The 144,179-nt window shown below is 38.7% G+C and overlaps 2 protein-coding genes across 2 annotated transcripts; one reads left to right on the top strand and one right to left on the bottom strand.

Moving 5' to 3' along the window:
• Window positions 1-35,310: 35,310 nt before the first annotated feature.
• Window positions 35,311-85,735, top strand: PALMD (palmdelphin). The gene is made up of 8 exons (XM_032422868.1): window positions 35,311-35,909; window positions 52,101-52,181; window positions 58,225-58,349; window positions 77,428-77,542; window positions 77,678-77,711; window positions 77,833-77,946; window positions 79,782-80,876; window positions 85,373-85,735. The coding sequence occupies exons 1-8, from the start codon at window positions 35,865-35,867 to the stop codon at window positions 85,414-85,416; spliced, it is 1,653 nt and encodes a 550-aa protein (XP_032278759.1). The 5' UTR covers window positions 35,311-35,864; the 3' UTR covers window positions 85,417-85,735.
• Window positions 85,736-96,790: 11,055 nt separating this feature from the next.
• Window positions 96,791-140,439, bottom strand: FRRS1 (ferric chelate reductase 1). Its single transcript, XM_032422853.1, has 16 exons — window positions 140,415-140,439; window positions 129,376-129,571; window positions 128,368-128,504; window positions 127,207-127,301; window positions 125,950-126,097; window positions 122,026-122,208; window positions 114,606-114,704; window positions 113,132-113,279; window positions 105,336-105,449; window positions 103,852-103,964; window positions 102,169-102,255; window positions 100,136-100,233; window positions 99,525-99,583; window positions 98,557-98,700; window positions 97,400-97,461; window positions 96,791-97,317 (listed from the first exon to the last, which is right to left on the bottom strand). The coding sequence occupies exons 2-16, from the start codon at window positions 129,569-129,571 to the stop codon at window positions 97,225-97,227; spliced, it is 1,776 nt and encodes a 591-aa protein (XP_032278744.1). The 5' UTR covers window positions 140,415-140,439; the 3' UTR covers window positions 96,791-97,224.
• Window positions 140,440-144,179: the final 3,740 nt, after the last annotated feature.

The following is a 144,179-nucleotide window of genomic DNA, read 5'->3' as shown; positions in this document are numbered from 1 at the left end:
TTAACCTGTATGTAGAACACATGTCTAAATTTTTTTCTATATTAATCCATCTGGGTGTATATTAAGCCATATGTGAATTCAGACTGATGTCTTCAACTCTAATCCAGTACCATAGGATTCATTCTAGCCTTCCCCTCTTGTAACCTCCCACTCCAACAGTGAGAAATATGGCACCCACCATCCACTACCCACTTACTTATTTGTTCAATCTCAGTGTAAATGTAAAGCAGTTTCATAATTGTTAACCCATACCTCCTTGAAAAACAAAATCACCTAGAATACAGTATGTATATAGTTCTTTTGTCTTCACTTTTAACAGTTTTGAGCCAAAACTCCATTTTCCAACTTAGATCAGCTTTTTTTTCCCCATACGCTGGTGTTGTTATGTTGTACGTTTGTACTATAGTTAGAATCATTGGCCAAAGTCTGCATTCCATCTTGGGAATCTCTAATATCCTGGTGGACTTTTTTTTACAATTTGCATAAAGTTCACTATATGTGATGTGCAGTTCCATAGATTTTGAAAAACACATAAGGTTATACATCTACCATCCCAATGGCATACAGAACAGTTCTATCACCCTAAATTTTTCTTGTATATCCTCTCTGTAGTCAACAACTGCCCCCATCAACCAACCCCTGGCAACCCTGATCTGTTTTCTGCCACTGCAGTTTTGCCTTTTCCAGAATGTGATATGAATGGAATGATACGATATGTAGCCCATGGGAGCTAGCTTCTTTCACTTGTAGAATGTGTTTTTAAGATTCATCATGTTGCTGGGTAAATCAATTGCTCATTCCTTTTTATTGCTGAGGAGTGTACTATTGAATGGATATACCACAGTTTATCCATTTTCCAGCTGAAAAACATCAGTTTTTAGTGATTATGAATAAAACTTCTATAGACATTCACATGCAGGTTTGTGTTTGATTATAAGTCTCAATTCAGTTAGGAAATACCTAGGAGTGTAATTGCTGGGTCATCTTGTAAATCTATGTTTAGCTTTATGAGAAACTGCCAAACTATCTTCAGGGACCTTTTAAAATACTATAATATAGACTGCAGAATAAAAAACATTCTTAAACCAATTCAGCTATAAATTAGATTGTACCATTAATAGTGTATTATCATAATTTTTAAAACCATGCTAATTAAAAGCCTCTCTAAAAATGTCTACAATTATTCGTGACCGGAAGGCCTTGGGTCAATTATTGTTCAGCTAACATTATCTGTGAATAGTGTTGCATTACTTACATACAAAAATTACCAGGTTAAAGCGCTTTTTGTCTTGAGGGTATTTGTAGCCAATGTAGGTAATTCATAATGACAAACTAATTTCAAATGAAGAATGTGGTAATTCTCTACAAAGCACATTCAAACTTCTGCAAATACTAATGAGCAACTTCTTTGTCCTACTTTAAAGCCTCATGTATCTCAAATATAAGAGCACTAGGCTATTAATTTTAAGAAAAATTAAGTGATGGTTTCTCAGAATTATTAGCAAAGCCCTTCTTTTCTGTCATATATTTTACATGACACTCTTTCCATTGACTTTCTGGTTTAGGTAAATTGTTCCTAAAAAATTAGGAAGTTATTCTTATATCATCCTCAATCTTCTTCAAGTTCAGCTATATACTTTCTTGGGTATTTTTCTAAATCTGTTTCCTGAAATGTAAACTAACTCGTCAGTTCTTCAAAAGGCAAGGCTGTTTCTTTCATTTCTTTACTTTTCCCTACAGCTCCACAAAGTCTGAAGACAATTAAGTAGGCATTTTCAACTACTCAACTGTGTAATTTATGTGCAACCTACCTTTTGTCCTCTCACCCAAAGAGAGAACATGGAAAAAATATTAGAGTGTAATATAAATAAAATGCATTTTTATGTTGCTATTACCCCTTCTGTCCATGAAATCATATATAGTTTCTGAACAGCTGAGCTCATTATGGATTCATTATCTGTTTATTAAAATACATTTTTCCCACTCTTGTCTTTGCCCCCCACCAGAAAAGGACAAAATGATGGAAGACCATTCTAGAGCTTGTTTGTGTCTATAAATATCATGCAGACTAAAATTTTAAAAAATTTAATGTCATCTTTACTCTTCATTCCACAACCTTATTAATAGAGATGACCTATAACCTGTATATCAAGCTATCTTCAATGTAGATCAATAAAAAGAACCAGGAGAGGTAATTCCTTCTTAGAGTTCAAGATCCAGAACCAAATTCACAGGTATGCAACCTGTGCAGACGCCCAGGGGTCCACACTGACAAAGGCCCCACATTTGGTTTCATGCTCTGCTGTCTCTGTCTTGAAGTTCCTAATAACTTTTGAACAAGGGGCTCCTCATTTTCATTTTGTACTGAACCCTGAAAGTTATATAGCCAGTCCTGTTAAGATCATATCTTAACCACTAATCAAGGCATGGCAAGGGCGCTCTGTGGAACTGTGCATAGTTTTCCTTCCAACAGGATCTGTTTTTAGGGTGAGAGCCTCCTAAATCAGCCAGCTTGGTTTTGCAAAGACTACAATTCTATAAATTCCTCTCCCCTTATTTGTCAGGGATGAGGATACAGTAGGGGAAAAGCAGGGAGGAGCATGGTAGTCAAAAGCTTCTTTGCAGTTTTTATATAAAATGGACTTTTCTAATGGTCCAGATTAATGAAGAGGCTTCTGATTTAAGGGGCTACATCTAGTAATCTACCCTGTTCCTGGACCTAGAATCAGTGGAAATAAGGTGTGATAGATGAGATTTCCTATTAGTAGATCTGAGTGTGAATCCCTTTTTCACCACTCACTAGGTTTTTGATCTTGGATAAATTATTTAAACAATGAGGCTCAGTCATTTTTTTTTAATTTAAAAAATAGAGATAATGATACTTGTCTACAAACTTTTGTAAAGTGAGAGAAGAAAACTAAAACATATTATATGCTCAATATTATTGTGGAACCATTCCATTTCTAAAAATCGAAAATACAAACAAAAAAAATCACACACACTTGGATGATTACAATTTTTTTAAGATTATTTATTTATTTATTGGGGGAGGGGCAGACAGATAGGGGGAGAGAGAGAAATAAGCAGACTCCACGCTGAGTGGGAATCTTCATGTGGGGCTCCATGCAAGGGTTCCATCTCACAACCCTGAGATAATGACCTGAGCCAAAACCAAGAGCCAGGTGCTCAACCAACTGAGCTACCCAGGCGCCCCTGGATGATTATGATTTTTTTAAGATTTTATTTACTTATTTGTCAGAGACAAAGAGAGCACAAGCAGGTGGAGTGGCAGGCAGAGGGACAAGCAGGCTCCCTGCTGAGCAAGGAGTCCAATGCAGGACTCAATCCCAGGACCCTGGGATCATGACCTGAGCTTAAGGCAGATGCTTAACCGACTGAGCCACCCAGGCATCCCTGATTGATTACAATTTTAAAGACTCCTTAAATCTCCTCCTCTTGGACCATGCTCACTTCAGGGCTCTTTTCTACTTTGTCATGTTGCCATTAAAAATTCATCACATGTATTTATATCCCAGCTGAAAAACACAAAGGGATTGAAATAGGCTCCAGCACATAGGTTCCTTACACTTGGCAGACCCTTATTAAACTGTTTGGAAATGAATAAAGGAGATAGGAGGAGTGAGTCAAAAACAACCTCTATTCGTAGTTTTTCAAGAATTGGCCTACCTGTCTCATCAAAGCCCTATAAATCCACATCCCTCTCTCAGAAGGATTGTTCTGGGTTTCTCCTTCTCACTAGTTAAGATAGTAAAAGTAAGAAGAGAGTTCTTTCATCTACATTTTGCTTATAAATCTTTATTTCTCCTTGGGGAAAAAAATTAGCTATTTTTGAATTCATCTTCCATTCCCAGAAACACTAAATAAAAATTTACATTTTCAATGTCTTTAAATTGAAAAAATTAGGTTAAAAATTGTTTCAGGCTGTTATCATCACCAAGTGATGTAACTAAATTCCAACAGGATGCCTTCAGAGGACATTCAATGTCAAATTTGTTCAGAGCTATTTATAATTAAGTTTCAATATGATGAAGGTCATAAGTAAACAATCAAGATGCTTTATCAAATTCCACCACCAAAACTTACCCTGCCACAGTCACTTATGCATTGAAACCTTAACTCAATGGCTTTCTTTGTATGTGCCTGGTTGTTGACATTGACCCATGAGAGGAAATCACATAAAACAAGAGACGGTCATGCCTAGGAGTACAACCAGCCCTCTCAACCTTCCTCAAAAAGTTCAACTCACCTAAAACCAGTTAGCAGGTTAGTTTGTCCTGTAAGAATCTGATTAAAGTTCTGAAGCTACAACAGACCATTTCAATCTATTTTTCAAAATTTGTTCATTTGTTCATTTCTAATATGTCTCTGTATTACTTCTCAAAATAAAGACATCAATCCTGTTGCTTAATGAACCTGTTTTCCCATTAAAACTGTCATTGAATTTTAGATTTGGTACCTTTGGAATAATCTCATCCATCCCCTTTATTTTACAGCCTAGAAAACTGAGACCAGATAATTTAAGTGACTTGCTCAAATCTTGCAGCATGTTAATAGCAGACCTGGAGCTAGAACTTGTCTCCTGACTCCTAGGTCTACTGTCCTTTTTATTAGCAAGTGAAGCCACTTTAAAGTTTATCATACCTGTCTGTGTCTTTTGCTAAAACTGCCTCTTGCTCACTTACATCAGAACTACTCAATGTCAGAGAAGGCAGAGGCTCAAGTATGGATGTGAATCTCAGGTACAGTCAGAACAAATATTCTTGCCCACATATGAGTAAAAATTGGGAAAATCATTTTTTTTAAAGTATGAAAATTTTCCCTGTGGATTTGCAGCATTTATAGGCCTGACATCAGCTGCCACAAACGTGAAACAGCTCCACAAGAAAGTAATCTCCAGATGGCTACATCAAGTTGGTAAGATCTGAACTTCTTTTCCTCATGTCTTCACCATCTCATCAAGGGTCTGGATATGCATTTATTCCAGTATGTCTTGTTGTTTTGTTTTGTTTTGTGGGGGGGTTTGGGGGTTTTTTGGGTTTTTGTGTGGTTTTTTTGCTAAAACCAAAATACACATGGAATAGGTTTAAGATCTTCCTAGAAACCCGTAAAGCTAACCCTAGATGTAGCAGGCAAGTTGTATGACACCAGGGCCAAGGGAGCCATCGAAATGTTTAAAACACGGGGTCTCTCCCCAAAACCCTGTTATTACCATAGTACTATGCTCAGCCTACCTTGGTTCAATCTCCATCCCCATCCTTAGCTCACCACTAAAACCTTTGCAGTCTGGCCTCACATTGAAACTTGCCAGAAGGACATTCTTCTCATCTCCCTAGGCCTGTGGAATTAAAAATCTTGGGGGTGGGACCCAGCAATCTCTGTTTTCATAAGGCCTCTAGGTGAGTCTCAATCACCCTAAAGTTTGAGAACCACAGATCTAGCCTACATCCCCTTACTTTAATTAACATTGGTAACAGGAGAAAGGATGCCTGGGTGTCTCAGTCAGTTAAGCATCTGCCTTTGGCTCAAGACGTGATCTTGGGGTCTTGGGATCAAGCCCCACATCTAGCCCCCTGCTCATGCTCTCTCTCTCTCAAATGAATAAATAAAATCTTTAAAAAAAAAAAAAAACACTTCAGTAACAGGAGAGAGAAGCATGAGGAAAAAGTAAGGGTTTGATGAGACTGGAAAAAGACTGTAAGAAATTCAATGAGGACTAAATACAAGTTGAACAAACAGTTCAAAAAAACTTCAAAACTTCAAAAAATTTTTTAAAACTGTCATATAATAACAAAGATTCCATCGAGTTTAGTTAACACAATATGCAAAAATTTTGCATCTTATCTTGCAGTTAAAAAGAAATAAAGAATGGGGCGCCTGGATGGCTCAGTTGGTTAAGCGACTGCCTTCGGCTCAGGTCATGATCCTGGAGTCCCTGGATCGAGTCCCGCATGGGGCTCCCTGCTCGGCGGGGAGCCTGCTTCTCCCTCTGACCCTCCCCCCTCTCATGTGCTCTCTCTCTCTCTCATTCTCTCTGTCTCAAATAAATAAATAAAATCTTAAAAAAAAAAAGAAAGAAAGAATGTATGGGATGGGGAAAGACAAGAACATAGGCAAGTGTGGTAGATTTGTATTATGTCAGCTTGGCTAAATCTCCCAGAGTTCCCTTCTCTACATAGGACTAGGTGACTTTGAAGCACAAGAGACAGCATTTGAAAGGCAAAAGAGGAGGAGCAGTCATCTTCCTTTTGTGCTGGGAAGGTCAATGTCAGGCTCAAGGTATAGCTGCAGCTCCTGGACATCATGCTTCCATGCTGCTCTCTTGGGTGGCACAGGGTAGCAGCCAAGTGCACAACTTCTCCATCTCCAGATAGATCTCCCACTTCAGCTTCTACGGATCCTGGGCCAGGTGCACGTTTAGCTCTGTGACAAAGAGTGCCAGCTTCTCTTGCAAGATATGCCCATCACCTGAGTTAAAGGGAGTCAGGAAGGGACTGACTCAGGGCCATTTCAGTGTTTTTTCACCTTCAACTGCCTCTTCTGAGAACTTCAGTCTCCATTACCAGACAAAGAAACAAAAGCTTCATGTAAATTGTGCAATCAGCTCTCACAATTGTGTGATGTCAAATCCCTAAAATAAATTCCTTTTGTGTGTTGATGTTTATATACTAAGGGATACTGAGATAGATACAGATGATATAGATGATAGGTGGATATGGACATGGATATAGATGTAGATATAGATATGGTATGGATCTGGGTATGGATGAAAATGAGGATGTGGACGTGGATGAGGATGTGGCATAGTGTGGATATGGATATGAACATAGGACACAAACATGACACAGACATAGAGATAGATAATGGTTCTCTGATCAGATCCTAACTGATATAGATTTAGGTACCTGGAAATGGATGCTACTCTAACAAAAATTTAAAATGTGAGTGGCTTGAGATGGGGTGATAGACAGAAACTGGAAGGACCTTGAGAAAAATGTTTGTAAGAACCTAAAAGCCTTGGAAGAGACTGCTATGAAAACCTGATGTGCTTCAGTAAGAGTTTAAAAGATAGTGAGTGAAAATAAAATAAAATAAATAAAAATTAAAAAGTGAGTGAATGTGTAAATAAACTGTGGTACATCCAGACAATTGAATATTATTCTATACCAAAAAGAAATGAGCTATCAAGCCATGAAAAGACATGGAGGAAATTTAAATGCATATCACTAAGTGAAAGAACCCAGTTTGAAAAGGCTACATACTGTATGATTGCAACTGTATGACATTCTAGAAAAAGCAAAACTATGGAGACAGTAAAAAATCAGTGATTAGGGGGAAGGGAGGCATAAACAGAGCACAGAGGATTTTCAGGGCAGTGAAATTACACTGCATGATACTATAATGGTGGATACATGTCATCATACATTTGACAAAACCTATAGAATATACAACACCAAGAGTGAACCCTAAGGTAAACTATGAACTTTGGATGGTAATGTGTCAATGTAGGATTGTCGATTGTAAAAAATATACCACTGTGGTGGGGGATGCTGATGGTGGGCAAGCTGTGTCTGTGTGGGTGATGAAGGAGCAGAAGGCTAACTGAGGACAAAGCACAAGCTGACACCCCGCAACCTCACCCCCGCCCTCCTGGGTGGGACATGTGTGACATTTCCTCCAGGAAGCTCCCAACTGTCTTAATGTTAAATGCCTTGCTAGAGGGAAAAACAACCTTAACTTGACAATGGCAAGGCCTCCAGGATCTTGTAAGTTCTCTTTAGCATAAGAAAGTTTTTTTGAAAACCTCCCTTTTTCCTTACCTCCCCCAACCCCACAGTATATAACCGATTGCTCCTCACAACCCCAGTGCAGGCCTTTCCACCCAGGGGTCCTGTCCCCATGCTTTAATAAAACCACCTTTTTGCACCAAAGAGGTCTCAAGAATTCTTTCTCAGCCCTTGGCTCCAGACCCCACCCCACCAAACCTCACCTATATTCCAAAACTACATCATGCAGATGAAGGCCCCTGGGAACTCTACTTTCTGCACAATTTTGTTGTGAACCTAAAACTGTTCTAAAAATAAAGTCTATTTTTAAGAGAAAAAGAAAAAAAGGAAGTGTGAGAAATGTTATTGAAAGCTGGAGGAAAGAGTGTCCTTGCTATGTAGTGGCAGAAATGTTAGGAGTACTGTGGCCTGCAGTAATGGGCAAAGTAGAAAACGTATCTAATGAGCTAGAGGATCTAGCTAAGGAGATTTCCAGCAGGTTGCTACAAGTCCCACCTGGCTTCTTTTTGCTCCTTACAGTAAAATATGAGAGGAGAGATGAGCTGAAGAAAAACGTTTAAATATAAAGAAGCCAAGACTTGCTGAGTTCAAAAATGAAACTCTCCCATTCTCAGCCTTCCCAAGATTCTCAAATTAAGAAATCACTTCAGGACAAAGACCAAATCCAGTGGAGAACCATACGATCCTTTCTTAAGGCCTTAGAAAGATCTCAGGCAGTACCTGGAAAAACTACTCAGTCAGACAAAAGGTCCTCTAAGGTCTAAGACTAAGAAACACAGATTTGCTCCTTTAAGCAAAAATCCCTCCAAGACTCTTAAAGGTTATGTCTTGGTGAAAAATTGACATGACTGGTGCCATTTTAAAATAAAGTCAGAGAAACTACTGTAGAGAAACTGCCTTATCCACCTTTGTTTGAACTGGGCCTAAACCTTTGGACCAGGCAAAATGGCACTTGTTTTAAGCAATTGTTTGAGAAGTCAGCAGAACAGACATCCTGATCACAAGACTGATGGTTGTGGACTTTCTGAAAATAGAATCAGTGGTCAGTCGATGTATAACCCAGAGTAGCTAAGCTTGTAAACACACGTAGAAAACATTTTTTTCTCTTCTTAACTTATGCAGTCCCCCTGACTCTGCTTCCTTTTCTTCATAAAAACCCCTTGCTTTCTCCTGTAAGCAGGAGCACTATTTAGGTATCTAAATGAATTGTGCCCCCTGGATTGCAATCCTTTAATCCTAAGTAAACACTCATTTGCCTGTCATTGTGGCTCTTTACTTCCTGGATGACATCTCTCAGTAACCTTGTAGGAAGATCAAGGTGAAGGGGAGTCTATCTTGAAAAAATGTGTTTGTGTAGCTTCAGTCTAATAGACTGGATTATAAATCTAGTCATTAAAAACTCACAAAACTTTGGGGCGCCTGGGTGGCTCAGTCGTTAAGCCTCTGCCTTCAGCTCAGGTCATGATCCCAGGGTCCTGGGATCGAGCCCCGCATCGGGCTCCCTGCTCCGCAGGAAGCCTGCTTCTCCCTCTCCCACTCCCCCTGCTTGTGTTCCTTCTCTTGCTTTGTCTCTCTCTGTCAAATAAATAAATAAAATATTTTTTTAAAAAAACTCACGAAGCCTTAAAAAGAATTATGTCTTCTTGGATTTAAAAGGACGGAAACAGTACAAAATGAGAGAGCTTTGAATCCCCAAACACCTTGGGCGAGAAGTAGGTTGAAAAAAACCACTCAGCTGCAAATACTAGTCATTTCATAGGAAAAAGGAAGACTCAGAAGTTAGAATCAGGAGCCCAGAGAGCAGAGGCAAGAGCCTTGGAGAATCCTTCCCAGGCAATAGAGTCGAGCCCTAATCAAGGAACTGGCAGTGTGGGCCTAGCTGGATTGTAGAATTGCCACAGACCACTGGCCACTGTGTGACGCCTGTTTTCTCTCCTTTTTGAAGAGTTGGATTGCTATTATCCTATGCCTTTCCCTTAATTGTTGGATACTGGGCATTAAGGGGACAGAAAACTTGTCCCCTTAGTTCACAGGTCTTCAGATCTTGAGGAACATTATTAAGGAGCGTTACCCAGATCTGACCTGAATGATGCCGTTTTGGACTTTGAGCTGATACTGTAATAGCATGAGATTCAGGGATCTTGTGGAAGGGGATTAATATATTTTTTAAATAGGAGAAACAGAAACCATTGGTTTCTGTCTCAAAGATGGCCTCTAATGATAGCCATCACTACCCCACCACCACCAAACTGAATTATTTCTGCCCCGGGTGACTAGTACAATATGGCAAAAGTGACAGTGTGTGACTTCTAAGACTAGGTCATAAAAAGCATTTCAGTTTCTCTCAGTTCATTCACTCTGGGGGGAAGCCAAGTATCATAGAGTAGGAGACCAGAATGCACCACCTCAAAACATGTCTCCTTGGCTTCAAGATTATTTTGAGAAACTGTAAACACAGGAGAAGCTCTGAAAACAGAGTAGAAGTTATCCTTTGGTAAGGTAAATTTATATTTATAAAGAAAATCTCCATCAGTAAAGATGTCTCCCTATTTGTACCAGGAAGAAGATCACTCTAAATCACAAAAGACTCTTATCAATGGAGAAGACACTTAAATCTATGTAATAAACCTTACACTTATTTACTGCGCTTTCCTATTCATCTTCCCATAACTGGCCTCCCCCAAACCCTTCTTCTGTTTTAGCTAAAGATGGTATTTAAACTCCAATTCTAGCCACCTCTTTGAATTACTCAACCCCAAATATTTCCCATGTATATACAAGATATACATGTTAATAAACTTCTGTTTATCTCTTGTTAATCTTCTTTTGTTACAGGGGTCCAAGCCTAGAACCTAGAAGGGTAGAAGGAAAAAAGATTTTTTCCTCCTGTACAATTCCAGGAGGAAACTCAAGCGGGACGAGGACCATGGGTAAAGGAACCGAAATGCCTAGCCAAGAGCTATATGGGTAAACCACCTTGGAAGTGGATCTTCCAGCCCCTGTTAAGTCTTCGGGTGACAGAGCCACACCTGACCTCTGACTGCAATATCATGAGATACTCCTAAAGTTTTGACCCACAAAGCAATGAGAAATAATAAATGATTATTACTATTTTAACTGCCACGACATTTTGGAGTGGTTTGCCATAGATGACAAATACAGCAAGATGGGAAATGTAGATCAGCAGGGGGAAGGACCCGAACATGACAGATAGCACGTCTTTGATGTGACTAACGACAGGGCCCCGACTGCACAGGAAAGCGAATGACGCTTCGAAGGAAGGTCATGATTTAAATGGGGATGTTTAAAATGAAGTCAACGTGTTCTGAGATATTCTGGCATCCCTAAGAAAGGAACCGAAATGACATAACTTCCTGTGGTTAGAAAAGTGTGGTTATAATAGTAGTCATTCATTCGAAAAAAATTTTATGAGCAAATATTCTTAGTAATTTACATGTGTCTGGTCTTTGCACACTTAATTTCCCATATCTTCCGGTGTTTAATATTCACAGTAACCGTGTGAGATAGCTATTGTCAATTTAATTCCATTTTATGGATGAAGAAGCTAAGTCTTAAAAAAGTCACCTAAGGTCGCAATTAGGAAATGGCAGAGCCAGGATTGAAATTCAAGTCTTCTGATTCAGTGCATAGTTTTTGTTCCTTTGATCAAAGTTGCCCTGTGGAGAATACAGAGGAAATGGTAAGTCTTGGAAGCCCTATCCTCTCGGAATTTAAAGCTTTGTTAAGGTGAAAAGATATAAATATACAGAGTAGGTAATTAATGATAATTAGCACTTTATTCTCAGGGAAACAAAGGAACAAAATAGATAGCAAATGCAACAGGAATTTAAAGAAAGAAAAGATGCACATGCACTAAAGAAAAGCTTCATGAAGGGCCCTGGGGTTTTAGTGGAGGAAGGGTACAATTTGGATAGTGGGAGGGGAAGAGATATTCCTTTCAAAGACCACAGAATAAGTCAGGAGCAAAGCTTCAAATCAGAAAGCACAGCATATTCAGGAAACAGAAAGGAGACTTCTTAGATCCAACAAAAGATCTATATTAGATCCCAAAAGAACAACTAGAAAAACATTGGAAGCTGGTATGAAGAATTGAAGGTTAATACCATATACAGTGGGAACTCACTGGAGATTGCTGGACAAGGTAATGACCCATAGAAATGTCTATTCATAGATGTAAGACCTTCTTCCAGCTTCTGGCATAAATACAGTCAGACCAACTTTACCTTTCCAACTTGTTGCTAGAAACTGCATTGGCCCCAGCAGGAAGTCTAGCATCCATTTCCTAAAAATGGCATCCCATCCTAATCCTGAATTGTCTGAGAACAACAAGGGCTTTCACAGTTCAATTCAAGGGTCATTTTTTCCCTCAAATGTTAGGGGAAGGAGAGAATGAAAAGTCACATCAGTCCACTAGCACCGTAACTGGGCTCACCGTCAAGTCCCCGCACTAGCTAAACAGCTATCCACTGCTGAGGTGACGTCCATACTGGACCAGATGACAGTCATATCCACAGTGTTTCCTTACGCTTGCATTTCAAGGCTTTTCTTCTTTGATTCTCACATGCTTCGCCATTGTCCCCAGAACACAACCTCATGCCAGGGCAGCTGGATCCAATGGGGCATCTGCTACATGTTGTTCAGAATCAATCTCCCTTCCTTTATTTTTTTTAAAGGTTTTATTTATTTATTTGAGAGAGCGAGTGGGGGGGAGGGGCAAAAGGAGAGGGAGAGAGGATCTCAAGCAGACTCCGTGCTGAGCGCAGAGCCCGACATGGGGCTCGATCTCACAACACTGAGATCATGACCTGAGCAGAAACCAAGAGTCAGACACATAATCCACTGAGCCACCAGGTGCCCCTCCCCTCTTTTAATTCTTAGTTCATGTATTGAACCCAGACCACTAACCATTTAGCCCTTCCCTTGAGGTGATGCTAATAGGACTAGCCCTAAAGTAAAAAACGAGTGGGTCAATATATGTAAAGAATGTACACTACGTGGTGCCTAGCAAGTTCTCACCGAATGTTATTCTCACTATTATCTTACATGTGAGCCTGCATGTCAAGTGGCAGAAATCTCAGAGATACAGGCTAAGCATATTATTGTTTCCAAAATAATTTCTAGCTCGTAATAGTGCCTTAGAAATAAAATTTGGTCACTCTGTCTTTCCCAGAGCAAAAATTGAGTACCGGCAAGAGTACTTTGTCAAGAGTCACATCTTCAGCCTAGGTAGTTATTAAAAGTGAGAATGGATGAGTCAAGATTTCCAATCCTAACAAAGCTATACGTGTTATAAATAGGTCTTTTCTAATAGAGGGAGCAAGTCAGGGCAAGGCAACTTCAGTGAAGAAAAACTAAAAGAGAAATGGTTGTAAAGAAAAAAACAGTTCTAGCGGTGGTGCATGAGGGAAAGGATCACTTCATGGAGAATAAAGTATGATTACTATGCTATATGTGTTTTCTGTGCTGATACTTTCACATCCAGTCCTTCCTGGGCCTGTCTTCCAAACTTCACTCAAGTTCGGTTCCGCACACCGGTGTACATCAAGGACACTCCTGAAGACAGTGTCACCCAGTACGCCGAGTACCTCTGCCGTTCCGAAGCATGAAAGGGCCTAGGAGAGGGCCAGTCTCCTCAAAGAAATCGGGGCGGGGGAGCATTCAGGACTACAGTGCTATACTCTCCATGCTGCCTTTGAAGCAAGCCTGTTTTTTTTAAAATTCACCATCTCAGGTAGCAGGAATGACTTCAACAAAGGGCACTTCCTGAGGATTAACTATTTGGAAGCAGGGAGAATTTTAAAAACTCTCAGCTCCTCTACCTCAGGAAATGCCAGGCCCTTTGAGAGCTATTACTTAAGTGGATCCTGCCACATCATTTCATTCCTAATTAACCCCAAATCCCCACTTTTATCCATGTGCTGAAACCATTGTTTAATTCAAACTGGTATTCTTTTTTTTTTTTAAGATTTTTTTTTATTTATTTATTTGAGACACAGAGAGAGAGCCAGGGGGAGGGGAAGAAGGAGAGGGAGAAGCAGGCTCCCTGCTGCTGGGGCTCCTGGGACCCTGAGATCAGGACCTGAACCGAAGGCAAACACTTAACCCTTAACCGACTGAGCCATCCAGGCGCCCTAAAACTAGTATTCTAAATTCCTCCCCACCCAAATCTGTTCTGCATCACGAAGACAGCAGTATTAGTACTGAGAAAACGTGATCTAAATCATGACTTCTCTTTTGAAGAAGCTCTTTTTCTTCACTGGGCCTCTTTATGTGGCACATCATGACAGTTTTCTTTATAATATTTCACCAGGTTTCGATAATAAAACTGCCTTGGTAACGAAGAAAGTAATACTCTAATCAAGTGTGACTGTGGGTGTCTGCCAGTCAGAAACAAAGAAGAAAGCTCTGGAAAATCACATGAAACTTAATGAGTTGGCTCTGCAGGTAGTTTGCCTGTGTTCCAGGCCCCCCCTCCCCCCCGCCGAGTCCCCTGCTGGGAGAACATCATCTTGCCTGTGCCCTGGGTGCCCACACCTGTTGTCCTGTCCTCTCCCCCTGGGGTTCCTGCCTTGCGCCCCCCCTGCAGACTCATGTGTCTGCCATGCCCTGTCCTTCCACTCTGGCTCCGGCCCAACTGCCCAGCGACAAAGCAGGGATGACTGACAATGGAAGGACCCACGTTTCAGAAGGCGTTTTAAATTCCAGGGAAATATCTGTGAGCTCTAAAGGCAATGCTAGGGGGCCGGCACCTGATGAGCAGCTAATCACACTCTCGATGCCCTCATGAGAGGGTGTCATCGTAGTGACAGGGTTGAAATAACTAGACTCCCTGGAACCAGAGGGTCAGATCCAGGTAAAATTAGCTCAGCTTTTCATCAGGGTAATGACTATAATCTTTTGCATTCCCTAGAGAGCTTTATAGTCAGGGATCTTAGGGAGAGTTTGCCAACAATTAATCTCAGCAGAGGCCTGTAGGCTCCAGGATGGACAATAACACTCACTTACTTCTTTCCAGCCCATGGTGGGCTCTCACAAAGAGCCGCCTGCAAGGACCATGGCTATCAAACCATAATATTACCAGTAATATCACACCTTTCAATAAATGGTCCTATGGAGGACTCAGTGATCCGTGCTGAGTCCAAGAGTGGAGAAGCACGTAGCAAAGCTGGCCATAATGCAATGCATTCACCGAGAGTGGGACATGCCCCTTGCCACCAAACTGCCCATCAGTCCCAGTGGGGCTTGAATCCAAACAGAAACTGGGTCTGAGACAGACCTGTCTTCTATGAAATGTACTATAAGCAGAATACTATTTTAGGTCCAGATAATATTTCCGAGAATACAAAAGAGAGAGAGGGAGAGATCAACAAAACAAAAAGAATAATTCCACAAACATGAGGAAGACGACAATGTTCCCAAGAAAGTTTATAATCAGTAGTTTTCATTTTGCCCAGAAAAGAGGCAGAATCATAGAATCACAAGACTTTAGAGCAAGAAGGGATCTTGGATATCATCTAGACCAATTTCCTTATTTCACAAGAAAAGATATAGACTAATTTTTTTTTTTCCCACCAGCACTCAGCCAATTAAGAATAGGTTTCCACTGAAGGGGAAGGAGCCAGGTTGAGCCAGGGCATAGGGCACTTCCTGAGGAGCGGCGAGCTCTGTGGGATTCCCCATGACCAAACTGGACACAGGTGGCAAGATGCTGAAAGGGAAATAAGAATGCTGGAAGGACAGATAGAAGGAAACCAAAACCAACACCGCTGTACATTCCAGAATCTCCTAGACTTTCCTTGAACCCAACCCTGAAAGCTTGCAAACAAAAATGAGGATCTTGAGTCTAAAACAAATTCAACAAATTATAATCCAATGTCAGATAAAATTGCCACATGCATTTCTGGAAGCCTTGATGGTACTCCTGTGAAACGTGGCAATAAACACGTGTCTTTTGCCAAATATAGACTATGCTCTATGTTCCCTCATAATAATGTTAAATAAGACATGAATGAAGAGAGGTAATTAATGACACCAGGAAGCAGGGTCCTACAAGCTTTTCCATTTGAAGTTAGGACAGTAAAATACATAATTAAAAATATGTACTTTTGACAATTAAAGAGTACCATTTCTCAAACTCTCTGACAATGCTATAGTCTCACACTGCTTCTAAAAATTCCTCTCACAGTTGCTACTATAGAAGTTTACGTTCTGCACTATTCTTAGCTCTCAGCTAGGTCTCTAGCAGTTGGAGAATTCGGGGAGTCCTCAACGCCAAATTCCAAGGCATGAAGCTCATACCACCCCTTCAAACTTCTCTTTTTAGAGTAAATGCATGATTTTAGGTTTTAGTTATCAAAAGAACGCTGCTTTTAAATATAATATAGCTTAAAACAAAGATTTTTCTATAGCAAACTCTTAAAATAACCATTTCAAGGAAAGCTTATAATAGGGTAGCAATAGGGGTGATAAATAAAAGTATATATATATATGTATATATATATACATATATGTATATATATATCTTTTTAATAAAGGATATTTTTAAAATAAGCATCAGATTTAATATATGGTTCTAGTACCAAACTTTCAAGGAAAATTGATATTTCACACAATAAAGCCATTTGATCAATAAATTTAATAGATGATATTGAATGCATTTCTCAATTTCTCAGATCACTTCATTGATCAAATATTTATTGAGCACCTACTGTGAGCCAGCACTGAATGGTTGTGGATAAAACAAAAATTCCAGATTCCATGGAACGTACATTCTTGTGGAAAGAAACAGACAACAAAAAATAATCATTAAAAAAAGAAAGAAATTATATAGTGTATTAGAAGGTGCAAACACCATGCAAAAACAGAACCGGTAAGAAGATCAGGGCAGAGATGCTATACAATTTTAAAAAGGGTGGCCTAGTGTACTTCATTGAGAAAGGGATGTACAAAAAGATTTATAGCAAGTGAGGGAGCTAGTCTTGTATGTATCCAGGGGAAGAGAATTCCAGGAAGTGCCCTGTGCAAAGGCCCTGAGGTAGTGCACATCGGCTTGTGTGAGTAGAAGGGAAAGTATTACAGAAGATGAGATCAGAAATGAATAGGGGCCCAATTCATACAGGAATTTGTAGGCCATTGTTAGTATTTTGGCTTTTATACTGAGAGTTTCATGCAGAGGACTGACATGATCTGACTTATGCTTTACGAGGATCAATCCCTATTGAAACAAATGGTAAGGAGCAAGGATGGAAGCAGGGAGACTAATTAGGAGTGAGAGACAATCATGGGCTTTCACCAGGGTGTTAATAGTAGAGATGATGAGAATTGATCAGATAAAGCATGCAATTTAAAGGCAGAGCAAATGAGATCTTCTGACTAATTGGATGTGGGGCAAGAGAGAAAGAGAAGATGAGAGATTGCTCTAGGAATTTGGCCCTGAGAAGTTAAAAGGGTGGTTTTGCCATCAATGAGATGGAGACAAATGCAGGGGTGAAGATCAGACACTCCATTCTGGATATATTGTGGGAGATATGGATTAGCTCTTCTAGTGGAGATTTCAACAAGGCAGTGGATAAAGGCAACTGCTTCAAAGAATTTTGCTGTAAAAGAAAACCAAAAAATGGGGTGGTGACTGGCAGGGATGGTAGAGTCAGTAGAAAGCTCTGGTTTTCATTATTCGTTTTAAGATAGGAAATAGAATAATTGTATATTGATAATAAAGTTCTAAGAAGGGGAAAAATTGATGAAGCAGGAGAGAGGGGAGAATTGTTCCATCAATGACCTTTAGTAGGTAGGAAAGCATGATTGCAGATGGAGAATTATCTTTCAGTTGTGATTAAGAATGATGGAGGAGGTATTTGAAGTTTGAGGAGAGATGGGAAGAAAATTAACTAGAAATGTGGGAAAGTCAAGACAATAGAGAAACATCATTTTCAGGCAGCATTAAGGATAAAGCATAGAGCTTTGGAGGCTCACTTGAAGGTAGTCACTAATTTACAATGGGATAAATTTGGACAAATTATACAGTTAGGCACGATTGTCTGTTTTCCTCTAGTCCTAGGCAGATTCATTGGTGTAGGTGTGTAGTAGACAGAGAGAGAGAGAGAAATAGTGGCTTGAGCAAGGAATAACACCAATGCCAAAAACAGGCAAGGAAATTGGGGGTATATGCAAGGGAGTAACTATACTGACTGCACATGGAATTTAAGCTTGGTCAAGATGGAAAAGAGGACATCAGAAAGGTGACAGTGACAAGGTAGTAGGATCAATGGGTTGGAAATCTGGGTGGGATCAAATTGTTAGAATCATGATTCTAGAAGGAGTGAGCTACAAAATAGAAAGTGGTTGTCAGAGAGTAGGAAGAGATTGTGAAGACATTGCAATTATGAGTAATGACAAAATTCAGAGTGACAATCTTTTTATTTACCCAAGGAAAATCACTATAGAGGAAGAAAATGTAATGTGACCCAAAGAAAATGGAAAGGGGGCTACACACACAACTGTTGAAAGAATCAACAGCTTCTCAAAAGTGACTGCTACATTGCTTCTTTGGGAATTTTGTGGGTGTAGAGAAAACAGTGACAGGGCAGCAACCAGTGTTAGAAAGGGCACTGGGAAGACTTCATTCCTCACAAGGAACTATCTGCAATTATTTCACCAATTTAAAGTTCATTTGAGTTCTAACATTCCTCTCCTAAAATGCATGTAGTACATCAGTCATCTACACCTCGGTATGAATTCTGATAATTAGATCGTTCTAATATTCTCCGGTCTCTGAATTTAGATTTGAGCAAGTGCAAATTCCGAGTAGAGAAATGAAACTATAGAATAAGTAACTTAGAGTGATGTTCACATCAGCATTATTCATAAGAGCCTAGAAGTGGAAACAACCAAGTGTCCATCAACTGATGAATAGATAAATACAATATGGTATATCCAAACAGTGGAATATGACTTGGCCATAAAAAGAGCTGAAGTTCTGATATATGCTACAACTTGGATGAACCTTAAAAACATTACACTGAAGGGGCACCTGGGTGGCTCGGTTGGTTAAGTGTCTGACTTTGGCTCAGGTTATGATCTCAGGGTCCTGGGATCAAGCCCCCTTGAGCCCCATAGGGTTCTGCACTCAGCAAGGAATCTGCTTCTCCCTCTCCCTCAAGCTCCTCTCCCCATTCATGTGCTCTCTCTCTCTCAAATTAGTAAATAAAATCTTTAAAAATAAACAACATTACACGGAATAAAAGAAGTCAGAAACAAAAAGCTATATATTGTATGATTCCATTTATATGAAATGTTCAGAAAAGACAAATCTAGAGACAGAAAATAGATTAGTGGTTGCCTAGTGTTATGGGTACAGGGAGATTGGGAGTGATGGCTAAGGGGTGTGGGGTTTTTTTTGGAATAATAAATATGTTCTAAAATTGATTGTCATGATGAATGCACAACTCTAAATCTACTAAAAAGCCACTTTCATGAGTGCATTGTATGGTATGCAAATTATGTCTCAATATAGCCATTTAAAAAAAAAAGAAAAGAAGCTTTGCGTGAGTTTGGGTGAGCTTTGGACAGCTGCAGGACAGCATTAAAATAGACTACAGGAAAGAAGAATTTGGAAAACATTGAAAGAAGCTTTATCTTTCCTGAAATTTGACCTGAGCCCTGCTGTTAAGTCATCCACCATGGTGCCTCTTAAATCCGTTCCATCAATGTCTTGGGGCTGATTGCCCAAGGTTGCCCAGGCCTTCCCAGCAGAAATATGCACAAAACAAACTAACCTAGGAGAGTTTTCAGAGCACAGTGTTTAGAGTTCAGTTTCTAAATTCAAGCAGAAAAGGATTCAATCCTCACTCTGCGGCAGGCTGTGTGTGTGTGACTTGGCGCAAAGTCTCCTTACCACTCTTGGTCTCCATTCCCAATGGAAATAACAATAGTATCTATCTTATCGTGCTGTTTTAAGACTTAAGTCAGGTGAGAAAGCAATAGCACTTATTAAAGTAGCTGGCACATAATAACTGCTTAATAATCATAAAACTTCAGAAATGTAAAGAGAGGTGGTGAAAGATTCCAACAAATAGTAAGGGGTACGCTCCAGCACCCCACATTTATGCCCCTCCGGGCCAGGCAAATCAGAAAAAAAAGACGTGTTCAAGAGAAGTATGTGTTCCCTCTTTCCTCTCTCCTACCCTGCACTTCCTCATTGACAAATATTCCTGTCTTTGGGTAAAATCTGTTCTTCAATAAAAAAGAAATAATGACAGGGGTAGCTACATTTCCACCCAAATACTCAGGCCCAATGCAAAAGAACTGCTCTATCATCACCTTTTGTGTAAGAATCAGGCCCAACGTCATCAAATGGCTTTCCTAAACCTCTAAGTAAAATTCTCCAAAAATATATTTTATACCTTTGACATTAAGAATTAAATGAGAATTGGGGCAGCTGGGTGGCTCAGTTGATTAAGCATCTGACTCTTGATTTTGGCTCAGGTCATGATCTCGGGGTCAGGGGATCAAGCCCCATGTTGGCCTCTGCTCTGGCCTTGAGCCTACTTAAGATTCTCTCTCTCCCTCTGCCCCCTCCCCTACCCCCTACTCTCTCTTGCTCTCTCTCTCTCAAAAAAAAGAATTAAATAAGAATTTACTACCAGATGATTAAAACACTTTCTGAACTTGTAGGTCTCATATTCTAGTGGGCATATAGATCTCCAAATACATTTGAAATTACAACTTATTAAGTGGTATAATAAAAGTATTATGGGCTATAGTGCCACATGAGAGGAAAATTAGCTCTATCAATCTAGGAAGGCTCTCTTCAGAGAGGAGGTGTCCTTGGCTCCTCTCCCTAATGTCTCCTGAAGCATCACAGGAGAGGCCATGAGGACAACACTTGACTGATATGCACCAACAAGACAAGGCATCACTAACTGGTACATCAATACCTCACTATCTATCAAGTAGAACCTATCACTCTTGAAACATTTGCCCCAGAATCCAATTACCCATGTAGCTAGTCCAAATACATAAAGAAGGAAGGTCAAGCAAGTTGGCTTAACAATGAGGACATTGGGTGGGACACATTTTCTGAGGGGGCTGGTGGCTCTACCATAGTTAGAAATTAGCCAAATTACTTCTCTTTTCACATAGCTAAATTCTGAAAAGACCAAGATAACTTGTTTGGTAACTTCTTTGGAAAGCCATCAAAAAGGTATAACTCCCATGCCAAAAATGTTGGGATAGGTTTAAATATACAGAATTCCTAAAAGCAAAGTCACTTTTCATTGGTGAAAAAAAAAATCTATTATGTCTCTATGCTTGCTTATAGCTGAAGTCTGGCTATTAAAGTCATGAGGCTTTTTTTTTTTTTTTTAACAAGTATTACCCATTACCTGGAGGCAGTTTTCCCTAATTGTGAGATATTTACTGTAATTCTTAAAAAGAAACAAAATCTTCCCAGGTTCAATTTGCAAGTCTATTAAATGCTTATATAGCAACCACAAAAAGGTTTGGCTATTTTGGAAAGAGCAAAGAAAAGCCAAAAAGGTATTTAGCTAAATTTCATAGGTCCAGAACTGTGAAAAGAGAAATCCACTTCAGAAAGATCCATGAGCTTGGAATAATGCAAATATCGTCTCCTCGGAGAGGTCTTCCTTGACTGCTCAGTCTATATTAGCTCACCACCTACCACCACCACCACCCCAACCAGTAACTCTACTGAAAACCCTGCTTTCTTTTCTCTATAGCACTTAACACTAGCTAAAACTGTGCTTATGTGTTTGCTTTTCTCATGTCTGTTTTCCACTACTGAAATCTAAGGCCCAAGAGAGCAGAACAGCATGCATGCTGCTCAGAACCCTATCACCAACCCTGTGTACAGAGTCTGGTTCATGGTAAGTACACACCAAATACTGGTTGAATGCATGAATTCAACCATGCCACAACAATCATTTCTTTAAGGTGGATGGCAATGAAAAAGGTTCACACTGTGAGCAGAGTTTTAGATCTCAAGAGGCTTTCGGTTATCATTTGATTCCCAGCAACATGTGTGAAACCAAGATTTTCTTTGTCACTCCAAGTGATTCATCCTTTCCAACTAACCACATAGGCACTACCACAACACCAACTGGCACACAGGGGATAAAGTGGAATGTGATTCCCACAATGGGCCTACTGATTTCAGGCTAGTTCTTTAGGGAAAGGATCACTTGTCACATGAGTTGGCCACTCAGCAAAGCATGAATGCTTAAGCTCACATTCCATTTAGACTATGGGAAGTGTTTTCACTGCTAACTATACCATTCAGATTGACCTAAACACTTTGAGAGCTGGTAGATTAGTAAACATACTTAAACTCATTTAATTATATTTTACCAAGAATTATAATTCCAAGGTTAAAAGGAAGAGAGGGACAAGGTGGACTTCATTCAGGGAGTGAGGAAACAGGTAATAACCAAGAGCTCTGTGCACAATTAGATACGAGAAAAAAATAAAACTGGCCATGATATGGAATTAATTACGCATGCTGCTAGAATTTTGGCTACAAGCTCCAAATGTGTTATCACTCCTTGGTTTGGCAGAAAGAACCGAGAGCTATGGGCAGAGAAAAGTCAAAAAACAGCGTGATATTGTTGTGGGAAACAAAGACTCTCAGCTCTTATTTTAATACCTTATCAAAATGACTTTAGAAAAATCCAGGTTTTTTTCAAAAAAAAAAAAATTCTGTAGTGTGTTGAATTTACATTTTGATATTGGAAAAGCCATTGTGTGCTGAGAGCTCTTCCCCAGGCCACATCAGTCCTAGAGAGCAGGGATATAGTAGCAGTTGCAATAATCTTTGACTCTTGAGCTTTGAGTCTGTGAGGGCACTCCATTCCTAAAAGTCCAATCTTTGCCCATTCTCATTGACCTGAGGGGGCTCCACACACTCTGTGTCCTTTGTTGGAATTTTCTGCTCTTCTTTTGGTGGCCTCTTCTATAGAGCAGCTCCTCTCCTCCCTGTTCTTTACTCTCCTCCCTGTTCTTTAGAGTTTCTTAATTAGACCCCTAATGGCACTATAGGCTGTTGGTTTTTACAGCGCTTACTCAGGATCTGAGATCAGGTTTCTTCTCATTCAGGTCCAAGACAGTTGGGTCCTACACCCAAAAGTTCTCCTCCCCGACAATAATTAATCAGCCTCCTAAACTGATGTACAAGTTTTTTCAACAATCTCCTATGCCAAGGTGAGTTTCCTGATTACTCAGGGTGTTTCTAGTATTTTCTGGAGCCCCAGACCAAAGAACTGATTCCTCAGTTATCTCCCTATTTCCCCTAGGAGCCCACATGTAAATGCCCTGATAGCACAGCATTCTCAAAGATTAGTATATCCCAGACTTCCTCTTACCTTGCCCTCTACCATTATTCTCTTGTCAAGGTAAAACTCTACTGTGGTGTGATTTTGGTGCCTTTGAAGTGAATGGAAGTGAGAAATTTAAAAGCTCAGCTTAGCAGTCAAAGCTCTTCTTTGTTTACTGCAGAATCTTACCTGAAGTAGAGAAACACCATACTGAAGAAAGAGAGAAGAAAGAAAAGAAAGAAAGAGAGAAAGAGAGAAAGAGAGAAAGAGAGAAAGAAAGAAAGAAAGAAAGAAAGAAAGAAAGAAAGAAAGAAAGAAAGAAAGAAAGAAAAAGAAAGAAAGAAAAACTGAAATCAGTGGTTTGGACTACAGTAAATAAAGGGGAAAAAAACTGACTGTGAATCAGCTAACATTTAGGACTTCTCTGTAGGAGTTGAATATTTCTCCTAGAGAGGTCAGCGGGCTGCCATGTAATATCTATTCAATCAGCTAGAACATTTTGCTCTTTAGTATAATGAAGCTTGTAAATAAAGCTAAGCTCTGAGTTGGTTCCCAAGGGGAAGATCATACAGTTTGCTTTGGTGGAATGTCAAGACGTAAGGGGAAAAAGTGATCATCAATAAACAAATGCACAGAACTAAATCATTACTTTCTTCTTTTTTGTAGACAAATGCTTCTTTATTTTGAGCCCTATGTTAAGAAGTCACTGCTTCTCCTCTTTATAAATAACTTGGCATTTGGGGGCTATCATTTCTAATGGCCTATAAGAACCTCTCTGTAGATTTCCCCCGCAGTGTACCCATTGCATACCATTTGTTTGCATTCCATTTGTCAGCATGTGTATCTGTACTTGGTAGAATTTGGGGGAAGGGAGAGAAGATCCAGCAGTCACAGAAAACTCAACAAAAAAATTAAAGTGTTTACACTGCTGTGTTGGAAGTGAGTACACTGCCTTCAATAACTCCAGGAAACCTAATACTTACTCCATTCAGCCTTCATAAAATCCATTTTCTTGCTTCCTCACATGCACAGATTTGGCAAATTCGAAGAAAGGAAAATAGATCTGCCCCACACCCTAAAAGGATGTGATTTTTATTTCATTTATATCAATTTCTAAAAGATACGTAAATAAAGGAGGGGGATAAGAATAGAGCTTGATTAAAATCAAATGTCAAATGGGCCAACCATAGTAAGTTAATAAAGCCTTGAACAAAATTAACCAGAGATAGTCATCTGGCTTGACCTTTCTTTTCCAACTGAATTAGGGTTTTTCTTCTATTCAGGACTGCCTTTAGAGGGCTGATTACTATTGTGGTACCATAATGGCTTAGATTTCATTTTTAAGAATGCCAAGGTCCTTGAGGAACTCCAGAGACTGCCCTTTGGAATTTCATTTAACAAACAAAACAAAACAAAACAAACAAACAAAAACCAGAAACAAACTCATAAATACAGAGAACAAACTGGTGGTTGCCAGAGGTGTGGGTGAAATATGTGAAGGGGATTAAGAGGTACAAACTTCCACTTATAAAATAAATAAGTCCCAAAGATGGAAAGTACAGCATAGGGAATATAGTCAGTAACATTTTAATAACGTATCGTGGCAGATGGTGACTACGCTTATCGCGGTGAGCACTGAGTAATGTATAAAACTGTTGAATCACTCACTGTGTTGTACATCTGAAATAATGCAACATTCAATGTCAGCTTTACTTCAATAATAAAAATTTAAAAATTTAAAATTTAAAAAGAAGGAAACATTCACTTAAATTGTTTTTAAATTTCTGTCCTGAAAATATTTTTGTATTACGAGATTTTAAATTAGATATACACAAAGGAATAATTTTGTTGTTGAGATTTTTTTTTTAAAGAGGGGTAATGGGGAACTGATGTGGGAATGTGGGTGTAAAGTGGCAGCCATCTCTCACTATTTGCACAATACTCGACCTTCAGATTTCACAGGAAGTAAGGACTCAAGAACCTCCGGCTCTAAGGGAGTTCCTACAGATCTGTTTGTGGCAACCGTAATTCTTGGAACTTAGTGTTCTCCTAAATTCCCACCCCACCCACACCACTGCATGACTACATAATGCAATTCTTTCAGTCTTTGCCCTGGGCACACATGAAGCAATCTAACTCCTACAGTTAGAATCTCACCCAAAGGAGAGGAGAGGGGAGAGCGGGGAGAGGAGACAGGAAGATCCAATGATGAAATAACAAAGATTTTTTTCATACTATGCTAAAACTGAGTCTAACTTCCAAATGAAAATGTTTGGGCTTTTTGGTTTGGTTTTGTTTAGGTTCCTTCTTAGAGATCTCTCTAAGGCACGCAATAATCACCGGCCCTTACAAAGTAGCCATCTCTCCAAAGAGAGATCCATGAAATATTTTAGAAGTAAACTTTGAGTTGGCATCTTTCAAAACACTTATTTCCAAAAATCTTCAGGCTAGAATTACAATTGTCTGGAATCCAATCTGTCGCTGAACAAAACCTCAGGCCCTTCATTCGTAATAGTGAAGTAGACTGAGGGCAGACGCACTGACAGCTGGCTCATTTCTTGCTTTGCCATGTAAATCCACTTTCACATAACTGGCTTGCACCCTAATTTTCAGAGTGATGGCTCTGCCTAGAAGCCAACCTAATTGGATAAGCTTATAGCATATTTCCATAATGACAAACAATCAGATCAAGCCTTCTAAAATTTCTAGAGTCAGTCTAATGGAAAGACTGCTGGACAGAGAATGTTACCATTTAATGAATTGGATTCCTGTCCATCTCTGCCTCAGTTTCCCATGTTGGAAAAGAACACATCTGATAGCTTCTTGGTTCACAGAGAAGAATGAGATCCTGGTCTTTCTCCTAAACAAGTCAATTACAGTATTAGGTTATATGTGTAGAAAGATGCATTCAGCAAATGTGAAAGCACTGAAAGAATAATGTGCCTACAAGATTTAATAGACTTTCTAAGAACTTGGTATGCACAATAAGATAATTAAGTAATAACAATAAAAATAATAATTAGTTGCTATTTATTACATAATTATTATGCTCCATGACCAACTTTACCTAAAGATTCACTTAACCTTAATCAAAAAATCTTATGGAAACTATCATTATCAGTTTTACACCCAAAAAACAGACTCTCTGAGATAGTAAGTGATTTTTCCAAGTTCCCTCACCTAGTAAGTGGAAAGACTAGAAAATAAGACCATGTCTCTCTGATTCCAAATCCACCTACATTTATTCACTTTCTAATGGCAGAGAATTAAGATTTTGATGTATGTGAATTAGTTAAGGATCATTAATAAATATACATAGACAAATTTATTTATAATACGTGTATACATACGAATACGTATGTATAGTCTTTGAACACCACATACCTTATCTAACAAACTGGGATTTACAAGCCTGTGTATAGACAATTTGTCAAGTATGTCATTCCATCATCCATTGGGGAATCTGCCCCTGAGGAGACTCTTCAGTTTGTCTTTGACCGTCTAGAAAATCAGGAGCTGTGACTGTACAATTTGTCTTTTGCTTCCCCACCCCCTACCCTGACTCGACCTTTGGGTTAATTAACTCCTAATTGTCCAAATATAAAACACTCAGCTCAGCTGTCCCCTCTGCTAGAATGACTTGGCTGAACTCTGGCCTCCCCTCTGCCCTGAATGCCTTTGGTGACCTAGCACTTTTCACACAGTGTTTACTTGTCTTCTGTTTACGTCCTGTCTTTTCCACTAAAAAGAGTTCATTGTCTTATTCGTCTGTCTCTAGCACATAGCACGATGTTGGTTACATAGTCTGTAGATGTTTAACCAGTGTGTGATATATGGATAGATGAACAAATTCTCAGAACCCAGAATACCTAAGCCTCCAATTAGTAGTGATATGGCTCTAAAATTCCATATCCAATTTCCAAATCCTGTGATGACCAAACAGTTCTTTGAAACCTCTTAGGGAATACAGGTATTTGAGATCTAAATATTACAACCCGAAATACCCATGTCTAAATGTGGGAGTCTAGTTGACCTATGAGTCAATGACTTCTTTCTCGGGAGGATAGCCTCTTGATGATCAGGTTCAACTTCTCTCTTTGCATTTATGATCCCAATACAGATAAAAGGGCATTTATTTTGCTATACCAACAAAAACTGACATTGAAACTTATGGAAGAAGTAAAAAGAAAATGCAAAATTTCAGTGAACTGAAGGAACCCCATTCAATATTTCTTTGTGCAAATCTAAGACAAAAATTTTCAAGTATTCAAATGCTAAAACTTAAAATCGGTTACTCTTTAAACTAAAATCCCAAACTCGAAGAGAAAAAAAGAAAAAACAGTTTTTCAAAACAAAAAGCAAAGAAAGTTCAAACTTTTCAAGTTCAAAAAGCAGCTGAGTACACAAAGAAGCACCCTGGACCATTTAGACATCCAGTTTTGTATGGGCTAGCACATTTTGTGGACTCCTTTCAAGGTAGTTTTGACTTCAGGAACATTTCTAGGTCCAAATATTTTAAACATTCCATTTAATCCACTGGCTAAAAGTGAAAGCATCAAGCCAAGGCATCACAGGGGAACAACATTTTTTAGAACACCGCCACCTGAAAACAATACTGAGGGAAGGGCTGCTTCCTTATGCTGCGAACAAAGGAAGGAAAGTGAATAAGGCCAGCGGTCCTCACCAAAGGCTCTGATTCAAAACAACACTTAAAGTTCAACCCAAATGATCCTTTTCATCCCCTCTAAGGTACACACTGCACAAAGACATGAGTACCACAAGGTTTATACATGGGAGTGGTAAATTGGCAGAGAACTCATTGTGCTGGGGCATCTACAGGCCTTGATCTTGGTGGGATGATAATTACAGACTGTTTAGTCGCTTGCTTTTCCCTGGCTTACAGTAATGCTAATACTTTACATGATACCAATTATTTTCATGTCCATTTGTAAACTGAGGCAGAGAAAATGAAAAGATCCCAAATATAGTAAATATTAACTTTTCATGTGCGTGAGAGGGGAAATAAATTACAAAACATTTCCTTGTGTTTGATGGAGGCTTGGGGGGGATCATTTTGCTACAGGTGTTTGGTTTGTTAATAGGTTATTTTTTATCTGTGGCTATTTTTGATAGGCTACTGGGTAACTTGAGGCCATGTTCAGAAAACAGCTGTCTCCTTCATCCCCAAAAGTCCAACAATTGACAAGTTAAATATTCTTTCCCCTAAATCAGTTGTTTGCATTCTAGGAGTCTCAACCTGAAAGAGCTGTGTGATGTTCAAAGAGAAAGCAACATGCTTAACACTCTTCAACCATCTGTTAGTAGAATTTTGTTTGTACTGATGTACCCCTGCAATACTTCACTTACAGAAGAGTCATAGTGCATTTTTAGACAAATTCCCAAGGAAAAATGGTTATACACTATGTCCAGTCTTAAAAAATCAATTCCACAAATCATCAAAATTATCAAATTTGCTTGTCACGCAGAATGCATTATTCTAGGCATGCAAAGATATACGTGGTTAAACTTCATGCCATGAGGTCTATGACAACTAAGGAAAAATAGAGGTAGGATGATATAATGGACTGAGATGTAGCTTTGGGACTAGACACTCTTAGAATTAAATCCTGGTTTCACTGCTTACTGGATGCAGAACCCCTTGATAGGTTATTTAATATTTTTGAGTGCTGATTTCCCAATCCATTAAGTAGGCCTATAAAGCACCTGACACAAACGGACAATCAAATAGAAGACCATAATAATCATCATTCCACAATTATCTGTTGAGTGTTCACTAGGTACCAGGAATATTGTAAGCACTTAGAACACAGACAGAACTTTCAGTATCTGGAAGTTACACTCTAGTGAAAGAAGACATGCAATAAACAAACAAACAAACAAAAAGAGTGCAATATACAGTATTGCAGAAGATAAGAGCTATGACAACAAATAAAAAAAGGTGAGAGGAATTGATAGAATCAGAGAGAAGTTTCTGCGGTTCTCTCTACGGTGGTCAAGGAGGCCTCACTGAGAAGGTTGTATCTTGGCAAAGACCTGAAAAAGGGGAGGCAGTGAGCCATACAGATAGCTGGGGAAGTGAGTTCCAGGCAGAGGTAACAGCCTAAGACCCTAGGACAGAAAAGAAGTCTACACTGGAGATTAAATAAATTTAGAGTTCAGGCATCTAATTGAGCATTAGGATGAGACTAAATGAGATCCCTGGGGGGTGAGTAGAGATGAATGGAGGAGAAAAGGACACCAACTGAGCCCTGGTGCACTCCAGTGTCAAGTGGAAAAGAGAAGGAAGGAGCGAAGAAGGCTAAGAAAGAGATGCTAGTGAGGTCAGAGTAAAATCAAGAGAGTGAAGCGCCCCAGAGGCCCAGGGAAGATAGGAGGAAGGAACAAGTCTGTCCAGTGTCATGGATGGTTCAAGTACAATGAGCACCTGCGCTACAGACTGTCTTGAAGCCTATTGCATTTTTTCCACTTATCCTCTAAACTGTAGAGCTCAATTACCTAACAAAGACACCAGTATCTTGCCAACCCAACTATATAGAGTACTCTACGATGACAGTAGCTCATTATTAGGGATCTCTTGTAGTTTATGCAGTCACCCTATTCACATAATTGTTTGTTACTTGTGGATAGCAACTAAATCCCATCTAGGGGTCTACTAGAGAAGGAAAGGATGCAAAAAAGCCCATGTTGCCCAGCCATGTGGAAGAGTAACTGTTCAAAGGTAAAAACAATTGAGATGGCCTGGGGAAACCTGGGCGGCTCAGTTGGTTAAGCATCTACCTCTTAGTTTTGGCTCAGGTCATGATCTCAGGGTTGTGAGCTCCCTGCTCAGCAGGGTGTCTGCTTGGGATTCCCTCTCTTCCTCTGTGCCTCCCCACCTCTCTCTCAAATGAATAAATAAATTTTAGAAAGGAAAAGAGGGGCACCTGCATGGCTCATTGTTGAGCGTCTGCCTTCGGTTCAGGTCGTGATCCCAGGGTCCTGGGATTAAGCCCTACATCGGACTCTCTGTTCAGCGGGAAGCCTGCTTCTCCCTCTCCCACTCCCCTTGCTTGTGTTCCCTCTTTTGATGTCTCCCTCTCTCTCTCTCTCTCTGTTAAATAAATAAATAAAACCATAAAAAAAAAAAAAAAAGGAAAAGAGGGGAGAGGAGAGGAGAGGAAAGGAAAGGAAAGGAAAGAAGGAAAGGAAAGGAAAGAAAAGGAAAGGAAAGGAAAGGAAAGAAAGGAGATGGCCTGGTTAGTACTAATAAATGTGAGGTTCAGGATTTTTTTTTTTTTTTTTTTTTTTTTTTTTTGAGGATTCGTTCAGAGATGTAGTAGGAAAAAGGAAATTCCCTTTCCTTAGGTCGATACCACTTCTGGCTTTCAGAAGTCTGAGAAGTCATAAAGAAAGGAAAGAGAGAGAATGAGAGAGAGAGAAAAGAGTCAGGAGTGAACACTTACTTTTTTAATGGGATCTGGGTTCAAAAAGGTTCTAGAAAAGTCTTTTTACATATACATCCAAGAATTATTTATTTCCTTATTTGGATTTTAATTCTCTGTGGTTTTCAATCCAAAATCTCTAATCTAAGCTTCCCTTTTGTACTTAATTTGGAACCTACAAATTCTCATTCTTTTCTCCAATTTAACAATCACTGAAATGTTTTTTTGGTTTCCTCCCTTACAAATCATTCCCATTGCTGTCACTTTGGGGTTTTTAAATATTTAAATTAGCACATTAAATAATAGTCTACTAGTCCACTTACTTTGTCCTATGTCTTGGTCTCTGGATTCAGACCTTCTGAAAGACAGGCAGAAACCTGGGGACTTTCCCTAGAACACTGGCAAAATTTTTAGACTCTTTCCACAGGCACTCACCTTTCGTATCTCCTACCTGCCCACCTAATCTTTCCCTCTTTCTATATGTTCTGAAGAGTCAACAGTTTTATTTTCCTAAAATATGAATTGGATCTTTCGTCTCCCACTCCTCTAGCCCATTTTCTCCGAACATCAAATTCTAGGTATGGATGTATATTCCCATCAATCTTTCTATCTAATTTCTCCTCTCTGCCCCAGGTAAGACCTTCTCCTTTCAGATCCTCTATCACAGTATGTTTCCCTCCCTCTCACCCTTAGAAATGGCTTTTAAGTTCTGCTTTCTCCTGGCAGTGGCTTTCTTCAACTCACATTAATCCTTATCTTCTTCAACTCATTTCACACTTACTGCTCGTGCCACACACTACCGTTATTCACTATGCTATACTCTCATGGTTCCAAATAGTGCAATCGTTAAGACTTTGTTTTATCACAGTACAATGACAGTTGGTTTACTATTCTTTGTACCCTAATTGTTTCTAGCATATGTCTTACCTCTCCAAACCAGATAGTGAATTCATTTTGAGAAAGGGTACTGTCTCAGAATCTGTTATATCCCTTACCTCTTAACATAAGGTCGGGTCACTGATTTTAACTTCTAACTCTTGCCATCTTCATTTACATTGGTTGGCAAACAACAAAGTCTTCGGGAAAATTAGTTTAACAAGATATCTGGGAACAGATAAGTTCTATTGTATATCTGTTTTACAGAGACTGAATTTGGTTATGAATATATAGTTAACACTTAACGTTAGTTCACTAAATTATGCTACATTGTGAACTACAGTTCTAGATATTTTGTGATCCTGCTGACTTTCAGAGATACAATGTATTTTATAAATCTAGCTGAGGCTTCTTTCCTGAACTACAAACTCATATATCCAATTTCTCCTAAACATCTTCATGTGATAACTAATTAACTTGTCCAAAACTGAGCTCTTGGTATCTGCCCTCTCTGTCAAAAGAAAACTATTTCACCACTTCCTTATCTCCTCAATTGATGACAAATTCCATTTGCTCAGTCCAAGAGTCATAGAGTTATAATGAATCTTCTCTTTCTCTCAAACTCCATATCTAATGTCAGGAAATCCTGTTGGTTCTACTTTAAAATATATCCACAGTTCAACCAATTCCCAATAAATACCCTCATTGCTATCACCTTGGCTCAAGCTACCATCATTTCTCAACTGGGTTACAGCAATAGCATCCTACGTAGTCTCCCTGCTTCCATCCTTGCAAAACAGCTAGGTCACACCATTTCTCTGTTCAAAACATCTCAATGGTTTCTCACCCCACACCGAATAAAAACAAAGTCCTTACAGTGTTCTATAAGACCCTACATGGATTGAGACCTGTTATATTTCCAACCACCTCTGTTACCATTCTCCTGTCAAACCACAGTAGCCTTGTTCCTAAAACAGGCCTGAGAAAGTCCACCTTAGGGCCTTTGCACAGACTTTCCCTGATATGTTCTTCCCACTGGCACACTCGTGGCTAATTCCCACCCCTCCTTCAAGGCCTTATCCAAGTGCTCCCTTCTCATTCTAAATTCCAAATTGCAACCTTCCACCCGTTAGCAATCTTTACTCTCCGTCCTTGCTCTGTTTTCTTTCCATTGCATTTATCACTGTGGCTGTCATAAAAATGTGCCTCCCAGACATCCAACTACAGGAGCATAACTGATAAAGGGTCCCAGCTGTTGCATCCTGAAATCCTTCCCTGCATTTGCATCAAGACCCTGCCTCTCAGTGGCTACTCCCAGCCAACAGGTGAGTATGGCAGAAATGCTAGAACAGGCTCATTCCTGGCAGACATGGGCCCTCTCCGGTAGCTGACTTTGGCTCCAGGATTTTTTTTTTTTTAAGATTTTTTTTATTTAGGGATGCCTGGGTGGCTCAGTCAGTTAGGCATCTGCCTTCGGCTCAGGTCATGATCTCAGAGTCCTGGGATCGAGTCCCACATCGGGCTCCTTGCTCAGCTGGGAGCCTGCTTCTCCCTCTGCCTGTCACTCTCCCTGCTTGTGCTCTCTCTCTCTCTGACAGATAAGTAATTTAAATCTTTTTTAAATTTTATTTATTTATTTATTTATTTTAGAGAGAGAGAGTGAGCATGTGAGCAGGGGGACGGGCATAGAGAGAGGGAGAGAGAAACTCAAGCAGACTGGGCGCTGAGTGTGGAGACTGACACGGGGCTCAGTCTCACGCCCCTGAGCCCATGACCTGAGCTGAAATCAAGAATCGGCCACTAAACTGCCTGAGCCACCCAGACACCCTGGCTGCAGGACTTTTGATGGCCTTGCCAGCCTGACCGAGGCTGCATTGCAGATCAGGCTGTTCCCACGCCACTTTCTCCTCCTCTCTCCCTCACTTGAGCCAGACTTGTGCCCCAGCCTGACCACTCTCCCAGACTCCCGGCTCTAACCCTCTTTGCCTACCTCCCCCATCGTCTCTCATAGAGTCATTCTCTTAATAAAATCTAATACTTCTAACCTGTCTTGCTAATTGTTTACTCAGAAGACTCCAACCAACAGAATCATCTTCTCACCTACCCTATTTTGCTTGCTTACTATGTTTATCTTTCATTGCCTACCAAAAGAGAAAGTCCAGAGAGCAGGAATTTTGGTCATCCTTGTGTCCCAAACACCTAGCACAGTGCGTGACACATCAGGTACTCAATAAATATGTGCAGAATAAATGAATAACAAATGCCTTTAAAATATTAGCAATTATTAGTATTATCAACTAAATAAATGAATAAACACAGGATGATACCAATCAGTTGTCACAACTCTGCTCCCTCCTAAATTCCCTGGTCTTCTTATTTTATCGAATCCTCCCCTACACTAGAAAACCTTTGAGTTTTCCCATAGCAGAAATGAGATTTAAGTGGTAAATTGTTTTTAGGAAAAGATCCAGACTAATAATTGGATAACTGCCCATCTGTTCTGGGCTGCAAATATGCAATGCTGACTGAGATATTTATCACTACTTCTCTCTTGTATTTAATTTCACCCAGGACCTACATAAACAAAATCAAAAATTCTGAAGGTTTGATTTTTTTTAAGCATGAGTATCCATCCAATAGTAACCAAACTTGGCCCATGCCTAATCAATTCTCCAATGCTCTAGTTTCCCAAACCGTCTCTTTTGAGTATGTATGAACAAGGACAAACTATTTTCAAGTAGGATTTCAGACTCTTGAAACTGGTGGGTTTCACTCTGTGGCTAGGTAGCTCTACATGACAATATGGAAAAATCTTTTCTCTCTAGGGCCACTAAGTTACTCTAGAGATTCATAAGGAGTTTTGCCTAAGGGGTTTGTTTTCAGATGTAAGTGTTCTGGGACCCAGATGGAGGAGGAGGCTGGGGGTCCAACTCTTTCTCGTAAAGATTGATATAGCCTTCAGCCCCATTTTTTGGGCAGGTCTTGATGAATGGCTGTTATAAAGTCAGTCTACCAATCCTGGGTTTGCCATTTTTAGCTATGTGGCAAATTACAGCTCTGAGCCTCAGTTTCCTCATTTGTAAAATAGGGATAATAGCAGCACCTTGCACGATAAATAGTATGGAGAACATTTGTCTACAGACAGTACTCAACAAATATTAGCTATTATTATTATGATCAATAATGCGAAGGAAATTAAACCGTATGGTCACTGTTCGGCTTGTCCTTTTAACCTGTTCAGCTGAATGCTGATCTAAAGGTGCTTGCTAGCATCCAAAAATGTAACAACGAGGTAGACAGTAACTACGGTTTACTACATCAAAATTTAATCAAAGAGATCATAAGGGAAAGAAAACAAAATCACTAGCAAAGCTTCCAGCCTCTGCTAAGAGTTTCCCTGGGCTTGGCTTTCTTTTTCTAAAGGACAAGGGAATACCCACACAATGTCAGACCGCATGAGTTACAGAATGTCTGGTCACACTTTCAAAGGCTCGCTCCTTTCTCTTGCACCACTGGTGAGGTCAAAATGGGCACCTTCCTGAAAGCCGAGAGTGTCATTTCTGAATAAGGTCCAAGAAAGGACGGCGTCCTGTGGAAATCCAAGACAAGAAACAACCAAGGGTGGTACTTGACGTTTAAATCGCACCCAACGCCGCTCGGTGGGCCAAGCGCCACGTTAACACCTTTAATTTCTCCATGACCTCAAGATTCCAAAGTTTGAAAGCAACTGCTCAAGTGGGAGGAGGAGGGAGAGGGAAGGACGCCCTGAGGTAAATTTACCACTCTACGAAGTTCTAAGATCACCCCAGCATTTATTATGATTGTCTGAAGCCAGTCAGAGGAAGAAAGGCAAGCGAGTGGCTTGCCCCGGCCAGTCCAGGCGAGGCCCTGTCTTTGTAAACTCAGGAGGAGGGTGCCGGTAAGCTTTATGCAAACACACACAGACCCACGCACACCCAGAGATGGCTGGCTGTCGCTGGAGCCGAGGCTGATGACACACTCAGCTCCCGGGCTCGCCGTGCCACTCCTGGAAAATAATGAGTTGGCTAAGGAACAGTTAATGAGAAAATGTGCCTTGCTAACTGTGCACATTACAACAAAGAGCTGGCAGCTCCTGAAGGAAAAGGGCTGGTGCGGCTGCCGTTCCAACTTGTCAGTCAGCTCTCGCCGGCAGCCCCAGGGTCTGCCTCCCCGGCACACTCTCATTACATGTGTCTGTCTGGCCTGCTCTGCACCTCTGCTCAGAGGCGCTCCTGGCGCGCCGGGGATTTCTGCCTTCCTGCCCTGGTGCGAAGGGCTGCTCCTCGGTCACCCCTCGCCTCTGCCCCAGGACGCTCCCGCTTTATGGTAGCTTTGGACTTCCTGCACCCGTCTGCCTGCCCTTGACTTCTAGAATGGAAGAAGCTGAGCTGGTGAAGGAAAGACTTCAGGCCATCACAGTAAGTCTGCGTCCAGTTATAACACAAGGAGGTGGTTGCTTAGAGGAACGGCAGACAGGTTGCGGGTGCTCCTGCCGCCGAGCCCCTGTGAGTGGAAAAACAGAACTGTCACCCTTCACGGACGCGGCTCTGGCGCTCTCTTAACCCTTGTGACCCTCTGTCATTCTCGGGCTTCGGAACCTGAGGGCAGGGCGATGTTCTTTATTTTCGCAAAAAAACCGTGCCGGCGTTTTAAAGAGCACTCAGAAGCTTGGGAGGCAGTTTGGTTCACTGTCATTCACCTTCTCAGTGCCTTAAAAAAGCAGTTTCTCCTTCGATTGGTATTTGCCAGACATGAGATTAAAACTTAGAGACTTTTTAAAACAAGGAATATACCTAAAAGTTAAACTCTTTTAAACGGGGGAGAGAGAAAGAGATAAAACAACTTGAAACTTTTTATTTGTAGTGTGGTAGTATGTTCCAGAGAGCCTAACAGAATTAAAATGAATGTCGTTGTACTTAAACTAAGCATTAAACAAGAGAAAAGTAGGTAAAAGCACGTATCAGATTAATTCTTAGATATCAGTTTTCAGCAGAGTCACAAACTGAGTAAGATCCTGATAAAGGAATGCAATGCATGCAATGCAATGGGTTTGGAAAATATCTCATTAATACTGGGAAGGAAAATAGTGCATTTTTTACGTTTGTTCTGGGAAAGAATTGCAGCAAGAAATAAACTACTTTCCTTAAGTGATCCAGCTTTTTTTTTTTTTTAAATTTTCTAAAATCCTGTATTTGGCAGTAACCTGGAAATCTGTGGCACAGTCATTTATGATTAGCTACAATTTTTTGATATAATTTTCTAAAAACTTGGAAATCCACATCCCAATTTCTCAGCATTTTCTGCCACTGAAATTAGCTGTCAGGAAGAAATGAGTACTTTTTAAAAACTGATGCTAAATCAGGGTGGGTAGGAGGATATTATTCTCTGCTCTTCTCGTTCCCATAGCATAAATAATAATGCTAATCCAAATTTAGAATTTTTACTAAATGGATACAATGTCTTAGTTCCACCCAAAAAGGATTCAAGAAGTTGAAACATTTTCTCAGCCAATAGTGAGGAACCAGAAGTCCAGACGTCCACCAATAAGGTTGGCACTTCTCCATAAGACAATGCTTTTGAAATGTCTAACTTCTAATTAGTACATTTTCCTTTCTTCAGAAAACTTTGCTTTGGAACTATTGTTTGTTTTGTTTTGTTCTTTTTTTTTTTTTTTTTTTGTCTTTAAACTCAGCCACCGTTTCAGCTGTCGGGCTTTAAGGGACAGGAACTGGGCCCTGCTCTGTTGTTTTTGGCATGGGCTTTTTGCATTACAGCTGTTGTCTAAAGGTTACTTTATTACACTGTGTGAGTTTTGTGGGCACAAGCTCAGCCTTTGCTCCTACCTCCTAATTTACGAAACTAAATCATGTAGCTGGAGAAATACCCAACAAGCCCGCTGTTCCCCATTGTAGCTTCTTGAATTGCAGCACAGCCTTATTGAAGCCCTTGGTACCTCCAGCGCACCTTACAACTCCTCCGGAAGCAGCGCGTGGTCTGCAGCTACAATGCGTACAGTTATTCAGGAAGACCAGGAATTTGCACTGAGGGTTCCAAATGCACATAGAGGTAGAACGAGAGGCATCACGCCTTCCAAGCAGGCAAGAGAGTAAGCAGGTTCCTGAATATACTGGTGTGTGCTTTTTCTGATGAGTCACACACAAACGCATACACACACACACACACACACACACACACACACACACATCCCTACTTGTGAATTATTCCATTAGCCTGAACATATCCCATTAGAAGGAATTAAGCAAATCTCCAAAGTAACTCTAGTTACTTACTCAAAGTAATCACAAAGTACTCTACCTGGGAAGTAATACGTTATATGAAGGTTATAGGGGGGAAAGTTGGGAGGAAAGTTTATGGGAATAAATTAACACTAGCCTCCACCTCACCAGGCGAAGCCCAGTCCCAATTTGTCACAACCTAGAGAGGAAAATGGAGCAATGGTGTGTCCATGGAAACAACACATCCACTCACCTCCTGCTAGACACCCCGGGAGATGCCAGCTTTCTCCACCCTTGCTCTACCAGGAAGCCACCTCAGCACTGCCCCATCCCCCCCGGGAGAATGAAAACATACAGTATCCAGAGAATCCGCTGGGACTGTTTCACTTTGGGAAATACTTAAAATCTTCAAAATCTCTGACCGAAACTAAAACTCAGACACAATCTTCTCATTTTAACTGTTTCCCTCCTGTTTCCTTTCACAGAAACAATGTTTGTATACTTCAGGAACAAAGTCATAAGACTTTTCCAATGTACCCAACCCAGCAACTCACAGACTTTGTTAGGGAAAGGGGAAAAAAAAAACACCTTTTTACACTCTCAGATCTATTTGATTTTTGTATTAAAATTTGTTCTTCCATTTCCTCGCTGTGAAACGAGATGATCTTCACTGTTGCATTTATCCCACCTGGTTTCAAGTGTCCAAACAGTCATTATTTCCACCAAATGTCTCTGCCTATAACTTGACAGAACCAAGTGCCCATCCTCATGTTCCTCTAAAAAAAAAAAAATAGATTAAACACAGTAAGTAGATGGAATGTGGCATTTAGGCTCTCGGATTGAGAACTAATACTGTAACTGTGTCATTCATTTCTCCTCTCAGGAAATTGAATTTTAGATTGTCAGAAATCTTCTCAAAGACTCAAAGAGAATAAAGAAAAAAAATTTATGAAAGTACACAGAAACGATTGTTTAAAAGCCAGTATATCAGTTTGGGTATACCAAACATGGATTCTATTTTATACATGTACTCTCATATTCTTCCTTCATTACATTGTCCATGTACCAACACTTCCTTCACTGAATTAATCGTCAAAGTATCTCTCAGCCAAAGAGTTCAGTTTTTAGCTGTAACTCAAAAGCAGGACTGCTTCAAACTGATTAGATGAAAAGTCTCCTGAGACTCTTTTCGAGTTAGTACATATTTTAACAAATAGCCGGTTTTTATACAAAAGAAGAGCTGTTGACATAGACTAGTAATTTGAATTTCACTTTTAATATTACTGGGATAGACGACACCAATATTTCCAGCATCCTCAGGAAGAGTGAGATGAAGGACTGACAGTTATCCCGACAGAACTCCTCTCTGGAAAGAAACTTGGCCCACAATAAAACCAGTGAAAAAACCCAGATGAATTCCCCCCAGAAAGAGAAAGATCCCCTTAGGATTAGGAATATTCCATATGCACTCGGCCTCCTCCTCCGCGAGGAACGCATTATCTTATCTCCATTCCCACTATGACCTTAGAAAATCCAGTTCCTAAATAACATGGGGACACTCAGACTGGAAAGCTCCTAGACCTTAAACTGGCTAGAGATCATAAAAACAGCAGTTTGGTGCTGACCCCAGAAGAATTCTGAGAACGAGAATCAATTTTTCAGAGAAGAGAGCCAGCTGGGGAGTAAAGGGATAAGAATAAAGTCAACATTTTTATTCTCATCAAAGTTTATCTTTAATTGCTAGGAATGTGTGCTATCAACTCATTCCCTCATTCCTTTATTTAATTAATGGTGCTTGAGCACCTACTGTGTGCCAGGCCTTATGTATTTAAATGAAAGGAAGTGAAATAAGGGAAATCAGGAGTAGGTGGGAGTGGGCCGTGAATCACAGTGGCATTGGCAGGATGGGCCTCACAGAGAGGGTGACATTTAAGCATAGATGTGAAAGAGGTGAGCTCTGTCAAAATTTAGACAACGGTACTAATCACAACAACAAGCACCTGCCGAGGACTGACTCCATTTGGAAGGGAGCCATATAAAGTCCTGACGCTGGAATTTGAGCAACAGAGCCAGATTTGCTGGCCAAAGCTGCTCGTGACGCAAAATAATAAGGAGCTCTCACATTTCCCCAGATCCACTCCCTATTTCTTTCTACTCCCAAAGAATTTTTTCTAGACTTGTAAACATAGGAATTTGGGAGGCAGAAAATGCTTTGCATAAAACAGAAATCCATCTAATATGAAGACCAACATTAAAACAAGAACAAACACACACAGGTTCTAGTTATTTCTTTAGCATGTGTCGCCTGTCACCGGACACCGCACCTCATCCCGTTCCCTTTTTGTCGATAGCTGGGATCTTCTAGCAGTTAATAAGACAGTAGATGGCTTCAAAGCCTGACCTGCTTCATAATTTATGGGGCCAGTACACGAGGAAAATATGCAGACCCTTGCTCAAAAAGCATTCAGAATATCAACATGGCCCCAGCACAGCATTAAATGAAGTGCTGGGCCCTTCTCAGTGTGGTGTCAAGTACGTCTTCACAAGTCACTTGCCCAAGAAACCAGCCCTACTTCTATGTCCTAGGCCCGCCATATACATTTCTCCCCCGTTCATTCTGCCGGTACAAATGGGAGAGTGAAAACGAGACCAAGCAGCCTGGATCTTCCTAAAGGTATACCCTCACGTGTGTTTGGATCATTACATCATTTAGAGTTCTAAGGACTTCTTAAAATAATAATGGCTAAAAAAATGCATTAGGCACCCTTGTTCAGAAGTACCTCATGGTTAAGACAAAGTTACAGGAAGCACTTCTAATTTGTCCTGGGCATCGAAAGGCATTCACATAACAATGGTACATGGAGACGCAGAAATCTCCTAAATAAAGAAGTCTTGTGCTAGGATATTCAAACAATCAAGCCTCTGCACAATTTTCCACAGTGCCATACTGAGATTGCCTGCTTCTCCCAGAGAGGGAAAGGTTTCTTCAAACAAAATGTGCTGTACCATGTTTCGTTGCCAAACATAATAGCCCACCCACAAAGGAGAGCATGTGATGAGGTATAATAATTTTGATAGTTATTAAGGAAACTGCTTTTTGATAACAGGGTGAGGTTTTTCCAGCGTGCTACAGAATGATAATGCTACTTTGCAAAGACCTCTCCTGACAAGGATCCCCAGGAACCTTCTGAATAGTACCAGATGGTTAAAAGACAAAAGCTGCTTCTTTACAAAACTTGGACTGAAATAAACAGAGTCTAAGCTCTGAAGTCTAACTAGAGTATAAACAGGTGCCGCAGAGTTCTGGCTAAAACTCAAACAGGGCTTCTACTCCCTCATCTCCAGTCTCAAACGGCCTCACTTCTCTTAAAATAAAATACAAATATTTTAACTTATTTCAGTGACAGTGATGTCACTGGGGGAATAGACTCCCTGAAAACTTACTGCCTCCACAAGTTCCCTCACCAGGAAGCCTGTAGGATGTCCACCTTCCTAAGAGGCCATAGGAGCAGTTTGAGTGTGATCTATACTTATGGTTTTTTTCCCATAAAACCCCCCAGTGACTGAGTGGATTCAGTCAAGCCCTTGGAGACACGGAACCAGGTTATTCTCTGAAACTCTGAATGGAACTCAAAATTGGTTCCTGTCCTAAGCACCAAGTTTTCCATGTGTAATTGCGCCTGTGATTGACATAGAGGTGCAACGTGTTCAAATAAGCTACAACTGCTACTCAAAATCAACCTATGCTCGCAGATCTAGAACATAAAGGACATCTCTTAAGTGAAAGAATTCCAAGATTAATAACGATAACAGCACCTATTGTCACTGGAACTTGGGCTTTAAAAATAGATATATATATAAAACTTTCACATCCATATCTCATTTGTCCAAATATCTTATGAGTATTTGCGAAAGCAGATGTCACCGTCCCCATTTTGTAGGTGGAAAACCTAAACCTAACACCATAAAAAGTTAAGGGATTAGCTGAATACAACTTGAGTCAATTCTTCTGCTTGTCAGACTCTCTGACCACAACATCACAATAAATTCTAAGGAACATCAAAACCACAAACCTCACTCCATTTAGAACTTCCCCGTGGTTCACTCTTAATAGAGTTTGACGTGGAGCAAAGAGAAGAATCTATGGAGGTTCTGCTTCACTTAACCACGTTTTCTAACCCAAACCAGTCCTTCAGCCCTTCTGGTCTCCTCTGCTTTCCCCAGTTCACGGGGAATAGAGGTGGGAAAAAAGAGAACATGATGCCATTTCAGAAACATTTATAATTGCTTCAACAGGGCTGGGACGGCATCATTTCCCAGAGCATCCCATACTCTAACTAAGCTTTTGTGACCTTCTTCCCATCCCACTTCCATTACACAGTCTCTTCCCTCCAGCCAGGATTTCTTAAGGCAGGGATATCACTGCATCTCACACAGCTCCCCAGCACTGAGCTCAACACTAGCTGGAGCACACAAACACACACACACACACACACACACACCCCATTATGAATGAATGCCATCAAGCTGAAAGATTTTTTTCACTGAAGAAAATAGCCAAGTTTACCATCACCCCTTAATTTTGGGGGGTTTCATTTTGTGTTTGTTCTTTATCCTTGTTTCGTTTTGTTTTGTCACTATTCATTTGAACAAACAGGAAAGGACAGACAAAGGAATAAACAAGTAGCACACAAACTGAGTTTTATTTTGAGGTGTCAGAATTTGTTGTCAGGCTAGGAAAGAAGACTAAAGTTACTGAATAAAATGAGGTTTAGAAAATGTGTGCTTTTTCATTCACCCCAAAAGCAGTAGTGATAATGACATCCAATTCCCATGGATAACTAAAAAAGAATGAGGGTGTTTCAGAAAGAGGATGCAGAAATAATCATAGAACCAGGAGAAAATCTAGAGATTTCCCATTCTAACAGAAGAAAACTTAGAGAATGTCCATATTCCCATTCCTGCTATGCCATGCTCCAAAGATGCTCACCCAGCTTCTCCTCAAATACTTCCAGCATCAGGTGTATCAATACCTCACCCAAAACCCTCTTCCATTTGAGAACAGCCCTTGGTGTTGACTTCAGAATCTAGTTTCCTTAAAATCCCACCCATTCATCATGACTCCAGCCACTGAAGCCATACGGCTTCATTCTCTTGATTTCAATCATTGCTCATATCACAGGCTCATTCTAGACACTCTTTGAAATGTCAGCGTCACTCTTAAAATTTGGTGTTGAGTCGAACAGAACACTCTGACCCATACAGAGTGCTTAGTGCTCTAACATTACTTGTTTGGGAAACTATTTCTACTGACAGGTTTGAGAAGTGATAAGGTGTGGTATAAAAAAACATCATCTTTGGAGTTATAGAAATTTAGGTTGAATACCAATTCTGACTCTGGACCAACCATACCTTTTGGGAAAATTAATAAACTCTCTAGTCCTCAGCTTCATTGTCTGTAAAGTTAAGAATAAACTTTAACTTGAAAGTTCAGTAGCCACATACACAATGAATACACAAAAATCAATAGCTTTTTGAAAAACAATAATTAGTCAGAAAATGTAATACGAAAATATCCCATTCCTAATAGCTACAAAATTTAAAAAACTGTTAAAAGCTAAAAATAATCCTACTTAAGGAATGTGCAGGATTTATACCAAAAAACTTTTATACTTTTATACCCACTAAGGTAAGGAAATGTGCAGAATTTATATAATGAAACTACTAAGCAATATATGTGGTTTGAGGAGGCACACCATTCCTCGAGGTGAAGCTCAAATATAAAAAAGCTGTCATATTTTTCCAAATTTATTTTATGTTTAATGCAATTCCAATCAAAATCCTTGAAGGAGGGGCGCCTGGGTGGCTCAGTTGGTTAAGCGACTGCCTTCGGCTCAGTTCATGATCCTGGAGTCCTGGGATCGAGTCCCGCATCGGGCTCCCTGCTCAGCGGGGAGTCTGCTTCTCCCTCTGACCCTCCTCCCTCTCATGCTCTCTGTCTCTCATTCTCTCTCAAATAAATAAATAAATAAATCTTTAAAAAAAAAAAAATCCTTGAAGGAAGCATTCTTGTTCACTGCTGGTGGCAGCATGAAATTGCTAAACAGGACAGAAAACTCAAAAATAGTTTTATCCTTTGACCTAGAATTTCATTAACAAGGAACTTATACTAAGGAAAAACAAGAGATGCACTCAAAGATGGATTCCTAAGATGTTCATAACATAGCAAAGTCATATCTTATAGTACAAAAGTGGAAGCGAACTCAATGTCTAAAAATAGGAATTTAGCTGAGTAAATTAGTGCATATATGTATGTGTGTATACATATATAGTATAATATATATGTATATATTATATATAATGGAATAATATGAAGCCATTAAAAATAATTTAGAAGACTATTTAATGACATGGCATATCATAATGTTCATGATATATCAAAAAAATAAGTCAGATTACTAAATATGTAAAAAACACCTCCAATTTTATATGACCTATAATATATCATGCAGATATAAATCATATATAACAGTATTGATCTCTGATTATCTCTGGATAATGATAATTACTATTAGGAGTGACTTTTAAAATTCTGTCAGGTTATGTGGTTTTTTGTTTGGTTGTTTGGTTGTTTGGCTTTTTTGGTTTGGTGGGGAGTAAGATGGATAAGGAATCGGTTGGGTTTTCAATGTCATTTCTATAGGAATTTAACAAAATAACTCCAAAGTCCAAGTGGAAAAAATACTACTACTACTAATTAAGACATTTTAGGCAAAGCAATAAAGTTTGAAAACTTGACCAATAAAATGTTAATTTGCCTCATCAGCCATTGTCTAAACTGTGTAATATTAGTACCAAAGCCAACTATGCAGGTAACCCGGAACCAGACCCTAATGTACATAAAAAATTAGTAAATGATAAAATTAATAAATGTTTTACAAGTAAACCAATACGAAAGAATTCTTTGAAAAAGCTTCAGATCAGCCAAAAATTTGGAAAAAAATATTAGATCCTTAGCAGTTACCATAAACCAAATCAATTCAGCTGGATTAAAGAGGCTTTTTAAAAAAATCTTTAGGAAACGGGAAGAAAATATGGATGAATAATTACTGTATCTCAGATGATAAAGATATTAAAAACATCAAGGCAATAGAGAAAAAAATACTTTTAGTACTTCTTTTTTTAAAAAAAATGTTTAATTTATTTATTTGAGAGAGCAAGAGAGAGAGCAGGAACAAGCAAAAGCAGGGGAGCGGCAGGAGAGGGAGAAGCAGACTCCCTGCTGAGCAGGGAGCCTGATGCGGGACTCGATCTCAGCACCCTGGGAACATGAGCTGCCTAGCTGCTGAACCGAATGAGCCATTCAGGCATCCTAACTTTCAGTACTTCTAAAAACACCAGAAGTAAAATTTAAAGGCAAATAAGAAAATTATTTTTAACTAACACGACAAACAAAAGGCTACTATCCCTAATTCAAGGAGCTCTTACACATTGATAAGTAAATAATTAATAGGTTTTACAGAAAAATGGGTAGACATCACCAACAGACAATTTAAAAAATAATTGATACAGATAGCCAAGAAAATTATGAATAATAGTTGACCACACTAATCTCAGAAATCTCATTAAAACATCAAAATGAGATACTATTTGCCCTATGCAAATTGCTAAAAGATCTTTTACTTGCAATATTCATAATTAGTAAGGTTGATGTGACAGACACTGTTACATAGAAATGTAAGTTAAAACAACTTTTCATTGAAGTCTTTTTAGCAATCTGTATTAAGAATCTTTAAAACATCCCTACCCCTAGGTAACTAACTTCTAGGGACCTATCTTGAGGAAATAATCAGAGAAAAGAGGTCCAAAATTTACATACAAGGAATTTCATCATACAACTACTCATAACAGCAAAAGATTCAAAACAGCCTAAGGGGCAGAAAAAAAAAGGAAACTGATGAAGCAAATTATGATATTCTGAATAAAATTTAATATTTTATCAATAAAATTTAATAACATGAGAAACACTCATGACACCATATTCAGTGCAAAAGATGGAACACAAACTGTGTATGAGCCCCCTGGTGTGGTTTGCACGTGTGTTTGTGTAAGGGTGCCCATCTATGGTTGGGGTATGCTGAAGAAAAAATGGAATAAAATGCACCAAAATGTGGATAGCAGTTAATTCTAAAGCAGTGGGAGTATGAGGGATTTTTATATTTTTCTTCAAAGTTGTCTGGATTTTTTTAATCTTCTACAATTAACACATTCTACAAAGTTCCATAGTTTACATTTATAATGAATAAAATTAATCATTAATTTGGGTCCAACAGTCCTAATAGACAAGATATTTCAAAATCTTGATTTGGTCCTCTTTTATTTCATTGACTCCTAAAACTAGCTGACCAGGAAGAGTTTCTAACAATAAATCTTCCAGCACACCCTACTACACCCTCAAATTCTGAGTCAGAAAGTTACCTCAATATGTTTATGTTTATTGGTCTATTGGATTTAATTTTAGTGTTCTCTCTTCTTATGGGGCATTGTTTTGTTTTGTTTTTTAAAGTTAAGGTAATCATTTTCAACTATATTTTTTTCCGTTTGAATTTACACAAAGTTCTGAAAGAATAAAATAAGAAACTTTGTCTAAAGCCATGCTAAAACCAAGGTATGCTAAACTTCCATGATCTAGATATCTTCATTCCTCAGTTTCTTCACCTACCTAATGGGGATAAATGTGGTCCCTACTTCAAAGAAATTTGGGGGAAGATTAAATTAATTGATACATTTAAGTGCTTTAAGTAGTTCCTGACTCACAAAAAGTTATCGGTAAATGTTCGCTATTGTTGCAACCACCATAATCTTCATCATCTGCTGGTGTAGAAGAATCAAGCAAAAGAAATAAAGTTAGTTTTAAATGCTTCATTTTTAATAATCGAATGTTATCTCTTAGACATTGCTTGTCTAAATACAACATTGTTTAATAATTCATTCTACAACTTTTCCAGGGATTAACCAGTAAGTTCACCAGTCTTTAAATATTCATAATTCCCCTTTGTCCCTCTTCCAAAAATTGGGGCATTTGCTGCTTTCAGTCTTCAGAGACCTCTTCTCCCAAGATTCCAAGGTTACTTAACAATAATTTTCTGTTATGTTGGTGCACCTGGGTGACTCAGTCAGTTGAGCATCCGACTTGATTTAGACTCAGGTCATGATCACAGGGTCGTGAGAACGAGCCCCACATCAGGCTCTGCCCTGGGCATTGAACCTGCTTAAGATTCTCTCTCACTTCCTTCCTCTGCCCCTTCCCACTCACTCTCTCTTTAAAAATAACAACAACAAGAATAATAATTTTCTGTCATGTCTCTAGATTTTTCTACTTCCTGAAATGAAACCTATCAGAGTCTGAGCAGCTCTGTCTTCAGTGCTCTATTTCTTCTTGTGCTTCAATTTTCCTTTAAGCTTATTTGCTCTACCCTCTCCAGAGTTAAGATTATTCTCCTTAATCAAAAATGTGGAAGCAAAATAGAAATGGAATAGTTCTATTTTCATCATGTTGCTATTATACTATGTATCTCAGCAGTTGTCCAATGACTTAGTCCTTTACCTTTTTGTTCTCAACATAACTTAAGGATATATAATTATTTATACACCCATGCTTTGTGTGCCCTCAATGTTTCTCACATGCTTCTCATCTTCACAACACCCCAGATTTTTTTTACCTTTATTTACACTATTACAAATAGGTACCACTTGCTAATCTTCCCTCTTGGTTTCATGAGCTCATTGGAGAGCTCCCAATGATACCAAACTATTTGGGTTTGTTTTGCTTATAGTAGCACTCTTTTCTTCTTACCTGAGATCATTTGTAATTGTGTAGCCATGTTTCCACTTGTAAATTTCCCAGGCTTTGTGTCTATCTTCACTCTTGAAATGCTAGTCCCTTTTTCAAGAATTTTTTTAAAGAAGTTTTCAAGAATTTTAGAAATCTAAGTTTCAGTGAAAACTAGTAAACCTCTATGCTCAGGATTCTTTTCTAGGAATGTTGTGTTAGCACATATCTTTCTTTCCAGGTTACCATTATCTGCACATCATCAAGAAGTTCTGTATTGTTGGTAGTACTTAGATCCAAATAAGCAGCTTCCATTATTGTTCTTTGGAGACCTTAAGCAAGGAAAATGTCAGCAAAGCTAGTCATGAAACTATAAGATACTCAGCTTCTAGCAGAATGAATCTGAAACCATTCGACTAATTGAATTAGCCTAATTTGCCAAGTTCTAATTTCTGATTTACCCCGAAATAAAATTCCATATGGATTCCCTTCCTCTTGTACTCCTTAAATGTAGGTGCTTCATGAAGGATCTGTCCTTAGCTCTCCCTCTCTTCTGACCTCAGCTATCGCTTCTGAAACTCCTACATCTTTATCTCTAGCTCTCACCCCTCATCTCTCTCCAACCATTGTTTCAATTGTCCACTAGACAACTCTACCTGTTTTCCTAAAGACACCTCAAATTTGGTGTGAATCCACCATCTCCCCTACCAAACTCTCTTCCTTCTCCTGAATATCTTGCGTCTATTGGCAATTCTGCTCTACCTAGGCATAAAACCCTTGTACTCGCGTTTGACCCCTTCCTCTCTTGCATCCATATGTCCCACCAACTTTAACTCCTTGCTATCTCTGACATCCATACCCTCTCCTACCTCTTGCTCAAGCTCTCCTGGTCTTATGTATGAGTCATAGCCTAACTAATGATCCCCATTCACGTGCTCCTCCTTCAACATCTATTACCCAGTTAGGCTAGATTAAACTTCTTAAAACATGGTTTTAACTCTACAAATCCTCTCCCTCTGAACACTTTTCATTGCTCTCTATCAATACATAAGTAAATTCCAAACCCCTTGTCCTGCCATTCAGTATTTCTGTTGAGGACTTATCCTCACCCTCTTATCTGTATTTTATTTCCCACTATTCGTATGACAACTTAGATTCCATAATTGCTGTTCTATACAATGTACTAATTTTCTACTTCCAGGCCTTTGCTCACATTGTGCCCTTGACTTGAATGCCCTTTCTCCCCACCCCCCTCCTCCCCAGCAACTATCCAACATACTCTTCTCAAATGCTACATCACAGCCTCTCCCAACCACATCAGCTAGAAACAACTGCTCCCTATCTCCCCTCAACTCTCATAGACCTTCCCTTGTGCCTCAGGAATGACATTTCTCATTTTATTTCTTAGACTATACAGTTACTTGAATGAATGATTTTCTTTCTTTATGAGAGTGTAAGTTTCTTGATGAAACTACTTCTGAATAATTTTTAAACATTGCACAACTTCTAACGTCACCTTGAACACAACATTTGTACATAAGTACCCCAGTACCGGCTAAATTAATCATTAAATAACTCAGGATCAATCCTGCCTTCTTTACAGATTCAGGGATTCTGGAATATTGGCTCCTTGTTAATCTATAATATCTCTAAAATAGTCACACTCCTAAGTATTGTGCTGATTTTTATCAAGTACGTGGTTGCGATAATACTGGATCATGGATGTTCACAATAGCTTTCTAGTTTCACAAATAAATAAACTAATTTTCAGCATAATCAAGAGGTAACTTTATACAGAATTGGAATTTGTGGGTGTCAACTGCTAAAATATTCTAAGTCAGACAGCTAAAAATCTATCTAGACAACAGTTCATTAAACAGAAGTCTTTCTTAGTTGAACGTTAAAAAAGTAAACATCAATATAAGTTATTCATAAGAGTTAACATTAATAAATATCTGATGTGCCAGGTTATAACAGGTGTCTATAGAGATGCTCAAGCTCCTGGGAAAATTTTGGGAAGCAGATGGCATTTCACATCTATTTGTTCCGCGATAATTTGGAAAGGAATTCGTGGGCTCTGGTAACTTTGGGTACACTAGCAATAGAGCTAGATATGCAACTTAAGGTTGACTTATTTATTTTGCCTTAATAAAATTAAATTACTACCATCTTATTTTTCAGTAATTCTTATAAGTCCCTAAGAAATTTGGCAAAACGATAACAACTTTTTGTTGAATATTTTATGAGGAAAAAAGTGCTTCTATCTTAAAAGAGAATCATGCCTATAACATTATAAATTATCTTCTTAATTACCTAGACTGACATAAGGGAGGTATCATGTTACCTCTGAGAGACAAAACATAAGCCTTGTGTTGCCAAAACACTTCAGACACCCTGCCTCTACCCACACAGCTTTCCTTCCCTTATTACTAACCCCAAGATGAAACCAGCCCAAACTGGCTATTGACAGGGGTAGGGAAAACTTGCTAGGTTCAGCATTGTCTCTTATGCTTACGGTACTCTTCTCTATGGGCTACCTGTGACGAGAGGTGGATGGTTACACACCAACACTAAATATGGAATGAAAAATGGGCTCCCTTCTAATGAGAGGCCCCACTCTTGTTTCCAGCCACAGTTCTTCATGATAGAGAGGACAATGAGGGAAGTTGTAAGAAGCTGGACTAATTTCTCACTCAGGAAAATGGTGTCATGAGTTGGCTAAGAGTGCGAAGGCTGAACTCAAATTGCCTGGGTTCAAACCCTGGTTGAGCCACTTATTAGTTGTGAGAGCTCAGATTAATTAGTTAATTAGTTAGTTAAATTTACATTTCCTCTCTTGAAATGAAAATTATCGCAATATCTTTGTTATTATGACAATTCAATGAAATAGTGCCTATAAAATACTTACCAAAATGTTTGACATAATACATTATAAATATTACTAGTATTTGCTCAATTACAACCTCTAGAGAGAATGGAGAACTGACTCACAGGTTATCAGAATTTTTGTTCCTAAAGACGAGCTTTGATCCAAAGAAGCGATACTGAAGACCACGCTAGTTGCCTAGCTAATGTTTTTATTTTTTTTTTCAAAATAGCTGCTTATGAAATTTACAAAGTGGGATACAGACCAAGTCATATATTCTTCTAACACACAAAGAAAAACATGACATAAAGTTGGAGAGCAACATGTTGTTTTTCTTCAACAAATGTACCTGAACTTATACATCAAAAAAGAGTTTTTATCTTCAAAGGAGTCGCATCAGGAAGCCATGCACTTATTTCAACAATGCTGCCAAGTATTTTTGGAACTCTTCCTTCTAAATTACCTTCTGAGCCTGCTTCAAATTCTTTTAGTTGTCTTCACTGGCAACAAATTTTTTATCCTTTGGGAGTTTTCAATTTTGAAAGCAGATTTAAAATCTACTCTTATAAAAGAGATGGAGGATAATGTCACCTCTGGTCAAAAAATAAGGAAATAAGGGCCTTTTTGCGTAGCTTGTAAAAAGCCTCAAACAATTCCAGAGAGGGACTCTCTAAAACATTTCAGGCTTATGGAAGCATTATCAGAATTAGTTTGCTACTTTCTGTGATTAACAGATTATGTCTTATTTACTTAATTTTATTAAACAAATACAGAGTGCTATGCGTCAAACACCGTCCTAGGAAATTTGACATACATTTAATGCTCGTATCTTATGAGGTAGATTCTCTTATTATCCCCATATTTCAGATGAGGTAATTGAGGCACAGAAGAGTTAAGGATTTTGTCCAAGGACACAGACCTAGTAAATGGCAGAGCCAGAAATCAAAACCAGACTATATAGCACATATGCTATATTTTCTAAAAAGTACAACCCCTGGGCATTAACAGTTATGCTTCCTGGGTTTTTTGAGGTAATGCAATTTAAACTTGGTGAAAGAGACTCTATCTCTCCATGAATTTTTTTTAACCACAGCTAAAAGCCCTCTTACCGTTAACAAGCATTATCTGAACCCTTTTTTCTCTATCTTCACGTAGCAAGTTATACAAGGAGGAAACACTCCCACTTTCTAGCTTCCTAGTTTTCGAATGCTCTGTAGGCTAGCTATCCTGTTTTCCCACATAAGCAGACCTTTTACCCAGCAGTTTATTCAGCCCTGTGCCAGGAACAGTCTCTCTCCTCACAGGGTTTCCTCAGGCCTATTTCAAAACTCCCTCCTTAAAATTCACTTTTTCCATTGCATCACTCAATAGCTCAATCTTGCTTGATTAATGGGGAAGATTTTTTTAAAGGGGAGGGGAGGAGAGTGGGGAAGGAAAGACATTAAAATATTTGCAAGTTCTCTCTGAAAAAGCACCTTCTTTCGTTTTCCATCAGCAAAATGCTTTGAATGTCTCACTTTGCCCCCCTTCGCTTTGAAATACGAGTTTCCAAAGCAGCTTTCTACCAATTCCAAGAGCGTACGTTGGCCAGCCATTCAGTAATGACGACAACCCCAAGGAAGCATATTTAAGCAAATTGAAAAAATAGATTATGCTGGAACTTCTTTTATTTCAGGATAAAAGAAAAATACAGGAAGAAATCTCGCAGAAGCGTCTGAAAATAGAGGAAGAAAAACTAAAGCACCAGCATTTGAAGGTAATTTATGATTTTAATTTCATTTCAATGATTTTTGTATTCAAATATCCTAATGGCACTCAAAATCTCTAAAGATGCTTTAGGAAGGAAAAAAATTCAGCATAGTTCTACTAACCCCCTAATAACGATAGGGGAGGGCCAAGAAGCTAGTAATATTTGCATAGGAGATTAATACCTTCTGGTAAACATGTAGAAAACACGCTTTTATTACTTTTATCCTTTATTACTGAATTTCCTCATTTTCTTGGGTAACCCTGAGAATTCAGCCTTGATAATTTGCCCCCCTCCCCCCCAACACAGTCTTGCTTAACATCCCTAGGGATGGATCCAGCTAGGAAGTCCCTTTTGAAATCAATGAAAGGCCAACCTTCCCCCAGGGGGTGAGAAACAGACGCTGTCTGACCTGGTCAAGGATGCTTGTATTTAAAAGCTCAGTGCAATGAATCCAATATTGTTTGAGTATCTTTTGGGGGTTTTGTTTTCTTTTGCCTTGTTTTGACAAACCATGAGATCATCACCAGAAATAAACCTCCATTTTTAAAACCAGACTTTGCAACTTCCATGGGTGTGGTCATTTTGTAATTAAAGCACATTGAGTTTCAACATTTTATTACGTAGCTCGGTCATAGGATGCAACCAAATGACAAACAGGAGCTCCTTGTGAACAGACTCAAGCAGGAAGCTACTTCTCATGGGGGTCTATACTTGCCAAATTCAGCTACATCCAGCTTTCTGAGGGATCAAGTAACCACCTCTGAAAAGAAACATAATTTAAGATTCCAATTAGCCTCAGTTCTCTGGATTCTGTTTGCTTCTTTGCTCCTATATAAATTGGCATTTCCAGTGTTTGATGGATAATTCTAAAGTATAGTTAGCCTGTTATTCTTGCAGTGTCACACTGAATTTACATGAGTGGTGGGTATAGCCAAGAAATGCAGTGTGTATAACCAGAAAAATCAATGAGATTAAAACAAATTTTACCAAGTTATTTTGGTGAAACTCAAACCAAAAGGCAATTCCACAATAATTTTTGAGCTAAGCCATTTCTAACTCCATTTCTAACTCGTTCTCTCTTTTAACCTCTCTCTCTCCTTCTCTCTCTCTCTCTCGCTCATACAAACACACACACACAATTTGAGTCTCTCAATAAATTAATGACTGCTTCTGAGTAAATGGATAGCTCTCTCACATTCAGCAATTGCTATCCTTGTCCAGTGGGTAGCCAAACAACAGTAGAGCTCACAGTAGGAGAAAGGGTTAAATACCCCTGAGTTCATTCTAGGAAGCAAGTTTGACATAAGAAAACTGACTCATTGAAAAGTCCATTTCTGAGGTGGCACCTCTTTTCAATACTTGCCAAAACCAGTCCAAAAAGTCATACATGAGGGGTGCCTGGGTGGCTCAGTCGTTGAGCGTCTGCCTTCGGCTCAGATCATGATCCCAGGGTCCTGGGATTGAGCCCCACATCGGGCTCCCTGCCCGGCAGGAAGCCTGCTTCTCCCTCTCCCACTCCCCCTGCTTGTGTTCCCTCTCTTGCTGTCTCTCTCTCTGTCAAATAAATAAATAAAATCTTTATTAAAAAAAAAAGTCAGGGGCGCCTGAGTGGCTCAGATGGTTAAGCGTCTGCCTTCGGCTCAGGTCATGATCCCAGGGTCCTGGGATCGAGTCCCGCATCGGGCTCCCTGCTAGGCGGGGAGCCTGCTTCTCCCTCTGCCTCTGCCTCTCTCTCTCTCTCTCTCTGACTCTCATGAATAAATAAATAAAACATTAAAAAAAAAATCTTTAAAAAAAAAAGTCATACATGATCTTCCCTTTATAGGGAAACTTATGTTTGCTTTCTGCAACCCAGGAGACTGTCTAATCCAATCCAATCAGAACATTTATCAGCCTCTGGATTGGCGAAGACCGTTGTGCAGATTGTGTGCTGCACAAAGATACCCGAGAAAGGGGTGCTAAAACCCTGCCCACACTCGCTTGGAACTGTGCACGCTGGAATAGGGCTGCTTCTGTCTGAAGGACGATATTTCTTTTCCTCTGCACAAAGGTGCTATCCATTTTCCCAAGCTGTGCACTGACCCAAAGGGGTGGGGTGAGGAACAGCACTTTTTCTGATTTTCATATTAACGCCATACAGACTACCAGTGGCCCCAGAGGGCTGTAGCCCTTCTGCCTGCAACCTAGTGGGGAACTCAGAATTAAATAAATAATTAGGACAAGTTAAAAGATGATTTTTTTTAATTTAAATAAGAATATAAGGAGTAACTCTTTAATCTGAGGTGGTCGAAGCAGGTCTGTTAAAGGTGTGGGATTTAAGCGGAGTCTTAACTGATAGATAGGATTTATATAGGTGTGTATAGAGCCTTTTAGTCAAAAAACATTTATTTTTTTTATTTTTTTTTAAGATTTTTTATTTATTTATTTGAAAGAAAGAGAATGAGAGAGAGCACATGAGAGGGGGGAGGGTCAGAGGGAGAAGCAGACTCCCTGCCGAGCAGGGAGCCCGATGCGGGACTCGATCCAGGGACTCCAGGATCATGACCTGAGCCGAAGGCAGTTGCTTAACCAACTGAGCCACCCAGGCGCCCAAAAAACATTTATTAATTACCTATTATGTGTAAGGTACTAAGCAGGACACTAAGAATACACAATAAAGTTTGACCTGTGTCCTTAAAAAGAGAACTGACCCAGAACCCTGAGACGACCCACACACCGTGATGAGCAGTGTATGCAAGGCACAAACTGCCAAGGCAACACAAAGGAAAGAGTCGCTGTTTGCAACGTGTTTTGCAGAAAATGGTTGGCTGCACCAAACAGCAACTAGGCACCATTACAAATGGGGGTCAGAAACGTGCAGAAGTATTTTTTTAAAGATTTATTTATTTATTTGAGAGAGAGAGAGAGAGAGAGAGAGAGCAGAGTGGGAGGCGCAGAGGGTGAAGGAGAGAGAGTCTCAAGCAGAGTCCCCGCTGAGCACCGAGCCCCACGCAGGGCTCAATCTCGTGACCCTGAGATCACGACCTGAGCGGAAACCAAGACTCTGAGGCTTAACTGACTGCACCTCCCAGGCGTCCCAGAAGTATTTTTAAAATTGATTCTACAATACCCTCACCAAGTCAGGAAAGCCCTATCGGCCTCTACGGTTACCAGTCCTTCTTTTATTTTCTTCTTCATCCATCTGTCTCCATTCCACTGACTGTCCTCAGCACTTTCCTGATTGCAAACTATTTCGTTACACTTCAATGACACACTCTAAACAACACAAACACAAACATTTACAAAGCGCTCCTCTGTATCATTACTACATACCTTGCAAAATAACAGTAGTCACTCTGATATTCGTTGGCTCTGGAACCTGGCAATCATACCAATGACATGCTAGAAAGGGAGTTTCCAGGGATATGAGGAGCATTCTAACTTTCAAACATTTCTGAGATTTGTACACTCTGGGTCTCCTCACCTAGTAACATGATCGCAGTCTGCCACCAAGAAACACAAACTACACTCAGCTTAGAAGACTTTTCTTTTCTGGAAGTCCATTTGATTCATGGTATGAAAAACTAATTTATTCCTAAAGTATACTGTAATTGCTATATAGAATGCAAAGTGCTTCAGGAAAACCTTTCCCTAAAAAAACTGCCCAAAGATCTATTACCGGTATGTTCCTTATATTTTCATTTAGTTAATATCGCTTTTGATTCTGAATGTCGTTGTTGTGAAATAGATTTTTCATCAACCTCATAGACGAAATCACAAGTTTAAACTGAGACATAAAGACAAAATGACTGGGGCGTCTGGGTGGCTCAGATGGTTAAGCGTCTGCCTTTGGCTCAGGTCATGATCCCAGGGTCCTGCGATTGAGCCCCATGTTGGGCTCCCTGCTCAGCAGGGAGTCTGTTTCTCCCTCTTCCTCTTCCCCTCCCCACTGCTCCTGCTCTCTCTCTCTCTCTCCGTATCTCTCTGTCTCAATGAATAAATTAAAAAAAAAATTCTTAAAAAAATAAATAAATAAATAAGGTGTTATTCCACATTTAAAAAAACAAAACAAAAAAAACAAAATGACTATGTTTAAGTTGTTACAATATGTGATTGTACCGTATCATTTTAATTGCACATCCAAATTATGTATTTTATATTCAGAGGCAAAGAGTTAATTCACAAATTCATTTTTTCATTTTACCTCTGGCAAAGAGTTCTTTGCCAGGGGTAAATGACAATTTGTGAGTTACGAAAAAAGTTTTATGAGGCTAAAATTAAAATTATTCTTATTCCTAACCAGACTAAGAACCAAGACGATAGCCTCAAGTTCACATAATCACATCACAAGAATTATTCTCTGCTCTCTGTAACTCAACAACATAAGACTACCCCATCTAAATGCTTCTGATAGTGATATGGATGTAAATGACTGAAACTGTCCTCGTAGGTGGTTTGTAAGGACTATAATTTACTTACAGGTGTCCTGTCTTCTTTACTATGCATTAGCTATCATCACATTCCATCAAATAAAAATAAATTTAAATTAAGGTAAATTCTTAAAATGATAGTATACCAAGATTTTCTTGGCATCTTTGATCTCAAAAGATAAATCTTGACCTTTATTAATAACATTTAACTGTGTCTGTGGGAGAACATTTTTACAAACAGCCAAAGAGCTATAATTAAGGGTTAAGATAACACTGAGGGAAAGAATCTCTGGCTACAAACTTCTCTTATGGGGTTTGTTGTCCACATGCAATTGCTTGAAACTCTGGAAAGGCCAACACAAATATGATGATCTGGGACAAGGTTATTACTCGATCTAGTGGTTTTCAAACTGTGTTCTGTGCATCCATGGGTTTCCAGACACCCTCACTGCGTCAGCTAGAGCAGCCCAGTTTATATCGGTCCTACAAAGTACAATTCCATTTAATATATATTCATAATCAGTGTAATGTTTCTTACTGGTTTGAAAACCATTGCCTTACTTAATATAACCATCATTTGGTAATTACCTAGCACAATCAACCTTATTTAAATTTTGTTTAAAATTCAAAGGTATTTATATTCCAGTAGGATTGATCCTAGCATCCTTTTAAAAAAGACAGAAGTTCTATTAACTTGCTCTCATTTTAATTGTGGCGTCAGAGAAAGAAGTCTCAGAAAATACAAAGCTCCTGGGGCGCCTGGGTGGCTCAGTTGGTTAAGCCGCTGCCTTCGGCTCAGGTCATGATCCTGGGGTCCTGGGATTGAGCCCCGCATCGGGCTCCCTGCTCCGCAGGAAGCCTGCTTCTCCCTCTCCCTCTGCCTGCCTCTCTGCCTACTTGTTCTCTCTCTCTCTCTCTCTGTCAAATAAATAAATAAAATCTTTAAAAAAAAAAAAAAAAGAAAATACAAAGCTCCCATTCTTCTCTCCTCATCATTTTAGACACAGCGAATCCCCCAAAATAATTTTTGAACAAATAGTTTGCACAGGTAGATTAGATATATAGAGAGAACAGTTTTCTCCAGGAAGAAAAGGAGAAACTCAAACTCTTCCTGTTTTGGCCACCATTTCAAATAATCCCTCCAAAATTTTTTTTGGAGTGTTCGCTGTACAATGTCATTGAGATGAATTTAAAAAATGGCTTCAAGGAGGCTTTTACTCCAAAGACACAAGATGTACAACCATTAACCAAGCAAACAGTAGTGAGGTATCACAGATAAGGTCCCCATACGAGTGCTAGACATACACAGAGAGTGCTGCGGGATTCTGAAGGAAGAGAGTTCTCTGAGGGCGAGGATGGGGCTGTGGAGGGTTTGGGGGCAGGATGGAGATTTTCACAGAGAAGGAGGGACCTGAACTAGAACTTAAAGGACAAATAGGATTTAGACACATCAAACTGGCTTTGGAAGGGGGTCACAAAGGGTGCAATGAAGGAAGATACCAGATTTATTCAGGCAAGGCAGTGAGAAAAAATAATTTCTCTTTACTCTGTCCACTATTAAAATTTAGGAGTTCAAAGCAGCCAGAGATTTTGGAAATTATTGACTGATTTAAGAACATCTTTATGTTTCCTGATATCAGAAAAAGGCCTTAAGGGAGAAATGGCTTCTAGAGGGAGTCAGCAGCGGAAAAGAACAGGAAGAGATGAAGAAGCAAAATCAACAAGACCAGCACCAGATCCAGGTTCTAGAACAAAGTATCCCCAGGTACGGCCCTCACGGAGATACTCCACAAACTTCTTTTATTTTGACTTTGCCCCATGTTGCATGTATAAGAGCCATTCTTATGTTTAGGTTTTAATAAAAAGCAAGGCAATACCAGAAAGCAATAGAAATTTCACTATAAATATCCCCTACCCATAGTAACACAAGATTTATTTTTTAAATACATATTAGTGACTTACCCAAAGTTCTCCAAGCCTATTTCCTCATCTATAAAACAGTAGTAACAATATCTATCTCTTACAGTTGTTGGGCAAATAAACAATATATGTATCTTGTATATTGTAGCTAAGCCGCTGGCACATAACAGGTGATCAAAACCCAGTCCTTCTTCACAGCCCCAACCTGCACTCTCACCGTAGGACAGGGGACAACTCTATGGGTGTGTTTACACTGTCTCTCCGTCACCCCTCTCCCAGGCTCTCCTCAGTCACAACCATATTTCGGAAGAGAAGACACTGTAGGAATACTTCACTAGCATTCTCTCTTCTACTTCCCTAATTATTTGGTCGCAGGCGTTGACCTCACTTCTCGATGTCCTCCCCTGCCCATCACACACAGTCAGTCCCGAGTCAGCAACTTGTGACATAACAAGGGAAGTTTTAAAATTGCCTTGGCTTAAAATGAGGCGATAGACATGAAAAAAAAAAATTGAAAAGCTGGAATAGAAGATGGGGTTATTAGTGTCATCACAAAATATAGATAGCGTGGAAGAAAGATGTGGGAAATGTCAGAATCATTTTCTAACCTATGTGTGGAAAAAAGATGGGATTTCTTGTGGTATAATAATGACAGTAATTTAAAGCCTATGGATCTTTGAAACATAGGTAGCTTTCAAAATCTCACTGCGAATTTCCTATAGTGAGAACTATAGGAAACACCTGGAAGGTGAAAATATCCCGTAGCTGTACGACTACATTCTGTCCATCCTCACCACACTCTGGACAGATTGCATTAGGCGTCAAATTGACAACATGAAGAAAAGCTTCCTTTTTAAACTGATTCTCATTTTATTTGCCTAATTTCATACACTTGTATATTTAAGAGCTAAAATCATTGACTACTCCTTCTTATTGGCATTTTTTTAAATTAACAATTCTTAAAAAGTTATATTGTAATCATTGAAATGTTTACATTTACGAACCCCTCAGTTGCTTGCTCAAAGATGTGAAGTGCCTCTGAATGGTAGATAACAAATACTTAAAAATAACTCAATGATTAAATCAAGTCTACAGTTTGGAAAACTTGATCCTTTATAAGGCATCCCTTAGCAAGAGCTTCTTACCAAAGTCTGGCTTAGCTGATGATTACTTTCTCATCGTCAACACAGAACTCTTATCTCCGAAGGAGTTCTGAATTTAACCCCTGCATACCCTGCGCTCTGCAGACACCTCCATGCTTCCCTTGAGAGCCCCCTGGTTAAGAGTCTTTGCCCTTACTGAACACCTACAACTTTCTCTGCACTTGATGATCACTGAAGTGGCTACATAAACTCAAACTCCATTAACAACTTTGGGCGACACTGGAAGCAATCCCAGAGAATTTACGAGGGTTCTACTGATTGCTTTCGGACCTGGCCTGAATGCTCTGAGAAGCACATTAGCTTCTAGTGGTATTGACGGTGGCTTGCCTAGAGTTCCTATCTGACCAAAAAAAAAAGGAGGAGGAGCCGGAAGAAGTAGAGAAACCATATTTACCAGCCATATTACCCTCCAGGTACTTTATATATATCATCCCATTTAATCTTCATGACCCCGTGACACAGTGTCATCATCATCACTCTTTGCACAGAGGTTGAAGAATTCACACAAGTAGGAAGTGGTGAATCAGAAACTAACTCATTTGACTACCCGATGCTGCCTATAAAGTGACAGCACACAGCATTCCAGACCACACACTATGGGCTGAAGAGCTGTTATCTCTTATAGGAAGTCTTTAACGTATGTTCTGTCCCTTGGTTCTCCTTTGTCCAAATAGCTCCTACCACACTCCGGATCTTCTTCGGTGTCACTCTAACATCTGTGAAATTACCACTTCCGTGTCTATACATTACCCAATTTCTGGCATCTTATTATGGCTTTACTTTTTTAATTTTTTTTAATTGAAATATGGTTGACGTATATTATTATATTAGTTTCAAGTGTACAGCATCGTGATTCAAGAACCCTATACGTTACACAATGCTCACTAGGATAAGTGCAGTCACCATCGGTCACCATACAGTGTTATTACAATATGATTGACTGGATTCCCTACGCGGGCTTTTCATTCCTGTGACTTCGCTAACAACTTTGTTTTAGATCTTCAGGATGTCATTAACCATCAGGGCTCCTTTATTATCACCAGATGATGTTAACTCCCAAATACAAATAATAATAGCAGGAATGGTTCATTTTTAAATGACCTTGTGCAATTTGCAAAGCCCTTGAACCTACATCACGCCATTTAATTCTCGCAGCAATCCTAGAAAGAAAACACTGACACCTCCATGGCAGAGATGACGAAACAGGGCTCAGAGAGATCAGGGGCTGAATGAAGGTCACAGAGTCATTAAAGGGTAAACTTGGGCCTCAGAACAAGTCAGGTTCGGTGCTCTCCCGCTGTAAAACTAAAGGAGTGCTGTGGGTGTAAATGTTCTGGAAATGGTAAAACCCCTAACACCTCATAGCAAATCGCTTTGTTTAAAAACCAAAAAGCCGTATTTGCAAAGAGTTAGTAAAGAATTTGCATCGCTGTGACCCATGAAGGCATGTTTATCTCGTTAAAAATGGGCAGGGAACAGAATGTTCTGAAGCAACATAGGGAGACACAAAATATGTGTGCCTTGTCTGCGTTCCTCAGCCTACAGCCTCCGCTGCTGCCCCGCATTAGAGAAATCAAGCTGCCAAAGCAGCTTTACCTGAAAACTGAACATTTTCTTCTCAGAGGTTTCTAAAGCTGCTAAACAATCAAGTGGGTGTTCTTAAAGTCAATCTTTCTCCAAAACAACTGCCCGCAGAGCCTCAGGAGCTTTTCTTACCAGCTAAGTAAAGTACATTTTCCTGTTAGCTCCAAGAAACAACCCAGTCAACGGACGGAGTTGAACCGGGCAGAGCCGAGCTCCTTCCCCAGGCAGCGAAGGCATCCCAAAGCCTGAATGCGGTTTATCACTTGATTTAGGTGACTGCTCAAGGGCGACATTTGCCATCTGCCAGGCCTCTCAGTTAGAGGATAAGATTTTAATGGGAACATCAAAATAGAAACGTTGCTATTACCTCAGAGTCTGTAGCAGGGCCAGGCTGCCCCTGGAGTTTTCATTCCCACTACTACTCCCACAGTCTTGTGAGATGAACTGAAAGAGCATGGCCTTTGGCCTTCACATCCCTGTTCTGCCGACCGTAGTATATAGAAGCTTGGAAATGTTCTTTCATCTCTTTGGGCCTCAGTTTCCTTGTCAGTAATAGTGGGACAATTAGAGCGACTTCACAAGACTTTATGAGTGAGGCAGCTTTCGGAGTGCCTGACACATGGTAGGTGTTCAAAAAATATTAGATTCTATTCCTTATTAAGAGTCAAAAATAATTAAGAGAAAGATGGGGATGTTTATCTTTTGGCCAAGATCTCTCATTTCTTTACGTCAGTACAAAGAATCTTTCTTTTTTTTTTTTTTTTTTGAGTAAACTGAGATTATCACCCAACGAGGATTCCTTCCATTCAGACATAATTGATGGGTTTTCTTTATGGCTTAAAGACTGAAATGTTAACAACAGCAGTTAAGTTTTACAGAGTATCTCTTATAGACCAGGCATTGTGTTAAGCACTTCATATAGATTACTTCATTAAATTCTCACAACCACCTTATGAGGTAGATAACATTTAATAGGTGAGAAAGATGACATTTGTAGATGCTAACTTGTCCTGGCTCATATAACTAAAAAATTAAGACTCAGGATTTAAAACCTAATTAAGAGTCTTAATTACAAAAATAAATTATGCCTCAGATCCTGCAGACAACTTTTACAGAAGTTAAATCCTGTAAGTGCTACCCTTTTACAGCACCTTTTTATTTCTAATCCATGCTATGATTTCACTCTCTTGCATGCATCATTGTATAGAGACATTCAGATGACTCTCTGCCATACTGAACACACTCAGAGGTCCCCTGACTCACACCTAACCTTTAAGTAAAGCGTGTCTGCTTATTCCTCCTCTCATCTTTTCTTTCAGAGAAGCAACATTTCAGAAAATAAGTAGGTTTCCATGGTTTTTGTCTCAGAAACACATTCTTAGCTTTGGAACAACATTAGTGAGTATTTTGCCTGGTGCCCTGATTAATGCCTTTGCTTAAGTGGAGTTTCAATTTGCCTCCCAAATGATCCCTGTTCTTCCTGTGACCAGTGAACCAGTTACTTCCTAATTCTAGGCACAGGTGCAAATCCAGCACTGACTTCTCGGTGCCGACAGCACGTGCACACATTCATAGGCTGGCTTAGAAATCCTCTTCTGTCACATCTCTTGCTTCCCTCCATCCAATAGCCTACACCCAAAATGAGCCCCCCACCCCTACCCCAAACACCCTCAGAAGTATCCAAAGGAGCTATGTCGTTCACATTCCAGATTCCTTTTTCCTATGCGGCTGCCCAGCTGTTCTCCGTGACTCCCTCTGCCAAAATGCCTTGCATCGAGCTGCCCTCCAGACACTTGCTACTTTTTGAACTGTGTCCAAAGACCTCTGACTTTAATTGGAGCACACAGAGCGCCTGCCAGAAATGTCATAAGCATAAAAATGCAAAAGGTTAACTGCCAAGGAGAATGAGGCAAACGCACTGCCTTCCCTTTGAGAAGGATTATCTACTTATGATTAAATGTTCTCTAGTAAGGATTTTTTTTTTCATATTCCAAAGTACCCTTCTGACCCTCTGCCTTCCTCTAACGAGCTTTCATTTGTCTCCAAATGGTAAGAAATTGCCTGCCCATATGGTACTAACAGGAAGCTGCATGAAGGAGTGGATTTCTGTGTGATTGTATGCCATGAGAAAATCTGAGGAACGGGCCACTACTGCAGCTTCCATCACCTGGAAGCTGGAAATTGTGGAAATTCCTCCACAAATGGAGATGCAGTTATTAGGAAATACATTCTGCTCAATATCATATGAAGCAATAATCTACTCAGTTAACTCAAAAAAGAGCAGATAAGATTCAATTTCAAAAAGGAACCCAGAGGATTAATGTAGAAGTATAAAGGTTAAATGATATTTTTTCCTGGTTATGGATTTATCAAAGTTCAGCTCATTATGATTTCTATCCAAATTTAACCCCTACCTGATGCTCGGATCTACCTGTGTACCAGTGTACCTTAATGAAACTAATGCCTCATCCAACACAGCAAGGAAGGCTGCATAAACAATAATCACATTCTAAATGTTTCTGCCTTCCTGCTCTGACCCAGCCAGCCATAGCTAACATCACATCACGGGAGAGAGAGATGCAACCTCCTCTTCCGTGATAATGCGAGAGAGAAGAGAAAGGGAAAAAAGGAAAAAAAAAAAAAAGAGAGAGAGAGAGAGAACCCACCATTTGTTTCTTCTTCTTAAATTTGCTGTTGCCTAGAAACACTTAAGAAATTATTCTGAAGCAATTACATGAGTCAAAATCATTCCAAGCATGTTTTTCACTCTCCATATTTGACTAATTGGTTTATCAGATTTGCAAGAGTTCATCTGTTGTTGTTTTTAATTTCCCAGATATTCTAATTATTCTTAATTCAGGAGATTTTTTTTTTAACTTCACAAAAAGAGCAAAATAAATCAAATTTCCAGCAAAAAAAAAAAAAGGAAGAAATCTATCCCCAACCCCCACTAGAGAAAGCCTAGTACAATGCCTAGCACATAGTAGGAATAACTGTGACTACATAGCTTAATAAATGAATGAATGGAAAAATATGGATGATCAATGGATGGATGGATGGATGGTTGGTTGAATGGATGGTTGGCTGAATGGATGGCCAGATTTGAAAATACCACCTATTAAAGGGACCAGCTAAAGACTACACAATGACTTGAACATTAAGGAACTAAAAAGGAAAGCCTTGAAATTCTTTAAAAAATAAAAAAGAATAAGTACCCAACTATCTTGAGTTAAGGGCAAAGTTATATGACAGTGGTACCCCTGGTTTTTGAGGCCACTGTTGATGGCCCACCATCACTTCACTTTCTCACCTTTCCCCTCTTACATATGGTTTTTTATTTCCTTATCCCCCACCTCCCAGCCTTCTCTGTTGTTCACGCCTGCCAATCTCATCCATAGGTTAGTAGAAATAAGGGTTAAATTTACACAGAATAAACACCCCCCCCACCATGGTAGGCCAAAAGGTAGGTTAGAATAACACCACTCCAGTGCAATTCAATAATAACAGCTACACTTTATGGAGCACATATTATGTACTAAGCATTACTCTGAGAATGACAGTTCTCTGGGGGAAGTCTAATTGGCGTTATTTCACAAATAAGGACACTAAACCACAGAAAGGTGTAAACCCAGTAACAGTCAAGCCATGAGTCACACATAGATCTTTCTGACTCCAGACCCATTCCACCATGACTCACTCTGCTTGTTCTTGATTCGGGTCAATAAACATTTATAGAGAACCCCCCACATCGAACCCATCTTCATCTTCTAGAAGAGATTGAGAATCATAAGTGCTTCAAAAGCAAATATTTATGTTTACCTCTCTTTAGATCTTTTAACTTTTCAAAAGTGACTTTACACTAATTATTTCATTCAAAACAACGTTCAGTAACTCGAAACACAAATTTAAAACCATTAGCATGAATGTCATAAATCTTTGGCCGTGTTGACATGGGTAAAGAAGGAAGAAAGGAGTAAATGAACAAAGCAGAAAGTGGGAGGGGAGTTAGTTTCAGGGACCCATCCTCCAGGTCATTGTCATAAAGAATGTTCAAAGGCAGAGACTCTTTTGTATAATGTGCTACCAAAGAGCCTAGGCTTCCCCATTGCCCAAGATTGTCCCCCACCCCAGCCCCAACCCCTTGGCTGTATTTATGAGCTCAGAAAGCTTCCAGACCACACCCCTTGGAAAGCCTCTTTTGTCTGCCACAAGGCAAGAGTCACTTAGTCCATTTAGACCACCCCGGGCTAACTGATCCTTGTTGGTTAGTCTATGTTATATTAAGGTTGGAATTTATATTTATTGGCCTTCAAATAATAGAGTCCTGTTCTTGGTATCAAATATGAACAATTAATACAAGAAGCAAAGCAAAAATGAAGTGGAAAGAGAGTTGAAAACACAGTGGCTGCTCTATAATACCGTGAGAGGCAAATGCTCAGGGTTTCAAGGCACAAAGCCAGTCATTATTTCTGAGTAGAGAGTCAATGGCTGTCTACATCATTACATATGCTTTGCCATTTCATAATATGGTTACAAGTAGTTTATTCACTAAAAATATTTTTCCCCTACAACTTTTTTTTTTTTTTTTTTTTTAAGAAACAGTCTTCCTCGGGGCGCCTGGGTGGCTCAGTCTTTAAGCAACTGCCTTTGGCTCAGGTCACGATCCCAGGGTCCTGGGATCGAGCCCTGCATCGGGCTCCCTGCTCTGCGGGAAGCCTGCTTCTCCCTCTCCCACTCCCCCTGCTTGTGTTCCCTCTCTCGCTATGTCTCTCTTTGTCAAATAAATAAATAAAATCTTTAAAAAAAAAAAAAAAGCTTCCCCAAATCATGGATAAGCACATTTGCAGCTAACTTGCCATGTCCCGGCGATAGCAGTATTTGAGGTCACTTGGGAAACTCATTACACCTATATAGAGGTCAATTTGAATTATTATTTTAAAATTATTTAGTTCTTATTAAGTGTTTGGCATGTACGACAAGGCTCTCTACAGGCTCTAATTAAAAGCCACACACCCGGTTTCTGTCCTACCAGAACATTCAAAAAGCCCATAACTAACCAATCTGCCATACCTCACCAACCTCCAGAGCGTGCATTAATTTGCATTCATTTGAAAGTTATGCTTGTAATCTGCGCGTGAAAGTGGCTGATTCTCTGAAAACCAGTTTGGTTTCTTATTTTTCATGGCAAATGAAACCCTTAATTTACAAAATATGATTCTGATTAAGAGGGTGTGCTTTTCTACTAAATTATTATCTTCTAACTTTACCTGCCTACATGGCAGTTTCAAATCAGTATCATCTGCCCATGAGATAATTATTAATATTTACCGAATTATATTAGGAGATGAGATTCACCCATGCAAAAGCTGCTCACATGTAACTATAAATTATTCAGCTTTTCTAAACATCTGCTCTGCTCCCAGTTATCAGAGCAGACTGACACTTGTTTCAATGTCACTTCTGGGCTAGCTCTCTGCCTCTTGTTTTCTTGAAGCTTCTGTGTTGTACTGCTCCTCCTGTTCTTAAATGCTCTGGATTAGAGGCAAAAGATCTGGCTCAGGGCAAACTGAGTGTTTGTTGTATGCCAAATGCCCTTTAATTCTCTGGCATGCTTACCCATAGCATGTGATTGTTTGCACTGGTGGGTTAGATCTTCCTTATTATACACATGCCCTTTGGCAAAGGCTGTTTATTGGGCAATTCTTGTCCTATGCCTGTGCATACAAGTATTCTTCATCGTTTTTGATATACTTTTATTTCAGCCTGGTGAATAAAATGTGCCTGACATGCAGTAAGTGCTTTTAAACCATGTGTCAAATGTTCGATGAAATTTATCAGACCCCTAGTTTTTTAAAAAGAACACAAAAAAGCCCACCTTCTACTAGACTGCATGTTCTCAATTTTATGAGAAAATATAGTTTGATAATACCATGAAGTAAACTGTCTATAAAGACAAAATATCTTTAACCTCTGATCCATTAGTGATCACTTACTTGCCCATTACATATGACCAACACACTGCAGTCAAGATTACCTGGTTAAAGTCATCAACTACATATACTCAATAGTATCTGTTGTGATTCCAAAGCTATTCGTTTAACCAAACTATGGTTAAAAAATAAATAAAAAGGTCTTTCCTTTTTCATTGTAAACCTTAGCCATTCAATAATAACTAGCTATAGTAAATATAAGCCATGTCAGATTTGATAAATGATCTAGAAACATGTAAATTCCTTAACCACTAGGCACAAAGCTGATTTCTTTTTCTATTTTTACTGGTTAACTACTGGAAATGCAAGATACTAATGAGTAATTTTGCAAATCAAAGAAAAAATATGGAAAAATCTCAGACAATAGTTGACTCAAAGATTCATCCCCATAAGGCGATGCAATAGTTAGCATACTGGTTTTGATGCTTTAAAAGATTCCATAATAAAAAATTCCGTAATTTTTCCAAAAAAATCCAAAAAGATTTCTCTCACACCCATAACAATCCTCGCTGGCAGACATTCAAGGGAAGAGGAGAAGCAACGTCCCATGAGATGATCAATGATAGAGAGACCCTGTTTCTTTCTGTCCCGTTGCTTTGCTTTGGCCATGGTTGGATGGCCAAAGACAGCTTGCCATTACCACGTCCTCATTCCAGTGTAGGAAAGGGAGTATAAATGGAGGGCAAACAGTCCTATTTTAAAGATATGACCTGAAAATTGCAGAGGTCACTTCTGCTAATATCCTATTATCCAGAATTTAGTCACATGGCACCATTTAAACGCAAAAGAGACTGGGAAATGGCAGGGTAGCTGGGAAGAGATATAAAACTCAAGGAGTTCTATTACTAAAAAGAACAGGAGAAATGGATTGGGGTGAGGGGGAGATTAGCAGGTTGTCAAAACAGACTAGCATATTATCTCATTTATAAAATAGATAACATTTGTTAAATAGACACCATCCCCATAAATATTACGAAAATTCTAATAATGCTGGAGTGCTATTCTGGTTTTCCGTCTAGAACTGTAGTTTTAAAGACAGGTGTGTCCCTGAAGCTATATTAACACCCACACTTGCTCCAAAATCATTGATATTAAAGTTGAAGATCAAATCCCCAAATGGACGTGGTAGGTTTTCTTTTTTATTGGAGTTGTCATAGATAGTCCTCCCCTCCCTAGCAGAGTAGGAAGAGAAAGGACTAACTACTACATTATCAACTAATTCCTCCATGTCACACCCCGTGCTAGAGGCTTACAAACATGACTTCATTTACGTCCTCAAGACTACCTTTTGTGAATACTATTCTTATTCGCCAAATGAGAAAACCGAAGCTTGGTTGGGCTAAGTAAGTAAGCCAAGTGTGTTAGCTTTGGTTAACTTTGGGCTCACTTTCTTGTTTCCATGGGTAGAACTGAAAACAAAAAAAGTAGCCCTGCCCACAAAAAAATCACAAAATGTAGGTAAGCCACCAGCCACCTCCTGTTCTCCCAAGATTCAGTGGGAAAGAAAGGAAAGAGAATCTGCTGCCCAAGAGAAGAGTCAAAGATTACAACTGCTCCCCACTCGGGGCCGAATTCAACACCTGCTGGAAGCAAACACATTCTGAGAGCCTGTGAGTCCGCAAAGAAACCAGATCCTTCCTTGTCTTGCTTGGGGTGGGCTGGTGAGATGGCCCTAGCACTTCCACCAACTGGTTTCAGAGGTAAATCAGAGGTGGCACAGCCGGGATCAAGTCCTGCTGATTCGGGCCATCCCAGAGCAGTGATCGTTGGGCCCTCTGTGGGTGAAGTCCTGGCTTTTAATAAGAGAGCATGGGCTCCCAAGAGGCAAACAGGTCATCAGTCCTTTCAAAGTATACATCTAAAGCCAGACATAAACTTAATTTCAAACATGGCATCAGTGATGACCTCCAAACTACAGTTTTATAATCAAATTACATCAGCCAGCTTTTATTTAAGACCTAAAACTTCTTTTACTTTGAAGAACAGTTTTGTGCCCGAACAAAGAAAGGCTCTCTATAAAGTGGCTATAGCTCAGAGAAACCCCAGACTCTGAAAGAGACTGTTCTAAGAACTTCTACCAAAATCCAAACTCAAGCAGCAAAGAAAAGGAGAGAAAGAAAGGAAAGAAAGAAAGGAAAGAAAGAAAGAAAGAAAGAAAGAAAGAAAGAAAGAAAGAAAGAAAGAAAGAAAGAAAGAAAGAAAGAAGAAAGAGTTTAACTTTAATCCTGGTCAGACTGTCCACTAAGCAGAAAAACTCCTAGTATAACACAGTAACTCTAATGAAGGCCAGGACAGAAATATTATCTTTATATGTAATGAGTCAGCACTTTTACATGTGAGTGGACCCCAGCTAGGATGTCAGTCTTCTCTCTCTCTCTCTATTATGATAGGAAGTAAGAAATCCTTTTACACTGCTCTGCAAAATGAATGTTGTGTCTAAGTTCATAAGAATCCACTTTTTAAAGTTTTGTTCCCATAGTGGTTAATTAGAAAGTGATTAAAAGCTCAGGCTCTGTTGGCAGAGATTTGATTTCAAATTCTGTCCTGCCACAAGCTACCTGTAAGCCTCCAGACCCGTTGCCTGTCTAAGCCCCCTGCTTGCTCATCTGTCAAATAGAACTAATAGTGGTACTCAAGGGGGTTGTTGGGAGGACTAATTAGGTCAATGCCTGGTACAGTGTAGATACTCAATACATTTTAAAGGTTGTTATAATTGCTAGCAAATAAAATGATGGAAGGTAGGATGTAACTCTCCTGAGTTCCAGCCTTTTTTGGCCCCAATGGCAAACTTCATTAGGTTGTTAGTCCTTGTTAAGTCCACCAAAAACTGAAAGAGATAAATGAACACTTAGCAGCAGAAAAAATTGCCTTCTGAAATAACCCCTTCTGGGTGCATCCAGCATTTATGTGCTGTCCTTTTTCTAAGACAAAAAACTGCATGTTGAAATTGGATTGGGGACATTATCTCGTGACGATTAAGGGAGGTTATTACTAGAACAGTGCATGAAATGAAAGCTACCTGCTTTCACCTAGGGAGCTCTTGAAATAACCCTATTTTTCCCCAGCAAATAGGCAAGGAGAAGAAAGATTCCAATAATGGATAGCATTACAAATCCTTTTTCATGTACTCTGCTTATCTAAATTGGCACATGATGCCTGCCCACCATCTCTCAGAAATCGTGAGAGGTGCTAACTCATCCATCAGGCCCCGCCTAACAGTCCAGGAGGCACCAAGAAGGATATTTCTCTTTCTCCTCCACCTGTTTCTCGTCAAACTGAATCAGCATTTCTAGGAGTTCAGTTCCCATTCAGAAAGGTAATACCTTCTAAAGATGGGCATGGCAGCACTTAGTGAAATTCTAACCCATCTGCTGAGAGATAAGCAGGTGAAGGTTAGAAAGTTATCCCCTAGTGACCTCCCCAAAAGCTTTCCATGTAAAAAAAGAGTTTTACATATATATAAAATAACATTTTTATATATATAAAACTAAAATTTTATATATACACACATAAGTAGTTTATGTATGTGTAATATGGATGAGTGTACAAATATATGTACACACATGCATATATATATATATATACACACACACATATATTTCCCCAGTACTTCATTTATACTTGCTAAATTTTTCTCTCTACCCAAAACTTTTGGAAAAGGATTAGATATGAATCCCTAATGTAAGCCTTGAATTTTTTTGAGCTTACAACCCTGAATCGGGATTGAGTAACCACTTCACTATGAATGGTCACTGAGCCAGAAAAAAAATCAATAAATGCATAGATAGATAGAGATACAGAGAAATTTGAGAAGGAAGTTAACCCAAACGGTAATTTTAAATAAAAATAAGGCTGATCAAATTCTAGTCAACAAATAATAGTTTGAATTCCATATGATAGCTACATGGAAAAGAGAAATAATGAGGAAAAAATAAAAATATCAGAGAGATGGATATTTTAAAAATCCCTTATGAAGCATGTATCAACCACCTATCATACCAAGCACTGTTTTAGGCTCTCTCAACCTCAGCACCATTGACATTTTGGACCAAAGAAGTCTGTCGTGGGGGACAGTTCCGTGCCTCCTAGGATGCTTAGCAGCATCCCTCGCGTCCGCCGACTAGATGCCAGTAGCAAGTCTTCAAGTTGTGACAACCAACATGTCTCCAGCTTTGCCAGATGTCCTCAGGGGGAAATCGCTGTCAGTTGAGACCCACTGTGCTATATATACAAAAATAGTGCCTACACTCCAGTTGCAATTTTGGGGGTTTTGTTTTTTTTTTTTAAGATTTTACTTATTTATTTGTCAGAGAGAGAGAGAGCACGAACAGGGGGCGTGGCAGGCAGAGGGAGAAGCAGACTTCCAGCCGAGCAGGGAGCCCGATGTGGGGTTCGATCCCAGGACCCTGGGATCATGACCTGAGCCGAAGGCAGCCGCTTAACCGACTGAGCCACCCAGGCGCCCTGCAATTTTTGTTTTATGTTCCTTAAGAACAGACAATCCTCAAAAACTTGGCGCATTACCTAGTGTGGAGCTCATTAGACCTCCTCTTCTTCCATTGCTGAACTACCATAGTGCCTTCACCTCTGAGTTCCAACCCTGTGAGAGGGAGGAGGGCAGAAGCCAGGTCCCTGCTCTGTTACTCTTTTCTGGGTTTCCCATCACTTCCACTGGCATTCTGAGCTGGCAGAAAGCTTTTCTAGAACGACAAATCTCTAACATTTATCTTTTGAGGTTATTTATATTGTCCACAAATAATATACAGAAGTAGCAAATCAACATATAAAAATGGGATATAGCGTTTTGCATTGAAGTGAGAATTTTAGGAAATGGTCTATATCAGTAAGCATTTCCCGTAGAGGTCTGTGACTCTAAGTAATTAGCACCAAGAGACTTCCGTATTATCCTATTTAACTGACAGTTGGCTCTAACTAAATAATAAAGAACAGAAAGAGTGTGTTTGTTTGTTTCTGTTTGGTTTTCATAAACAGTCCTGATGTGTCATCTGACTCATATTAATGCGTCATGTACCCAGTGACTTGAAAACCTTCAAAAACATTCATTAGCAGATACTTTGATGAGGTTAGCAGGCTTTCAACCTCATACTCTTACCATATTAGTCTGAAGACATCCATGAGAATCATATGGCCTTACATTACCCATGGGCCTCTCTACAGAGGAAAACAACTACAAATACCAGTGCATTTCTAAGTCCCTGAGATGTAATTGGCCAAACAGATCCAGAATCTGTCTCTGTGCCCCAGCTATAGAAAGGGGCAGAAACAGGAGGAAACTAGCATTTGCTGAATGCTTGCTATTTCTTTTAATCTTTATTATACCCTGTGAAGTCGTAACATTGCCCAGATTTCTAAATGTTTAATTGCTCCAGGATTCCATCCTTGGAAGCCCTGACTTTCTAGGAAATCTTATCCATGCCTATGGTTATAAATACCAACTCCCAAATTTTTTTTTTTTAAGATTTTATTTATTTATTTGAGAGAGCGAGCACAAGAGGGGGGCAGAGGGAGAGGGAGAAGCAGACTCCTGCTGAGCTGGGAGCCTGATGCGGAACTTGATCCCAGGACCCTGGGATCATGACCCGAGCCGAAGGCAGCACTTAACAGACTGAACCACCCAGGCACCCCACCAACTCCCAAATTTATATTAAAATCCAGACTTCTCTGAGCTCCTGACTTTTATATCTAGCTGTTTTCTCCACATCACCATTGACTGTCTCAAAGTAACCACATCCCCCACCAATCTCCCTTCTTCTCCCTCCCAGATTTCTGTCTTTGTGTTCACATCTTTCCACTTATTCACAAACACTGGAATCACACTTGACATCTCTCTTTCTCTCACACCCCACATGTAATGTATCAACAAATCCTGGCAACTTTTCCTTCAAAATATTTCCAGAATCTTATCACTTCTCACCCTTCTACCAGCAACCATCTTGAATAAGCCACCTCCATGTGAAGTATGACAACTGACCTCCATGTTTCTCCCCTCACCCAACCCCTGTCTATTCTTCACACAGCAGCCAATGTAACTGGCTAAATTTCAGGTCATAACCTGTTTGTCCTCTGCTCAGACCCCCCCATGCTTCCCCAAAGACCTCACCATGCATTAGGCCTCATATGATCTGCCACCTCTCTGACTTCATTTCTCACCACTCTCCTCCTTACTCCCTGTGCTCTTACTTTGAGTTTTGTAGTTACTCTTCCCTCTCTTGGAAGCACACTTCCCCTGAAACCCTCACGTATCCTTCTCTCGCTTCTTTCATGTCTCTGCTCAAATGACACTTTATTAGTTAGCCTCTCCCTGACCACACTGTGCAAACAGTGTCCCCTGCCCAGGCACTCTTCATCCCATTTTCCTTCCGGTTATAGCCCTTATCCTACTTTTTCGTGGAAATATTTTTCTTCATAAATAAATGTGTGTGTGTGTGAACAGATATATACACAATAAACAAATATATATATGTACATATGTATGTAAATATGTATGTACATTTGCAGGAGTTGGCAAACTATGGCCCAGGACAAAATTTAGCCCTGGCCTATTTCTGTATAGCCACAAGCTAGGAATGGTTTTTTATTACTTAAGGGATATAAAAAGGAAAACAAACCAAAAAAAAGATGAATATGCAACAGGAATTGTATGTAGCCTGCAAAGCCTAAGGTATTTACTATCTGGCCCTTTATAGAAAAGGTTGCCAGCCCCTCTGTTAGTGTATTGTCTGTGTCCTCTCACTAGAATGTAAACTCCATGAGGGCAAGGAATTTGTTTTGTTTACTATCATATCCTTAGTAGATAGGATTGTGCCTGGTACAAAATAGATGCTAAACAAATCTTTTTGAATGAATGAATGAGCGAAGATAATGAGGCTTAGTAAGGTCTGCTGACTTGTCTAGGGTCACACAGGAAGTTGGAAGATGAACCAGTATTTAAACCCAGGTCCATCTGATTCCACAGGTGAATCCTGCAGTCCAAGAGCTGCTTGCGGCAATGATTTGAACACCCTCATTTTCTATTCAAAGGCTCCTCATTAGACTGTCTCAAACATGCTATTGGGTAAAGGACCCTGTGAGACAGGGTGTAGAGGGAGAAAGAGACACAGCATATGGCAGAAAACCTTTAATACCAAAATAATACATCTGATATCAACCACGTTTGATGTGCTTTCACATACATCACCTCTTCTTAGCTTCACCAAATTTCTGCATAGTAAGGCAGGTACCATGTTTTCATTGTACATGTTACAAAACCGAGATTCGGGAAGGTTAAAGGAATTGGTTCTCACAAGTAGTGAATAGCCGAAACGGAATAATCCAGATCTATCATGTTTAGTATAGACCTTTCCATTCTACCAACCAACATATATCCCCACAACTCTACTGATGGGCAAATGTGCTATCATGGATGGAGATAGATTTTTTTTAACTTATTTAAATTCAATTAGTTAACATATAGATATAGTGTATCATTAATTTCTAATGTAGAGTTCAGTTATTCATCTGTTGCATGTAACACCCAGTGCTCATGACATCACGTGCCCTCCTTCACCCAGTTATCCTATCCCCCTCCCCCCCTTCCATCTTGCAACCCTCAGTTTGTTTCCTATAGTTAAGAGTCTCTTCTTATGGCTTGTCTCCCTCTACGATTTCGTCTTATTTTGTTTTCCCCTCCCTTCCCCTATGATCCTCTGCTTTGTTTCTTAAATTCCACATATGAGTGAAACCATATAATTGTCTTTCTCTGACTTATTTTGCTTAGCATAATACCTTCCAGTTCCATCCCCATTAATGTAAATGGTGAGATTTCATCTTTTATGATGGCTGAGTAATATTCAATTGTATATATATGTATATATATACCACATCTTCTTTATCCATTCATCTGTCAGTGGATATCTGGGTTCTTTCCATAGTTTGGCTATTGTAGACATTGCTACTATAAACATTGGGGTACAGGTGCCCCTTCAGATCACTACATTTGTATCTTTGTGGTAAATAGCTAGTAGTGCAATTGCTGGGCCATAGGATAGCTCTATTTTTAACTTCTTGAGGAACCTCCAAACTGTTTTCCAGAGTGGCTGCACCAGCTTGCATTCCCACCAACAGTGTAAGAGTGTTCCCATTTCTCTGCATCCTGGCCAACACCTGTTGTTTCCTGACTTGTTAATTTTAGCCATTCTGACTGGTGTGAGGTGGTATCTCACTGTGGTTTTGATTTGTATTTCCCCAATGGAAAGCGATGTTGAACATTTTTTCGTATGTCTGTTGGCTATTTGGATGTCTTCTTTGGAGAAATGTCTGTGAATGTGTTCTGCCCATTTCTTGACTAGATTATTTGTTTTTTGGGTGTTGAGTTTGATAAGTTCTTTATAGATTTTGGATACTAGCCCTTTATTTGATATGTCATTTGCAAATATCTTCTCCCATTCTATAGGTTGTCCTTTGGTTTTGTTGTCTGTTTCCTTTGTTGTGCCAAAGCTTTTTATCTTGATGAAGTCCCAATAATTCATTTTTGCTTTTGTTTCCCTTGTCTTTGGAGAAGTGTCTAGCAAGAAGTTGCTGTAGCTGATGTCGAAGAGGTTGCTGCCTGTGTTCTTCTCTAGTTTTTTGATGGATTGCTGTCTCACATTTAGGTCTTTCATCCATTTTGAGTTTATCTTTGTGTACAGTATAAGAAAATGATCCAGTTTCATTCTTCTACATGTGGCTGTCCAATTTTCCCAACATCATTTGTTGAAGAGACTGTCTTTTTTCCATTGGATAGTCTTTCCTGCTTTGTCAAAGATTAGTTGACCATAAAGTTGAGAGTCCATTTCTGGGTTCTCTATTCTGTTCCATTGATCTATAGGATGACAGTCACACCTCAGTAACTTCTAAGAAAACAAAAGTACTACATTTTACCTGGAGTTCTATGATATGTGAGAAAACTTCCTTAGCTACAAATAGCCAACCACCAATGGCCAGAGGCAGCAGGAAAGTCAGAACTTTGAAACTGTAGCAATGAGTAGGAGAATAGTCAAGCAGACCATATCTTCGGCTATTATTGTTGTGACAATAGCACAAGATTTTTGAGCTGTCAGATCCATAATCATCTTAAAAAAGGAAGCCAAAAAAACTGACAATTATCATAACAGATGCAAATACCCATGGCTGTCACCTCCTAGACTAGTTGCTTTACCTAATCAGCCATCCCCAGAGGCAACTGACTTTAGAGTTTAGGGTATTTGGCTGAGACACCACGCATAATTTCGTGGCAGCCAAGGGTCAGCTTTATTAACTGCATGAGTGCCAATGCCTGTATGTGTTTATACAGGACAGAAGTCATGACACCACACCCCGATGTTAACTCGAATCTGAAATGCAACTGCACTCTGGTCAAGATTCCAGCTCAGAATATTTGCGACAGTCCGATTTCAAATGTCTGTCTCTTTGTCTTTATAAGTTCCCTTACACTTCAGCAGGCCATGTGTGCCTTTTTTTTTTTTTCTTTCTAGAAAATGTAGTCTCTATAAACAGCAGCAGCTGAGGCCACTATCCTAGGTTTTGTCCATTTCTCATCTCTCTACCCTACTCACTATAATAAGGCACAACTCCTAGGAAACTGAAATTAAAATGAAGTGTCATTTTCAATGATAGGATATACAGGGTTTTGAAGTGATAGTTTTGATTATTAAATTAAGTCTAAACATTATAATCTTATAAAGTGTTGATTGGTTAGAAAAAAATAATTATATTGCTTTCTCCAATAATTTATATGGAGACTTGGGTAAGAAAAATTGGTGAGCTATGTAATAACTACTGATGAACCATTCTTTTTGGTTCAGCTTTAAACTTAAGTCTCTTTATAAAAGAAATTTCTCTAATTATTTGGAAATAACATTAGTAATTGCAATGAAGAAAATGAGGCAAGGCTCAAATACTTTACCTAAGAATTCCTTTTGTCAAAAAAAAATTTTTGTTTTAACTTGAATGAAGATTGTTAAATCAAAGTCAGGTGTTAGGTACCTTCTATGTATTAAATGTGATTAGTGTGATGCTATGTTCTTAAAAAGTATCCAGATATTTACAAGCAATATTCCAAGAAAAGTGTATATATGGAGAAAATATATTTGGGAACTCTGCATTTGTACTACCTCAAGCAATGAAAAGCATATCTTTCTGTTGTCAGACTTGAGAAAGAGATCCAAGATCTTGAAAAGGCTGAGCTGCAAATCTCAACTAATGAAGAGGCAATTTTAAAGAAACTAAAATCAGTTGAGAGGACAACAGAAGACATAATAAGGGTGAGCATTAACATGTAAAACTATGAGCTCCTCTAGAATGAGTCCACAAATAGTATATACTTCTTTAAACTATATCCGCATTTAGAATTTATGCTTTAAGCTGTATTAATCATAGAGAATTCTTTTTTCTTATAGTCTGTGAAAGTGGAAAAGGAAGAAACATCAGAAGGTATGCTTTCAAGCAGTCTATTCTATGTCTAACTATGATATTTTTTAATAAACCCACAGAAAATTTTCCCATTGTTATAAATTATCCTAAATGTATTTTTGAATTAATATTAATTTTACAGAGTCAATCGAAGACATCTATGCTAATATCCCTGACCTTCCAAAATCCTACGTGCCTTCCAGATTAAGGAAGGACAGATATGAAGGAATAGAAGATGATGAACAAAACAGAAAAGGTATATGAAAAATCTGTATCCAAAGGCAGGTTCTCAAATTCAGATTTTACAATGTCAGACATTAACAACCTGCTAAGACATCCGATGCTTCAGGTGAATCAGTGGTCCATTTTACAAAGTTGCAAGAGGTATTTGAGTCACTTGCATTGATAAGGATAAGGGGGTTACAGTACTGATGCAAACTGGGTAGAGACAAAGAAGGTAAAGGCTTGAAAGAGACAAACTCTTAAAAGCAAAGCTCCCCTGCTCAAAAATCTCTCTCCCCAAGTACTCCACCTAGTAGACACTCTTTTGGGTTACTGAGATCCTTTATGAAAATAAAAGTATCCCCTGGGGAAGTTTAGACATGATTTACCCCCATCTGGGAATGATTTTCATAAAACTTATGCTTCAAAGCCTCCGGACAAAATGAAGGCTTGCCTGCGGGCAGAGAGGGAATCTTTGAAGTTTAGACTAGAAAAGGAAGCCACACTCTATAAGCAGGGAGCAGTTATTCATTTAAATATTCAACAAGTAGGGTGCCTGGGTGGCTCAGTCATTAAGCGTCTGCCTTCGGCTCAGGTCATGGTCCCAGGGTCCTGGGATCGAGCCCCGCATCGGGCTCCCTGCTCCGCGGGAAGCCTGCTTCTCCTTCTCCCACTCCCCCTGCTTGTGTTCCCTCTCTCGCTGTACCTCTCTCTGTCAAATAAATAAAATCTTAAAAAAAAAAAATTCAACAAGTATTTAGTGACCCCGTACTACATGGCAAGCTCAGTTCTTGCAGTAGGAATCCAAGAGTGAATAAAACAGCAATAATCTCTGCCCTCTTGGAGCTGACATTCTAAAGGAGAAAATGGACCAAAAATTAAGTAAATACATAAAATATATCATATGAGGGTGTGAAAATACTAAAGACTAAAGCAGAGGAGGAGGACAGGGAGAGTGGGGATGGGGGTGGGGGTGGGGCGTTTGCAGTTTTAGTTGGGTAGACAGGGAAGGCAAAGAACAACCAGGCTACTGAGGAGGATGTATGGAATCCAAGATGGGTCCAAAAAAAGGACGTGGGAGGTCACAACAGAAGCAAGCTCCATTGTTATTTGGCCCAGATTCCTATTAGCTCTTAAAACTCCAGTCATAAAGAATTTGCCTGGGCCAGGAAGCAGAGCTCAACCACCCAGCGCTCTCCAGTTCAATTGTTTTCAGTTCAGCTGATATTGCTCTATTTTTTCCCCCTACTTGAAAATTGGAGTGAAAGAACCAGAAAAAGAAGGCAGAAGGAGAAGCATGTGATTCTAGCCTCCCTCCTCCCTCTTCAATAGCAGTTCTACATTTAAACAAGCTCCCTGCTGTGGAAACTTTCGAACACTCCTCTATAATTTCAGCAGGCTGCTGGCCCGCACAGCAAGGATGTAACTGAATGAAATATACTGTGCTAGGCCTTCTACCTGCTGCAGTGCCCAGCACGACATATTCCTCCTAACTGACAAAGAGCTCTGATTCCTCCCATTGCATAATGTAAGAGTATAATCCGTCTTGTCAGATTTATTAGTTACAAATAGAATATTTTGTGGTTTCCCAGTGAAGATCCTTTCTGTTTGGAATCATCAGCTTCTCTTCTCCAACCAGCTTTTCAATCCCATTTTTCAGTCATCCCATGCATCCTTACATAAAAACCTCTGTCGTTACCCTGTTGGCCATTACACAACTAAGGAATGAAATCAAAAGTTTTAAGAACAGACAACAACATCTCACAGAAAAGAATATCAAAGAGTATACTTAGCATAAAAATACACTGTGAAAGCAGGCTGCTTGAGAAAATGTTAACTAAATCAAAGATCAAATTTCTCTTTCAACAGCTTTGTATGCCATGGAAATTAAAGTTGAAAAAGACTTGAAAACTGGAGAAAGTACAGTCCTGTCTTCAATACCTCTCCCCTCAGATGACTTTAAAGGTACAGGAATAAAAGTTTACGACGACGGGCGCAAGTCAGTATATGCAGTAAGCTCTAATCATGGTGCGGCGTACAATGGCACGGATGGCCTGGCCCCAGTCGAGGTGGAGGAACTTTTGAGACAAGCCTCCGAGAGAAACTCTAAATCCCCAACAGAGTATCATGAGCCTGTCTATGCCAATCCATTTTGCAGACCTACAACACCACAGAGGGAGAAGGTAACTCCTGGACCAAACTTTCAAGAAAGGATAAAGATGAAAGCTAATGGACTAGGTAATGATATAAATCAATCCATACACAATCTGGACAATGGGCTTTCAGAGGGGAGGGACAACAGCTTCAATCATGTCAGCCCCATTCGGCCCATACCTCAACCCCGATCAATGACTCAACAAGCTGAGGAGATGCCCCACAGCCTACAAAAGAGGCTGATGACTCCTTGGGAAGAATCCAGTGCGATGCAGGACAAATATGTGGCCTCTCCAAAGGCAAGACTGAGTCCCAGTGAATCACTAGCTGGGAAGTCAAAACACCAGGATTCTTCTCCTGCTTGTAAGGAGGATGAGGAAGATATTAGATACAATATTGTTCATTCCCTGCCTTCTGATATGACTGATTCAGAACCTGTGACGATGATCTTCATGGGGTATCAGCAGGCAGAAGACAATGAAGAAGAAAAGAAGCTTCTGACAGGGTATGATGGGATCATCCATGCTGAGCTGGTTGTGATTGATGATGAGGAGGAGGGTGGAGGGGAAGCTGAGAAACCATCCTACCATCCCGTAGCTCCCTACAGTCAGGTTTACCAGCCTGCCACACCAACACCGCTTCCTAGAAAGAGATCAGAAGTTAATCCCTATGAAAACACAAACCACAAATCTCCCCACAAAAATTCCATATCCCGGAAAGAGCAAGAAGAAAACTTAGGCAACCCAGTTCAACATTCTCCGCTTGACGTTCAGATGGCCGGTGATGGGACTGAGGACCCGTCCTTAACAGGTAATGAGAAAAACAAGGCTTGCCACTGCTGTTTAATCATGTGACTATCTTCCTTTCGCGTTGTTAACACACCCTCTTGCTTTCAGCTTTTTTGACCGCCTCATAGACTAATACACGCTAAGGGTTTTTTTGTTTTTGTTTTTTTAATTCATGCTGACCTGAATTATTGTCACCATAACTAAAGTGATTAAGTCACTTAGTGATTAATCACTAAAGTGATTAAGTGAAAGATAAAATGAAAAAACAATTGTTGCCTTATTTGGATAGTGCATTGATTGACCTAAGAAACTTGAAATTTGTCTTCTGTCACAGTGTAGTACTGTTTGTGAATGTATGTGGATCACTAATATGTTGGATCATCTACATCATGTCTTTTCCCACCAGAAACTGATGCCAGCTACTTGTTTGTGCTTCTCTGTTATTTAAACTTCTTATCTAAGTTAACAAGTTGCCTTAATTTTGCAAGAAAAAACAAGAAACAAATTTTATTTTCAGTGTGATATTTTATTACTTTGCTATATCTTGTTTCTCTATACTTTTATAGTTTAACTTTATTTCCTTAATTTTTCTACATTTTAAAACAGAATGTCAACTGTCAAACAGAACATCAGAATGTCAAACAGAACATCTACCTTTCCATAGTCTTCCTGAACTTAACAATTATTTTTCTATTTTCTATATATTTACATTTCTCATTCTCTATAGTTTTATAGCTATCTAGCTTTTTTAGCTTTAAATGGAAAATAAATTTTTTCTATAAAAGTGATAGCTCATCAACTTAAATTCCTTATTATCACTTGAATATTGTATTCTACTCCTCACTTACAAAAAAATAAATAAGAATCTGACAAAATCAATTATAATAGCTGTACTTAACCTTAGCTAAAGACCTACATCGAATTACCCAGACATATAGGTTCTAGGTGTGTGAATGTGAAGGTAAATTTTAAATGTTTCTAATGGAAGGATTCTTGTTAAAAAGTAATAACTATTAAGTCCCAGCTAATTCATCAAGCAGAACTTGATACTTCTATAGAAGTGTGGTAGTACTTGCACAATTTAGGAAGGGTTCTTCTGCAACCCATAAGCCCAATTTGGGGCTGCCAATAATACAATGAAATGGACTTCTTCCATCCTTTTAAATAGTTAAATCAGGGATACACTGAAATTTTAATTATCTGAAGAATTTCTAACCTTTTGGTAAGTGTACAGTTATCTTCCTCAATCAGAGTTGAGTGATGTGTCCCCACAATGAAAACCTGCTAAAACTAAACATTCCTTTCCGTTTTGAGAATGAATTTTGTTTGCTGATCAAATATTGCATCTTAAATTCGTTTTTAAAACAACAACACAGTAGACCTAGAAAAGAGAAACACACTGATTATGGTCAAGAGCAGTAACATTACCCATCATAAAGCCTTCCGTTTTTTAACTTGGATGTTAGCCGCCTCCCCCCACATGCCCTTATCCCTTCTCCCTTACCCATGTCAACACATTTACCCCATAGAAAAAGACAGGAAGTGACTAACATTTCCAGACAACACTAATCATGCCACTGAACTAAAATAATGAAAACAGGAAGACCTTTTCCAGACAAAGTAACAATACAAAGTCCCGTACTATCAGTCAAAGCATATTATAAACAGAATGCTCCAAATTCCTTGCCTTCCATCATGATATTGTTTTACATTCCTGTTTCCCAATTCAGTGCATGGATTACAGAGCTGATATTTTTCTAACGGGTTTTTTAAATAAGCGTATCATATTGACATACGACCTCACCCTCAGGAGGCATCCATATACATAGAACATATAGCCACCTGTGCAGTTCAATTTCACAAGCACAACGTAGGTTGAGCGTTTCCCCCAACACCCCAAAAATGCTTTTTGATACTTGAAAATCCATCATTTCAATAAATTCCTTTATTCATGGTATAGGTCCCCCGCTAAAATATTCTTGGTAGGCATAATAACAACTATTAGTCTCTCAGTGTAAATGTTGTTATGAGAGCCTTATCTAAGAGCAATTTTGAACTTGAAAAAGAACACAAAGGAGGAAGAAAGAGGTGGAAAAATGGAGCCTGGAAGTCCAGATGTCTTAGTCAAAACCTTTGAATAGGTAAAGACATGACAAGAAAATTCAGCAAAGTTATGTCCATCTGCTAATGTAAATATAATAGGGTCGTGTTCTAAAGTATAACTCAATGCCAGGCACATCCACCAATGAGTGGCCCCAGTAAGCTTTTACTGGAACTCCACTACTATTCCCACCAACTAGGCAGCTGGCTTTCTTTTGTAGTTAGTCCTCACCAACCTACTCTTGTATTCCTTCTAGCTCTATTCACCCCTCTTAGATATGTCAGCAGCATTTCAGGATGATAGAGGCAGGGAACCTCAGCTCCGAGGGATTCACATGCTATTGGTGTCAAAATTGCCAACCTGTGGCAATCATTAGGAGCCAAGGAATACTGAGAGTAAGGAGGCAAGTTCTCTTCCACCAAGTTCAACCAGCCAAAACTATGTGTCTGAATTGCTGTAGGGGGAGGAGGTAAAGATCAGAAAAGAGCAGAAAGGAGAAATAAAAAGAAGACTGATGGCCCAGGTATTTTACCTGCTACGCCCTCCTATTGCCAACATGCTCAGACCCCACATGCCTACTTGAAATTCACACCATCTACTTGCCATAGGCCTAAAGAAAAAAAATAGCAGACTCTAACAACCTAGAATTCATTTTTTCCCTTAAGAAATGGGACAGTGAGCTACTGCATTCCCTCACTCCTGAGGATGTGCACATCTAGGGTGTCCTTCAAGAACTTCATTGAATTGTCCATAGCACAAAGGCTGTGCCTGATTTACTGAATCTCAAATTGAGGAATAACTGTAAGGAGGAAGACTTTGTCCCTGCCTTAAAAGAGACCTTTAAAAAGTCCCTTAAAATGGACTTTACCCCTACCCTCTTTTTTGGTATGGCCAAGGTAGAGGTCTATAAAATCCAAGAGTAGAAAATATAAAGCCTTGCCTTCTGCCTTCATTTCACCTCCTACTGTGGAATTACAGTCCTCTCCTCAGGCTTCACCATCCAACATCTCCAGCAATAGAGACCATCCTCCTGGCTACAGAGTAAAGAAAATTCTCTCAGCTGGTCCTAAGTTCAAGGAAATATTCTTTTTTTTTAATAAATCTTTTGTTTTAATATTTTATTTATTTATTTGAAAGAGAGTGAGTGAGAGAGAGAAGATGAGCAAGCCGGGGGGGGGGGGGGGCAGGCAGAGGGAGAGGGAGAAGCAGGCTCCACGATGAGCAAGGAGCCCGATGCAGGACTCGATCCCAGGACCCTGGGATCATGACCTGAGCCAAAGGCAATTCTTAACTGACTGAGCCACCCAGATATCCCTCAAGGAAATATTCTTGACCCTGACATTAGAAATGACCATTCCCCATAAGATTCCACAGGAAAGAACGTTCCTTGACTTCATTTAAATGAAAACATTTCGCATAAGTAGAATAACAAAAAAAAAAAATGATCATAGTCTCGTTACAGTATTGGATTCCCCCATCTCTTCTCATATTTACGCAAAAGAGCTCCTTAGAGATGGGGTCATTTCATTTGTTAATAGACAACTAATTATATGGCTGGAAAATGAGAGAACAAGCCTTCCCTTTTCTTATTTTTTACATTAAATGAAATCTTGCCATCAGTTAAATAGCTGGCTCTTGGGCCATATTGACATATGAATACAATGATCAGTGCCTTGAAAGCAGCTTTCAACTTTTGGAACATGACCAAGGCAGCTATACTCTGAAGGCCTAAGTATTAAGGGCATGATACCAGAACACTGGAGGAGTGTTATGAATTCTAAATCTACATTTTAAAAAATGGTTTCTACATCATATTTATCATTAGCAGTGGAATATGCTCAAAAGATATATTTGAAAGTATACTTATAACATATCCTGACAAAGACATAATTTTATAATTACTCCAACTCTTAATAACTGGATCACATTTTTTCACTCAAAGAAATATGTTTTTGTCATTCTATATCCAAGGATGGAGTCCCCTGGGATAACCACGTTTGATGACTTAAATTATAACTCAACCATGAATTAAGTTTATGTCAATGCCTTTTTTATTTTTAGTAATACATAGCTCAGAAATAGGCACAAAACATGGTCATCGATGTATAGAATTTATCTAAGGCTAATAGTGAAATTGCACACTAATCCTATATTTACTCAACTTATGCTATGTTTGCCCTACTAATTTTTCTAACCTTTATAGAAGTAGGTTCCTTCTAGTTCTGAACCTGCTTCAGCCCTAGTTAACCATAGCTTATTATTTCTACTATCTTTTTGTGCTACTAAAACAATGCTCACATTGTTGGATAAAATCATCTGAGGTATGTTTCAAACTTTCCTGCATTCTATGAAATGGTCATTTAGAGTGAAAACTAAAGCTCTTTTTTTATAACTCTCTATTTTTTTTTAATTTTCAGCTTTAAGGATGAGAATGGCAAAACTGGGGAAAAAAGTTATCTGAGAGGTGTATCATCTACCTAAACATCCTTTGGAGAAGAAACTAAGAAACATTTGCCAACTTCTCTTCTGGGTATTTTGTTTCTTTTTTCCTGAGACTCCAAAAATTATAATTATAGCCATATTAAGCCATGTGAATAAGCAGTAGTCATCATTTGTGAAAAAATCCCAAAAAAGCTAGGGAGAACAAATTGCTTAACTTTTCCAGTTACTTGACATAATTCAGTGCGGGGGGAAAAACCAGCATATTTTTATTGTACTGATACCAAAGCATTTCTAATAAGAGTGTGTTAAATTTAAGAATAAAGTTATTTAAAATAGCCTGACTATATTCTATTAACTGACATGGTAATTTTGCTAATACAAAGATTGAAAGATCATAGGAAGCCATTGCAACCTCATCACAGAAATATTCATCTTCAACCCTAACAAACAAACATGACATCCCATATCTAAGACATCTACATCCTCCTGCTAAGGACCAATTGATTTGGTCGAGACTTCAAACTCTTTGCATCCATCCCAAAGGTGCATGCCATAATTAACCTCATATTTGGGGACTAGATTTGTAGTATCTTGATAGTGTTCATGACTTTGTACATGACAGCTGACATATTTATTCTTCTTGAAATATTATCTTTTCTTTCATTCAGTTCGGTGTGAACTACATGGTGCAATGACTGATTATGACCTAAGGCTATTAGATGGAGGCCTTCCCATATTCTCAAAGAATACAAATCTAGTCTAATGTTTGACCAATCCTTGTAAAGATGTTAGAAGCCTAATATTAAAACTTAATAAGAATGCATACAGCATGTCATTCCTAAGTGTTCTTGCCAAGATGTTAAATCCTGATTTGAAGAATACACCCATGCCACTTCTCTCCTACTCTACCTTCTTGTACTGTCCTCCACCCAACACTCTCAAAATCCATCTTCACACATCTTCCCCTGGATCATGCCAGTGCATAGTATCCAAGTCCCGCAAGTCCTTCAGTGAATAGTCTGTTTCTTCTCAGGGCAGAAACTGAATTTCTCTGGTGAAACTATGGTGAGACCTTATCTTGGTTACTGGTGTGGAGGCAATGAGAGGTCAAAGAAGCAGATCCTGATGAGGACAAGCTTAACACCCTGCCAAGCATCAACCTCAGATCAATTGTTTGCAAGGGGCAGTTGTTCTGTAGCATGAGAAAACTCCTCTCTCTGCTGGCCTGAATCTGGAAAATGTGGAGGTTCAAATATCAGAGGCACTTTGACATAAACACCCCTGTCCCAGGTCCAATGTTCCCATTCCTTCCCTTTCATGGTTCTGACTTTAGCATAAGTGACTTGTAAAATGGCACATTTTTTGTAGCTCTGCCAAACTTGTGATTAAAGCACTGATTTTTGGTTTTGATTGTGTGTACACAAATATTTATTAGAACTGCCTGGCATCTAGCAAATGATCAATAAATGAATGAATAAATGAATGAATGGTTCAGAAAGGAAAAGATGTAGTCTGCAAGGGGGGACTGTGTAATACCAGCTGGCCTCAGGCAACATGAGCCAGAATCTGGCTGGCCGATATCTGGTCCCTTGCGAAAAGGCATGGGTCAGGGCTGGTGCATAGAAGTGGCCCAGCATGGCCAGAAAATACCGAAGGCTGGAGCTGGCTTTTTATCTAGGGGTGAAGCTGGAACTGCAGTGGAATTGGCTGCCAGGCGAGCAGAAGGGGACTGAGTGCAAAGCTGGAGCTGGTCAGTCAGGGTGGCTAAAGTGAAACTGTACTATCCCACACACCAACCCACTGACTACTGTGCTCAGTGAAGAGAAAGGAAAACTGGAAAATGGAAGTGAGGTGCCTTCTTGCGGCTCTTGCCTCGCAGCATCCCTCCACCACCTTCTCTCAGCAAAGCCTAACATTGCATCAAGTGACAAAGGAGAGATGTTTACAGGGTCAAGATCACGAAACAGGGCAAAGGATGCATTTGGAGATGAAACATTAAATGATGATGATAAAGATGAAGCATTAAACTAGCACAGTCCACCCATTTTTCTACTCAGCTTCCATATTTATCCTTCCACATAGATTTGAACATTCGAGAAACCAAAACACAACTCTGTTTCCATCTAATAAGATGCTGCTACCTTTTACACAAAGATTTCACCCTCTCCCCAAAGGAGGAGACACACACTCTCAAGAGTCATTGTATCCACAGCTAACTACATTAGACATTACTTTGAAGAACAATTTTAGATTAACAGAAAGATTGAGAGGATAATACAAAGTTTCCATATACCCTGCACCCAGTTTCCCCTATGACTAATTTCTTTATTAGTATGGTACACTTGTTATAATTAAATGAACCAATAATGATACATTATTATTATTATTATTAAGTCTCATAGTTTATTCAAATTTCCTTAGTTTTTACCTGTCCTTTTTTGTTGTTGTTCCAGGATCCCACACAGAAAACATTACTTTTAATTGTCATGTCTACTTTGCTCCTCTTAGATTTTTCTTGTTTTTGATAACCTTGACAATTTTGAAAATTACTGGTCAGATATTTTGCAGGATATCCTTCTGTTGCAAATTGTCTAATGTTTCTCTCATGATTAGAGTGGGGTTGGAGGAGGAAGATCACAGAGGTAAAGTAATATTTTCATTGCATCATATCAAGGGTACAAAATTTCAATAATTTATTCCTAGTGATGTTGACCTTGACCTCCTGGTTAATGTATTGTCAGGTTGCTCCATTGTAAAATTATTATTTTATCCCCCTTCCTTTACCTTATGCTTTGGAAGGAAGTCACCATGTACAGCCCAAACTTAAGGGAGTAGGGAGTTAGGCTCCTTCTCTTGAAGGCAGAATACCTATGTAAATTATTTCAAATTCCTCTGCACAGGAGATTTGTCTATTCTCCCTATTTATTTACTTATTTATTCAATCATTAACTTAAACCAGTATGGACTCATGAATGTTTACTTTACACTTGAGTTATAATCTAACTCAACACAATTTGTTGCTCAAATTGTTTCAATTTGGGCCATTTCAGTTGGCTCCTGTATGCCTTTGATGTATGCCCCAAAATGTTTTGAATATGAGATGTCTTTCCATTTCATCAGATCTTTAGTTTCTTTCAACGATGTTTTGTAGATGTCAATGTACCAGTCTTACATTTCTTGATATTTATTCCTACTTTATTCTTTTTGATGCTATTGTAAATGGAATTATCTCCTTAATTTCAATTTCAGATTGTTCATTGCTTATATTTGGAAATGCAATTGATTTTTATACATTGACTTGGCATCCCACAGCTACAACCTTCCTTAATTCATTTGTTCTAGTAGTTACTGGATTCCTTAGGATTCTCTTTTTTTTTTTTTTTTAAGATTTTTTATTTATTTATTTAATTGACAGAGAGAGAGACAATGGGAGAGGGAGAAGCAGACTTCCCGCCAAGCAAGGAGCCCGATGCGGGGCTCAATCCCAGGACCCTGGGATCATGACCTGAGCCGAAAGCAGTGACTTAAACAACTGAGCCACCCAGGCGCCCCTCCTTAGGATTTTCTATATATAAGATATCTGTATCTGTATATATCTGTAAAGAGTGATAGTTTTACTTCTTCCTTTACAATCTGGATGCCTTTTACTTCTTTTTCTTGCCTAATTGCCCTTGCTAAAACCTCCAATACCATGGAGATGCAAAATGGCTAATGTGTTTGTCTTGTCTTGTTCCTGATCTTAGAAGGAAAATATTCAGTCATTCACCACCAAGTATGATGTTAGCTATAGGTTGTTCTTAGATAACTTTATCAGATTGAGAAATTCCCTTTTATTTCACATTTGCTGTGTATTTTATATCATGAATGAGTGCTTCTCTTTAATTCTGCCAACTCTTTCTTCATGTGTTTTGAAGTCTAGTAGGAACATAACAATTATGAATGCAGTGTATTCTTGATAAATGAATACTTCAGTCATTAAGAAAGGTCTCCTTTTATCTCTAATAATACTCTTGGCTGGAAATGAATTTATCTAGCATAAATACAGACATTTCAGCCCCCTTGTTCTTACTATTTCATGGTATACCTTTTTTCACTCATTTGCTTTCAACCTATCTGCCTCTTTATATTTAAGTCACATCATGGGTTTTCCTTTATCAGTCTGACATTCTCTGCCCTTTAATTGGAGTATTTAGTCCACTAATGTTTAATGTGATTATTAATATGGTTGAGTTTTGGCCTACCATTTTATTATTTGTTCTCTATCCCCTCTGTTTTTCCTCCTTTATTTTTCCTTTCTTGCCTTTCAAAGTTATTTAAATAATTTTAGAATTCCATGTTAAGTCTTTTTTTGGCTTTTTATATATGTCTTATTTTTTTCTCTAGGAATTAAAATATACATTCTTAACTTTTTGCATTAGAACTGAGAACTAACATTGTACAACTTTAAATAAAATGCAGACATTTTGCAACTATATAGGTCCATTATCCTTTCCCATCTTTTATACTAACTTGTTATATGTAGTACATTCACCTATATTATAAGCCCCCATGAAACAATGTAGGCTTTTTTGTTTGCTTGCTTTAAACAGACATATTTATTATAAAGAATTTAAATGGGAAAAGCCCAAAAAGCATTTTATATTTACCAATTATTTACCATTTTGAGTGCTCTTCATTCCATTCTGAGGATCCATGCTCCCATTTAGTATCACTTCTCTTTAGCCTGCAGAACTTCCTTTTGCATTTCTTATAGTTCAAATGTGCTAGCAACAAATTATCTTAGATGTCTTTCACCCCAAAATGTCATCATTTTGCCCTCATTCTTTTTTTAAAAAATATTGTATTTATTTTTTGAGATAGATAGGTAGAGAGAGAGCACAAGCCGGGGGGCGGGGGGGTAGGATTGGGCAGAGGGAGAGGGAAAAGCAGGCTCTGCTGAGCAGGGAGCCCAACATGAAGCTCAGTCCCAGGACCCTGGGATCACGACCGGAGCTAAAGGCAGACACTTAACCAACTGAGCCACCCAGGTGCCCCCATTTTGCCCTCATTCTTGAAGGATTTTTTTTTTTCAGGTAGAATTCTTGATGACTTTTTCTTTCAGCACTTTAAAGATGTTCTACTTTCTCTGGCCTCTATATATTCCTATGAGAAGTCAGATGTTAAATCATTGTTTCCCTGTATATAATCCCTCCTTTTTCTCTTTCTCATTTCAAGATTTGCTCTATGTTTTTTTGCTTTCAAAAGCTTGACTATGATTTTAAAAAGCATAACTGCCTTCATTTTTTTTTTTTTTTTTTTTTTTTTTTTTTTGCTGAAGTTTTTTTCCTGCATCATGAGTGAGTAAAGTTAAGCTTTTTAGCATATTTGGGGATTTTTCCAGTCATAATCTCCTCAGATTCTCCTCTCCTTCTTAGATAACACCTAAAGATGCTATTATTTAACAGGTCCCAGAGACTCTGTTCAATTCTTTTCCAATTTTTTTTCCTTCTTCTCTTAAAACATTAGACAATCTCTATTGATCTGTCTTCAAATTCATGGGTTTTTTTCTTTGTCGTCTCCATTCTGATATTAATTCCCTCCAGGGAATTTTTCAAATAGTTTTATTTTTTCAGCTCTCCAATTTCTATATGGTCCTTCTGTATTATTTCTATTTCTATGCATATTTTTTATTTATAGCAAGCATATATTCTTTTATATCATGAGAATAGTTATAATAGATGCTTTAAAATCCTTATCTCCTGAATCTAATCATCTAAGAAATCTTTAAGGTTGGTCTTCATTGATTATTCTTTCTTTAAAGCATGGGTTGAAAAACTATAGCCCATAGGCGAAATCCATCCCACATCCTGTTTGTGTATGTTTTTGTATGTTTTTCCATGGCCCACAAGCTAAAAATGGTTTCTCAAATTTTTGAAGAATTAGTTAAAAAACAAAACAAGAAAACCATATATATATTCTACAGAGACGATATGTAGTTCACAATGCCTAAAATATTACTTATCAAGCCCTTTAGAGAACAAGATAGCCAACCTTTACTTTGGAGAATGGGTCAGAATTTCCTGGTTCTTCTTACCTTAGGTAATTCTGGATTATCATCTGTACATCATAAAATATTAGGTTATAAAAATACCGGATTCTCAGGCACCTGGGTGGCTCAGTCAGTTAAGCATCCGACTCTTGATTTCAGCTCAGGCCATGATCTCATGGGTCATGGGATCGAGCCCCATGTGGGCTCTGCACTTGGGGGAGTCTGCTTCTCTCCTTCTCCCTCTCCCTCTGTCCCTGCACCCCCCCACACACACGTTCTCTCTCTCTCTCAAATAAATAAATCTTTTTAAAAAATACTGGATTCTCTTATTTTTCTCCAATGAATGCTCCTTCATTGGAAATGAAGCAATTAACTTTTCCAATTAACTGAGTTAGAACGCAAACTCTGTTTCTTGTGTTACAGCTCAAATCTCAGGTCAACTTTTTTTCTTTGCTCTAACTGCTTTGTGTTTGCTTCACTCATGTGAACATATCCAAGGGTCAACCAGAGCTTTTGGCAAATAGGAATTGGGATCTCCTCTCTCATGTTTTCTTTCCAAGATCACCTCACCCCTCCCCCTGACAGCGGTAGTTGGCCCAGCCATCAGTCCTCCGGTTTCCTCTGCCAGAAGCACTGTGGTTCCCCTGCCACCCAGCACCACACACAGTTGACTACAACTGCCCGGAACTTAAAAACTTTGAAAACAGGGCACTCTAAACAATTTGCCTCCTCTGAGTGTGGACTCCTCTCCAGCATCCTCCTACTTCTGTTCACTCTCTGGGACCCTCACATAGCTACTTTTTTGAAGTTTACACTAGTTTTCTGGAGGAGAGTCAGTTTGGCAGGATCTCACCCGGCCATTATTGGCGGTACATATTTAAGGCACATGGGTTCAGGAAATTCTTATACCAAGAATTTGATTACCATATAGCAGTGTCTGAGGACAAATCAGAAAATGTGTTTAGGTCCTTACAGGAAACCCAGAGTACAATAACAATTTCTTTTACACATGAATAAGACATCATATGAAGAAGATATACTTCTAAAGATATGTTCCAGGGACTTTTTCTCCCCTAAACTAGAGGTATATAACCAGGCATAACATAAAATTCCATTAACTTCTTTGATAATGAGATAACGAAGCTGATACCAAGTTTAGGGCCAGCAAAAACCCCAGGACCTTCCACCCAAAGGTATAATCCAAAAGCAGTAATGAGACAAGTATTTGTTTAATGGAGGTGATAGTCACACAACATAAAATAACCATTTTATAGTGGACAATTTAGTGGCATTTCTCACATTCACAATGTTGTGCAACTATCACCTCTATCTCCAAAACTTTTTCATCACTCCAAAATAAAATCTTACTCCCAGTATGCAATTACTCATTCCCTCCTCCCCCACCCTCAAGACTATGGCAACCACCACTCTGCTGTCTCTATGAATTTACCTATTCTGGATATTTCATGTAAGTGGAATCATAATATGTGACCTTTTACATCTGACTTCTTCCACTTACTATAGTGTTTTGAAGGTTCATCCACATTATAGCATGTTAGTAGTACCTCATTCCTTTCTATGGCTGATAATATTCTCTTATATGTATGACCACAATTTGTTTATCCATTCACCTGTTGATGGACGTGTGGGCTAGTTCCACCATTTGGCTATTGTGACTAGTGCTGCTATGAACACCAAATTTCTTTTGTTTTTTTTGTTAAAAATATGCATAACACAACATTTACCATTTTAACCATTTTTAAGTGTACAATTCATTGCATCAAATACATTCAGTATTATGCAAGCATAACCACAACCAATCTCCAGAACTATTTCATCATCCCAAACAGAAACTCTGTTTTTTTTTTTTTTTAAAGATTTTATTTATTTATTTGACAGAGAGAGACACAGTGAGAGCCGGAGCACAAGCAGGGGGAGTGGGAGAGGGAGAAGCAGACTTCCCACATAGCAGGGAGCCCGATGAGGGGCTCAATCCCAGGACCTTGGGATCATGACCTGAGCTGAAGGCAGGCGCTTAACGGCTGAGCCACCCAGGTGCCCCAGAAACTGTTTTAAACATTTAAACATTCCCTCTTCTCCCTCAGCTCCTGGTAATCACCGCTCTACTTTCTTCTCTATGAAATTTAACAAGTCTAGGTACTTCAAATAAATAAAATCACACCCTGGTTGTCCATTTATGCCTGGCTATTTCACTGAGCATAATGTTTTCATGGTGAAAATCAAAACTTTTTATAAAACAAAAATATACATTTTATATGCAAAAAGAACTAAAGTTTAACACTGTAATCAAACAGCACCCACGTCATCAATAACATGTACAAAGCAACTTTTGTTGAAATCACTTCATTCATTCCTCACAACTGCCCTGTGAGGAACCAGATTCAGAGAAGACATAAGTCACTTGCCCAAGGATAGGCAACTTGTAATATAAACATGCACACAAAGATCTTCCAACTCCATTCCCAAACTCCTGGTCCTTTTTTTTTTTATTTTTTTGAAGATTTTATTTATTTATTTGAGAAAGAGAGAGCACATGAGCGGGTGTGGGGGGGGGGGGGACCGAGGGAGAGGGAGAAGCAGGCTCCCCGCTGAGCAGGGAGCCCAACACAGGATCGGTTCCAGGATCCCGAGATCATGACCTGAGCTGAAGGCAGGCTCTTAATCAACTGAGCCACCCAGGCGCCCCACTCCCAATCCTTTTTAACTGACAGGATCAGCTGCCTCATAGCCCAATATCACACCACTCATGAGGATGGTCAGGAGAGACCCATGTGGAAGGGAGAGCCAGGGAAGGCTCCAAGGACAAGGAAGATCTTGAGATAGAACTTGATAAACTAGCTTTTGCTAGAAAGAGAGAAACACAATGGGCATTCTAGGCATCATCATGACCATCAGGGACCTGGGTGCAGATGAGCCTGGGTACTGGGCAAGGAGGAAAGAAGCAGGATATGGATAGGAACAGGGTGTATCCTAATCAAATTTGAGAAGAGCTTAGAAGACTCCTATCTTTCATTCCCATCTATAATGGATTATCTTAAACAAGGACATTTGTTCTTTTTTTTTTCCTGCTTTACCAGAACACAGAGATAAATAAAATTTCAGCCAAAAGCTACATGTGCCCCTAGAGCTTCCTAGCTGGCATTGACTGCCGGTCGGCACCGTCTTTTTTCACTGCATCCTGGACTGAGGCAGGATGTGGAAGGGATGAATATCACTTCACACACATTACAGCCAAAATCCTGATTGAAATCAAGTAAGCACTAAAGGGATTTTGATTCATTTATTCGCCAACTTATGCCATAGGCTACCTACACCCTTAAGATTCATTTCCACAGAGCAGAAAATAATAAAAGCAAAGAATAGCCTCAGCTGTGAATGCTACCCCAACCGTAGTTTTCGAGAATTTGTTTCATCTTTTCCAAAACACATATTTTTATTTTATAGAGGAAATCATCTTTAGGAAGAAAACTTATGATTTTGATCACTGGGGGCAACACTGCTGAAGATCTAAAGACATTTAGTTTTACAATCACTCCTATCAAAAGAAGTTGTAAAAAAAATTGTTTATTACAAAAACAAAAAGAAATAATGACAGGAGTGAAAAATAAGCATTTTTCAATCTGTGGATATCAACCATTCATAAGCAGAAAAATCATAATTTGGTATTAATAAAATGGTGTCTTTATCAAGATTAAATAAGAAAGACTTTTTGGACAACTCTGTATATCAATTGATGATACAGCAAAACAGTGCCAACAGATGAATCAGGGAAAAAGAAAAAGTTAAAATATCTTAGCCTCAGTACTAGAAACCCAATAACCTCACATATTTGAAAACTAAACACCAAGGTTCATTTTCCCTTTAAAGGAAGTTTTCTTTGTCATATACAGAATATAATTTATTAAAAGAAATTTATTAACCTTTAAGCCCCATATAAGTGAAAACTGGAGGAAAATATTTTAGTGCACACTTAATTTTTTATATTTTAAAAAAATGTTTTTAATGAAAGTATTTAAAAGGAAAGTTTAGACTGTAAATAGCCTGGCACTCACAGAACATGAACACAGAAGATCCACATCTCAACCCTAAGCTATTTATGATAAACACCTATATAAGGAACAAAACTAAAACTTCCATACCGTTTTACCCCATAAAAGATGTAGGAAACACAGACAAGGCTATTATTTACACCAAATACAAATTAGGTCCTTGGACTAAGCAGAAACTATAAGATAATCAGACAGAACACCTAAAAAATAAAATATGCCTTCCTAAATATTTTTTTAGGAATGTCCAGTTTTGCTTGCTTCCTCTGCTTAAGATAGTTATATTCATTTATCACAGGGTCAGATGAACGTAAAGGGAACTACCAAGCAATAGTTACAAATAATCATGGTTAGAAAACAAACAGAAATGTAACCAGAAAAATAATAATAGTCCCTAATTTCAGTTTCTAACTCACAACCCCAGCCCCCTCTCCCCCCCAAAAAAGGCAGAAACTTTTCAAATAAAGATTAAGAGTTGGTGAATGTAAGGGAAATGCCACTCCATGGTATTACCTAAGTACTAAAAATGAGTTAACAACACAATGAACAGGAACAAAGCAGTACTTTGGTATTATGGCGCCACCCACTGGCTAGATGTCCTCATAGCAAATATGAAATCCAACCATTAAAAAAGAGATTATTGGGGGGCGCCTGGGTGGCTCAGTCGTTACGCGTCTGCCTTCGGCTCAGGTCATGATCCCAGGGTCCTGGGATCGAGCCCCGCATCGGGCTCTCTGCTCGGCCGGGAGCCTGCTTCTCCCTCTCCCACTCCCTCTGCTTGTGTTCCCTCTCTAGCTGTCTCTCTCTCTCTCTGTCAAATAAATAAAATAAAATCTTTAAAAAAAAAGAGAGATTATTGGAGTAGGAAGGAAAATATTCTAATTCATTACACCATCAGGAACTTCTAACAAAAAAGAACCATCCATATTATTTATTACCACAAAGAAAGAGAGTAACTGCTAAATATATTCACAAGGGTAAATTTTATTATTTTTGAAATGCAAGTCTACAATCTCCAAAAGCTAGGACTTAAATCTTAGAGTCAAAACAATTAATATATAAAATGTCCTTTCAGCCCTGTAACTGAATATATAAATACAGTCTTAAGCAGAAGATGCACATTTGCATTTCACTGCTAAGAAAGAAATTCTAATATCCATAATATATTTAAATGTTAATACAATGTAAGTTAGCCCCACTTCCACCTTTACCAGAGAAGTAACAGAATACATAGAAAAAAGGACATGTCCAAAAAACTGGACTGAAAAACATAGTTTCTCAAAAAAATGTCCTAAGAAAGACCATTCAGATAAACTAGCATAAATATTGTCTTTAAAACAGCACCTTTATAGTCCAAAATATATTCACTTTAATACAATCTCCATTCCCTCCAAATAACATCATTTCTGTCTTTCCAAACAGTTCTTTTCTTAAATGCTAACATTCTAAAAACCTCATCATGGAAAATATCTGAGAGTCATTTCTCCTCAAGGATAACCTTCCCCGGTAACACTCAGAACCACACATAAAGGCTTGACGTCCTTTTTAGAGTCCACAGGACCCTGCTAAAAGTTGATCTCTAAAGACCGCTACTCAGAATTCCTCTACAGATATGACCTGCTCTTCCAATTCAGAATTCATGAATATGCTCCAAGCAGTCAGTATAAGCTTCAAGTTTCTTTGGCTTAATGATCATTATCATCTGGTCTGCAAAGCCAAGGTCTTTGCTTGCTCAGAGTTGGTTGATTGCAGATAAGAAGATGATGAGAAAAGTCACATTCCCACAGATATAAACTGCAAACACCACCTTTTTAAAAGCATGACCCTGAAAGAAAAAATTGAGACGTGAAAGAAAGAAACGACTATCATTGAAGTTTGTGTCAGTAAATAAGAAAAGGAGGACTTACTTCTGCTTCAGCTACAGTAAATGACTGAAGGATCTGAATTCTGGCATCATCCAATATTTCAACTGTCAAAAACAACAACAGAAGTTTGTAAGGCCCGTGAGTATGCCGGTAAACTAACTTCCAAAAAAAAAGTCCTGATGTGTAGCATTTGTTGATTTCCAGGTGTATATTCTCCCATATCAAGCTACCAAATGTTGCAAACTTCCTGAACATGTAAGGCTCTCACAAATTGGGACAAGTGGGCTACAGAACATATTTGTCAAGGGACTTAAAATATGCCTCTTCTCCTGGTCAATAAACACCATATCAAAGTCTTAACAGACCATGTTTTAAGTATGTATGTATTTTAAATAGCAAGCCATAATTCAGTGGTCATCAGAAACCCCATGTATGTGACCCTGTTGAGAACCAAAAATGGCAGGATAGATATTTACTACTCGGCTCCTAAAAGCTGCCCAGGCTCCTAGATTCACAACAAAGAGGTCTTATTTTTAAAAGGCCACCTTAACTTATCATTTAGGGGGGTGGAAACTAAATAAGACACAAAGGACACAGCCCAGAAGCCAAGCTAGTTTAAAATGTCACATAGTCTCTACTAATGTCTCCATTCCTAATGGCTATAGGTATCTCGACCCTGCCTAAGGCCCATTTTGCACTAAGATCAAAATGGACTGGCCACTAGAAAGTCATGGTAAAAGAATTCTTCCCCTCTAGCTTGCCTAGTTAGCTAGCTATATATGATGTACATGACAACTGAAGTGTTAGTACACAGTAAGTTTATCAAATAGGCAAAATCTGCCTGCAGCTTTGCCCTATGTTGACTTTAGGCATCTCTTCTTCCTCCATTTCTGAGTTCTCTCAGCTCCATGCATTCAGGATTCTCAGTGTGGACTGGCTCCAAGTCAGACCAGCATTATAAAAAAAGACTTCTTCCCTAAAACCTAAAATCGTTCCCTTTTTTTCCTCATTAATTGTAATACTAATGAGTATAAAAAACAAGGGCAGAATATTTCCATGAGTTCTAACACTGACTAATCACCACAGAAAGTTTTAGTGAGCTATCCTGTAAGAGCCAACCATCAGTATCTAGAAACTAATCACATTCCTAGAGTTTGTATAAAGGTGATTCTATATAACATGGCTGTTGAGCAGGTTACCTTTTCGAGAAAGTCGGTAGGCATGTATCTCCAGAACAATCTCCATTCCAACGTGCCAGGCTACAAATCCAATCATTGTATAGGTTTTCCATGGGCCAGGAAGATCTAGTCCTGGTAAATCCATTCCCAGGAACATTGCTGCCACTACATTTATAAGAAAAATATATATATTCAAATGTAGTCACCCTCAAGAGAGGTAATTATGTGTGTATTATATCAAGTAAAACACAGTAAAAGAGTTTATGAGCTGAATTAGACTAATATTTAAGACCAAATAATTAACTTAATCTTTTTTTAATTGTAAGACTAGAAACGGTAAGATGGGAAATTAAATTATGATCTATCAATTGTTTAAAAAGAGACACTCAAACTTTCCAAAATGTTTTAAGTCTGCAATGTAGGAAAGGGAGAAAAGTATGGAAATCATTGTTGACTATGATGTTGACTCCTCATTCCACGAAGAACCCCCAAAGACTATCAAAATGTAAGAATAGGAGGTGTCAGTTTATGTATTTATTATACAAAGCATCAAAATACATTGGATAACCACACCTGACTTTTGAAAATCACCCTTCCCTGGAAGGTACCATCTCCATGGAAAGGACCTGCAGACAGAAGGCTGGGACGCCCCACAGCCCACCTCAGCCCAACTCAAAAATGGCCCTCAACTTGAGCGTTTGGCCATTAGCACAGCTTATTCTGTGGGCAAAGGCAAATGCTAAAAAAAAAAGAGTCTTAGAAGGAAAGTTTTAAAGCCATTTCAAAAACTTTAACGTAAAACTGAAATAATGACTTAAATAGTCACCTCTAGAAATTACTTTCTGGATTTCAATGTTTAAGACTGATCTCTCCTCAACAACCAATTACTCCAATTACTAATACATCTAAAAATCATTTAAGCCAAATTACCACCTGCAATATCAACAACCAGCAATTATATATGAATAAGTGGCATCACAATTACTTACCTGCTATTATTCTAGCAGCCGTGCCCATACTCCAATGAGTCCAGTTAAACATTTGCCTTCTACCAAATAAAGAACCAGTCAGTATTCTCAAAAGTGATAGAACTACAATTAATTCCCAAGAGAATAAAAAGCACAAAATTTCCCTTATTGCCTAGGAATTAGGTATCTGAAATACATTTTAAAACCCTTTAAAGTAAATATAATTTGTCACTGAATTTTATAACATGCAAAGTGTTTTCACTTAAAAAGGAGTTAGTTTTTTTTAAAAAAAAAAAGAAGAAGAAGATAGCAGGAAGGGAAGAATGAAGAGGGGGAAATCGGAGGGGGAGATGAACCATGAGAGACTATGGACTCTGAGAAACAAACTGAGGGTTCTAGAGGGGAGGGGAGTCGGGGGATGGGTTAGCCTGGTGATGGGTATTAAAGAGGGCACGTATTGAATGGAGCACTGGGTGTTATACGCAAACAATGAATCATGGAACACTACATCAAAAACTAATGATGTAATGTATGGTGATTAACATAACATAATAATTAAAAAAAAAAAGGAATTAGTTTGCCAAATAATGATATCCACATTAAGACCATTTATATATAAAAGCTCTAAGTACCTTGGGTCATGTAAAGTTGGCCTGAAGGCTGCCAAAAGAGGCTGAAGAACTGCTAAAATCATCACTATACAACCAAGATACGGGTGATAACCTGCATACTGAACAAAGTTACATGATTTTAATGGTCTCGATCTCACCCATCAATGTAAATCCTCAAGTTAAAAATAATACACACAGATGATGTATTCCTAGCGTTTTTCTGTAGCTTAAAACATTTACTAATAAGAACAGGCACCCTTCACTGAGCACCTACTGTATTCCAGGCATGTACTTTATATACATTATTACCGATGCTCACTACAATGCTTGACAGTTATCAATACCCCACTTTCATGGGGAACTGAGGCTTAGAGATAACAAGCAGTCTGTCCAACGACATACAGTGTGTAAATGGTTGTGGTGGAATCCATGTAGGGTGCTGCCTCTCCCCCGTCGGGATGTTAGATGATCACCAACCCCAGTACAGCCCACCTAGGACTAGTTAGTATCCCCATGTCAAGAGCAATCACCCCAATGTATGGTAATTTTGTTTAGAACTCTGTGTTTCCCTGAGCTGAAGGTTCTATATGATTCCCTGTAACTCCAATGCTTAACAGAGCCTTAATCACTCAACAAGTGTGGATTAAATGAATAACCCGTATAGCCACTGCATTAAAATCTTAGCTCCTCTGTTCAGAATGGAGGGATAACCTGAGAAAAAACATCAACAAAGTATCACAACACCGTCAGCTCCACTCCTCTCTTAGAGATGCTACATGCCTGCTCAAAACAGCAGACGGTAGACCGCTTAGCACAATTATTCCACTTAAAAACTTAAGAGAGAGACTAAGGAGATGTTCTAACCTGTGACATGTTTAGGTGGGGGAATATTACAGTCTGTTGTCACTGACTGCCATGCTTGGGTAGGCTCTAAAATCTGTGATCCAGAACAAGGGTATAATGGTTTCTAAGCCATGATGGGATGCTTTGGTCAAGAAGAACAGTAAGCTGACAAAAGAACATTACAAAAACACGCTCAAGCTATGGACTCGGTTATAGACGGATAAAATTATAACCAGGACCACGGAGAGGGAAAGGGCCTCTATTTCATAAAACGACAGTAACAGCAGCAATGAAATTCCTACATGTGCTTAGAATGTGCACAAAACTATCCTAAGTGCTTTCAGCTAATTAACTCTCAATTCTCAAAAAGCCTGTGACATGGCTACTATAGTCTCCCCTTTATATGATCCAATTCATAAACGGCAAAGACTGCAAACTACAAAGCTCACAAAATAAGCATTATCCTTGTCCCAAATACCTGCATAAAATAAGGTTCTGATGTCTAGGTTCATATCAGAAAATCTTCATCATTTCCTTTAAAAAAAATAGGTTGACCAATTTAGAAACTACCTAAAAAGCAGGAGGGAGGTTTCCTAGACCAAAGATTCATCAATCTTGCCCTTATAGCAACAATCGGAATGGAAATATCAAAGTTTAAATTCGAATTCTGACTGGCTATGAAATTGGAGAAATGTCATGGAAGCACAGATCTGACCTTAGGTATATTACTTATTCTTGGTAAGCCTTATTCATTCATTCAATATTTACTGAGGACCTACTATATACCAGAAGCTGCTCTGGGTGCTGAAGAATCACTGGTGAGCATACCAGTAAATATCTTCGCTCTAACATTCGCGTAGTGGTAATCATAGTATTAGTTAGAGAAAACCACTTACAAGGTTCACGTTCCTTAGATAGCACACTGTGAATTTTCACTGCTCCATAGTGAGAAAACTCACCCAAGCTATGTAGAGTATCCATAACATTTGATGCAGCCTAAAAATATATTTCATTATCAAGTAATCTGCAATGACATCCTCACTCTATTCCCTGACCCCCCAGCCATATGGAACAGTTGCCAGATGATTAAAAAAAGGAAAGAGAGATGTACGCAGAAATATCTTTTAACCTCTCATTTGAGAATGAAACAGCAACCTCCTGTGACATCAAAATGAATTTATATAAAAACATCCTGTCTGAGAGATACCTACCCAACTCCAGCCTCCTCTGTAAACAAAAGGCAGAACAAAAGCAATGCAGGTAAGGGCGGTGGTCGTGAGCATGAGCATCCGATGCACCTGCAAGGGTGAAATGTAACCATGAGAATACAATTAACCAGCTAAGAGGAAGGACTTGGCGTTACTGTGGCTAGAAGACTGAGGGGTGGGATTCACTGAAGGCAGGCATTCGATGGACATCTAATCACCATTTGCTGTGAGTTAAAAAAAAAAAAAAACTTAGTAAACGACTGACCTTAAAGAAAACTCTAAGCTGCCATCCTCGTCATTCAAAAGCATTTGCCAAGACTTCACCTGCACAGGGCAGCATTAATGGCTATTTCACACACAGAGCATACCTACTTGCCAAAAGTCCTTCCTTTCCTTCCTTTATTAAGTTCCACCGCCAAGCACAGTGCTGTACCAGATACCATCAGACAGAAAATACTGTCTCCCGAGAAGCGTCGCATACAAGTGAGGAGATGAAACATATATGAAATGTCATTCATTGTCTAAATCACGCGAGTGGAATGACACTGTTAATTGAGTATGTCAGGATAAATGGTGCAAACAAAAACTATCTCAGGGAAAGGAGGACACGTAATCACTCTATATATCGCACTACATATAGAGACAGCAGAGTTTCAAAGGCAGTAGAGAACCGAATTGGTAAAGTGGAGACAGAAAGAATTTTCCAATTGGGAATATCCATACGAGCAGATGGGAGAGAAAGCGAGAGAGTGAAATCAAAGGCAGAGACAGAGGCGAGCAAGGTGCATAGCAGTAGTGAGAACATATAAAACAGACTGACCCTGTCAGCCAATAGTGAGAAACCAGGTTAGATAAGGTAAGTCTTAAAGGCTACAAACTTATATGTACATAAAGTTTCAAGAATACTCCTTATAAAGTTCAAACTGTTTCAATAAACAGTATTTTCTCAAAAGCAGACATATACATGCTATCTCAACACAGACTCATTGATCTTCCACTATACATGCAACATCTATACTCCGTGACATGTGAAAGAGAAGGTTGTTTTGCTTTGTTTTGAGGCGTGCTTATTGACTCTTGTCTTTCTATGAAGAGTCTGCCTCCTCATCCCATGCAAAGGGGCAGCATGAAAAAAAACACTTCTAGCTCCTCTTCCCACCTACAGAGTAGATAGATTATCTTGAGTAGTGAGTTAGGGACAGTCTAACATTCATTGGCATCAACCAGAGGACAGACCCCTGTTCGGAAATGCATTAACCCTCGCTACTTCTTTCTTCGGCTCTCCCATCCGCCTTGACCTATCTGTACTCAGTGAGAGCAGTGAATGAATGCTCTTCCAGGCTCTACCCTCGTCCAACAGACACGTTAAGTCAGGATCTTTTGGGTCCCAAAGTCTATGTTGCAAAGGGATGCACACAGTCCTGAGACATTCTCCAATCCAGCCTGACCCTCATAAAGCTGTCTCTATTTTGACCACCATCAAGTATCTTATGTCTCTTCTCAATTGGTTAGGAAACCAAAGAGCAAAATGAAGGAATTATTAGGATTCCACAACTACAACAACTATAACCACAAAAAAAAAAAAAGAAAGAAAGAAAAGGAAAAGAAACCCACATACTATGTATGTTTTCATGTTGCAGTGTTCAAATAATATGGAAATTGCATTAAACTTTTTCTCCCACCTACCTGAAACCAAGCTGCTTGACCAAAGAAAGCCTTTGACCAAACAGATTTGAAGAACCGAGCAATGAGCACACCTATGCTCACGGTAGTCATCCATGCCACAAACATTAAGGCACCTGCAGGTGAGAAAATAAAAGCACCTGCAGGTGAGAAAATAAAAGGGTTGAAAACACAAACCACGCTGTTTCTTAAAGGGCCATGCCAAATGCTCAGAACATGGAAAACAACTAAGGAAATACATTCAATGAACGTAAGCATAACCTAAAAATATCCTGCATATCATAGCTTTTATCGCTACCATTACTACTTCTAACAGCTAACACCTCCGTCACTCCTACCGTGTGCCAGGCACTGTCTCCGAGTGCTTTACATGTATTACTCTAATTGATCTTTATAACAATCCCATTCAGTAGTTACAATTATTATTCGGGTTTTGCTGGATAGGGAAACTAAGGAAGAGAGAAGTTAAGTAACTCGCCTAAGGTTACAAAGTTGGGATCCGAACCCAGCCTGGCTTCAGCAACTGTGCTCTTAACCATGACACTAATACAGCCCTTCTGCAGGTAGGCGAGCATCTTCTCACTTTTCATTCCAAAAACAGTGAAAAACAAATAGGCAGGTTACATGCGAAATCCAATTACTGTCACCCTGGAGCTACCAGTAGAAGCAAATTACCAATAGTAAAATTATTTTCAAGCTTAACTATGATGACATTTATTGAAACTCTACTGGAAGGAATAACTCTGGGAATATAAAGGAAATATACCAAATAAGGACAGATTCCCCACCCCATACAAGTATACACTACACTATTCCCCTACTTTTAAATCCCATCTTTTCAACAATAAACTGGGCTACTTTTCAAATGGAATCGACTTTCATCTGTAGAACCAAGCATGTTAGAACCTTATTTTGGGGCTATTGCTCTTCCAATGTGGTTAATTTCATCATTTTAATGATTTAATCATATCATGGTTAAAATCATCATATGTATAGCACTGAGTAATTTGTACACCCTCAATTACTTACACACTGATCAGTTCTTCAACAAAACTGTATCTTTGAAACCAAACTACTGCTAAACAATCAAAATCACAAAGCACTCTTCTATTATAAGCCTTTATTTTAATAAATGGCCTAATTAAGGTCTCACAAAAATTAAATTGATTAACCCAGATACTCAACTCTGGCTACAGTTAGAAATAACTAGGGCACTCTTTAAAAATTATAGGTGTCTTAAAAGCTCCATTAGTGATTTTAATGTACAGCCAGGGTTAAAACCAATGACTTATCCCTACTTTCCATTTTTAATAAAAAGGAGAAAACATTAAGATAAACATTGCTACCTGCAAATGTTAATATTTAAATACAGAAGACTTATGAACATTTGGTAAATTATGCCCACCACCATTCCTAATCCAGCCAGCACTGAGTCATCAGGTAAATTTATTGCACAAAGTAGTAATAATACTACACACATAACTTACCATGAGCCTTCAGAAGGAAAAAAGAACGGGATCCTCCCACGTTCCTTGGATAGTCTGTCACATTATATTTTTCATATGTAATCAAAGGTTGCTGAGAATGCTTATAAATTTTACCTGAAATTTCACAAAAAGAAAATGAAGAAGAATTACTTCCTCAGGAGAGAAGGAATGGAAAGACAGTGGCATGGCAAAGAAACAAACTTTCTTACGGTAATAAAAAATAAATAAATATCATCAGAGATGCCACTCATATGCAAAAGCCACATAAATGTATACACAAGCACACATGATCATCTTGAAAAAAGTTAAAGAAATAATTTAGCCAATCAAGAGATGAATCAAAACGAGGACGAAGAATGGCGAAGTTATGCTGAAAGAGCAGGTGGTATGCAAGAGACCAGTCAAACACGGGGAAGTCAAGATGATCACTGGTAATATCAAAAATCACTGAAAATGTCAAATACAATTCTTCAAAGATACTACATACTTTTTAAAAATCTGGAATCCTAGACTAAACTAACAGAACTCAGACCTGGACAAAGTAGGTGGGTAGAAGACAAACAAAAGCATGTTGATGCAATATTATATTATTTGGCATATGGTCAATTCGGACTGGCTTTGACTAACAAATCAAAATCCCAAATAACGGTGATGTAAACAAATTAAGGATGTGTTATTATTTATTATGTATAAGATTAAGTCTGTGAATGTATAGAATCAGTCTGGTATGTGAGTATGTATGTGTGGCTGTTCATTCTGGGAATCTATCCTACAGAAATACTCCCCTTTTACCCAAAGATATATGTATAAGAATGTCTACGAGAAGTTGTGGGGTTTTTGTGCTGGACCAAAAAAAAAGAAAAATTTAAGCAAGATAAATATCCATCATTAGGAGAATAAATCATGGAACATACATTATTTTAAGAATACAAGTGTCAAAAAGAACAAAAAGAATTAAGAAATTTGATATAACAGATATATAGAAATCTTTACCCCAATAAAATAAGTACTAGACTATAGACTACATCTCAATAATTTCCGAAAAGAAATAATTATATAAGATACAGGTTATATTATTTATCCAAAACACAACAAAACTAAAAATAAACAACAAAAAGCTAGGAAAAAATGATCCACCTAGATATTTATAAAACTACTCTTCTAAAGAATGTAGCAGGAGGGGAAGAATGAAGGGGGGGAAATCGGAGCGGGAGAAGAACCATGAGAGACGATGGACTCTGAAAAACAAACTGAGGGTTCTAGAGGGGAGGGGGTTGGGAGGATGGGTTAGCCTGGTGATGGGTATTGAGGAGGGCACATTCTGCATGGAGCACTGGGTGTTATGCACAAACAATGAATCATGGAACACTATATCTAAAACTAATGATGTAATGTATGGGGATTAACATAACAATAAAAAAATTAAAAAAAAAAAACTACTCTTCTAAATAACCCTGGGGCTAAACAGGAAATCAAAATTTAAATTGCACAATGAAGACATTTCATATCAAAACACATGTGATGCAATCAAGGTACTATTCAAAAGAAGCTTTTATCATTTAAAAAGCATTTCCTTTAAAAAAAAAAAAAGACTTAGGGGCCCTGGGTGGCTCAGTCGGTCAAGCGTCTGCCTTCGGCTCAGGTCATGATCACAGGGCCCTGGGATGGAGCCCTGCATTGGGCTCCTTGCTCAGCAGGGAGTCTGCTTCTCCCTCTCCTCCCCACCTGTGCTCTTTCTCACTATCTTTGTCACTGTCTCTGTCTCTCTCTCTCACATAAATAAATAAAATCTTTAAAAAAAAAAAAAGACTTAAAGTACTGAAGTCATCATTTAATTCAAGAGGTGTTTACACCAACAAAATATAACCCAGGAAAACAGAAAGGAAGACTGGTTAAAAATAAAGGTAGAAATTAACAAACTAGTAAGTCAAAAATGAAGTCTATAAAAGGCCAATGAAATCGACTGAGTTTTTGGCAAGTCCAACCACAAGATAAAAAGAAAGAACACAAACAGTACTAGAAATAAAAAGGGTGACACAGCAGCTGATAATAGAAGATACTCTTCAAAACTAATGAAAATGCTACATACAACTTTAAGTAAGCCAAAAATATTTTAAAATCTAAATGAAATGGATGAATTTATGGAAAAATCTAGAATTAAAAACTTCACCAAAGAAGTAGTAGTAATTCTGGAGAGTAATAATGGTAGAAGAATTTTTTTAATTAGTCAAATATTTCTATCCCTAAAGGTTCAGACAGTTATTATGTGGATGAGTTCTATTATACAATTAAAAAATTTTTTTTAACTTTAAAATTTCTTTTTTTTTTTAATGTTTTATTTATTTATTCATGAGAGTCAGAGAGAGACAGAGAGAGAGAGGCAGAGGCAGAGGGAGAAGCAGGCTCCCCACCTAGCAGGGAGCCCGATGCGGGACTCGATCCCAGAAACCTGGGATCATGACCTGAGCCGAAGGCAGATGCCCAACCATCTGAGCCACCCAGGCGCCCCTTAACTTTAAAACTTCTTATTTATTTAAGCTCTTCTAGAGTTCATTCTATGAGATTAGAATAACACTGAAACCAAAACTAGGCATGCATGCGCACACACACGCACACAATCCCACAACCATAGACCAAAATCAATTACAAATATAGATACAAAAAGTTTAAATAATAAAATATTAGTGAGTCAAATCAACTACCCATTAAGAGAACTATGAAACATAGCCAAGCAAGGTTTATCCCAATAAAATGAGGATTGTTTGCCATTCTGAAGTCTATAAAAGTAATGGTAAAATATTATCTCAATTGCTGCCTAAAAGACCTCAGATGAGGGCGCCTGGGTGGCTCAGTTGGTTAAGCGACTGCCTTCGGCTCAGGTCATGATCCTGGAGTCCCAGGATCGAGTCCCGCATCGGGCTCCCTGCTCAGCGGGGAGTCCGCTTCTCCCTCTGACCTTCCCCTCTCTTGTGCTCTCTTTCATTCTCTCTCTCAAATAAATAAATAAAATCTTTAAAAAAAAAAAAAAAAAAAAAGACCTCAGATGAAATTCAGCACATGTTCATGTAATGAACTCTGTAAAGTTAAGAAAAGATCATTTCCTAAACACCGTAAGAGATACCCACCAAAAAAATACAACAAACATGACACAACAATGAATATCAGAAGCATTCCCATCAAATTTAGGAACAAGACAAGAAGGCTTGCCACAGCACCACTACCAGTCCACTTTTTCTGGGAGAAGTAATCAATGCAATGAAACAAGAAAAAAATGAGGGCTTTGAACCTTGTCGTTATTTGCATAAAATATGGCGTTTATCTAGAAAATCCAAATAATCAACTGGCAAACTAGATGGCTAAATTCAAGATAAACATTCAAATATCAATAACTTTCCTATACACCAACAAATTTAGAAAATGTAAGAAAAATAATCCCATTCACAAACTATTGTAAATCTATAGTTTTATAGAAATCTATAAAATACATAGAAACAAAGTAACAAAAAATATATAAACCTATATGAAGACATGAAGAAAACCACCAGATTTTAATCAATGGAATATCCAATATATTCCTGGATAGAAAGACTCACTACTGCAAAGATGTTGATTATTTCCAAAATTAATCTAAAATTTCATTGCAATTCCAATCACAACCCCAATAGGATTTTCAATGGAATCTGACAATCATTTCTAAAGTTTATCTAGAAGAATAGATATACAACAAAGAGGCAAGAATTCCTAGAAAAGGAGGCCAGAAGGGGAATCATGCTCTATCAAAATTCATAACCTATTATAAAGCTACAGTAGTTTCAACTGACACATTAATTGAGTAATGGAAGAATAAACTAGAAATAGTTTGATTTACTGATAGACGTTTGGCATACAATAAAGAGGCTTCTGAAGCAGCAGAGATAAAATAAACTATTCAAAAAATGGCATTAGGACAACTGGTTATTCATTTCACAAATACTACTATATCATGGCTTGTTTATGAGAGGATCGGAGAGAAAGCAGAAAACAAGAAAAGTTTTACGTAATGAATACCTAGAGAAGAGAGTCGAGAAGAAAGAGACAATTAACTATCAGGAATTATACTGAATTAGTAGAGTTGTGGTGATGAAAACCAGACCACATTCCCCAACAGCCTGAGAGGCAAGTTGGAAGAAAGTGTTTTTAAACTGATTCACTGCAGACCCATAGGCTAACCAAGAACTGAACCTTCATAAAAGCAGAAGTCCATTATAATTTTGGGATTCCTTTGTATGGCTCCATTATAATCTTGGATTTCTGCTCTAAGGCAGATTGACTTCGTGTTTAGTACAAGGCTCTACAGTATTACATGACGTGTGGTATTCCTAAATTGTTAAAATAACCGGTCATGTGATAACGGGGTCTCCAATTCATTAATTATTTAAATTGGTAGATTTCCTAATTGTGAATTACTTATTCACCCTAGTGAGTTCTATCATTTTCCATGACTGCTTATCTCATGATAGGGCAATGTTAGCATTCTGGGGGGGAAAACAGCATTAGAAAAAGGTTTTAAATGGATTTTACTGCAATTGGGTACATTTTACATTTATATGGGTCACAGAGATTTTATGATTGCTTTGAAAAATGGTTTCAACCTCACAAAGTCTCACTGCTTTTAAGCAGAGTGCAATTTATAAATGGTTCACATACATATAACTAGATAACAGAAGAGACAATGATTTATGTGGCAATTGTATTTTGTTCCCCAATACAAGGGTAATGGAAAGTTTATTCCCTGAAGCATTAATGCCTAGGTTTGGGTTTTGGGGTTTTTTTTTAAGGTTTTGTTTTGCATTTTTGCTTTGCACTCCACCAGTTTAAAAAAAAATGAGTCCGGGGCACTCAGGTGGCTCAGTTGGTTGAGCAGCTGCCTTCAGCTCAGGTCATGATCCTGGGGTCCTGGGATCGAGCCCCACATGGGGCTCCCTGCTCAGCAGGGGGTCTGCTTCTCCCTCTCCTTCTGCCCCACCCCTCTGCTCCTGCTCTCTCTCAAATAAATAAAATCTTTAAAGAAATAAAAAAATTTTTTAAATGAGTCTGTGCTCCCAATATATGTATACTTTAGAACATATTCATGTTCTATTGTCTTAATGCATTATGAACACTGTAAAATATATTAAAATAGAAATTTTTGAGATGAGATGAGATAAAATAAATCTAAATAGAAGGTTCTAGTGTTGCTCCTTGTATCCCCTAAACTGCCTTACAATGTATACACCTTATTTGGGAGAACCCTGTCCTAGAGTAGTAAGTTATCAAACCACAGTATACAAAACAAGCACCTGCAGATTCCAAGCATCAACGACAGAGATTCAGTGAGTCTAAGCTGGAGTTCGGGAATCTACATTTTCAGCAGTCACTCCAAATGGTTCTCAAGCAGGTTGTTTGGGGCCACACTTTGAGAAACACCACAAAAGATAGAGATTCTCCCCACCATACTATCAGCATAGCAACACCAGCCGGAGAGGGAGATACAGAAATGCTCCATTCTGCACCTATATTATCCATGAACTAGATTTTTCTGGGGGAATATTGGAACTATCACTTAAAATATTGTTTCTATCAGAAACTGCATTTCAATTTCTACAGTGCTGACCTAAGAAGAAAGTTTTGGCATTGTCATACACACCCACACACACAATTTATTATATAATAGAATTCATCTACTTAAATGAAATTGCTTTTCTTTTAAAGTGTAAATTTTTTAAGTATCAAGTTTTTTTTAAAGATTTTATTTATTTAACTGAGAGAGGGAGCATGAGCAGGGAGGAGGGGTGGAGGCAGAGGGAGAAGCAGGCTCCCAGCTGAGCAGGGAGTCTGACATGGGGCTCGATCCCAGGACCCTGGGATCATGACCTGAGCCAAAGGCAGATGCTTAACTGACTGAGCCACCCAGGCGCCCCTAAGTATCAAGTTTTTTAAAGTATAAATGCAAACCGTTAAATGCCCTAGCAGCTGAAGACATCCATTTGCTTCAGCAGTCACTCATGGAGCACCTGCACCACACCGGGCACAGAAGGAAGCAGGCTGGTCTGATGGAAAGGGCACGGCTTCTGCAAGCGGAACAGCCTGGGATGGAATTTCTGACTCCGCTACTTGTTTGATTTGGAACGAGTTACTTAGCCTTTCTAGGTTCCAGTTTCCTCCTCTTAAATGGGCAATATAATGTCTATTGACAAAGCCTCTGTGAGACATGGGATATATGTAATGCACAATAAGTGACAGCTAGAGTAACAACAAACACAATTACCTCTATTTGAGTGGCATCCGTTTAAAAACACAAATATCTGACCCTTTTCCTCATTAAAAATTCAATTCCTACATTTTCCATGTTCAAAAGTGTTGACGACTTAGGCTCTGAGGTCGAAGAGTTTGGGTTCAAATTCCAGCTCTACCATGGACTCATCTGGGCAAATTACTTAACCGCTCCTAAGCCTCTGTTTCCTCCTGGATGAAACAGGGATAGTAAAAGAGTACATATCTAATATAATTTTTATGAAGATAAAAATGAAGGATCTAACTACAGTGCTTAGCCAGTGACTGGCAGTCATTAGCACGGAGTAGTTTTTCTTCATTATTATCACTTAGCCAAGAAATGATTTTCAAGCTGTTTTTGCTGTTGCTGGTGCAAACAAGACTACACGATTTAACTAAAATAACTACACATATCACCTACAACTAAATCTACGAATACTCCTAAATTTTCTCATAACACTGAGGAGATACTTTATCGGGCTTCAAAACTATTGTGTCCCCTTTACCCATAGTATAAAATCAAAACCACATGATAGAATATGCAAAGGCTTTTCACAATTTTACCTACACCACATTTCTGCTCTTTCTCTTCCTTTACCTCACCCCCTACCCTTCCATTCCATCCACCCAGCTTCTCACCATTTTCAAAGGAAGCTATATTCTCAAAGTTTGGGGGCGGTATTATCTCCCAAGAGATGAGTCACTACATACTACCTTGGCATTTCCTGTAGTTCTTCAAAACATCATCAGCCAAGACCTTAAACAAAATCTAATAATCCTTATTACTATGTGTTGCAATACCCACCAGGGCAGTCTTCTTAAGGACAAAGAAAATATTCTTTTAAAAAAAGAGGATAAAGTAAATATTCAAACACATAAAACTACCGGGGCTGCACTTGGCATCAAATTCACTTAGAGAGATGTGGGACAGAGACAAGCACAGCTGCAGGGCATTTAGAGGCATTTTCCTTCGATGGGAGATCTTGTAGCACCTTATTCAGTTGGCCAGGGGCTATTCTCTCTACCCTTCTTCCACCTCCCTGGAGAAAGCTCAGGTTCAAGGAGATGAGATTCACATTAGACAGGTTATCCTACAAAAGCCAGTATCTCTTGCAACAATCCCACAGTCACTGCTTACAGGATCCCTGCCAGGAATCTGCCAACGTCACAACATTTAGGGAAGCCCAAAGATATGGCTTCTTACTAGGTATTTATAGTTCTTCCTGGTCCAAATACAGTTTGCCAGCCAGAAGTCATTTTTATCATAAGCATGTCACCTTATAACATAGTTGACACTACTTTTATCTAGTTTCCCAGGAAACAAAACAAGAAGGTCATCCAAAGTCGAACTGTCAGGCAAAAATGGAAAAGGGTTTTGATAACTCTTTACCCACAAGTGTGTATCTTAAAAAATGAGCAATTATAGTAGTCTCTTCAGGAAAGGTGGAAAAGGGAAGAAGAGACAGAAAAAAACTTGAAAAGATAGTTTTCATCAATATACGTACCATTGTCAGCTGCACCATCTGCTAGAAATATGTAGTAGCTTGTGTTTAGATCAAATCTATTCTTAACCCCAGGAAGGGTAATGTTTCTTCTGAAAGAGCACTGCATAACACCATCCGCCAGCCTCCAAGCCAGATCCTCAAGAGCACCCTACAAATGTACACAATGGGTCTTCTCAGCACTTTCCACAGATTTGTTAAAAATAAAATATGATCAAAATCCTGACCTGCCGGATTTCCTTTCCAGGAAAACTATATACATAGTGAAATGATTACTACAGTTGTGTCCTTACATACTTACCTTTTTTTTTGTGGTGAGAGCACCTGAAATTTACTCGCTTAGCAAATTTCCAGTATACAATACAGTTTTATTAAATACAGTCATCATGCTGTACATTAGATCTCTAGACTTACTCATCCTACATAACTGCAACTTTGTACCCTTTGACCACCGTCTCCCCTTTTCTACACTTCAGAAAAGCACAAGACAAGTTTCTCTTGTAGGAAAAGATGAATTCTTGCCTGTGTCACCTAAATCCTTTTTTTTTCACATGTTAGAAAAGAATATTTTATGATGAAGATGGTCAGAGCATCAGCTCCTTTTCAAAACCTTACAGACCGATTTTTAAGAAGAGGCTTGGGTTAATGACACAGAGTTTCTCGTCCAGTGAGAAGGAGGAGTGTAAGGGCGGAGACTGGTTCAGTGCCTTGGACAGGTGTCTTCTGTGCCTCTTCTTGGCATCTGTGCCAGAGATGGCCTATTTCTGGTAGAGAAGTGTTTCTCATCACATGGCATCGGCAAGCAGATGAGCGTTGACGGAGCGGTAGCTGTTGCCTAAGACTTCACGCTCTCTGTAGAGCTTTCCCCTGGGCTTGGGACTTCTCCCTTGTTACATGTTACATTGTGGCCACGGGCGTACTACTTCCTAATTGTTTCTTCAGTGTTTTTGATTTTGTGTCAGTGGCCAGATGGGGTTAGTACATCTGCCAAAGTTTCTTACCTGGGTAGAGGACTTATGGGGTTCTGACTCAAAGTAAAAACAGTATTTTGCCAAGTGGGATAAAGACAAATGAACTAGGAGAAAATGTTTCTTGTACTCCTCAGAGAGGAAGTGGGAAAACAATGTATATCAAACCATCATGTTGTATACCTTAAATACACATAATGTTATTAAATTATATAATAATAAAATATACTTTAATATATAATATTAAAATATAATATGATATTAATAATAAATTAAACATATAAATATAATACTATATAATTTATTTTTATATTTTATTTTAAAATAAAATAAAGCACAGAAAAGTTTCTCCCAGATTATTATAAGAAAGGAAGCCTGTTGCCAGACTCCTGCTCTGGGTCTGCTAACTGAGGATGGGGAGCTATCTTGCAGCAAAGTTACTCCACTGTTGGCCACACAGCCAAAAGACGGACAAGCCAGGTGGAGGTTCCCAGAATTTTCACACCTACCCTGGAGTCCATCACAGGGTGACTTCGCCCTGTCAAATGGGAAGGTTGTATGTGCACAGTCTGATCTTCACGAATACACAAATAAGCATCATCATCACCCTAAAAACATTTGCAAATGAGAAAAATTCAAAGGAATATCAACATTTTGTTTTTAAAAGCATCCCTAATGAAATCAAATAGTATTTGATGCTGTTAAAACATAATTTACTGATTCAATCCTAATGATGCTATGAACTCAAGAGAATTGGCTGCCCAATTTATTAATTTAAAATAATTTTGCTATAATGAAGAAAGAAACAAAGATCAGAAACAGACCCATAAATACAGGGAACAAACCTGGTGGTTGTCAGAGGGGAGGGGGTGGGGGGGATGGGCAAAATGGGTGAGAGGCAGTGGGAGACAGAGGCTTCCAGCTGTGGAATGAATAAGTCATGGGAATAAAAGGTAGAACACGGGGAATATAGTCAATGGTATAACAATGTTGTATGGTAACAGATAGCAGCTACACTTGTGATGAGCATAGCATGATATTTAAAACTGTCCAATCATTATGTTGTACTGAAACTAATGTAACATTGTGTGTCAACTATACTTCATTCAATATAAATAAATAATAGCTTTGTTATAATACAAAAGCAACACAATTTCAATGTAAAACTAGATTAAAATAACATGTTTATATGCCCATAAACTCAAACACCACTGTTAATGCTTTCATGTATATTCATCCAAACCTATTTGTATTTATACCTATTTTTTCACCCCAAATAGGAAAATACACAGTTCTGTTACCTTTTTTTCACTGAACTTATTATGAACATTGTTTGTAAATAAATATCTGTGTCTTACAAATTTTCATAACTATAAATGCACTGTACTATATTGGGTTTGGGGGTGGTAACTTTTGAGATGAGGACACTGTAATCAAATACTGCTAATATTGTACACACTCAATAGATTACATATTAAGACCAACTTGTCTGAACTCAAGGAGGCATTTTCTGTCAGTCTAATTCCTATCTACTCTTTAGTCTCCAATATTCCTTAGCTCTAAAAGTTAGAGCTTAAAGTGACTATCAGAGGACACACAGAATCTTCAAACTACATTTAAATGATGGTACAAAGAAATAATCTGCATTTTAAATTACTATGTATAGTTTTGGTTCTTTCACTTATTCTAAACCATTCTCCATAAACTATCTAACAAGATCTTTTTATATGTTGTAGTCACTAAACTCCTTAAACAAAGCCAAGACTGACAATTTATAATAAATTTTGCTATTAATCCCAATGATATTCTAACATATTTTAAATTTATTTTTTAAAGTTCCACCTTTGAGAACTCCCAAGTACATAACCTTAGCAAACCAATTATTCACTGTCACACATCTTCTATTCAAATCAGAATTAGCCCAACTCAAGAAATTTGGAGTCATGGTGATTTAAACCAGGAATCAACAAACTATGGCACACACACCAAACTCAGCCTGATGCCTGTTTTTGTACAGCCCACAGGCTAACAAGGATGTTTACATATCTAAACCATTTATTAAAAAGAAGAATATGTCATGATGAGTAAAAATACATGAAATCCAAATTTCAGTGTCCACAAATAAAGTCTTACTGGAATACAGCCACACCTATTAATTTATGGATTGTCTATTGCTGTTTCAGTGCTACCACACAGAGATGAGTATTTAGAACACAGACCATATGCCCACAAATTCTAAAGTTGTTACTATCTGAACCTTTACAGAAAAAGTTCACTGATCTCTAATTTAAACAATGTGTTTTCTCTACACTTTCATCTATGAGGTATACAAACTCTTTTTTTATTTAATAAAACAAATTTTAATATAACAAAATGGTTGATTTTGAGGCAAAATGATGATAAGCCAACTGCCATACTAACTCACTGCAGACAGACCTCTCAAATATTGGAGAGAATGATGGGGACGGAGAAGAAGTAACTCTCAGTCCTCACTACTCTACAGTGAAGAGTATGAGAAGGTTGCTATTACAACCTTAGGCTCCAGGCAATTCTAGAAACCCCAAGTATGGAGCATAGAAGCACACATGTAAGAAGTTCCACCAAGTTTCTGAATTGGACAGATCCTCTGTCTCCCATTTGTTTCTCTTGAATCAAGCATTTAGAATGCACTCTGTTCAGAAAACATTGTGTGGGTTACTGTGGGAAAAATAAAGATGACTAGATTGTTCTTACAACCAAAGACTACTTTTTAATGGAAGAGACAGTTATAATAGTATGTGAATTATGATAAAACAGGTTTAGACAAAGTACCACGGAAGCACAAATTACGTAGAGCCAAAGGTTTGAAAAAACTTACCAGAAAAGATAGTAAATAGGCCTTAGAGAATAAAAAATATTTATATGTTGATAAGGTAGAGTTGAGATTAAAGGAAAGGTTTCCCAAAAGGAGGAACTTCCAGGACCAAAGACATAGAAATAAAAAAATATATGAAACTTTTAGGGAACAGGTGATTATGTTAGCTAACACACATACACGGTAAGGCTGGAAATTCCAACAAGGACTTTGAAGAGTTTTGAAAGCCATGCTAATGAAAAAAGAACATTTTTCCTATAACTACTAAAGGTTTCTGGGGATAGGATTGAGATGATCTCCGTGGTAGCCCAGGAAGAAAACAACAGTGACTGTTGAAAGATGAAATGGAATAAAATTGCTAAAAATTTTAAAGGAGAAATCATGGAGCCAGCAGGACTAGTGAGGGGTCACTGCAGCGATCTGAAAATGACAATAAAGGTGTAAGCCAAGTCAGAGATAGTGACGATACAATAAAAAGAATGAAGAAGTATGTCAAAGACAGAATCAAAAATCTGGAAGACTGGTAGCAATGAACATATTAGCACCCAAATCTTGACTTATGTTAAACACTATTCCTATTAAAAGGAAACAGACCTCCTTTGAGAAATAAAAATGCAAAACAGTATAAGATGAGTGGACATCTTGTTTCACCAGAAAACAAAGACACACCAAAAAATTAACAGAGACACATCGAAAGGTCACAAAAAAAACAGCCTGAAGGAGCCATATTTGGGTTAATATGAGCATCTAAAACAAGAATGATGATGATAAACTATAACACAATAGACCAAAGGAATTCATTAGTCCATAGTGTGCCACCAAAAGGGAAGGGCAGATGCAGAGAAAAGAAAGTACTTCTTTTTAGAAGAACACCAGTTAATAAATAAATGAGAAAATCACCATTTTGTAACCACAAATGTATTAACTGTTTCAGGAAAGGAACAGCAATAGATGCTAAAATCATTTGGTAAAATGTTATTGAGGAACAGAATATTCACCCTCAAAGTATCACCCCACAGATTACTTATTAATTAAAAAGAGAAAATTCGGGGCACCTGGGTGGCTCAGTCGTTAAGCATCTGCCTTTGGCTCAGGTCATGATCCCAGGGCCCTGGGATCGAGTCCCACATTAGACCCCCTGCTCAGTGCAGAGTCTGCTTCTCCCTCTCCCTCTGCCTGCCACTCCCCCTGCTTGTGCTCTGTCTCCCTCTCTCTCACTGTCTCTGTCAAATGAATAAATAAAATCTGTCTTTAAAAAAAAGAGAGAGAAAATATGCCTTCACAATGGAAAAATCTGACAGATACCAGTGATCAAACATAGAATCATCAATAATGGACTAATTTGACATTACACACCTCTTGATATGATGCACTGAGATAGAAACAAACCCTTTTGGCAGTCTTTGTGCCAAAAATCTTAACCTGAATCTACTGTACAAACTGTGGAACATTCTACAGAATTGGACTACAAAGAACTCTAGAAAATAGGTAGGGTAGGGCGCCTGGGTGGCTCAGTTGGTTAAGCGACTGCCTTCGGCTCAGGTCATGATCCTGGAGTCCCGGGATCGAGTCCCACATCGGGCTCCCTGCTCAGTGGGGAGTCTGCTTCTCCCTCTGACCCTCCCCCCTCTCATGTGCTCTCTCTCATTCTCTCTCTCTCAAATAAATAAATAAAATCTTTAAAAAAGATTTTTTAGGTAGGGTAACTGATCAAAGAGATATGATAATTAAATGTATTGGGTGATAAATGATTGGATCTTGGGTCAGAAATTTTTTTAAAAAACAGCTATAAAGGACTTTATGGGGACAACTGAGGTATTTGGAATATAGACTATATTGCATAAAATTATTATATCATTGTTAAGTTTTCTCAATGTGATCAAGATATTATGGCAATTATAGGAGCATATCCTTGTTCTTAGGAGATACTTGCTAAAAATTCTAAAGATAAAATGTCATGAGATATCTATAACTTTCAAATGGATGGGAAAAAATGTGTGTTTTATATACACTTCATAAGTCAATCTACACACAAACATACAAACACACACACACACACGTGGTGGGGGAAGGAGAGGGAGAGAACATGGCAAGTGTAGATGAAGAACTTACTGGTGTTTGTTGTACTATTCTTTCAACTTTCATGTAGGTTTAAAACTTCTCAAAACAAAAAGTTGGGGGTGTGCAGGAGGAAGAAGGACCTGAGGTGAATAAAAGGGAAGAATCTAAGTCACAACCAAATTCCCTGAACACCAAAGAAGATGGTGGCAGCAATGAATGAGAGTCTATAAACTGCCCAGGACAGTTTCTGAAAAGAAGCAAGAAATCAGTAATGGTAACTGCTTTTTTATTACTGTTTTTGATCACCAAGAATGGGGAACACAGGAAACATGAGGAGGGAAGATACTAAGTTCAGTTTTATAAATGATGGTTAGTGCTGTCCAGGAATACTCATCTGGACAAGATCAGCCGGCCACCGGAAATCCCAATCTGAAGTACAAGAGAGGCCAGAACTGGGAACATTCTAGAACTCAACATTAAGAAATTCTGTACAGAGCAAGATGACACTGGGCAGGAGAAGGAAGCCAACAGAAGCTAATATATAGTATGCCTTCTTGATACACTTTGTATCATTTAATAAAGTATCTGAGATAGGGAATATGTGTATACTTTGAAATTTAGTTAAAATTCAGACATCAGCAAGTCATTGTTAGCAAAAATATGGAAAATTATACTTTTCATCAATTTTAGTGATGAAGTCTAATACCAAAATAATTGTTATCATTAATTCACAAGTAAAATTGAAAAAGGTATCATTTAGCTAGTATTCATAGCATCAGATACCTTCAGTATTTAAATTTATATTAGGAACTAAAAAGAAACAGCAGGTCATAAAAGTATCCTAAAATTTTCTGAATAACCAAAAATAGAAATAACCACTTTAAAAATATTTTCTGAGGATGATTTATTTCCCCCAATTTAGGCAAACAGGTGTACAGATGATTTTAATCATTAAGTAAGATTGCTCTGTAAATCAACTGCACCTGCATAATTAAGTCTTTTTTATAAACATTTTTTGATGAGTACTATACTAGAAACATAAGATTTCTAAGTAAGATAAATATATCTTGAAGTAAAGACAAATGCTTTTGTGCCGTCGATGCCTACGACTTAGAACAGAAACCACCGGTCTACTTATGGGCTCCTCATCACCACGCCCAGGGCAGCAGTACTGTCTTTTCCTCTCGCTGACAGATTTTATGTGACCAGAAAAAGAAAAATGTGAATATACTATTGCATGAAGTTTGACTCTAAAGTGACTGCAATGTTTTCTATTTAAGGGACCAGAGCACATATCTCAATGAGCACTGTATGTTAGAGATGAAGCTACATGCTTATTCCAACGAGACCACCACTGTTAATCCTTGGAGGGGGGCCATCTTCAGAATTTCCTTCATAACCAGTTCCATCACATTCACACAACAAGCACTACCACCATCTTTCCTTATTGCTGTGTAGTCCCCTTTTATTTTTAATCCAGTCTCATCATCCCCCTTAGGCGCCAAACCTGGTTCATTTTGGCCAGAACTGCAAATACCCAAAAGAATATGCTATAGGTCTGATGACAATTACAAAGGGAAATGGGGAAAACATTTTGAACTACTGTAACATCATTCAATCAAGTATAAAATTTCCCAAGAAACAACTTTAAAAAAGAAAGAGTTATAATTCCTTATATGTTATTTTTAAAAGCACATGACATATCTGGGGAGCTTACGTGGCTCAGATGGTTAAGTGTCCGACTCTTGATTTCAGCTCAGGTCATGATCTCAGGGTCATAAGATCGAGCCCCACATCGGGCTCTGCACTGGGCATGGAGCCTGCTTAAGATTCTCTCTTTCCCTCTCCCGTTGCCCCTCCCCCTCTAAAAAAATAATAAAAAATAAAAGCATATGACAGATCTTATCTCTCATAAATTTAAGATATACATTTTGCTTAATGAAAGAGAATAATGGGTGCATTCAAGGACTATATAGTAAAATATCTAGGTCATATGCATACGCATATAGTAAAATATCTAGGTGTAACTTTTTACCCCTGGCTTCCTGCAAAACTTGCAAGCAGCATACAAGGACCAATGCAATCAGAGCGCACTTTTAGGGAAAATATTAGTTCTGGTACAGAATCTCAGCGTTCCTTTCCTTTTTTTGAAATAGGATTCCCTAAAGAAGTGATGTTAAGTTTAAAACCTGACAGGAAGAAACCTCTCTAGAAAAGACCTGTTGCCTTTGCTAACGTGGAAGTAAGAGGCTTTCTCCATTTGTAGTCATCCCCAACCTCCCCGCCAACTCTGCTCTGAACAGGACTCACACATGTCCCGGCCCATACTCTCCTGCCCTCCTTCAGGGAGACCAGGATGCCTCTGCAGCACTTGGCTCTTCCACACCACAGCACAAGGCTGCCATCTATAGAACCATTTAATCCATTCAGCACTACCCAGGGAGAGTGAGAATCAGCTTAAAACAAATGCTGCCTTCCCTAGATCTGACAAAGGAGCCTACCGGTGAAGAATATATTTATGCCTGGACACACCAGGTGTCATTCTCTGTTTGGGATAGGCACCGATGACTACCAAAATGGGGACACCGAGACAACCCATGCTGTGGTTGCTGGCCACTCAAGAAAACAACGAGGGTTGGAAAAGCATCACAAATAACATAAGACTTTTATGCAGAGCAACTTTTCTTAACTGCACTTCTTGCTTTTATCACAGACAGACAGAGACAGACAGAAAGATACACTGGCAAGTCCACTGGATATAGAGTGATTTTCCTAACTCTCCGTAGGATGGCCTGTTCTTAGAGCTATGTAATTGCACAACTGTTAAAAACATGAAATACCCAAAGATGTTTAGGTCAGCATCTGCTCTAAGTTACCATGTCCTGCTTTCCCCTTCCCCTTCCCATTGTTAAGTGTGATCATTTGACTCTAGAACCAACAAGTACACCGCCACTGATTACAGTCCCTCTAGTAATTTTCTTTCATTACCACTTACGTAAGTGAGGGATACAAACCATCCATCTGTCATGAGAAAACACAAAGGATAAATAGCCTTTACTGGGACCACTCATTTCAACCACCACTGACTGGTCATCTCGTGTGAAGGACAAGAAGAAACAGGCCGGCTCCTTCTCTGGGTCACAGTTCACAGGACTCCTAATACAGAACTTCTTGTTCCCACAATCTGAAGCACTGAACTAGAAAAATGACAGGGAGAAAAAGTCTTAATTACCAACCAAGCAGTTCATTTCACCATGATAAAAGAGCCACTACCTGGAAGCACAAATTTTAACAAGAATATCTTCTCATAATAGATATTTCAAAGAAGGAAACAAAAGACACATCCCAAATTAGAAATGATCAAAGTAGTAGTTAGGTTGTGAACTTTTAAACTTAATTAATTTTAATTAAAATCTGGAAGACAACATTAGTTGGACTATAATGTGCATGAGTATTAAAAGGATTTTAATACACAAAATTAAAAGGACTTTAATACCCAAAATATTTCACATTAATTATGTTCTGGAGCAAAGTTTCTAGCAAATTTTGAAAAACATCTTAGAGAATATTTAAGTCCACATTGACATTCTTACCTAAAGGATACCCTTGAGTTTTTAGAATGGACTTTTAAAAAGCAAATGGACAAACTCTTAGCAAGTTTTTATATTTAGATCCTGAACTCTGCTTCTAGAATTCAGGTTCAAATTGGATATTAAAATTATAAGTAAAAATGGTTATCCCTATATATACCACCACTCCAAATAATAACAATTTAGTGGAGGAAAAACAGGAACAATCTACAATGACTTAATTCAGAGCTTCTTATGGCAAAAAAGAGGAAGCATATCAAAAAATGTCAGCTCTACAATTTGACAGAGCAAATGTGCAGTCATCTTGTTAGAAGGCGCTGTGAGGGTGTATTTCAGAAGAGAGTTAAATACTACGTAACTAAATCTAATGGGAAATGAATAAAAAAAAACTTCTCAGGGGCGCCTGGGTGGCTCAGTCGTTAAGCGTCTGCCTTTGGCTCAGGTCATGATCCCAGGGTCCTGGGATCGAGCCCCTCATCGGGCTCCCTGCTCGGCGGGAAGCCTGCTTCTCCCTCTCCCACTCCCCCTGCTTGTGTTCCCTCTCTCGCTGTGTCTCTCTGTCAAATAAATAAATAAAAATCTTTAAAAAAAAAACACTTCTCATTTCTTCTACTCTACCAATATTTCTGGCCACCAAATGTGTGGCGGGTTTTCCCACATTAACCAATTCTGCAGTTCTCTGGGGACCCCAACTGCGTATCCCACATCGCAATTCCATTCTGACACAATCTACCTGAAGTTAGTGTTCCATCCTACAAGTTAGGGGCTCGGTCCCATAAGACTGCTCCTTTCAGGGCCAATCGCAAGTTCCAGGTTCCCACTGGAGGGGATTGGGGTTCCCATGACCCTCTCCTCGAGTTTGATAATATACTAGGATGGTTTGCAGAACTCAGGAAAACAGCTTTCTTACTAGATTACCAGTGTGTTATTTCTTTTTTTAAGATGTTATTTATTTATTTAGGAAGAGAGTTAAAGAGAGAGAGCACACATAAGCGGAGAGGGAGGGAGAGAAAGAGAATCTCAAGCAGACTTCTTGCTGAGTACGGAGCCCACGTGGGGCTCGATCTCACAACCTGAGATCATGACCTGTGCCAAAATCAAGAGTCCAACACTTAACCAACTGAGCCACCCAGGTGTGCCAAGTGTATTATTACAGGATACAACCCAGGAATAGTCAGATGGAAGAGGCACACAGGGCAAGGTATGTGGCAAGAGGTATGGAGCTTCCACACCCTAAGGCACCATCCTCCCAGGACCTCCATGTGTTCAGCAATCTGGGAGCTCTCTGAACCCCATACTTTTGGGATTTTTATAGAGGCTTCATCGTGGAGGCATGATGGATTATTGACTCTATTTTCAGCCCCTCTTTCATCTCTGGAAAATAGAGAGTGAAGTAGAAAGTTCCCAGCATGGGTTGGTCTTTTTTTTTTTTTTTTAAGATTTTATTTATTTGACAGAGAGAGACACAGCGAGAGAGGGAACACAAGCAGGGGGAGTGGGAGAGGGAGAAGCAGGCTTCCCGCGGAGCAGGGAGCCCGATGCGGGGCTCGATCCCAGGACCCTGGGATCATGACCTGAGCCGAAGGCAGACGCTTAATGACTGAGCCACCCAGGCACCCCCATGGGTTGGTCTTTCTGCCCTCACCCAGGAGCCCACCCAGAGTTACCTCATTAGAACAAAAGGTATTCCTACCACTCAGGAAATTACAAGAGATTTAGGAGCTCTGTATCAGGAACTGGGGTCAATGGCCAAATATTAGCAGGAACCACGGCAGAGACCAATATATATATATATATTTCTTACTATTTCACAGGAACTTAAAAGTCACAGTAGAGTGGAAAAAACAAGCCACTACGAAACTTGGATTTTTGGTCTCTGCTCTCCCCTTTACTCCAGCATGTTTGCTAAAGAACTTACTGTCTCTCTTGTATACCTTCAACTATACAACAGGGACCGAACACTGAGGTCTCTTCTAGCTCTACAAATGCTGTAATCTCATGACTCTTTTAAACCTTTCTATAATCAGAGGTTACAAACCTGGTGCACAGATACCATAAAAGCTCTGAAAACAAATGCCTTTTATGTGAATATATGGAAAGACAATTTTGTCAGTAGATTCCTATCAGGAAGCTCAGGTCCAAAATGACTATTTACTCCCCTAAAGCAGCTTTGAAATTAAATATTAAGACTAAGTAAACTGAGGGGTGCCTGGATGGCTCAGTCGGTGGAACATGTGGTGCAACTCTTGGTCTTGGGGTTGTAAGTTCAATACCCATGTTGGGTGTAGGGGTTACTTAAAAATAAAATCTTTAAAAAAAAAAAAAGACTAAATAGACAAATGCAAATAAAAGATCTAATTATATGGTCAAAAGTGTAACATTCATAATAATGTAGTCAAATAAAATCATCATATATTGCAAAATGTAGAAGGAAAACAAAATGAGACATTACATAGGAGCACAAGTGCTTTACTTAGTCTTCCCTACAAGAACAAAGAGCTATAAAAAGACAAAAAAGAGAAGGAAAAGAAAAAAGGAACTAATATTTACAGAATTTCTATTAAGTGCAAAGTAGTTAGAAACCTTATATTCATTACATTGTTTTAATTCTCATAATGATACTAAGAGCTAGATATTAAGATTTCTCATTTTATAGGTGAAGAAACTGAGCCCTTGAGAATTAAGTAGCTTGTCCAAAGCCACACAGAAAGTAAACAAGTCGGGAATCAAACCCAAGTTTGTTCTTTCAACTGTAATAACTTGCTGTAAGACATTTTTCATTACATGCACTTCTGAATTAATAAGTCTAACATCAGAACTTCTTTCAGTGAAAATTTCCTAATGTTTCCAGTATGCATTACCCTTTACAAGATATGTTTTTTCAGTCATCATTCTTCTGAACCAGAGGGCCTGAATGAATTCTAGCTGATGAGTTTGCAGAAGAGTTTCTGTAGTTCAGCACAAAGAATCCCCCAGTACTCATTGGCTTTCATGAAATCAGATCTAAGAGTTACATCACCATTTCAAGATTCTCCTCCAAATCCTGTCTAAATTTAGCCCAAGCTTTAATCTTCCTCTTCCACGTTTGATATTTAGCTGTACAGACTCTGTATGAATGTCAGATCCACAACTCGAACATGCAGGATCTTGCACTGCCTTTATTCTGACCTGTAAGTCATAATGTTGCAATGAAGACTTCCTTCAGATTTCCTGCAGAAATCCCAAAAACTTACTACCGTGACCCAGTACAGCTACTTCTCTACATACTTCACCAAGCCTAGAACCACAATTTCCAAAGACACCGTTATTACAGATTGCATTTGGTGAAACCATAAAAATGTTACTTACTGATTTGGTTAGATGGGAGACCGGAGGGAATGTCGACAAAGGGGCTCTTGTAGCTTCAGGTGTCGTAAAAGGCAGGGCGTTTGGTTGTGAAATTATAGGACCAGGAATCTTCACCCAGTAGATTTTATACTTCTCAACAACTGTGACTCTGAAATTCAGTACTAATGAGATCAAACAGAACCCTGATTGTGGCCCATCATAACCAAATCAAAAAAAAAAAAAAAGAGGGGGGAAGAAAAGGAATAAAGTAGGGACACACAATGTAATACTACCTAACAGTACTACTGCTTTTGTCTAAGGCAAATCTCCAATGACTCTTCCACCTCATCACTAAATGAACTTTACTGCTCTTGCTCTCTTGTTCGCTCTCGATCTTTCTTTTCTTCCCTTCTCCTCTCTTCCTTGTCCGCTCTTTGGGCATACTCACGGCAGTCCTGAATGCCAGATCTAGGGACTAAACTGCACAGATTTCTAATCCCTGACGTATAAAGAACACACTACTACTACTACCCATTTCAGAATGTGCTGTTCAAATTATTCCACAGGGCATGTGTAGCAGGCAGCTACGGGGAGAAGCTATTCTATATAGCAACCATCAGCTCTTACTGGTGCCACAGTCCACACAACACACAGGTGCGAAGCTGTGTTACTGTGTGCTGGGACCTGTGTACAAAGTGGAACAAAAAATAGAGACGTGCCAAGAGAGCAATTCTCCTTAAAACATATGCCTCTAACACCACTCAGGAATATCAGACTGCTTTATGACAGTCCACTTCCCCTTGCACATAGAAGTAAGGACTTCTAATTCTACCAAATTTCATAATTCTGAGGGCATGCACCATCTTACTTTTCTGACAATCTAATCTGCAAGTTGTAACACTACAAAAAAGTCACCCAAATTTCAGGATTTTTTTTTCATATTCTCCTGTTAAGACAAGAGCAAATCAAAAAAAAAATGTATCAGTCCATACACCATATTAAGTATTAATAGTAGTAATTGATGCCTCTTAGTTTGAAGGCACTGCAATATTTCATTCATTCAACAGATGTCTATTAAGTGCCTATTAGGTGCCAGGTCCTGTGCTAGGTGGAAAAAAATCAAACAAAAAGCAAAATGACTACTTATCTCACTGACGTGGTGTCATTACTACACCAAACCTCTTCTGTACAGGTATATGTCCAATAGGTATCAAAGATGATATAGACAGTTATTGTTTCAATTTTACTAGTTGCAGATTTGTAAGCTCTCCTACTCACAGAAACTTTACGTGATCTGGAGCATTGCTTGGAGCATTCCAGTAGACTTTAATTTTTGTTTTCTTGGATGGACTTGTGTGACTCACAGCATATCCCTGAAATAAAATGGAGAAGAACGACCATTCAGTCACTCATGGTTGGAGTGAGCATGGCTGGAACGACTATCATTTTGCAAAGTAATCTATCACTGGGTGATGCTGACACCCTGGTAAAGACTGTTCTACTTAGAACAGGGACTCAGGAACTCAACAAATACATATTGGCTAGTGGATACCAGATTAGCAGCTGGCTCTGTGAATAAATTAGAGTCCACAGAAATTTAAGAACTGCAGAGGGTTATGAACACTGGGTATGTTAATGCTATATAGGGCCTGCTCCTTATTCATTTATACTATAAATTTATATCCCTTCCATTAATAGGAACAAAGAGAACACAAAAAAGTCATCAAAAGAAAAAATTCCTGCCCCCACATACAGAGCACTATATTTTAGGAATACCTTCCCCTTGAACAATCTCATTTCCCACTTTCACTCACCTGGCAAATTCCTACTCATTCTTTGAGGCCTGATGTGGAGACTACCTCCTCCAAGGAGCTCTCTCTCAATTTCCTCCAGCCTGTGTGTGACTTTCCCTGCTATGCTTCCTACCCATCCTGTGTGTTTCTAATCTAAGTCTACTTAGGTGTTCTTGTATATCTGTCCTATATCCTTATGTTCTACTTATGTATCATACATCATATGTCCATATGTTCTACCTATGTGTAATGCTCTGAGCTCTTCAAAGAACAAGTCTAGCTGCTCATCGCCATATCACACTGGGACAGTTCCTGATATAATAAATGTTTATTAAATGAATGAATGATAAAAATTAGACCTCTGTCCGACTCTAGAATCCTATCTTCAATACTAACACCCTTTATAATCAATATAATATGAGTCAATACTATATAAAATATCAAAACTCTTTAAGCTACTGTCTTTTCTAGGATGCTGATGTGTAAAAAATATATTGCAAATAGGAAAACTTAGGGGGAAAGCCTGATCAGTGTGAATCTACTTAAATGTCTGCAATACACGGATAATGTCATTGTTTATCTTACAACCACCACCCTGTAGTGAAAAGATCCACGCAAACCAACAGATGTCAAACATAACACAAACCTGTACATCTTCACAGGTCAGAAGCTGTGACACCTGACTGTCAATCAATGTGAAGGAGCCAACAGGAGGGCCACTCAAATCCTCAGCAGCCCGTGCTTCTAAGAGAAAGCCTCTAAATGGTTGCCCTGACAAGGTAACTGAGAAACAAACAAAAAGATGTTTAAGAGGTTTAGCAACATCCCCAAAAGGAAACTATTCAGAGGAGGCACTCACAGTTCGAATCTGGTGTACATATACAAAACTGCTCCAGGAGAGAATATGGTAGAAATTATCCTGTAGCCAAAGAAGTTGTGAACTGTGTTCCACAGGACATTCACTCCGTGAGATATCAATAGCCATTCCAAAGGGGGGAAAAAAAGGTAGGCGATGGTCAGGGAGTAGTCCATGGGGCCAAATTAGTTTGAAAAATGCTGAATGAAAGTAAATACTTGTCTCTCTACTGAAAATCGCCAAGGCCTTTAACATCCTACTCTGCAGGACGAAACCCTCCGAAGTACATTATATGTAACACACGGAGGGTTCCAAATTTATTTTTCCATACGCTCTTTTTGTCAAAGTTTGTTAATATTTTGCATTTCTGGAATCGCAGAAAATAGTTTGTAAAACACTGTTATAGACACACCTTTAACAGCCCATATTTCACCAGAAGAATCAGAAAAACACAAGAGTTTACACGGAACCAAGAAGAAGGGTTTATTACACCTTAAACCAGACAAAAGAAAATTTATTTTCCTCTTCTATTGAGTTAATAGTACTGTTAAAAAAGATCTATTAACTAATGATAAAACTGTACTTAAAACATACTCTGATTGGGGAGCAGATATACCACTTAAGTAATATAGTCATCGTTAGCAGTTAAACTCAAAATGAGAAGTGTAAGATGGCGGTCTCTTATGAAAACAGGTGAACAGATTTAAATGACACTGTATAAATCCCTCAGTAATACAGATTCAACATACAGGAAAAGAGTGAAACTCAAAACGCAAATAGTTAATCCCAGCACAGTACCTTCAATCTGATCTCCTGGTCTGAATGTCATCTGACTCACTGAAATGTTGTGAACAGGATTGGGGTGCGCAGTATGACCATGTTCAGGAACCATTCCACGGCATGATGTTCCTACTTTTCCACTGGGATAATTAGCCACAGAACTAATGTGCAGCACAAGTATGAAGGTACCAAGGGTAAATCCAAGAACTGCCATCTCAAAAAGAAGATTAAAAGCACATTATTTTCAAACGTAATTAAAATATAAAGCTTTCATACCGCAGAATAGTAATTCTAGATGGCTGCTTGGTGTCAACACCAAGACAGCTAACCATATTTTCAAAAATATGTAATAAAAAGAATATGATATGTGAAGTTTGACCTGGATTTGCATCTCGGCTCTACCAATTACCAATTATGAGACCTTAACCAAATCACTTATGCCTCCACTTCCTTACCTGAAAAATTAGGAAACTAACACCGTCCTTTCAAGTTGTTTTAATAAAATGAAGATACAAAAAAATAAAATAAAGTTACAACCCAAAGTCTTACAAGGAAGAAAATAAATGTTAGCTTTCGTTAGCATGATTTGGAAATAATAAACCAGTCCACTAACAGCGAAAGATTCTATTCTACTTTACCCTAGGAAGCTTAAAGAACAAATAAGAAATGTTTCTTCTGGATTTAAATACCGTCATCTAAATAAGTCTCTGATATGACTTCTCCCAATTTCCTATTAAATTAATCATGACAGAGGCGCCTGGGTGGCTCAGTCGTTAAGCGTCTGCCTTTGGCTCAGGTCATGATCTCAGGGTCCTGGGATCGAGCCCCGCATCGGGCTCCCTGCTCAGCGGGAAGCCTGCTTCTCCCTCTCACACTCCCCTTGCTTGTGTTTCCTCTCTCGCTGTCTCTCTCTGTGTCAAATAAATAAATAAAATCTTTTTTTTAATTAATTAATTAATCATGACGGTGGATAATTTAATTTGCAATACTGAAAACTAAGGATAACAGAGAACCAATTGCAAGAAACAATATTTCTATTACCCATAGCCCAGTTACTTCTGAATTAAGAAACACCATTGTCAATCCAAGCAATATTCTTCTCTCATCCAGTTTACCAGCCTCTTACCATCTGCCTAACAGAAAACCAGCTACTTTACGTCAGTCCCACCCTCTTGTAGCCTATAGCAATCACTTCACTTGGTCCTTATATTCAGAACCTGCAAATCACCGCATATAACAAGGCTAGAGGAGGATGGCAGGGACATGTTACATAGCAGTAAAAAAAAAGTCAGCTTATGGAGAGGCTGCAGATGGGCAGAACCCAAGGAGCAGCTCATTCTCCATAGAGATGGAGTTAGACAAAATAAAAGCACCCCTAGAATCACTAGAATAAATTACTCTTTTATGGTCATGTAAATTACAAACCCCACACTGAACCAGCACTAAACTGCAGGAATTCCTGCTAGACACCAGAAATTATGCTGGGGGCTACACATTTCAACCAGCCCTGCACCTTCCACCAGTAGCTATAAGTAGATAGTATAGGGTCCAATGGTACCACATACCCCTATCTTTTATCAAACATCAAATCTAGGTAGAGTTTTTCCCATTTAAGGATAAGCAAAAAGAACAAATAAACAAATCAAGAGCGTCTGAAAAAAAATGTATAAGAGAAGCACAAAATTTCTCTATAGAGTCATAAGAAAAACAAAATTTTGAAAATGGTTAATTACTGTAAGAAACAATATTTAGGAAAATAACTGTCTTAAACATATTACAGTGATCTATAACAATTATTTCTCAATAAAACTGGGAGAAAAAAAAAAGAGTACTAAAGAGTGGAGCAGTAGGAGAATTTTTCTATTCAAACATGGCTTTCATGTGGTTTTGTCAGGGGCGGACCTGCTTTTAGGACCAGGCAAGATTTGCTGGAGACGATCAAGGTCATAGTTTTTTAACCATGTGACCTTAGCCAAATTATTATGAAGGTTAAATGCAGTAATGTGCCACTCAACTAAAGGATGGTATAGGGGAAGAGTCAGCCCAGTTTAGCAAATATTTATTTGGCACTGACTTCCTGCCAGGTCAAAGTGGAAACAAGACGTGATTTCTAGTCTCCGCTATGCATTGTTTAGCTGAATGACGTCAATCCACTTACTTAATCTCTGTCTCAGCTTCTTCATGTGTGAAATATAACAGATGAACCAGAATAAATTCAGGATCACCTTCATGCCTAACATTATGATTTTAAGAAAGTCAAGTGGGGGGAGTCACCTGGGTGGTTCAGTCCATTAAGTGTCTACGGCTCAGGTCATGATCTCAGGGTCCTGGGATGGAGCCCTGCCTCTCTGCTCAGTGGGGAGTCGCTTCTTCCTCTCCCTCTCCCTCTGCGATCTCTCTCACTGTCGCTCTCTCTCACTCTCGCTTTCTCTCAAATAAATAACATCTTTTTAAAAAATAAATAAATAATAAAAATTTAAAGATTAAACAGGAAGGAAGGAAGGGTAGGAGGGAGGGAGAGAGGGAGGGAGGGGGGAAGGAAGGAAGCCAAGTGGGAAAGGCTATTGGGAATTATCAAAGCAAGAAGTGAAGTGTAAGCCCAGAAAGGGAAGTGACCAAGGCGCCACCACCTGTCAATCATTAGGAAAATATAACAAATGTAGTCAGGGAGAGAAGTAAACCAGCAATTCCTTTATCCATAGTCAGATGCTGACCATGAAGGGTGAAGCTCTATTTGCATTACAATGGCTACTGACGGATTTTCCAGTTAATGATTTAAGAAACAGCCTTTTTTCAAAGTAATACTTTAATTCATTAGCCAACCTATGCCAACAGACTGCATAGTTATGAAAGAGAATCAGAAGTTATTCATGGAATCATTTAAGTTAAAATTATGTAACGTGGATAATGAACTATATTATATTCTGTTATGAGGTCTTCAAGCACTGAAAAACTCGCACCAATTTTGTGGGATTCTTTAAAGTTTTTCATATTCATATTCGACGGTGGGTACAATACAGAAGATAAAACAAAAGTATCACAATTTGCATTTTGTCGTCCCAAAGATAAACCAATTAGTTTAAAAAATTAAAAGAGAAGTTATCCTGATTCTCTAACTGAAATATTCCCAAACCTGATGATATTTACATAGTTTTCTTTCTTGCCTGAAAAAGAGGCATTTAGTAAAAAAAAAGTATGATGACTGCTTATATCATGTTCTACATACATCTCAAAGATAAAACTTCAAAACAAATGTATTCTTTATTATTTAAAAAGCAAATTCTTGTATTTGCATGAATATTTAATTATTATTGTGATTGTGGACCACAGAGGCAAAGTGATATTAGTCAAAACAATATATTTAATTAAAGCAAAGTAAAATTCAGATAAAATGAGAAGAATCCAATTGGAAAACATTTAGCTGTAAGAAAATCATTAGAATAAAGAGTCTGTGTTAAGAATTTTTTTTAACAAATTAGTCATTAAATGTCTTTTTATTGTGTCACTCCAAGAACATGTGAGAAAAAGAAGAAATGGAGGAAAGCATATCTTTTAAAACCATGTCAGATGATTAAGCTAGCAAATAACTAATCAAGTCTAGTTATACTGCAATCAAGCTCTAGCTCTCGTTGTTAGTCATTCATTTTAAATTAAGGCATCAAAAAGTTCAAAAGTTAACATTCACACAAAAACTGTAGGAACTCGGGGTGCCTGGGTGGCTCAGTCATTAAGCGTCTGCCTTCAGCTCAGGTCATGATCCCAGGGTCCTGGAATCGAGCCCCGCATCGGGCTCCCTGCTCGGCGGGAAGCCTGCTTCTCTCTCGCCCACTCCCCCTGCTTGTGTTCCCTCTCTCGCTGTGTCTCTCTCTGTCAAATAAATAAATAAAATCTTAAAAAAAAAAAAATTGTAGGAACTCAGGCCAGTAACACTCAATCTACATTACCAAGATATGAGTATAAGCACACAGTGAGAGTCTTAATCAATGCACAGCTATGGGGTAACAAGGTTTCTTAATTACGGGGAATGAGTTGTTAAAAAAAAAAAAAAAAAACTTAACCAGAAAGGTTCACCATAAAATATTTAAATAATTTAGAAAAGGTTGGTTTGGGTTTTTTTTGGGGGGGGAGGGGTTGCTATATGCAAGGAATTTATGTAATTTTTTACCATATTCAGATAAGAAAAATATGAAATATTTTTACATTATGACCCAACAAACATTTCAAGAGACATTATTTACCTTTACCACTTGGGATAAATTCATACATTTTCTATTCCTTACTTTTTTTTAATGTTGGTTTTATCTATCCTACTGAATTATTATTGTACAACCTATCAATTGATCTTAACCTGCAGTTTGAAAAATACTACTTTAGAGCATATACAAACCATTAAGTTTCAGCCTTGAATCAAGCTCTAAATTAGGAGTATCAAGGATTTCAGTAAAAAAGAAGAGTTCTCAGAACCAAAGAAAAATAAGCCAAGCAATAGGGAGGATCTTGGAGATAGGAGATGGACTTATTCAATGAAAATGTCCTATTCTCTTTTATTCCATTTGTGAACCTAAACAGAAACTATAAATACGGCTAATAAATGAGCATTCTCACGGTGACCTTCTGCATGAGAAAAAAAAATTTTAATTAATCATAGCATAAAAACACTGCAATCCCTAAAGCATCTAAACGTTCCTTTCAGAATTTCCATCAACTGCATTCCACAATGTTCAAAGTAAATAACTACTCCTTACTCAATATAGTTTTCGTTTTATTTTATTACTAGAATTACAATGGCATTATTTTCTTTTCCTCTGTTATAAGTGTAAAATATTTCAATTAACTTCTAAGTTAAACATGCTTTTGCTTCTGGGCTTTGGGCCTAGAAACAGAACCACCATTTATAATATTGCTTCTCTTGGAAAATGGAATTGAAATTCCAAGCAGAATTGGAAATTAATTTTGGGACCCAGCACATTTGTAATAACATCAGCATTTCGTGTAGGATCTGGGGTAAACCTGACAGGCCTGTGACCAAAAACCTAAGAGGGACTAGGGCTAGAGGTGGAAAGAGGTGGAAATAGAGTGGCAGAGTTAGGTGGAAAGAATTTTAGAAAAATAGGTCAAACCATAAGAAGGATAAGGAGACTGATTAAGTCAAAACAGTTAAGACTAGGCACAAGAGATACACAGAAAGCAATGAAATTTCTAAGACATAAAGAAAAGGATTACATTTCTATTACACAGGAGGGAAGAAAGAGGACATAGCATGGAGAAAAAGAAAAATAAATAAACATTTAATGAGAACCTAGAAGATACTACTACATCTAATATAATTCTTACAATAAGCAGATAGTACCTTCATTTTAGAGATGAAAAAACAGAGGCCAGGGAATGTACCCTAAATCTAAGGGCAATGTCCATGTTCTCTCTTCACTTTGCATCACTGCTCCCTCCTTGCAGAGAGAAGGATGTAGAAAGTAAATAAATCCAGCAAGGATCCAAATTTCACAATGAACAATGTTGAGTGGGGGCATACTGTGACAAAGTTGAAATCTAAATTAGCCTAATTCAGAATGTTGAGGGGCACCTGGCTGGCTGTCAGTAGAGCATAGGATTCTTGACTTCAGGGTCATGAGTTCGAGCCCCATATTGGGCACAGAAAGTACTTTAGAAAAGAACTACAAGTGTTTTGAGGCACGTGGCTGGCTCAGTCAGTAAATCATGCAACTCTTGATCTCAGTGTCCTGAGTTCAAGCCCCACATTAGATGTAGAACTTACTTTAAAAAACAAAAACAAAAAACAAAATATTGAGTCCACTCTAGGAGCATTAGAAGCAATATAGAGAACTCTTTCATAGAACTAAAGCTCCTGAAAGAATGGACATTAAAACAACTAGTTTGATGCCTAAAAACACCAAGTTGTCAATAAATAATAACCGCCATTATTTGTTATCACTATTAGATTTCCTTATCAGCAGTACGTGCTAATTTCTTCCCAACACTGTTGTGGTTAGACAAGTGAAATTTTCATATATTTCTTTCATCTGCATTTAATTTGTTCAAGCCTTCTGAAATATTTCAGAAAATGTGCTCCCCTTCTTTCCAGCAATTTAACTTTACCTTCATAGAAAACTTCCACATCAAAAATTAAATTGACTTTGATAGCAGAATCTCAAATTATAGAGAAATTGAAAAATAAGTCAAGTATTTCCACTTCTTCAGATAAAAATGTTTCAGACTCCATTTGCACAGCAGGAAGCAAAGAGAAAAAAAGATTTTTTTTTTTAATTAACAATTGGGAGTTATGACATTTTCAGAGATGGTTCTAAAAAACAAAGAGGCATCAAAAGTGACATATTGAATACCAATTTGAGATCTGTCAGGTCTAACAACTTAAAAGGGTTGAAAAAAATTCTGAAAAAGAATTTAGAGTTTAAGTAAAAGCAAGAAAAAGTGAAGGGAAAGATAGAGGAAACCACTGAAGAAAAAGTAATGGGGAACTCTACAATCTAATCCTGATTCCCCTAATCACAGCATCCTCAGCAAGTAATGTTTCCATCTTCTTTATTCACCTCTGGAAAAAAGATTGGAAGCAAATACCTTATTACATGATATAGAGCTTTCATCTGGGTCATTCCACATGGCCCTCACAATAACCCTGTCCACAAAACAAAATTAGGTAGAAAGTGGAATGGCCCCTTCTCTAAAGATGCAAAACTAATAATGAAACAAAAGCAAATACCAGTAATCTATCATTTAAATGACACTATTTATTGAATCCATTGTAGTCATCACAGTAGGTGCTTCACAGAAATGAACTCTAATCCTTGGAAGAAACATACAAAGGTTTTTTTTGTTTTTCGTACAGACACTGAAGCTCACGGAGGTTATAAAAAACTACAGTCTAAGATCACACAGGGGCAGAATAGGAAAAAACTGTATTTCATTATAGATATTTAGAGGTATAAGGAGAAAATAAGAAGAGCTAACAATTACCAAGGGCTTACAACATGTCAGACATCATGTCAAGGATTTAGCATGCATTCCTAAAAACCACCCAGGAAGGTGTGAAGGGTATAATTGTTCCCACTGTGTAAAATAGGGCACTGATTAAGACATTTATCAGAGGCACAGCAAATGAGTGGTGAAAAGTATGGTCTCTGATCTGGCTTCTGAGGTTTTAACCAATAAGCCATCCGTAACTTCAGATCAGACCCTTAAGGCTGACATGGTAAGTAAACAAGGCATTATGGAGGAAAACAGGTTCAGAATGTACATAATTTGAACAGGAGCAATAAAAGAACCAAAGATGGAGACAAAAAAGTGGGCATAGACTTTTGAGGGCCGTTAAAGGATTGTCTACCTAGATCCGAGGTCAAATGTCAGAAATAGTCATTGTAAAAATATTGTAATTAAGTCTGGTTCCTCTTCATGCCTCATACATGAACGTATCCATTCCCAAGACTTTTTACCTTGGCCCCCACATTTCTCTGCAAGCTCATCATGGTTTCCATGGCCTGTTTTCATCCCTAAGATATCTCCCAAATCTTCCGATTGCCCCCACCCCACATCTGAACAATGCTTTCACTCAAATTTCCAACTCTACATAGATTTCTGTTTGGAGGACAATAAGCTTAATTTGTCTGCAGTGAAATTCATCATCTTTTCCTCCAGACTAGCTCTTACATCTGACTTCCCTATTCTGATGGTGGCCTGTCAACACGTTTCTGGTCAGCAATACTCGAAACCCCATATTCTCAAGACTTGACCCCAAATACTCTTTTAGACCCCAATTTCCAAACAACCTCTTCAGATTCTCCCTCCACCCTTTCACCCTCCTACCTATCCCTTTTGCATCTCTCTTCTACTGTCCATTCTATTACATCTGTCTGCCACTTTCCATTCTGCCATCACCTCCAAGCACAAAGCCTTCATTGTCTGTCACCAAAATTAATGAAACACTCTCAATTGGCCTCTCTGTTTCCTTATCTCCATTCTAATCTGTCCTACACAACATCAGAGATCATTTTCCTAAAGCACAATTCTTATCATACCACTCTTCTCCCCAGAAACCTTCATCAGCTTCCCAGGAATTATTAAATTAAGGACAAAAACTTTAGACATTTAATGTTTCATACTATTCAGCCCAACCCCATTTTAAGGATTTTTTTCTCCCATGCTCTTGCAACAACATACCATTTGTACTAACTCCTGGAATAAGCACCACTCCTTCTTTCTATCCATGTCCTGCCTTCTAACTGGGACCTCCATTATTTCATGCATCAAATTCTTACCCGTGTAAAAACAGATGTTAAATGGGAAAAAATAATATACAAAAATCTCTGTACACTATGCTTTTTATGTAAAAAAAAAAAAATTCATTGCCTGTCATTTCATGGATAAATGCAAGAGACTGCTAATATCCAGTATAAGCAAGAATGTAGAAAAATGAGCACACATACACAGTGAAAAGTGTAAACTGGCACAATATTTTTGGAGGAAATTTGACAGTATCCTACTAAACTAAAATATGCTTAACCTCTGACCTAGGAATTTCACTTCTAGGAATTTATCCTACAAAAACTCGCACAGTTAGACAAAAATTATATTTGTAGTAACAAAAATTTAAGACAATTTGGGTGGTTACAAAAATAAGCTGCACTATATCCAGACTATAGAATACTGTATACTCACTCACTTAAAAGAATGAAATAGAAAAGTCAATGACGGGGTGCCTGGGTGGCTCACTCAGTTAAGTGGTGAAGCGTCTAACTTCGGCTCAGGTCATGGGATCAAGCCCCACATCAGAGCTCCTTGCTCAGCAGGAAGCCTGCTTCTCCCTCTCCCTCTGCCTGCCACTCCCCCTGTTTGTGCTCTCTCTCTCTGTCAAATAAATAAATAAAAATAAAGGAAAAACATTTTTAAAAAAAGAAAAGTCAATGACAAATATAACAGCTAATAATTACTGAGTGCTTTATGGGAGCTAGGTATTCTTTTAAGTGCTTTGCAAGTATCAACTTGTTTCACAAAAGCCCTAAGACATGAGTCTGCATATACTTAAGTGGAAACATGCTCCTGCCACACTGAGGAATGAAAACAAGCAGATTACGAAAAGATATGTAGTATATTGAAAGAAGTGTTACTTAAAAGTTAAAGGGAAAAGAAAAAAAAAACCTTCTACTCCACACATTTAACAGTTCTCAAGAGTGGTTACCCCCAGGAGAGTGTTTTCAATAGGGGAAGAGGAGTGGACTTCCTCTTTTTAATCCTCATTGTATTGTGCATATTTTTTTAAAAGCATGTAGTGTTTATAATATAAAAATAATCTAAAAATTTTAAAGCATGTAGTGCTTTATAATATAATAAAAGATAATAATTTATAACTACAAAATACGGATATATAAAGACTGTAAAGAAATACAATAAAACTACTTAGCTTTTTTCTTTTATCTATTTTCAAACATTCTATGTTACTTTCACTGCTTTTGTTTGTTTTTGTTTTAGTAAATAAAACCTCCTCCCCTCTTTCAAGGTCCATTTCAAATGTATCCTATGAGACAGTGAACAGTTTGGACGTCAAAATCACATAATTCGAATCCAGCTGCAGGTTTGAATCCAGCAGGCACCATCTTAGTGACTGTGGGCAGATTATTTAACCTCACCAGGCTTTGGTTTTCTCATTTTGTTAAGAGAAAATGCAACAAATACCAAGGTGCTTTGTGAAGGTTAAATAAAGCAATACATATGAAACATCTAGCACAGTGCACACCATAAACCAGGTCTCCCATTAAAATCTTCTTTGTAGGAAACAAACTGAGGACTGCTGGAGGGGAGAAAGGTGGGGGTAACTGGGTGATGGACATTAAGGAGGGCACGTGATGTAATGAGCACTGGGTACTATATAAGACTGATGAATCACTGACCTCTACCTCTGAAACCAATAATAAATTATATGTTAATTGAATTTAAATAAAAAATAAATAAAATCTCCTTCTTTCCATGGAGTCTTGCCCAATTCTGTCACCTTCTGTAACAGCTCTCTCTTTGGAACCTCCAGAAGCTTTGCTTTTGCTAATAAAAAATGTTATCACACTTGCCCCAACTGGTGACTTGTCTTGTGGCCAGCTTGTTGATCCCCTTTCCCACTGACTAGCAGACAACCTTGAAAACAGCGCTTGTACAGTGTGATTTCCAGAGAATCTGACATTACGCAAATGGAGAGCTCTGAAACAGAAGCTACACTTGGCCAAAATAGTCAACATGTTGGCTTACTAAGCAAATTACCAGAACTCATCCCCTTAAACAAAATAAAATGTCTAGCTCATTGTTTTCAACAAATTAATAAACCAAATTTTAGCCTCTACCTCTGTATAGTACTCAAATATTTCCACTTTTTCTTTAATTCAGAAGAAAAAGAAAGTATCTGAGCTTAAAAGTTTAGCTTTGTAAAGAAATATCCCTGATAACACATTTACAAACTGAAAAATCTCCTTTGCCCCTAGGTAAGCACTGACAAGATTAAAAAAAAAAAAAAAAAAAAAGGAGGGGGTGGCAAAGGTCTTACCAGAGCCTTTCTGAAATTCTAAATGCACACCAGGGGTAGGGGGTGGGGGGAGCTAAAATTTCTAAATTAAAACATACTTTAAAAACCAACTAAGGCTCTAAGTAATCTGCATACAGGTAATTATGCCATTAAGTTTAATTATAAAAGAAAGTTTCCACAGTTTCAAATTTTTTTTAAAAAGGAGAAAGAAACACACGTGCATGAATAAAGTCCATGCTTTTCAGGACCCCAAGCATGACTCTACTTTTAATCACCCATTTCTTGGGATTAAAGCTCGTTAGTCAAAGTCACAGGACATCTTATTATCCTAACTCGTTTGTGAAAACTCATTAGCTCAATACAAGCTCCAGAACATAATTTGTTAAAGCATTCATTCTGCATCGCCGACCGCCCCCATCATCACAGTCGCCTGCTCTCAGTACTGTCGCCTTAGCTGGCTTCAATTTTTAAACGCTTTGCAAAGAGCTCTGACTTAAAGAGAACAGAAGGACACGCTTACCTTGAGAAGCGAAGGCAGCCTAGCCAACTTCCGGTTTTGTTACAATTTGTATCTCTTTTCAGCAGCTGGGTGGAGCCCGCGTACCCAGTAACCAGAAGGCTACGTTTCCCAAGCTAAGCAGCAAAACTTGATTTGCAAGACCAGTAGACCAGTACTAGTTTTTGGACTCCATTTCCGAGAATTAAGGGTTCTGTTTTACATACAAGAGCATTTTGCCAAGTAATAGTTGTTTCCTTGAGAAAATTGTGTGCCTTTAACTACAAAACCACTTGGAAATACATATCTGTTCTATATATTCTATATATTCTAAGTAAAGACAAACAAAGGAACCTAGTTGTGCTTAGGTAGGGTTCCCAAATTTAGCAAATTAAAATACTGGTTGCCTGCTTAAACTCAATTTCAGATAAACAACCAATATAAATATTGTTCTATGCAGTATTTGGAATATAATTATACTAAAAAAATAATTCATTGTTTTTTCTGGCAACTCTTAAGGCATAACCGTAATTAGCAAACTATTTCAATTAACTATAAAAGGTGCAAAAGAATCAGATTGCATAGAACTGAAACCTTGGAAAGTAAATGATACCATGCAAAAGAGTTTTAGTTTGCAAAATTCACTCAGAAACTTAGGAGTTTAGTTTTCATTTCTTTCATTCCTTTAATCTTTGTTTTGCACAAGATTTTTTTTGCAGAAGAACATTTTTAGGGCTAGGAAAAGACAATGTATCTACAAATATTAAACATTCCACTGTGAGCTATGAATCACAAGTACAGACTGGAAAATAAATGATGTCATATACACTCTGACCTGTGATCCCTGGTTGGCAATCAACACTACTAAATTCTCTAAAACCATTTTAAAAGGAGAGAAGAGAAGTGAAAGAACACCATCACTTTAATCTTTCTCCTTAAGACCTAGTCGTTAAGCATCTGCCTTCGGCTCAGGTCATGATCCCGGGGTCCTGGGATCGAGCCCCATATCAGGCTCCCTGCTCCGCGGGAAGACTGCTTCTCCCTCTCCCACTCCCCCTGCTTGTGTTCCCTCTCTCGTTGTGTCTCTCTCTGTCAAATAAATAAAATCTTAAAAAAAAAAAAAAAAAGAACTAGTCACAATTAACAAAAACCCCTCTTTATAGGATTTTAGAGAGAGGCTTTTAAAAAAGATGCCAGAGAGCCGGTTCTCTATTCTAAAGCTGTGTGAAATGTGAATAGACTCAAACTAAGTAGAGCTTCATTCCTTCTGTATAAAGCCTCAGGTGACGACAGAGATTTCTGCAGTCATAATTAAACCTTTTCCAGAAATAGTCCCCAGTGGACACTTTGCATGCCAAAAGCATGATTGAAAAAAAAAAAAAAACCTATAAGACAAATAATTCTTAGAATATATTATTGTAATCTTACATCCTAAAGCACTCTTAAACGGATGAACATGGGTGGGGGGGGCGGGGGGCGGAGGCAAACCAGGAAACAGACTCTTAACTGTAGAGAACTAAGGGTTACCAGAGGGGAGGTGGGCAGGGGGATGGGTGAAAGAGGTGATGGGGATTAAGGAGGGCACTTGTGATGAGCACTGGGTGTTGTATGGAAGTGCTGAGTCACTAAATTCTACACCTGAAACTAATATTACACTGTGTTAACTAACAGGAATTTAAATAAAAACTTGAAAAACTAAATAAATAGTAGTGGGAAGTGGCACAGTGGGAAGAACTGAACAGAGAGGATTAGCTCTATCTAAAAGCACCCTTTTCCAGGCCTACCATTTCCCCTAAAGTCCCCAGCTGTAACTCCCCTTATCACTCCCTGCCAGATGTCCACCTCTACCAGGCTCTTTCTTCATCAGCTCCTTGTCAGCTGTTCCCAAAAGGAACCAAATTTAGTAAGATGTTCAATGGAGCTCAGACTCTGAGAAGTTGATACTATCCTATTGGATCCCATTCTCATGCCTCTACATTAGCAGTTCTCAAATTTTCTGGTCCAGACTCCTTTACAACTTTTAAAAATTACTGTGGACCCCAAAGAGATATTCATTTATATGGGTGATATCTATCATTATATGTATTAAAAATTAAAAGTGAGAAATATTTCAATACTTACAAATTCATTTTTTTAAATTCTTTTAAAAGATTTTATTCATCTATTTGACAGAGTGAGAGAACACAAGCAGGGGAGACAGTAAAGGGAAAGGGAGAAGCAGGCTCCCCGCTGAGCAGGGAGCCCAATGCGGGACTCGATCCCAGGATCCTGGGATCATGACCTGAGCCAGAGGCAGACGCTTAACCATCTAAGCCACCCAGGCGCCCCAAATTCATTTTTAAATGATAAAAATAAATCCATTATGCGTTAACATAGTATTTTTTTCGCTATTGCTGTTATGATTGTTTGCCAAAAATAAGACTTTAGTGAGAAGAGTGTTGTTAAATTTTTGCAAATCTCTTAAGTGCCTGGCTTAACAGAGGATAGCTGGATTCTCACATCTTCTGTATGTGATCTGTTGCAGTATCATATGACACATCACAGAGCCACTGGAAAACTCCAGTGTATATTCATGAGAGAATGAGAATGAATAAGGCAAATAAAGTATAGCAAGAATAAGAAGCATTTCATTTTGACCAAGGCACATGCACTATCTTAACTCTCACAAGAACCCTAAGTGAAAGGTATTACAGTATTATAGACATTCTACCGCTGAGTGCTGAGGGCAATGCAGAGCTAAGTAAATTGCCCAAGGTCAGGCAGAGAAAAGAGGTAAGACAGGGTTCTAAGCCACAGCTACTATCTACCCTGAACCTCACTGCCAAAACTGAATGATGTCTGATGGACCAAACATAAACTTGCCTTTTCTATGATACTGAGCATTTCATAAATGGGATTCAAGTAGAACATCTCCAATTGATTAGACCCTGCCTCGACTCAATAAATCCCAAACCCACCATCTAAAATGGACCCATTCTCATGTGGCCTTTAATTTTGTCCTCTTATTCAAATTCGTTCCCTCTTTATCTTCACTGCTATCACTTATCCTCTGTTTTTGTTACCTCAAGAGTAAAAATGAAGGGTTACAACCAGAACCTTATGTTCTCTAAGGTCTCCTGCCAAATTGTGAAAGCAGGTTTCTGTTGGCCAAGAAGAGACATACAATGGGCCAGAAAAAGACTAGATTTTTTAGAATGACAGGTCACTTAAAAAAAAAAAAAAGAATTATCACAATCATTCAATAGCTATTTTATCAAACACCTACTATATGGCAGATACTGTGCTAGGCACTATCCTATATTTGTACAAAGTGGCTCTATGTCTAATATATTGTGATTTCTTGGGTGGATAATAAAGGAAGAACAAAAGAAAGAGAGGCAGGGGGGAGGAGAGGAAGGGAGGGAGGGAGGGGCATAATTACCTGATAAACCCATGTTCCTGTAGATGTGCAGTTCTCATTGCTTTCCAGATGTCATTGGGTTAAGAATCTTGGATAGAAAGATTATCCTGGATTATCTAAGTGTGCCCTAACTGCAGTCACAAGTGTTCTTAAAAGAAGAGGCTGAAGGGGGTGCTTGGGTGGCTCAGTCTTTTGAGCATCTGACTATTGGTTTTGGCTCAGGTCATAATCTCATGGGTCTTGGGATCAGGCTCCACACTCAGTGGGGAGTCTGAGGATTCGCTCCCTCTGCCCCTCCCCCCACTCACATGCTCACTCTCTCTCTCTCTCTTCCTCTGTAAAATAAATAAAGCCTTTTTAAAAATAAAGAAAGAAAGAAGAGACAGAGG

The sequence above is a fragment of the Phoca vitulina genome, unplaced genomic scaffold (assembly GCF_004348235.1).
Source record: "Phoca vitulina isolate PV1807 unplaced genomic scaffold, GSC_HSeal_1.0 scaffold2, whole genome shotgun sequence".
Lineage (NCBI taxonomy): Eukaryota > Metazoa > Chordata > Mammalia > Carnivora > Phocidae > Phoca > Phoca vitulina.
This window is presented reverse-complemented; position numbering and strand designations above follow the sequence as displayed.

Bases quoted from the DNA above. Each gene is read 5' to 3' on its own strand.
- FRRS1 (XM_032422853.1), bottom strand. From the start codon at position 129,571: ATGGCAGTTCTTGGATTTACCCTTGGTACCTTCATACTTGTGCTGCAC. The intron at 102,256-103,851 runs GTAGGTGGGAGA...TCACCCTTGCAG, and splicing joins GTCAAGCAGCTTGGTTTCAG to GTGCATCGGATGCTCATGCT. The intron at 100,234-102,168 runs GTAGGTATCTCT...AACTTTGTTCAG, and splicing joins ACAGAGGAGGCTGGAGTTGG to TATGCAGGTTATCACCCGTA.
- PALMD (XM_032422868.1), top strand. From the start codon at position 35,865: ATGGAAGAAGCTGAGCTGGTGAAGGAAAGACTTCAGGCCATCACA. The intron at 35,910-52,100 runs GTAAGTCTGCGT...CTTTTATTTCAG, and splicing joins AAAGACTTCAGGCCATCACA to GATAAAAGAAAAATACAGGA. The intron at 58,350-77,427 runs GTACGGCCCTCA...TTCTGTTGTCAG, and splicing joins CTAGAACAAAGTATCCCCAG to ACTTGAGAAAGAGATCCAAG.